General features: G+C 46.6%; 1 protein-coding gene across 1 annotated transcript; it reads right to left on the reverse strand.

Annotated features, from left to right (window-relative positions):
* Positions 1 to 21,082: 21,082 nt before the first annotated feature.
* On the reverse strand, positions 21,083 to 91,253 carry LOC142591583 (uncharacterized). Its single transcript, XM_075703893.1, has 5 exons — positions 91,179 to 91,253; positions 81,291 to 81,319; positions 70,345 to 70,394; positions 51,334 to 51,429; positions 21,083 to 21,386 (listed from the first exon to the last, which is right to left on the reverse strand). The coding sequence occupies exons 1-5, from the start codon at positions 91,251 to 91,253 to the stop codon at positions 21,250 to 21,252; spliced, it is 387 nt and encodes a 128-aa protein (XP_075560008.1). The 3' UTR covers positions 21,083 to 21,249.
* Between the last annotated feature and the right edge of the window lie 52,926 nt (positions 91,254 to 144,179).

Consider the following 144,179-nt stretch of genomic DNA (forward strand, 5'->3'; position numbering starts at 1 on the left):
ACTGGGTAAAGTAGAATACGTTGCCGATACGCAGAATAAATGATCTTTTTAGTCGCAGTTTCTATTTTGCTGCACTGGACGAGGACATTCAGAACTGTGAGTTTGTCGCCACACCTTCGATATAAAGCAGGATCACTTCCAGTAAAAAGCTAAAAGTGGGTGCCAAAGGTATGACCTATTCTTAATCAATGAAGGAACACTTTCATTTATCGTGTTGTTTTCTCCGATATCCAGTGCCATGCTTTGGATTTGATGAAGAGCAGTTTATTGGATACTAGGGAATGCCCCTGCTTCTGTCAGTGCTTCTTCAGCTTGTGACGCAAGTGTCATTTAAGGTCCTTGGCTCGAATAGGTATGCTCGTGTAGGCTTAGCTAAAAGCTACTGAGGGGTGTTATCGTCAGCAGCTTCATTTCCTTTTATGCCAGAGCGGCCAGGTACCCTGCAAAAGATGACGACTTGTTCGTCAATATAAGAAGAGCATCGCAATGCATTTAGTTTGTTAAAAACATCGTTATGTTTTCGTAAGCTCATTAGGGCTCGGACTACACTAAACGAATCCGTAAACGCAATAGTCCTAGTAAGGTTTGTTTGTTTAATGCGTTTAGCAGCAGGGAGCATTGTGCATTCTTCCCCATAAAAATACTTGTATATGTGGATTCAAAATACCAGGTAATAAAAACTATGATTCCAGAGCTGCGCAAGCAACACCAGGAGGACACTTCGAAGCATCTGTATAAAATTCAGCACAGGAATACTTCTCCTTAAGTTCAAGAAAATGAGAATGCCTATGTGCCTCAGGTGCTCGTTTTGATATTTCGAAGATATGTCACAGTGGATAGTCTGCCACTCCCAAGGCGGTGGAAGCCTAGTAGGAGCCATTAGGACATTCTCCAAAAGAGGGATGCCTGCTTCTTCCGACAGTGCTTCCAATCAAAGGGGCAAAGGAGGCCTAGTGGCTGGGCGGTTAAGGAAAACCCTCGCCGTGGACAAGTCCTCAATAATTGAATGACATCTTCTACAGCTGATTGTACCTTCAAGGCATAGGAAAAGCTTAAATACATCATTTGGAATTATAAGTACCATTAGTTAGATTCAACGTACAGGCTTTACTCAGGACCGAGTCATGAAGGTGTCTGTAGCAAGGCGGATGCCTAAGTGGTGGATAGGATGTAGCATCTTCAAAGCACTATCTAGGCGTAGCAGAATTAGAGAATATGGCTCCGTAGTCAAGACGTGGTAATAATAAAGTTGCACAAGCTTATAAGGCATTTCCTGCCACTTCCACAGGATGTGCGTAACCAGACTTTCAGCAGATTCATAGTTTTGAGGCACTTTGCCTTAAGATACTTCAGGTGCGGGACAACAGTTAACTTGCTCTCTAAAAGGATGTCTAAACATTTTGTTCACGACTCAGAGTGAGCCGTTCTCCATCGAGATCTATTATAGGGTCCGGCAGTATACCTCTATTAGAGAAGAGGACGCACTTACTTTTTGGGGGGTTGAGTTTAATGCCGTTCCCGTCTGACCACTTGGACAACTTATTTAAGTCAAGCTCTGCTTGTCACTCGACGGTATACAGAACATGATTTGTTACCTATCTGGATGTCATTCACATAAACAAAATAAAACAGAGTACTAAATATTTCAGTATGGAGTATGACAGTGTGGAACGAGTTCATTTTTACAATAAAACGAGTGCAGCTGAGCAAACCCTCTTGTGGAACACCAGGATCTTATGTAAAAGCACGAGACAGAACGTTACGAATTGTAGCAGGGAACGTGCGACGGAAGCGGTAACTCTGAATCACGTTCAGTAAGTTGCCTCGGACTACCATTTCACAGATCATGGAGGATTCCAAAGCGCCAAGTTGGGTGGTACGCGGTAATCATGTGTAAAAATACTGACAAGAAGAACTGTGCACAAACGCATCACGGACATTTGTCTCGATGCGAACAAAGTCATCTGTGGTGAATCTACCTTCCCGAAAACCGCACTGTAAGCGATCGAGAATTTTGTTGCTTTCAAGAAAATAGATGAGGCGCCGGTTAATCATTTTCTTAAAGAGTTTGCATAGATGGCTTGTCAGATCTATAGGCCTATAGCTACTGGCTAAGGAAGGGCTCTTGCCCTCTTTAAGAGCAGGAATTACGATTGTTTCTTTACAGGCGGTTGGAGTGAAGCCGGCAGAGAACCTGGAGTTAAAGAGTGACGGTATTGTACTTTGAGTTTCAGGTCGTAAGTGTTCGATCATTACATAAATTATTATGTTACTTCTTGGAAAGGACTTGGTACAACTATTCACTGAAGCCTGGAATTCAGCCATGGTAAAGTGACAATTGTGTACTTCATTGTATGTTACTTCCCCAACCAGAGGCCGCCTCTCTGTTAGTCGCTAGTATTTCAGAAACGATTCTGTGCAATAGAATCTAGTGAAAATGTGCTCGAAATGTTCCCTTAGACAATCTTCCTGACCTTCAACAGTATCCCCTGGTGTAGTGACAAAAGGTAGATTATGAGTTTCATGGCCCTTTATTTTGTAAACCGTGTTCCAGGCTTTTTGGTCGTCTGTAAAAGTGATGCAACTTACCGTATTTTTCCCAACCTTCCCGCTTAGCGCGGCGGCGCGTTCTTTTCTACCTTGTGACTTAATGGCTTTAAGGTAATTAGGTTGTCTGTGGTTGGGGAGTCGTGAACGAGATTCCAAGTCTTGTTTTGCTTTTTCCTGGCTTCCCTACACTCCTCATTCCTGCATTGGAGACATCCTTTCGAAGGCGACCCATTTGCTTGGGGAATAAACACCAATGCAGCATCAATACTAAATTCTGTTACGTATGCTACTGCATCAGACTAAATACATGGCACGTGCATTCGCGAAACGTCGTCTTGTCGACTGGATCGACTTCCCATGGAGGAACGTGAGTAGAATACTTATGTTATTTTGTAGAGTTTAGAACGATGGGGAAGTCTTCCGTAAATGTTATCATAGACATTCCACTCGAGATACGGCGCAATTGTACTTAATACTGTGCTTAGAACTCTACGGAAGAAAATAGTTTGGGTATACGGCTGTTGTAGAACGTTGGTTCTTTCTTGTTAGGCAAGCAGACACTTGTAGATCGATATTAGGATGCTTTCTATCAGGCGTTCTCTTGCGTCACAGCGAGAGTCACCAAACGGTAAACTATGCGTGTTTAGATAACCGATGACTATGTGAGGGTGATGGAACTAATCAATAAATCTTTGAAATCTTGTTTTAGAGAGTTGATAACTTGAGGAGATGTATACAAACGTGATGGTGACTAGTTTATTAAATAGCACTGTTTCTAAAGCAACTGCCTCAAGAGGAGTTCGGAGTTGCTGTTGCTGACGACCAATGCTTCTACCGACTATTATAGCTACATCACCGGACGAAGCAACAGCGTCGCCTCGGTCTTTTCGGAAAACAGCCTATGACCAGAGAAAGTTTGCTTTCGTAGATATAAGATGTCTCCTGAACACACAGCACCTTTGAATTATATTTGTGATATTGTTTGCATTTTTGTGCTGTCTGTCAAGAGGAATTATGTTGGCTTATGGAACCTTTCCAGGCCCCATCATCCGGGGTTTGTCTTTCTTGGAGCCGTCGCGACAATCGCTCCACTCTCGAGGTGTTGCATGCGTCGCCTGGATTGTGGTTGTGCCCATCGACTCCTGGGAGCCACTCGACTTCCGCGTACACCGGCGAGGTGTATTCATGGTAGGCCTTGGCTCGAAAAGCAGGGCCTTGGAGGCCACCAACCCAGAGGGCGATGGGCCCTCTTTCAAAGACGGCGCAGCAGCACTGGCTGCTGTCATATAAGATGGGGGGGGGGAATTGCCGCGGCCACACTCTTTGTGGGCTGGGCTGATGCAGAAGTCTGCTGCAGCGTCGCCTCCATAAGCGTCTCACCAGCATACCGTGCGGTAGGGAGGAACGAAATGCGCTTTCGCGCTTCCTGAAAGAAAATGCTTGCTTTGATTTTTAGCGTGATTTTTTCTTTTCTCTCTTCCAAAAAGGACATGACCAGGAACATGCAGGGTGTTCACCACCGCAGTTTGTGCACTGCTGAATCTCAGTTCAACTGTCAACTGGACTCAAATAGTACAACTGTCAGCTGATTCTCAGTTCAACTGGATGGTCATGCGGGGCGCACTTCGCACATGTGGTACAGCCCCGGAAGCTCTAAGAGACGTGACCAAATCGCTGGCACTTAAAGCAGCGGAGTGGTTTCGGAACGCAGGGTCTAAGTCAAATTTTCACATAGCTTGTTTCAATATATTCTGGTAAAGTGCTTGTGCAGAAGGCCAAAATTAGCTGTTTAGTGGAGATCTTCTTGACATTCCACAGGATTTTTATTCTTTGGATATTTGTCACGTGCTGTTTCTTCCAGCTCTCAAGCAGTTAGGTTTCACTCAAGTCCACGGGATGATGCTCAGATACGGCTCCGCGTGTACTGTTCAGCGAACGGTGCGGAGTCATCGAGACGGGGTTATTACCAATCTCAAGAAGTACGGTCAGTTGCTCGAACTGATTCGTGTCACTGACTTTGAGCAACAGATCAACGCATCACATTTTCGTGACCTTGTAGTCGGGACCTAGTTTCTGAGTACGACACTTGGCCACAACAAATGGTGATATAGTTCTTGCAGTTTTATCAGGATTTTCAGAACTTACGGTGGGCTACTTCATGTATATTTCTTTGGACTGACCGAAAAGTTTCAAGGAGTCATCGGTCTGCCCTCTCTTGTACGGAAGACGATCGGGAAGTCGGAGTAACGAAGAAAAATAGATAAAAATGACTATCATTTCGGTAGCTCCGCCAGCCGCCCACCACCGAGCCCAGCAAAGGGACGCTACGAAGCCCGAACGCAACGAAGATGCCAGGCGTACATAGCTGCTACAACCTAATATGAGATACCCAAGTTAGTATGACTAGACCAGGTTAACCCTTGCCACCTGGAAATGTGGAAGTGAGAAGACGTGAGTAAAAAGACAGGAACGATTGAAAGTGAGAGAGAAAGGTGAAGATTGGAGAGGAGGAGAGGAAAAGGCAACGGCCGATTTTCTCCAGGTGGGTCAGCCTGGAGGTGCCATCTATGTGGTACAGAAGCCAAAGAGGTGCGTTCCCTCCGCCGAAGGGCCTTAAAGGTCCAAACACCCGACATCGGCTCAACCCCCAGGATCCCACTTTCCCCAGACACGGATAGGCCATGCACGGCTATACTCGAGAGGGTCCAACGCTCACGTGTTCGGGTGTGATGTCGCAGCACACCAAACGCCTGCCGGTGCAGACACCCCGGTGGGGATTACGCATGAATTGCAGTGAAGGGTAGTAATGAATATACTGAAGTAATTTCGACTCCCTCTTCAAGTTCGTTATAGAGATTTTATTGCTTGTTACTGGTAAGAACCCCCCCCCCGTCCTCTCATTTCTACGAAGCCTTGTTTGCAAACAGTAACTGTTAGAAATCCGGCTTCGGTATCTTGCGTATACGGTCAGAATAATGCATCACTGCGATACAGCCTTTTGTGTAGTCTATGTAGCAAGCACCTGGGATGCTGCTGTAAAATCCACAATATTTATTGGCAATAACGAAAGCCTTGTCCAAGAAGGCGTAAGTCATGGTTAGAGGCTGCTACGTGCTCCGCAAGTGTGTCGCAAGCGACAGTTTTTGTTTTTTCATCACACATATGCTGCTTCAGGCAGTTTTTCGAAATCTCATCTTATGTTGATGTAAACGTAGTCGCAGTTTGCCCATGGTGTACGTATATGACGCCGAAAAATTCTACATGGCCTTTCCATGTACCAGATTACGCTTAAACGTGCAGGAAAGATCATATACGCTCCGCGTTAGCTTCATAGGTTTTCTGATAACGTGCCAAGGCTTCATTTTTGGGATATTGAATGGCAATGTTAACTCAAGTACGCACGGCTAAGCGAGGTTACAGGATTTTCTGAACGATGTTCTACGCAATTAATGCTACTTCTGGAGTAACCGCAGTAAAAATGCTTACGATGGTCTGTGGACGTCCTGATTAGAGCAAGTTTTCCATGCTCGTGGTAGCATTTTTTCTTTAATAAGACAACGCGATCTCTGATAGTGATTGGCACAGATTACGTCTGAGTGAGAATAACCCGATATCTCGATTCGTACCATGGAATATCGTTCAGGCCTGCCGCATCGCAGGCCACGCGCCCTCAAGCTCGCGCCACCTTTTTTTTACTTGCCTTGAGTGAGCGAGGCCTGGGCACATGCTCTGAATACCTATGAAGTAAATGTAGCCTGTAGCACGTAGCACTAGTTGCAGCACGAACTGATATATGTGAAGATGCAGAAGTGATGTTTCCAAGCGTTGTATACAGAATACCTTGCGCGAGTCGCGACTAGCTTTACATTGGTGAAAGCGGTAATTTCGAGAGCACTTGAAACAAGAAATTAATGTATAACAGAAGTATCAGAAATAAATTAAGTGAATAAAGAATGTCGCTTCCAATGCACTTGTTGTGCACACGGCAGTCTGACCTTGACTAGGCTTCCGTCATTTCCAAGGAACCTGGATTTGAAGGCTCTTTCCTAGCAGTCAACAATGATAATTTTAATGGTTATAAGATAACAAAGTCGCTAATTGCCAAATTCATTAACTTGTGTGCATTACTTGAGCGTGTTCAAAAATATCTTGCATGTCCAATATTTTTGTCAGAAGAGGTTTGAATGGCCCGAAAACTCTAACCGAAACCCCCATTCGCTCCCCCGCCCCCAAAAAAAAGAATATCAAAAAGCTAAGACATCTCAGATGGAAGCGATCCTAATTGAGAAATTCAACGAACCTTTTGTCAGCTCGATATAGCCACATACTACATGGGGAGCGTTACGCTTACCCTTCATGCGGTATCACTGTGTGATGACCCTAATATGGGGACAACGGTTCGTGTACTAAAAGGCTTTAACGGTTCTCTTAGGCGGAGCCTCCGAGAACCCAATTGAGGACAAAGCCGTTGGTTTTGAACACACACACAAACTTTTAATGGAACTAAAAAAGGCTTAAAATAAGTGATAGAAAGAAATAGAAAGAGTAAAACAAACACTCAAATAGACATCACGGCGGTAAGACCCATTAGGGCTAGTGTGAAGCTAACTAGTGCGCGAGTCCGGGCATGCCACGACGGCAGGGACGCATAACAGTCTCGATGCGGAGACACGGCGACAAGTTGGCGAAACGAGTTGCGCTGGTCTCACCAAAGGTCGTGGTGTAAGTTGACTTACCGGGCGACCGGAGCGCGCCAGCTCTGGCTTGGAGAGGTAAAGCAGGCGGCTTGGTGGCACGAGCAGACGGCGGCGGCGTTCTGGCCGGGCAGCTGGGTGTAGAGCTCGGGCCCGTAGCCCGACTGCTCTTGTCCTGCCCACGGGCACAGAAGCTCGAACGCCGGCCTCTGGAAGCAGGTGGCACGACAGACGGGGGCGGCGTTCTGGCCGGGCAGCTGGCGTAGAACTCGGGCCGGTAGCCCGACTGTTCTCGTCCTGCCCACGGGCGTAGAAGCTCACCGGCCTGAGGAGCTGACGGCACGCTCGGGTAGACGGGCGACCCACAGGAACGGGCTGGCAGGAGGCCCCGGTCGGGTGAAGTCCTGGTGTCCCGGGTCCGGAACCCGACGGCCCGTCTTCAACTCCCGGTGGTTGACCTCCTCCTGGCGTCGCTTCCTGGAACTCTCCCGGCTTCTCCCCGCGTCTCTCCGGCGTTGTCGTTTTTCTCCTTCCAGTAAGGAATTTCCCTGGGCGCGCGCACGCCTTGTCGTCTGCTCCTGACCGTCCCGATCACCGCACCATGCCGCGCACCACACATCACATAAGCCCATTTTTTAACAAGTTTTTAAGAAGAAAAACTGCCGCTCAGTGCGCGACATAGTTCACGCATGCTCGGAACACTACAGTCATGGTCCTTCACAAGAACTCACTGTCTGGTTCCATGGCACAGTTCACTTAGCACACATATAAAAGCGTTAAAGGATAACACAATTCAAAGAAAACACAGCAAGTGAAAAAGGAAAAATACTAGCATCAAAGATTAATAGCATGGCATTGCGATGACACAAGCTTGCTATAGTAACGGTAACATGAAGAGGCGTAGGGTTGCTGCCCCCCCCCCTGTATTCTACTCATGTAGTCCGCCCTACGAAGTTGCGCACGTTGGCTTTCGCGAAGGTCATCGCCAAGTTTAATTGCTTCTACACCCGGGCCCTCATTTGTTGTGAAGGTAGGTATAGGGGTGTCCGTCACCTCCTCTACCACCCCGATGAATGATGCTGAGTGTGGGGAATTTTCCGGTTCACGCTCTTCATAGCGCTTCAGCATGTTAATATGGAACAGTTTTGTGGTATGTCCCAAGTCCAACCAGTATTCAAAGTTGCTTTTTTTTCCTGTGACCAAGAAAGGCCCCTTCCAGTGCATAAACAGTTTGTTTGGCGTTGTTGGAAGCAGAATAAGGGCACGGTCACCAACTTTCAGCTGGCGCATCTTGCTTCCCCGGTCGTAGTAATTTTTCTGGGTTGTTTTAGATCGCGACAAGTTCTCTTCTGCTAACCGTAGTGTCTTTTCCAGACGATCTCGGAGATCCAAGACATACCCATATGTGGTCTTGATTTCATCGCCTAGGTGGTCTCCTGTCCATAGTTCCTTAAGTAGACTGATTGGGTCTCGGACGTGTCGACCGTAGATCAACTCGAAAGGAGAAAACCCCATGCTGGCTTGAGGCACTTCACGATACGCAAACAAGAGGGGTGCTAGTAATTGATCCCATGACTTTGGTTCTTCTTGGCACTTCTTGCGTAGCATTTGTTTCAACGAGCCATTAAATCGCTCCACCAGACCATTACACATGGGATGGTACGGCGTCGAGCTTAGATATTTGATAGCTAACAAGTCATTTATCTCTCTCATTAGGTCCGATGTGAAACAGGAGGCCTGATCGCACAGTATCTCACGTTGAAAACCAATGCGAGAAAACATTTCTATCAGTCCTTCGGCCACCTTAGCCGAATCGATCGACGGCAAAGCTATCGCATCTGGATACCGTGTAGCAAAGTCCACTAGGGTCAGCATGTACCGGTTACCCTTATTTGACGTAGGATTTAAGGGTCCAATTATGTCCACCGCCACTCTTTCAAATGGAATGTCTTTTAAAGGGACGCGACCAACAGATGCCTTGCCCACCTTGCTCTTAGGATACGTTCGCTGGCAAGTGTCGCAAGAGCGTACGTATCTTCTCACTGCTTCTTGGACTCCTGGCCAGTAAAAGGGTTCAAGAACCCGATCAATTGTTCTCTTAATTCCTTGGTGCCTTGACGTAAGGTTTTCATGTGCCAAAGTGAGCACTTCGCAGCTTAATCTTTGAGGTACTACCCCAGGCAGCACACCAGCAATGGTCCAACCATGGCCCAATGCTGGCATAAATTGGTACCAATATTGGACCAACGTTGGCATATTGGCAAAGTGCAACCCAACCCAATGCTGGCCCAGCGTTAAAGCCAAGATTGGACCAATGTTATGCCAATGCAGCAGCCATTGTGCTGCCAGCGTAGGACCAGCGTTAAAGCCAAGATTGGACCAATGTTATGCCAATGCTGCAGCCATCGTGCTGCCAGCGTAGGACCATCGTTAAAGCCAAGATTGGACCAATGTTATGCGAATGCAGCAGCCCTTGTGCTGGCAGCGTAGGGCCAGTGTTGAGCCATATCGTTGCCATTATTAATGCCAGCGTTGAGCCAATGCCCTTTGCACGACGATTATTTTAGATACGCTGGCTCTAGAGCACGCAGCCATTCTTACCGCAAACCTTTTGCCAGAGGCATTTTTTATAACAATTTTCCGCATTCCGTCTTCCTCAATAGTAGCTAGGAAAGCTCGACAAAAAGATGTCATGAAGCAGAAGTCATCTATACTTGCAAATAATAATAAAAGGATACTGAAAGGGACTTTTATGACAGTTTATTTACGAATAAATGTTCACAAACAGGCTTTTTCTGTGGACCTGGATGGGTGACGCTCGGTTATCTTCAAACAGTTTATTTACACGCACTGCCCTCAGGATAGGAATTGGGCAAGGTGCCGAGGAGGGTAGGTTGGTCAGGGGTTTCAGTGCAGGGAGCTGACGTCGGTAGGCAGGTTGGTCAGTGCTTGGATGACGGCGGGCTGATCAGGCTCCCGAGGACCACGATAACGCGGTGGTTTCGTTGAAATTGCTACCATTTCCCATAGCGACTTCACCGTTACTTGGAGATGCTTGCACTGTAAAATAAAAAGAAACATTATCAGAGATGTTGGTATAACAAATGTATGTGGCAGTGTTTTCATATAAAAAATCGCCATACCGCAACAATATTATGAGTCTGAGAAGAGAGGCATATATGTCGAAGGGGCAAATCAAGAAACTTTCTTGCAAGATTTGTCAGGTAACACTTTTTAATATTTCGACATATATGGCATATTTCGTAGGTGTAACAGAATATTTAGAACAAACATAAAATGCGCAGGATCCGTCCGCCTTGTTTACACCCCACACCTAGTCAACGTAGCACTTTATAATTAAAAAATTGCAGCAAAACCTGCTACAGTACAAAAAGCCTAGTTTCAGACTGTCTAGGCAGAATGCGGCCTTCGTGGGAAATTTTTAATGTGGAAACCGAGAAGTTCCTTCAGGAAACACTAGCAAAAGAGGCATTTATTATACGAAAAGAAAGAAATACTGCCGGCTGGAAATGATGCTTGACCTAGAACAGTGAGAAGAAGCGCGGTTCCTCGGTATCACTAGCAGGATCAGGCCGCGCGCATGGCTTGATAAAATCATAGTCCTGGAGTTTGCGTGAAATTGACAGAGATTTACACGTGTTCTACTCCGGGCCCTATTCAAAGGCTGCGAATAAAAAGAGCTATGTAATTGCAGGCACTCTACATTAGCCAGACCTGTTTCAGTAATATATATACCGCGTGATATTGCTTGGGTGATACTGCTCCTTATAAAACTTACAACATGCGCAAAACAAATGCACTCACCATTCTAAGATCCATGCTTCTGTGTATCCGAGTTCATCCCACATCGAAGGCGGTGGCCACGGGCGCCGACTTTTTTTCTAATTGTTGTTTCGCCTATATTAATTCTAACACTTACAAAAATTTGTGGCCACATTGCTGCGTATTTCAAGATGTAGGCTTCACAGTAGGAATGACGACCGCAAGCGAGCATTTTTCAGGACAGGAGTGCGCTGGCAAGAACGGACAAGACGGCAAGCACTCAGGTGGCGTTGCACCCAGTCGGCGTGCTAGCGATGCATAGAAGGAAAGAGTGAAAGGAAAGGGTGAATGAAGCAAGCGGTGTAAACGCCACTTTCCCCCGCTGGACCTAGCCCGACCGCGTTCCTTGGGCGGCAGCGACGGAGGGAGACAAGGAGGACAATAGTGACCCCACCGCTTTTCCCAGTGCTTCCGAGACCATCCAATTCGACACAGCAGCTTACAGCTGTCTGAGTGCTTGACTGATAGCTTTCACCAGACTCACGTGGGTGCGTGGGGCAGAGGCAAGGGGGGGGGGGGGCTGAAGGACGAAAAGCTAGGCGAAAAGAAATCCGGAATGCGCCGTGCCAACTACAGGCAAAGACAAGAGGAAAAGCCAAAACGTGCAATTAATTTTTTTTTCTGTCACGGGCATTCATACAAGGAGCTTACTACAGATGCACGAAAAAGCAAATATATTGGAATAGGAGCATGATGATTATGTCACCGCAACATGCCATGCATGCTAAACAAACAAGCAAAAGTTTCACTAATACATATGCGCTCCATCTCTATGCAATATAAAACGGTTCCATCAACTCTGTGGCACTGTAATTCTCGATTATCCTCGGAATCCTGATCCTCCAAAGCCGCGGAGCGTACATGCAAAATATACAATGTGCAGACAAATTCGCAATACCGTTGCTTCTTATGGAAAGCTCATGTTCCCTTGCACGATCAATAAAGCAGCGGCTAATTTTATGCGACTTCCCCTGCTTGCTACGTGGTGCACTGGCTTTTCTCTTTAGGGGGCGCATTTCGGTGAACGCGAAGTACAAAAATGGCGGTGTACCATGCATGGAGTTGACATGGAAGAGCATATTTCTGGTTCCTGCGCAGTGTGCCTGTGATCAGTGCATTAGTTTTCAAAACACGTTGTTCAATATCAGCAAGTAGTAGAGCACTAAAAACTGACAAGGCGAAAATTGGCTTATTACGGGCCAATGTCCTCCAAAGAAAGCCTACTAGTAACCCATATTGGCAAATCCGTACGAAAGTCGGTCCAATAATTCCCGCCTTGTAGAACGGCAGCGCCAATATTGTTTACTGACTGTGCAATGTGGGCCAACATTGGATCTCTATCAGAATGGCACAGCCAATATTGTTTACTGACTGTGTAATGTGGGCCAACGTTGGATGTCTATCAGAATGGCACCGCCAATATTCGCGCTACGCTGTTAACCTTAGGCCATCATTGGGCCAGGATTCAGAATGGCACTGCGAATATTGGAATCACGCTGTTAATCTTAGGCCATCATTGGGCCAGGAAGTGCCAATATGTTTCCAACGTTGGCCCGACCTGACGTGCCGCCTGGGACCACTTGTTCGGTCATTTTGCCCGAGGGTAGCCGGTAACGACGATACAGCACTCCCCTTACTACTTCAAATGAGTAGGATGCTAATCCTTTGCCTTGGAATACTTGACCCACTTTGTTCCTGCAAGATTCTAAGGTCTTATCTTCGTTCTGGGCCATGGTAAGATCCTTCCTAGTTATTTTCAAGGCGCTGATATTGATCGTGGATGTTTTCGGCTGTTGGTCTCGGCTCTTGATGCCGACCAGCAAAGCATCCGGGGAATGGTCTTCTCCCTTGGTTCTTTTCTCACTTGCTATACCATCTTCGATGGGCTGCTTCAGCCTTTGTGTCCAGGTTTTCTCTGGATCAACAGGTTCTCGTGATCCTGGCACATTTCCGATAATAACATCATATAAAGGAGCTGTCATACACTTGACAATCAACGTACCAGAAAAATAATGTGAATGAATTTCAACCTTAGCCTTGGGAACTTCAATGCTGCTGCCATCCGCCAGGACAAGCTTAGCGTTGGTACCTGTCAGAGCCTTGTCTGGTACGAGGGAACGACGCACGACGAGTGTATTGCTTCCCGTATCTCGCAAGACTGGCGCGGTCTGTCCGAAGATGACGCCCTTGAGCACTGGCATCTTGTGTGCTACAGTCTTTGTGGGGGTCTTCACCGTGATAGCTATGTCTTCTTGTTCAATGACTACTGCGTTGGAATCTTCCAGGCGTTCTTCTGGCGACAATAGGCAAGACGTCTCCTTTGGTGGACCATTTTTCTTGGTGCAGGCTTTGACATCATTCCCGGGCTTACGGCAATATCCGCAGTACGCTTGCCTCAGCCTAGATCGGCAGTCCGATGCCCCATGACCCAGCCTTCCACATGCGAAGTATCGCATTGGAACTCTCGGATGAGCTTCCGGTTTTCTCCATATTTTTAATGCCTTCCGATTTCTGCCGGAACACTAAAAAATTGGGCTGTCTCTGAGCCTCTAAGAAATTATCGGCAGCTTCGGCCATGTCATCTAGCTGGCGGTAGCTCTTCTCGCGCAGGAAGAGTCCTAACCGTTGATGACAGTTGTTCAGAAACTGCCCCGTCACCACTACGTTGCGAAGTTCCACATATTCCTTTTCGGTTTTGGACATTTCCACCCACCGATCAAAGAAACTCAGTAGCCTAGTTGCGTACTGCTTTCCAGTTTCGCCATCTTGGGGTTTGCTCTGTCGGAACTTCTCCCGATAGCCTTCCGCCGTAAAACAAAAACGCTGGAGCAACGCCAACTTGGCTTTATCGTAGTCGAGGGAGTCTTCCGGAGACAGACGTCCAAAGACTTTCAGAGCTTCTCCGCTCAAGCATAAACTTAGAGCCGTGGCCCACTTGTCTCTAGGCCATTCTTGTCCGGTGGCGACGCTTTCGAGCCTTTTTAAATAGGCATCCAAGTCGTCCCGGTTTTCATTGAATCCCTGTATCAAACTGTGAGGATTCACGCTAAGTGGTGCACTCCATGCAGGCCCTCGGTCAGCTGTTCTTGCAGCATCCGTTGCCGCCATTTGAAGGCGCAACTGAAGCGTTCACTCCTCCAGTTCTAGCTGCCGTTGGCTCGTCTCACCACGATTGCCCTCAGCTTCCGCGACATTAAGCCGTAACTGTAGATTCTTCTCCTCTAATACAAGCTCCTGCTTTTTAGCCTCGCGCTCCGCTGCCCGCTGTTCTCGCGCACGCGCTTCCTAATCGTTCAACCATGTCTTCAACTCGGTACCTTCTAGCCCCATGCATTCGGCTAAGGCTAACAAGTCTCGTGAGCTAGGATCCATAGTTCCTAGCCTTTAGAAAAAAAGTCCGAATGAACGGCTTTGTCCTGTCGTGGACGCCAATTTGTGATGACCTTCATATGGGGACAACGGTTCGTGTACTCAAAGGTTTTAACGGTTCTCTTAGGCGGAGCCTCCGAGAACCCACTTGAGGACAAAGCTGTTGCTTTTGAACACACACACAAACTTTTAATGGAACTAAAGAATGCTTAAAATGAGTGATAGAAAGAAATAGAAAGAATAAAACAAACACTCAAATAGACATCACGGTGGTAAGAAACATTTGGGGCTAGTTTGAAGCTAACTAGTCCGCGAGTCCGGGCTTGCCACGATAGCAGGGACGCATAACAGTCTCGATGCGGAGACGTGGCGACAAGCTGGAGAAAGGAGTTGCGCCGGTCTCACCAAAGGTCGTGGTGTAAGTTGACTTACCGGGCGACCGGAGCGCGCCAGCTCTGGCTTGGAGAGGTAAAGCAGGCGGCTTGGCGGCACGAGCAGACGGCGGCGGCGTTCTGGCCGGGCAGCTGGCGTAGAACTCGTGCCCGTAGCCCGACTGTTCTCGTCCTGCCCACGGGCGCAGAAGCTCACCGGCCTGAGGAGCTGATGGCACGCTCGGGTAGACGGGCGACGCACAGGAACGGGCTGGCAGGAGGCCCCTGTCGGGTGAAGTCCTGGTGTTTCGGGTCCGGAACCCGACGGCCCGTCTTAAACTCCCGGTGGTTGATATCCTCCTGGCGTCGCTTCCTGGAACCCTCCCGGCGTCTCCCCGCGTCTCTCCGGCGTTGTCGTTTTTCACTTTCCAGCACGGAATTTCCCTCGGCGCGCGCATTCCTTGTCGTCTGCTCCTGACCGTCCCGATCACCGCAACATGCCACGCACCACACATCAGACACTGGTATAAACGGCCATTTCAAGTACATGGCAAGCCTGTAATCATGGAAAAAATACCCAACGTTTTACAGCGAAGCTGTTTATGACCGGGTTCCGTGGATATTTTGTGTCCGTCAACTAATCTGTGCGTTCAAAACTGAGCTTGCGAAATTGATGCAAAATCGCTTCATTTTATGCAAAAGCTTACACGTCTCATCACTTGCATATGCATTTTCAGTAGATTACTTGTAATAGGCACCATTTTCAATGTTACTAGACTCCCAGGTAGATTTTGTTTTTCCTTGCCTACGGGGGTGTGAGCCTTTGCTTCCAAGATATGCTAAATTGGCGGTTATTGAACAATCCCTCATCCCTCATAACTTATCTTTGGTGTTCATCAAGAAACCAACAACAGTTACCATGCGTACAATCGCTTTCGTCGCATTCACGACGACCTTGTGTTGGACGCAAAATGCCTTCTAAAGACTGACATTATGTTGGCTGAAGTCGGAAGAAAAATCTTTTGCTGAAACATTCGACATACATAACGATTACTTCTGGCCTTGTTGATACGACATCTGTGGTATAGTTTTTTAGTACGGAAACTCTTTCGCACATACACATGAAAGGGTATACACAAGCGCTAATTTTCAACAGAATGTTTATTAGAAGCACTATCACTATTTATGTATGCCATGCAACAACTCAGACATACACAAATAGTGGTGCATCTATATACGACAATTCATTCCTTGTTAAATATAGTGAAAACGCGTTAAAACAATCTTTGTGATTTCCTCTTTGCGCTTGCGCACAACAAACTTTTTTGGAAAAGAGACGAGTGACCACACGTGCTGCAGCAGGCTGCTGAATAGCCATCATCACCATTCTTTAAATTGTTGCAGTGCTCTCTAAACACTTTTACATGGGGCAATGTCTCTTTCCGCGCCCACACCCGAAACTAAAGAGGCAGCAGGCGCTAACGCTACGCTTGTTAAACAGATACCTATCCAAACCCCGCCACGTTATACGTCATCTCCCCGGACATCTACCCCGACGACGCGTGCCCCTCGTGCGGCGACACGGCGACACTGGCACATGTTCTCTGGGAGTGTAGAAATGCTCCGGCCGGCACTACCTTGAACAAATGGGCGAAGATCCCACGAAGCCCGCTACCACAAGATCAGCAATGGGCCTTCCAGCAGGCCCGCGCAGCCGCCGCCAGGTACTCCCTTACGGTCCCGGCATGGGAAACGCACGCTGCGCACTTACCCACGTCCTGCAGGACCTTTAATAAAGTTTACCCAATACAATCTCTGAGCCTATTGTTTAAACATCGCCCAGTTTGCCCTACGTAATGTCTATCACACGACAGTGGTATTTGTTTTTCCACGCCATCTTTGCATGATACGAACCGTGTTCTATGGTTCTTGTTACAGCCTTCCCTTTTACCAGAAACTGCTGCTGCTTTTGCATAGCTTCCTCAGCTTGTTCGGGGCCGTGAAAACCACGCGAATATTTGCCCAAGTACTCACCTTCTCACATCGAAGCTGTATATGGCTAGTCGATTCTTCCATTCATCTGTCGCCTGTATGCCGAAAACTCGTCCGGCGTAAAACCATGCGCATGCACGAAAAAAAAGAGAGGCGCGTGATTGGCTGCGCCAGTAGCGACGTCGTCGCTCTCCGTCGCAGCCGAGCCCGCGCAGCAGTTTCTTTCTGGATCCGAATTGGGTAGGCCACGCGTCATATGCACTCCTTAGGAGCAGACAGCATTTGATCGACAACACCGCAAACAGAACCGGGAACGAGCTCGCCTACGCCTTACTGATTCTGCTGCCCGTGCAGCCGAGCGCCAGCAGCAACTGCGCACCGAGGATTCGGCGGCCTACCAAGCCGTCGTTTAATGAACAGTGGAGATTAATTCATTGATAGACACGGGGTGCGGAACGTGTCAGCTTCGCTAGTTACCCATCTGTACGGAGGGCTTGGGTGGTGATTCTTATGTTATGGTGCAATTTTTTGCAGGTATGGCACAGTGGCAACTTTCTTCGGTCACTGAAGACCGTTCTTTTGTAGTCCTAATAGCTGGAAGGTCGCTTCCTGGGTAATGCTTCCGCAACCTATACCAGAGTGTCCACGGGATATCCTGCTTTCCTGAGGCGAACCTTTTGGCTATATAGGCTGTTCCCAACAATCTCTGAACATGTTTTTTGAGACCATTATTAAGGCAGCGTCGGACGATGCCCCGGGCCTCTTAACCAATTTCTAAGGGCAAGAGCGCAAGGCAAAAGTGATTTCTTTCCCCTGGGTTTGTAAGACCAGCACGTGCGGTTTGCATGAAAACGAAAACGTTAATCGACGAAATTCATAGACCAATCGTCACCCGGAACTTCATGTGTGAGGTCCAAGGGCTGCAAACATTCTCGAACCTTTGTTAGTATGTTAGAGGGTTCAGGTTCGAAGGAAACTGTCACACTTAGGCAAATACAGATAGTAATTCACACATTTCAAACATATAAAAACTATTGTGCCCGTAAGACGCGATGTTTTTTTCCTGGCGACAAGAAGGCGATCTTGGACTGAACAGCACGACGATGGTATTCTTCTGTTCCACGACATTGCGCGATGTAGATTTTGCGGTCACTGATGTCGCCAACCGGAAATTTACTGGTTGGAACGGACCATTACGCAAATGTTTTATTTCCTTCTTCTAAAACATTCCTCCGTCGCAAAACTGTGCTGGAGCCCTTCGTGCCTCTTGAACTTTCCGTAGGTTACATCACAACTTTTGGCATGCAACTTACTTTGCTATGAGCTCACATTGCTTCGCGGTGAATGACTCGGCTGTGTCAAGGCCATGGCATCCGTAGACATTGCCGAGGTACCAAACAGCTACAATCTCGGCAACGTGAGCACCCATTTATTGCGATTCAGCATTGTTTTCCTACTTCAGCCGTTCGGGGCTATCCATCCATCTATCTATCTATCTATCTATCTATCTATCTATCTATCTATCTATCTATCTATCTATCTATCTATCTATCTATCTATCTATCTATCTATCTATCTATCTATCTATCTATCTATCTATCTATCTATCTATCTATCTATCTATCTATCTATCTATCTATCTATCTATCTATCTATCTATCTATCTATCTATCTATCTATCTATCTATCTATCTATCTATCTATCTATCTATCTATCTATCTATCTATCTATCTATCTATCTATCTATCTATCTATCTATCTATCTATCTATCTATCTATCTATCTATCTATCTATCTATCTATCTATCTATCTATCTATCTATCTATCTATCTATCTATCTATCTATCTATCTATCTATCTATCTATCTATCGTGCGGGTTCTTGCTCTCGCGGTGGTTGTGTGGGGGCCATTGCGTTGTGTTGCCGGGGGCTCCCTGTCCCTCTTCTCCTTGCCTGGACGGGGTAGCAGCGGGTCATAAAACGCTGTCGCTCTGCTGTCATCCCGCCGACGGGAAGGTCAATAGGCTTTCCCCATTGGCCGAAATTTTGGGGGGATTCGGGACCTGCTTGTGCGCACTCCTGGTACGCGCGCGCAAGGCGGGATCCGGGAGTGACCACATCGGGGCGTGTGAAGGTGCGTACGTGTTCCTCTCTGACGGCGGCGGCTCCCTTTGTCTGCTGCTGGCCGATGTTTACTTCGGCTCGGCGAGGTCCCGGCCACGGCAGGCGCCCGCACTCTTCCGTCGTGTCGACGTCCTGAGGCAGCGTCTTCCAATCGTGCCCCCGTTTATTCCTCTGTAGTTTCTTTCTATTTCCCTTTTTTCTTCTGTGGGGCGCGCAATGGCAGGTACTCACCGAAAGATAGGCAGCTTCTTACTGCTGGGGTTCTTTGTTCTCACTCTGTCGCACACGGAGCGGCCGCCGCGGGCGCAGACGCGGTGCCCTGCACGCGTGGCGGCTCGGAGTGCTCGAACCCGCGGTGGTCGTCCGGCGGGCGTTATATCTGAGCGAGGAGACCAAAAATGTGGGCTCACTCTACGTCTCCCCGCACGGCGTTGCCAAGTGGCTCCCGAGAAGTGGAGCTTCACGACGCAGCACGACAGCTTACGGCGATAGACCCACTGCAGGTTCGAGCACCGAGCCGAAAGGCCTGGCCGGCTCTGGCCTGGCCAGAGCCGGTCAACAAACCAGAGCGGGCGAACCAGAACACCTCGAGCAGCGATTGTGCGCCAGATGTTGGGTGAGGGCATCTTCGTGACACCATGTCGCCAGTGCGCCTCGACAAACCAGAACGGGCGAACCAGAACACCTAGGGCAACGATTGCGCGCCAGGTGTTCGGTGAGGACGTCATCGGGACGACACGTCGTCAGTGCGCATCGAAAAACCAGAGCGGGCGAACCAGAGCACCTGGAGCAGCGATTGTGCGCCAGATGTTGGGTGAGGGCGTCATTACGAGGCCACGTCGTCAGTGCGCCTCGACAAACCAGAGCGGGTGAGACAGAACACCTGGGGCAGCAATTGCGCGCAAGGTGTTGGGTGAGGGCGTCATTATGACGCCACGTCGTCAGTGCGCCTCGACAAACCAGAGCGGGCGAGACAGAACAGCTGGGGCAGCAATTGCGCGCCAGGTGTTGGGTGATGGCATCTTCGTGACACCATGTCGCCAGTGCGCCTCGACAAACCAGAGCGGGCGAATCAGAACACCTGGGGTAACGATTGCGCGCCAGCTGATGGGTGAGGGCGTCATCGTGACGTCATGTCACCAGTGTCCCTCGACAAACCAGAGGGAGCGAACCGGAATGCCTGGGGCAGAGATTGCATACCACGTTGTTGGGTGAGGGCATCGTCGTGACGCCACGTTGGCAGTGGGCCTTGACAAACCAGAGCGGGCGAACCAGAAAACCTGGGGCAGCGATTACGCGCCAGGCGTTGGGTGAGGGTATCGTCGTGACGCCACGTCGCCAGTGTCCCTCGATAAACCAGAGCGGGCGAATTAGAACAGCTGCGAAAGTGATTGCGCTCCAGTTGTTGGGTGAGGGTATCGTCGTGACGCCACGTTGTTGGTGGGCCTCGAGAAACCGGAGCGGGCGAACCAGAATATCTCGGGCAGAGATTGCGCGCCAGGTGTTGGGTGAGGGTATCGTCGTGACGCCACGTCGTCAGTGCGCTTCGAAGAAACAGAACGGGTGAATTAGAACACCTGCGGTGGTGATTGCACGCCAGGTGTTGAGTGAGGGCATCGTCGTGACGCCACGTCACCGGTGGGCCTCGAAAAATCAGAGCGGCCGAACCAAAATACTTCGGGGGGAGATTGCGCGTCCAGTTTTGTGGTGAGGGTATCGTCGTGACGCCACGCGCCAGTGCCCCTCGACAAACCAGAGTGGGCGAACCAGAACATTTGCGTGAAGGATAGCGCACCAGGTGTTGGGTGAGGTCATCGACGCGACGCCACGTAGCCAGTGCGCCCCGACTAACCAGAACGAGCGAACCGGAACACCTGGGGCAGCGATTGCGGGCGAGGTGTTGGGTGAAGGGGAAGACATCGTCGTGACGCCATGTCGCCAGCGCTCGTCGACGGAGCAGACAGGGCACCGCGACGCTGCGGGGCGAGATGGGTTGCCGGCGACGAGGCAGTCACGCCTCTCGTTGCGTAGGACATCGGTGCCATGCGTCGTCTTTAATTTCTTAGCAATATGGTCCAAATGGTGCCAGTCTGCATCTAACATGCTAACGTAGAAAATGTACGCAAAAAATCACCCGCACAAATTTATTTGCAAAACTCGATAATAAAGTGGGCAACGAAAATCAAAAAGATTACTCCCAGCGCAAAACTGGAAGGACCGCTCAGCCGCATTAAAATGAAAATTAATGCTTTCGCATTCACTACTCGGATGTGATCAGTTGTCCTCCGATTTGTTTACAAGCCGTCAATCATCGCATGGTAATAGGTGTTTTGATGGAGCGGGCTCTAATTGATAGCAGTATTCTTCCATTATAAGTGTACATTCGTCCGTAAGTCTTGTTTGGTCCTTCTTGCTAGCAAACACTATACACGGAGTTTTGCCTGAAATGCAGATGAAGAAATATTAGTAAGAAATATTGAATGGCTCGCAAAATATTGATGTTTTATAAAGTAATAAGAAAAAAGTATCAAGGGCTTAGGAACGCGAATCGACTGGTAATCTAGTAAGCGAACGCTATCTAAATGGTAAAGATATCCGTTACGATGGTTTCATAAAAGGCCTAAAGATTGCAAATTTTTTTTTCAACACCAGACCAGCTGATAACGCACGTCTCAGTAAATATATGTTCTCAAAGTGTAATTGAAATTCGCCTTCTTTGATGACAAGAAATCATTCGCTTCGTTTGATGTGGGGCAGTTGCAACCATGCGTTTTGCAATGTGACACACAAACAGCACCAGAACGTCGCATTTCCACAAGAAAGTTATGCCTTCCCAGGTCTACTCTTTTAAGAGCTTAGGTTTCAGGCTCTTATCACTTCAGATTGATTGGTCTTTGGAGAATCTTTTTGCAAATTATAGGACAAAATTAATGGTAAATCTTGACGTCTTCAAACGTTTTGTGCGCAAACAAACAGGGACGAGGAATAGGGGCAACACAAGGACGAGCGCTCGTCCTTGTGTTGCCCCTATTCTTCTTCCCTGTTTGTTTGCGCACAAAAAGTTTTAAGATGAATCTGTTGCAACTAGGCCGACTCGCAGTTATGTTTCAAATCTTGACGTTTGTGAAGAATGACTCTAAAGATGAGAAGAGCCGGCATGGTGCCGAAGCCACCATAATGTACACCAATACGATGGTCTTCACCAATGACCTTTACTTTGCTTGGAAGTATGAATGTAATAGGTTTGTTTTGCAAAATACAGATAGCTGACGATAGAAAATATTCTTGGCTAGACTTTAGCGAAATCGAAGAAACCATTGTTATAGTTTTACAAGGTCTGAATGCTTAGTTATAAACCTTGCATTATTGTTGCTGAATCCGTATCATAGAGCAATACAGAACATAAGCTGCACCCTTATAGGTGCGCATCGAAAAGTTAACATTGTGTGCTTACAAATAATTAAAAAGGAGAACCGCTGCTGCTGGGAATATTATTATTTGTGAGAAACAACGATGTATTGCCTGCCGGTTGAAGAAAGACATACGAGGGGGTATCAAAAGGTTTTAATTATAATGAGGAGTTAATAGAGATATTTAAATGAAACTTTTGTGCATAATCAGCAGTTTTCATTCCACAGGCTGTAGAAGACATCAATCTGCATGATGAGCAAAATTAAAGCGCGCAATGTCATAAGTTTCCTCCATATGAAGATCAACAACGTATGACAAATCCACGACGAAATGAAAGTTGTCGATGGAGATGAAATTCTGTCATATGACGCGGTTGATGAGGTGGAAGAGGAACATTCAAAGTGGTCGTGTGTCCCTTGCATACGAGGCACGAGAGGATTGACCTTCAATAACGTATAACCCTGCCATGGTGAAGAAAGTGGACGCCGTTATCCTCGATGACAAGATCGGTCACAGAAAGAGTGATGGCGGAGACTGGACTAAGGTACGGTACTGCGTTGAAGATTATTCACGAGGAACCGGACATGTATAAAGTGTATGCATGCTGGGTACCTCGCATGTTGACACCTATTCAAAAGCAAACTCGCCACGACTCAATAATTTGACTGTGTTGCAGTGGAATTACGACAATTTTTTTGCTCATCTCGTCAATGTGGAGAAGTTCTGGGTATGCCTCTACAATGCTAAGGCCAAAAAATGAGCAAGGAGTGGAAACATCCGTCCCCCCCCCCCCCTCCCAAGAAAGCTAAGGTCCAGAAATCTACCTGGAAGGGGACGCTGTCCCAATATTGGTATAGCTGCGGGGTAAGCTTGACCAATTTCTTTACGAAGGGCAAGACGCTCAACTGCCATAACTATGGCAACCTTATGGTGAAGCTTCATGATGCATTGAAACAAAAACGTCTTGGCATGGTCATAAAAGGCGCCCGTCTGCTGACCGACAATGCACCCGTCCATAAGGCACAATCATCCGCTGCTGCCGCTCACCGGTTAGGCTAAGAACTTTTGCAATATCCATCTTATTCGCCTGATCCTCCGCCAAGCGACTTTTTCCTTTTTCCCGAAATGAAGACACCATGCCGCGGCCGGTGGTTTGACGACAGAGAGGATGTCACTTTCGAACTGGAACAGTGGTTTTCGAGCATAGCGAAGGACTTCTACAAAGAAGGCTTGAAACAGGTGAAAAAAACGCAGGCAAAAATGTGTGACTCTGCAGGGAGACTACGTGGAGATGAAATGCAAGTGATATACCACAGGAACTGGTTATATTATGTTTTTTTTTATTTCACTGTGATAATAAAACTTTTGGATACGCCCTGGTATTTACTTTTCATCAATTTTGGTGCCATAAGGGGAGCTAAGTTTATGCACAGAAATGTTTGCTGTGCTTGCTACAGATATTATGAAAGGCTAAGGAAAAAATTCTCAGCAGCAGTGGAGTGCATGAGAATGAGACAGAAGCACGTATTGAGCAACACAAAGCTGCATCGGGAGCTTTTCATGTGCCTCTTAAATTTTCTTATTGACACTCTTAATCTATATAGAATATTTGAGAAGCTGAATAATGAATAAGACTAATGATCTAATTAAGTGGAATGAAGAAGATAATTTGAATGTCTCCAAGCGAGGGAAACAACATAATTTTGGTGCTTTCCAGCTACCTGGAATTTGCATATTTTAAACTCTGGCTAAAGTCAGCTGGGACGCCCTGTATCAGTTATTGCAGTGTCGGTCCAAGAAGATGCGAGGTGTCGGCCAGGCCGGGTTTCGTTTTTAGGGCGTAGGTATTACCCTCCAGCACAGCCAAATTTGATGAAGACGACTTTAATTAAGCAAATAATGAATGCGGAAAAAGGCACTCAGAACTGAAACAAACAAAGCGCTCTGCTTGTCTGCTCTGCTCAGGCAGCATCATTGTGTGAAAGCTTCACATAAAGGACGCCAACATTTTTGCACATATCCAACAGCAATAGCTTGTGCAGCCCTTAACAGCAATGTTTCCTCTGATCTAGCTATTGTGACATAGTAGTGATAGGTAAGTACATAGTGGCTAAACTGTGAATGACGAAACTATGTTTTTACAGGGTGTACCTCTGCCTAGAAAAACAAATTACACTCAAAGCACAAGGATAGCAGCGAACACAGTCGGCGATTGTCGGAATCTCATCGGGGGCAAGCACGTCGGCTCGATGGTTCCAAAGTAATGGCTGGTGCCAGCGTGTCCTCGACGAAGGACAATACATTTCGCGTCGCGCACATAGTAAGGTTACACAAGGTTCGGTGACGATCAAGCACCATCGCACCATCGATAACATTCAAGAAACTTCAGATGGATGCAGGCGCGTCGGGCGCTGAGTGATAACATTTAACTTACCTGGTGAAAATTCGCCAACCGAGAAACGTAAACAGTTACACGTGCCAGTATTTTGTAACACATGCCCAAAGCATAATCATAAAAAAACGTGTCAGGGATGCAGACAGAGAAAAGAAACAACAGGACTGTGCGCCCACTCTCAACTCCACATTGTCCAATAAACTCGCAGAAAATGCCCCTTGGCGGACAGACAAAATAAACGGCATAGCATAATAAAAAGAAGAATACATATAAATATCACGATCCAAGCACTTCTTATATCTGGTTAGCCAGTGAAGCTGAAACGTGCGGCCCCAGTGTTTATTACTGGGTTAACCCCGGCGTTTCATTAAACGACGGCTTGGTAGGCTGCCGATCCTCAGTACACTGTTGCTGCTTGCGCTAGGCTGCACGGGTGTTCTTTTGCCTGGGCTGCAGCATCGGCACGGCGTAGGCGAGCTCGTTGCTGGTTCTGCTCGCGGCGTTGCTGATCGAAAGCTGCCTGCTACTCAGGGGTACGTATGACGTGTGCCCTATCTATTTTGGAGCCGGAGAGAGACTCCTGCGCGCGCGCTGGGCTGCGACGGAGAGCAAAGACTTCACTGCTGGCGCAATCAATCTCGTGCCTCTCATTCTCTTTATTCTTCAAACATGTGCATGGGGTTGCACCAGAGGAGCTTTCGGTGTACAGGTGACGGACGGACGAGTCGGCTAGCCATATGCAGCGTCGCTGTTTCGCCCTAAAGGCGAAGCATTGATTGGGTTGGCAAATTAGCAGATAGCTATGCGAATTAAGGATAATAGTTTTATCGGCCGGGTAAACATGAAAATTTTTGTTTGTTGATGAATTAACAAGCGCGGATTCAGCGCGCACAAGCAAACATGAACACAAAACAGCGGAGGAGTGTGGACACTCGCTGTCAAAACGCTGGTGCGAGCATAGTTTGGGAGCCCCAATGTCAAAAGGATAAGCATAAACTCTAGATGGTCCATAGGCGGGTAGTACGCTTCATAGTTACCTAATATAAGAGAACAGATTCACAGTCATCCATATTGCGCAGGAAAATTTTTACTCTTGCTTTATGACAACAAATTGAATGCGAATGCGCGCGCATATATTCAGATATTCTTGTCACGCACGTCGAGAAATCGGCACACTCACAATCTACTTCCGTATCAAACGAGCACAAATCACCTCAAGTACTAATTTTTTCCGCGAACTGCTACTGATTGGAATTCACTGCCTGAAAAAAAAATTGTTTCATTAGAATCTGCATGGGCTTTTGATATTGACCTACTTGATTTATTAGAATTTTAGTATTTTGTCATTCTTAAAAAAAACTGATATCTTTTATTGATGCAGTGGTATTTCATGATTTGCAAAGCATTGAATTTGTACACACGGCAGAATTCCGGGGGAGAGTTCCTTTCTTTGCATCTTCCTGGTATATGTATCGCACGCGATTGTCAGCTGTATTACTTTGCACCCTCTTATAAGCTGTATTATGTTACCTGAACAGCGTCAACTGGTCCTTTTAAAGCTTCTAGTTAAACTAATATGTTTGCTTTGTATTATCCACTTCGCGTTCTCGTGTGCCGCGCAGCTTCATACATGCCAGAAAACTGCAATTGTATAAACAATATCCCACCTGCATGGTCTTTCCTGACCGCAGTATACTATAAATAAAATAAATGAACAAAGCGCGGCAGCAGCAGCGAGCGAAGTAACGTTCGTGCAGTATATCGCTTCAACGGAATAGCGGTGAAGACACAGCGCTCTCAAAGGTGTGAGACGTCGGCGGATCCCTTTCAGGATACGGCGAGCACGGTCGCGCGCGGCCACGAAAAGTAGCACTTGTACGAACTTTTCAATAGCACACACCGCACTGCCTCCCCGCTTACCTCTATATATGGAGCGCGAGTTTTAGCCGAGACCGTGTGTTCCGCTTGCGCCCGGTCGCGATATGCTCAGTTGCTGCCGGAGCACAACGTCGCCGTCCTTTCCTCCCATCTCCCCGTGGCTTTTCGCGCGACGGGAGACGCCGCGTTTGCACAGATCGAAGTCAGTAAGAAGATAGGGAAGTTTTTACGACCCTGATACGGAACACTGCCATGTACATTGCAACGAACGGTAAACCTCGACTCTCTATGGAAATTCTCTTCCAGATGTGCCGTGCCTGGCTGACGATTTCGACCCACTGCAGTTTTGTCGGCCGTTTTTGGACAGTGGGAGTCAGAAAACATTGCTGCGGAAAGGTGACTCTAAGGGCCTCAGTTTACCTCTCATTCTAGATAAGCACCTGGTGATTAGCACGCTCGGACGACCTCGGTCATGGCACCTTAAGTGGCCTAAGGTTCTAAGTATTACACTTCGCAACTAGAACGACGATGTCTTAGTACCGGCAAAAGCAATCGTCGTGCCGTTCATCTGCGCAGAAATAATTGAAGTTTCGCAACGTGATAAAGTTTCTCCGTGCCATTGTGGGGATGGCAAGCCACTAGCTGACGCAGAGGGATTTTGCCTGGTGCAACAGGCGGACCAGGAGTAAGTATTTTGAATAGTCCCGATCAGATGTGGAGGCACATGGCATGTTCCTGCGAGGTAAAATAGCATACCGACAACAGATCCCTGGTAGTGATCAGCGCGAACATTGGATGGACTCTGAGAGTAGCTTTGCCGTTCGCAGAGAAATTTAGTCGCAAAACGTGCGATCAGATGTGTGTTTTACGCACACACGCAGGCGCATCTGAAGTGCTTTCCCTTCCGTTACAACGATTCTGTGATATGGACGTAATTGGTATTGTGGACACGCCGTCATCCAATCGAGAATAGGGCCCTTTGACCAAGTTTATACGCACTATCAAATTTCAAGGTGCTTGCTATTAGGCAGCGTTCCCATAGAAATGTACTCGACCTGATATCACACACTAAAGCAAAGTTTCACTTTCGCGACTGTATTTGTTGGTTCGAAGGCTTTTGTCGAATGACCAAGCCTTGGAAGCGCACGAAAAAGCTATCAGACAGTATGCGAAGGACGGCCATTATGAGAACGTCGAGGACATCCATTCAAGAGAAAACGTCTATCGCTAGCCCCGTCAGGCAATCATTCGCGAGACTTTTACAACAAGAGTGGGCGTTGTTTTCGACGCATCGTCGCACTGAACAGTATCATGCCTTATGAATGAAATAATTGAAAAGCGAACGAACTTGAACGCTGAGCATCTGAATATGAGAATTAGATTCGTTTGTAGTGATGTGGACTTAAGTGGATGTGCAGAAGGCATCGCTTTAGTTCTCCATCGGCAAAGAAGACAGGAATGCACTTCGCTTTAAGTGGTATGATGAACTTCTGTCCAAGAACAAACGACTGCCGCGAATGGGGAAGATCACGGACTAGATTATGATGTGTCACTTCCGAAGGGTCTCAAAGTTTGTATTAACAACTAGTATGTGGAGCTTCAAGGCATAAGAAGTTTGTTTGAAAGAGGAGATCACTGACCGAGTTACACACGGATGGAGCCCAGTTACAGCTACATGTCTTAAACGCGAGTGCTCAGGCATGCGGTGTCGTCCTTTAGCTAAGGGTTGAAAAAATGTCAGGCAAGATGTACGTCCAGCAGCTGCTTGCAAAAGCTCGGGTTGCTCCCATCAAGAGAATGACGTCGCTGCGTCTCGAACTCGTCGGAGCTTGCCTGGGAGCGCCGATCGCCAAGTTCTTATGAGAGACACTACCCAAATGTGTACAAATACTTCTGCTGCTGGCCGACTGGAAAATCTTGCCCGGCTGGATTCTGTCGGACCCCACGAAGTAAAAACCGAGTGTTTGCCACCGTGTAATGGAAATTCAAAGGCGTACCGATCCAAGTCGCTGGGGTCACTGCGCTGAGAAGACGAACCCAGCCGATCTTCTCTCAACAGATGTGTCAGCCTTGATCCTAAGCGTCGCTATAACGTAAAGCTATTCCAAAGTTTTCTATCTCAGTTCTGCAATAACGCATGGAGGATTGGTAAAAAAATATTGAGGTCACCCCCAGAGCGACCTGCATCAGTCCCAGACTGATCTCTCAGGACCTAAAGTTTTTCATACCATACCCCCACCTCTACTGTCTGTCACGCGACGCCACGAAAACCGTGATAGCTCCGCCGTTTGATATGACGTGCACACGCTGAGCTTGCATGATTAGGCCAAACAACCGAAAATATATTATTTCTACTTCGATGCTTTGTTGCCATTCGCCCTCTGCTATTGGTAAAAAATTTTAGGATAGGCGCCCACTTCACCTGTCTGTCCCGCGACGTGAAAAACTGCGAAGGCTCACTGCGACAGAGTGGCGTCTACGCGTTGAAGATGCAACAATATGCAAGATTGCAAGATGTGCAAGATATGAAGAAGATTGAATTTTTTGTGAGTAGGCGGAGACTGCCGTATTCCGAAAGGAATTGAAATTGTCTTCCCGCCGATCACTCAGGCAATGACCTCTCACAGCTTCTGGGTAGCATGGATTGATTTGCGTATAATTAAACTTTTTGCGTTGCAGCATAACGTAATCGAGCCATTTCGACTCGTATGTGATATCGCTCTGCTAACTCCTGTTTGCTGAAAATACATTTTATCCATTTTAGTGGATTTTTTAACCTTCCGCTCCACCCCACCGCGATTTTCGACCAGCCACCGGAAGCTAAACGGTGGTAGATCAATCGCAGACGCCGGCTCCACTTTGCCCACCCGGTTATCTATTTTCACTGCGCTGTCTCGGCGCCCTGGAAACGCTTCTCGATTCTTGTCAGCCAATTACGTCACAAAAACCGCTCAATGAAGGCAGTGCTACTCGTTCCTAAAGCAAGCAAAAATGACCTCCTATAAACGAGGAGAGCCATCGATTCGGCTATTCAGACAACGCTGTGGGTCATCGCCGATGTTTGCGTCGGCAGTTACGTAAATTTGACGTCAGGAGATTCAAACAAAGCACATTGAAATAGTTTTGCATTATAGGGCCCTATTTTTATATCCACTGGAGGACGAACGCCTCTTCCACCAATTTCCGATTGTCCCTGTCTTGCGCTGGCTGATTTCAAATGCCACTTGCAAATTGCCTAATTTCATCAACCCACCTAATTTTATGCCATTTTCTACTGCGCGTCGCTCCCCTTGGCACTTATTTTGTAACTCTAATGGTCCACCGGTTATCTACCCTATGTTTTACACGGCATGGTGAGCTCTATTTCGTCTCTTAATATCAACTAGAATATTGGCTATTGTCGTTTGCTCGCTAATCCAAACTGCTCTCTTGCTGTCTCTGAATGTAGCGCCTAATATTTTGGTCCCATGGCTCTTTGCGTGGTTCTTGTGCGTGGTGTGCGCAAGAGTGGTGTGTCGCAGGGTCTACAAGGCAAGGGCCCCAGTGGAGCGGCAAGTGGTACTACCTCGACGGAGCGCACAAGTGCTCGAATGGAGATGCCTAGTTTGGTAAGACCAGAGCAAAGCAAGAATGAGGCGAGATTGAAGAGGCTAGAACAGGAAAACGCAGAGTTGAGAGAAATGGTGAGGCGGCTTAGGGCAGAAGTCTCGGCCCTTAAGGGTGTGGCAGGACCTGCACCGGACGAGAGGGCAATGCCTGAGCCCATAGAGAGCATGGATTTTGCTGATGTAGGTGAGGCTAGTGGGTCGCGCCCCTCAAAGAGGAAGGCTAAAACTCATGAGGCGGAGCCCGCGTCGAGGAAGTTGAGATCTGACGTGAAGGAGATGCTGTCGAGTGTTGTAGATAGTGTTAAGTAGGTCACTGATGGTCTGGCGCAGTTGAATACGCGTCTCACAGAGTCGCTCGGCTCGATTGATGGGAGGTTCAAGGAGCTGCAATGTAGAATAGAGGTGTTCCAAAACAAATTCAGTCTGAGTGCCTCTCCCCTTCTTAGGTCCGGATCTCAGTCGGCTGGTTCCTCGACAGGGAAGTCTCAGGTTCAGCAAGATGGCTCGCAGCAACTGCTTCAACATGGCGCGACAAAATGAGGCTTTTTGTGTGTGGCAATGGAACTGTAGGGGGTATGCTCGTAAACGGGCGCCTCTACAACAGTATATTCGCGAGTGTAATAGGCCGCAGGCTATTCTACTGCAGGAGACAATGACGGAAGAAGTTTCTCTGACGGGCTACTGAACCGTCTTCGGCGGATCCAAAGCTCGGGGGACCTGCATTCTGTTGGATAGCAAAGGACGCATGTGATGCATGATCTTAAGATACCTTTAAGTTCCCTGGAACATGTCATGATTGAGGTGATTCCTAACCGGGTGAACAAGAAAAGCGTGTTTATTCTGAACGTGTATAGTGCCCCGAGGGACAGGGTGCAGAGATTCAAGCTGATTCTGCAGAAGGATTCTAAGCTTGCCGGGGACCATCCGCTGATCGTGGCTGTGGATTTTAATGCTCCGTATCACGTGTGGGGTTACAAGCATGACACAGTAAAAGGGAGAGACCTTTGGCAGAACGCTGCGGAGTTTAACCTTACGCTGGTCACTGACCCTGCCTTTCCGACACGTATAGGGACATCGACGTGTAGGGATACTACCCCTGACCTCTGCTTTGTAAAGAACGCAGCCAAGCCTAGTTGGTGCAATCTTGCCGAAGACCTAGGTAGTGATCAGTATTTTAACGAAGTCGTTTTTGAGGTTGAGGGTAGGCGCCCTGGGGCGTTAACGTTTATAGACTGGAATAAGTTTCGGATGATCCGGGAGGAGAAAGGAGAAATGGGGAAGGAATTCGAAGGCCTGTACCGGCCGACCCTGGAGGATTGGGTCGCCCAGGTGAGGGAGGACGTAATGGAGGCTACGAAGGAGATCACTACGGATTTAGAGGTGGATAGTGTTGATAGCAGGCTGGCCCATCTGATTGAAGCCAAGCGGTCTATGCTGGCTAGGTGGAAGGGGCAAAGGCTTAATCGCAGGCTGCGTAAAAAGATTTCCGAGCTGAATAAGCTGATTGAGGAGCACTGTAAGTTTTTGTTTAGGCAACAGTGGGATGAGGTATGCAACACGGTGGACGAGCAGGTGCGCAACGGGAGGTAGTGGGGCTTGCTTAAGCATTTGCTGAACGACTCCAATACGAGAGTTAGTCAGCGGCACGTCCTTGCTAGAGCTGTACACGAAGCAGTGGGGTCTGCCTCGGAGGAAGAGCTGGTTGAAAAGCTGGTCAACAAATACCTTCCTGTGGCGGACCCGGATGCTTTTCTGACGGAGCAGGCCTACACGGGAGAGGACAACTTTTCCCTAGATGAGGACTTTTCTGTGGACGAGGCAAGCACGGTTTTGCATAACCTTAAGAGCAAGTCGGCTCCCGGAGCGGACGGGATTTCGAACAAGCTTTTGAAAAATCTGGACGATAGGTCAATCAAGTACGTTACCTGGGAGGTTAACGCTATGTGGAGAGACGGGGTGGTTCCGGAGCAGTGGAAGACAGCTCTCACGGTGCTGATTCCCAAGGCTGGCAAAGTCCCGAGCATTGATAACTTAAGGCCTATTTCGCTCACTTCGTGTGTGGGCAAGGTAGCCGAGCATGCGGTGCTTAATCGGCTTACAAGGTACCTTGAGGAGAACCAGGTCTACCCCCATAATATGATTGGTTTTAGGGCGGGGCTGTGGACTCAAGACGCAATGAAGCTCATCAAGCATCAGGTCATTGATGAATATGGAAGAGGCGTTAAGGCCATCCTAGGGCTGGACCTGGAGAAGGCTTTTGACAACGTTCGGCACTCTTATATTCTTAAGTCCATTTCGGATCTTGGCCTCGGCGCGCGCTTTCATGACTATGTCAGCTCCTTCCTGTCAGACAAGAAGGTTACCTTGAAGGTTGCGGAGCTGGAGTCAAAGATGTTAAATCTTGGAGACAGGGGCACTCCTGAAGGGGCCGTCATCTCGCCCACATTGTTCAATCTGGCCATGGTCGGATTGTCCAAGAAGCTCTTGGAGATTGAGGGGATTAGGCACACCATGTATGCAGATGACGTGACCATATGGTGTCCCGGTGGTAGTGAGGGCTATATCGAAAGTGTTCTACAGGAGGCGGTAGATGTAATCGAGAATTATTTGGACCCGACGGGGTCAAGGTGCTCCCTCTCCAAGTCGGAGCTGTTGCTGTACGGTCCCACTAGAAGGGGACGCAAGCCAAGGGCATGGATACCCGTTACCAGCTGAGCATTCAGCTTCGTACAAGAAATGGCGATCTCATAGCTAGGGTTGATAAGATCAGGATTCTGGGGATGATTATTGAGTCGAACGGCGCCAACACGCTGACGATCCAGATCACTGCCAAGACAGAAAATGCGGTACGCCTAGTGAAGAGGGTGGCCAACAGGCAGACGGGCTTCAAGGAGGATAGTCTCATTAGACTTATGCACGCATTTGTATTCTGTCACTTTACTTATGTGGCGGCCATGCACAAGTGGAAACCATCGGAGAAGGAGAAGCTTGACACGCATATTAGGAAGATCACGAAGAAAGTTTTGGGAGTGCCAATGTGCACCAGCACCGACCGACTTCTCCAGCTGGGAATTCATAATACCTTGGATGAGATAGCTGAGGCTCAGGAGACGACGCAGATGGTGCGTCTCTCTACGAATAGCACGGGTCGGCAGATTCTGAGAGAGTTAGGTGTTCCTCAGGAGAAGATTTCGCAGCTTCATGTCGGTATTCCCGTGAAGGTCCGTAATCGGTATCATGTCAAGCCTGTTCCCAGGAACATGCATCCGGAGCGAAATGTTAGTAGAAGAAAAGCCAGGGGAGCTTGCCTACTGAGACTCATTCGGGATGAGAATCAGAAGGTTGGCTTTGTCGATGCTTCTTGTAAAGAGGAGAGAAAGGTGTTTACCATAGTTTTCGCGGAAAATGAGGGCAGCTTCGTTAACGCTGCTACCGTGCGGACTGACAGGCCAGAGGTCGCGGAGCAAGCGGCTATTGCGCTCGCCCTGGTTGACAGTCGCAGGCCTTTTGTACATAGTGGTTCAAAGTCGGCTGTCAGGGCCTTTGAGAATGGCTCGGTGGCTAAGGTTGCTTTTAAAATTATGCAGACATGTGAGATCTCTCAACACTACTTATGTTGGTTCCCTGCTCACCTTGGGATGATCGAGGGAGGCGCTCCGAATCTCAATGAGTCCGCTCATGAGGCAGCGCGAGATCTTACCCTCCGCTCTGCCCCGCGCAACGGCGTGGCGGTACTCCCCGAGAACAGACTCCCCTTCCACATACAATGTAATCATGAAGATTTACCTTCTTAATCGCAGGGTTTACAGTTTGCCGCATCCTAAACTAAACAGGGCTCAGGCACTTACATTACGCTTACTACAGACGGGTACTTATCCTTGCCCACGGAGACTGAACATGTTTTATCTAGAGACGTATTGCCAAGATTGCGGCGCTTTAGCCAGGCTCGAACACATGCTCTGGTCTTTCGAAAGAATTGAAGACTCGGCGATCAAGGATGCGTCCAGGTGGGAGGATGTACTTCGCAGCTCGGACCTGGATGAACAATTCTGGGCTGTCCAGCAGGCTCACGACATGGCCGTGAGGATTGGCCTTCCGGTCCCGACGTGGGAGCGGCCCGCTTAGTGATTAATTATCACTACTTGCAGGACCAAAGTTTTCCTTCCTTCCTTCCTTTGTGAACCTCGCAGTTTCTACCACAAATGTTAGCCCAGTAGATTGCTACGATTGAACCCTTTTCAAATACAGTGGAAAGCTCCCAGTCAGCAATTGCTAATGCTTGCCCTATGCACTGAAAATTATTTTTATTATTCTGTAATGCTGCTCATGCTCAGGGTTGCCTGTGAATTTTTGACCTAGATAAACATATTCTTGTGCATACTCTAAAGGCTGACTGTTGATTATGAGTTCTTGTTTCCTTGCCATGCTATTGAACCGTAACTTGGTCTTCTGCATATTGATCTTTCACTTTCTCGGTCAAGGTCGTCAATCAATCTCCAATGTTGCTGAGCAGTACAAAATCATGTGCAAACAGAAGGTTGTCAAATATTTGCAGTTCATCGTATCTCCTGTCTTCCCAGTCTAACCTATATTAGAGGTCACCAAATATATTCGCTGGAAAATGGTCCTTAGAATCCCGGCTTGGGTCAAGAAGTTGCTTCTCAATTGTCAAGAATACTGTAATAACAAAAGAGAAGGGCCTCTTTGCGCTTAGGAGATGTGAGAAAGCGAAGACGCGTGGCTCAGGGCTTTAAAAGCACAAATCTTGGGAAATGAGATTCTGGAATCGACCACGGCAAGATCTCTTGACAAGGCATCGAACATAGGAGGCCTTCAGCCGTTTGTGGATACGAAGGACATTATTATGATCGGGACTTGCCATGATTGAAGTTGTGCAACAGCTTCAGAAAACACACAATGTCCCCTACACCTACCCGCAGAGCATCGTTACACGCACCTCATCATAAAAAACGAACATCGGTGCCTTCTCTACAGTGCTGTCGGTGTTACAATCCGTGACCTACGTGAGGAGTTTTGGACAGAGCCAGTGTTTTGGGTCACCAGGGCGTTCAGGAGATGCTTTGTTAGTATTATCTACGTCAGGTTTCGTCCTAAAGCTGTTTGAGCGCCTCCAGCCCCTCCTCCTCTGTGCAGAGTCAGGAGGTCTCAACCATTTCAAGTCACGAGCATCGACTTTGCTGATCAATTGTTCATGAAAGCAAAGGGCTCTGTGAAAGCATTTATTGCAGTATTTATGTGTGCAGCGGTGCAAGCTGTTCCCTTAGAACTTTCAAGTGAGATTCTGTGCATTCTTTTTTATTCGCTTTACGTCGTTTTATTTGGTGCAATGGCTTACCAAGTATAATTATATTCTGACATTGCGTTCACCTTTAGGGCAGCTAATCGTGAACATAAGCTTAATTATGGGCTTCTACGTGATGTCCATGTAGAGAACTCTTGTTCATCTAGTAACATAACGTGAAAGTCTATTGCTCAGCGCTCTTTATGGTGGGTAGGTTTTGGGAATAAACAATTCATACAATTGAAAACTCCTGCAGCAAAACATTAGGAGAAGTACTCTTGAGCTTGGAACAGCTCGACACTTTACTACGAGAAGTAAAAGCAAGTAATAAATTCTAGACACCTCACTTATATTTCTAAAAGTTTTAATAAATTCTGGGCTTTTGTATGCCAGAACCGCGATTTGATGATAAGGCATGCCATAGCGGTTAATTTGCACTAACTATTTGGGGTAATTTGAACAACCTGGGGTTCCTTACTGTGCACCCAATGTACGGTACATGAGAGTTTTCGCATTTCACCCACATCGACATACGGCTGCCGTGGCTTGGACTCGATGGCATGCCCTCGGGCTTAGTATTATCAAAACGCCATAGCCATTACGCCACCACGGCGGGTCACATACATTTGTCATGATGCTGCAGAAACGGAAGTACTAACTCCTCTGTGCTTTTTGGACTGGAGACGTCTTACTGCCCTTCCTCAGGCTCAGGTTAGCGAGAACTCGAGAAGTCGCACAGACACGGCTCATCTGGAGATATAGACAAGAAACCATAAATGACTTTTGGCAGCTCTGGTACAAAGAATACCTCTCGACACTAAGAAGCTCACAGACGCTGGGAAACTGTTTAAGTTGTGACGACTTTGTCATTGTTAGAGATGAAAAAGTAGCTACTTCATTTTGGAATTAGCTAAAGTGACTGTAATTTTTAAGGGAAAGGAGAGTTACATCAGAGCTTGTAAAGTCCGACTTGAAGACAAAACTGAGCTGACGAGGTCAGTTGAACTTCTATGTCCCCTTGAACTGTGTAAGTGACATTGTCGGCAGTGGAAGACATTGCAAATGGTGCTCGTGTGGCGCATCGAGGACGACTAAGGTGGACTGGAGACATGCATGCAAGGCATGGAAAACGACCTGCAAGACTGTTCGAACGTAAGATTAAAGAAGTTAAGTGGTTACCAACACCTCGTATTTCCTTAGAGCAAAGACGCGTACGACAATAGAAACGTTGAAGTCCTCTCTGCCAACTTCTGATGTAAAATAAGCACATTAAACTATAATCTGCACCAATCTGGTCTGGCGCACTCCTCAATGTGCTCATATTGTGGGAAGGAGAAAATAATACAACGCTCCTTGATGTCATGCCGCCGTTTTTCATCATTGGAAAAAAAAAACATGCTTTTCAAGGAAGATTTCATGGCGCATGATTGAATATGACAATTCCCCATATTCTGTCTTTGGGAGTCTCTTCTCTGGGCCATTATGATAGTGATGTTGGTGAAGTGGTTGTATGGTATATAATTGAATTAGCACAATTTCCTTGTTAAATTCTTTAATTTTATCGTTCATTCTTCGTAGTTACTCAAAATTTCTAAACAGTGCTTCTTTTTAGAGTCGTATAATCTTTTTTCTTATATCCCACCACTCTCAGCCAATCCCTCACAGTCGGTTTGAGCTACTCTAGGAGGGAACAGAGAAACAAACTTGGAACTATGCGTTCGGACTGTCTGGACGGCTTAGCGCTCGGCGCTAATAACTCCTGCAGAAGTGTTTTTTATACTGGTGCCATCGCTCTATCCCTTGAGGCTCCGTGAGGAACAATAAGAAACGCTTGACCGGCAAGTTATTGCAAGCATTTGAGCACCACACCCCGCAAACAGTGTTCATAGAGATGGCGTGAAGCTTTGAACACGATTCACATGCAAAGGGCATTGTTATTTCGTTCCGAAAACTTCAACAAAAGATAATTACGCGCAGCGACGCAGAGTGCACTTAGCGAGGTCGACATTAGTGGCGCGCCAGTCGGTTCGGACTACGCGTATAGGACATGCCTGTAGCCAGAGCGGAGAAATAAGACGCTAAGGATTTAGGGCCTTGCAATCAGTTCCATGCATCGTCAATAGCTAACAAAGGGTACACATCCTTTCGGGCGTTTTTGTTGAGATGCTGGTAATCGATGCAGAAGCGTATCGTACCATCCTTATTCCAAACTTGTTCGGCTGGGGACGACCATGGATTACTGGAAGGTTTCATTAGAGCGCCTTCGAAGGTTTCGGTTACTCGTTGACGCGTCTTTAATTGGCTCATGGCCGACAGGGACATTGCCGAAGCGGCGCGTGTCTTCCTGTGTCGATGTTTGTGAGAAAAACTTGTTGCGCAACTCAGTGCAGGTGCTTGGCGCTCAAAACGAAAAGAGAAATCCTTCAGCAAGGAAAGAATCTGGTCCCTCTGTGTCGGCGCAAGGTCGCTGGCAACAAAAGGTGTAGACACAAGCAACAATGAATGAGGTGGCATTGCAGCGAAGGCGGTGAAGTATGTAGAAGTATGGTCAGAATCACCTGAAGACTGTTTCAGATGCTGCGACTAGAACGACGAAAATTGGTGCAGTCGCACGCATCGCCATGCGATATTTAGAGAGCCCATTTCACATGATTTCGATTTCAACAATGCGACTCGTGCGACGCCCAGGGTTGCTTACTGCCAGGTTTCGTGGCACAAGCTGCATAATAATTTTATAGTAATGAATAAAACGTTTACCTTATGATATTGGTGACATTTCTTCATTAGGAGCAATTAGTAGGCGTGTTTTGTAATTTAACAACGTGTTGAAGTTAAGATTTGTTTTGGAGTGAGCAACGACGGTGGCTGAATTTCAGTGCGATGAGACACGGTGCACGTAAACAGCTGTTTGCAGCTGGTTCAGTGCTGTGTGTTGCTTCATCTGCCTTCTACGACCCTTTCGTTCTGCCTGCGCTACAACGATCTACAAGATAACCTATCAACAAGTTCATATAGCTACCCTCACCGCATATGCAATATTCGGAACTCGGCTGCCACGAAGGCGTTGTGTCAGCCCAACAAGATCCTCGCGCCACCCGTGCTCAGCGTCAGCTTCTGGAGAAATGTGCGTATATTGAACGTCATGGCGCATATGCGGTGCGTGCTCCTAGCCATATTCTTGCACCAAACACAATAAGCACCAGCCGGTAAGCCCGCGTCTGCCCCTGAACGAAGCCGCAAATGAACCGTGTGATTACTGAATGTGGAATGGAAATTGTGTTGTGAAGTTCAACCTTAGCGCTAACCTAAGAACTAGTGCGTGTTCTGTGAACATATATATGGGAGTCCTCTCTAAATATCTCTAAAGGCGCAACAGCCGACGCATCAACTTTTTTAAGCAGTTACCGTCCTTTTGTAGAAGCCTGTATGTTGTACCATATCATTCTAAAAGACACGCTTCTCGTCCAATTTGTTGTCCTTTGTCTCGTGCTGGTAGTATATTCTGAACTTTTAACAAGAAGAGCATTCAAAAAGAGACGAGTAATCATGGCGGTTAAGCTATATTTGCCTCATCTAACATTCTACATAAACAACCGCCTGACTTGGATGTTGAATATTACTAACTGTGAATTTGTGTTTGTTGAATTTGATTCTCTCGTCTTCTGTATAGACAAAAAGAAGTTATTGTTCGGCTGCATTTATCGCTCACCTGCTTCTTTAGTTACTGACTTCTGTAGAGCCCTTGATCAAACAATGTAAAAAATATCATGCGCTAATCGTAACGCAGTAATCATGGGCGATATCAACATTAACCTCATACATGCCAATTCATCTAATTCTCCTAGTTATTCAAGCAACTTCCATAGTTTTGGATATGAATGTTTAATTTCTATCCCTACTCTTTGTGCTAACACTGCCGATCGCACCTTAAATGATCACGCGTTATCGAACATAATCAATCCACCGGAGGCTGGTATTATTACCACCAATATTACCGATCGCCATTCTTTCGTGCTACGCCTGCCCAATCACTCAGCCCAATATAACCCGTCATTTTACAGAGTTATACTTGACAAAGAGATGTTCCTTCCTAGCATAACTAAAACTGATCGGTCGCAAGTTGCATCATCTAATGACTTTCAATAAGCTTTTTCAGAATTTTTAACGACAGTTTCATCGCATTTCAACTGTCACTGTAATAAAATAAAATGCAAAAAGAAAGTAGCATCGCCAGAAATTGCCTGGTTTACAGATAGCCTTCTGAAAGCAATGCAGTCACGTGAAAATTTGTATAAGAAAATAAAGAAGCAACCTTTCAATACTAAATTACTTGCCCGTTATAAAAAAACTTTCTAGCTCACTTTCTGTACAGCTGAGAAGTGCGAAGAGAAATTACAACGAAAAAAAATTGAGAATCTGGTAATAACACTAGGAAAGAGTAGTAAATAGTTAACAGCTTTTTCAACCGTAAGTCTCAGAACGTCGTTTCAAGAATCATTCACAATGACATGGTATACATTAATTTGATTGGTATTGTAAATACGTTTTGTGATACTTTCTTCAATAACACGTCTTATTCCGCTTCATGCTGTAAGATGTCCTTTAAACGCTTACATCATTCATTTTTTTCCTTTCCATCAACACCTGATGAAGTAATTTTAGTGATGAAAACCCTTAAAGCCAGTAGTGCTGGCCTAGACAATGTTAACGCCTGCCACATTAAAATGATCGCGGAACATAGCGCTAACGTCCGCTCAGCTACCATTAACCTGATCTTTAATACCGGTGTTTTTCCACGTGAACTTAAACGCGGTCGAGTCATTCCCGTTTTCAAAAAAGGTCATGGCGCACTGACATATAATTATAGACCCATTTGCGGTCTTCCATTTTTTAATACGGTTATTGAAAAAGGTATCGAAAAGCGTGTAACAAAATATTTAGATAAAATCAACAGTCTTTCCCCTTATCAATTTGGCTTTCGTTCTGGCTTTTCAACTAATGTAGCACTTATTTCTTTTACTGATTATTTTAAAAAAGCCATTGATGATGGTAAATTTGCAGCCTTGACATTCTTTGATCTATCCAAGGCCTTCCTCACACTTAATCACACAATTCTTTGTGCTAAACTTGAGGCCTTCGGAATAACTGGTCCGCCTCTACTTCTTTTCCTGTGTGACAAGATAGAAAACAAGTCGTTAACATTTCTGGGTACTACTCTAATGAAGCTACTACTAACATTGGTGTACCGCAGGGGTTCATATTAGGTCCTCTACTTTTCCTAATTTATAATAATGATCTGCTTAGTGACCTCTCCTCATCGTAGTGTATTCTTTACGCTGATGATACTACTATATTTAGTTCTAACGATTGTATATCAACGCTAACAGGTAAGCTAAACGAAGATCTAGTGAAAATTTCCACATGGTGTAAACTTAACAACATACAGATTAGCCATAACAGGAACAATTTTGTCGTCTTTGCCTCACATCAGCGATCACCTGAGCTCCTTCAATATATTTCCATCAACAATTGCCTAATCACTGCAGTTGATCATTGCACCTATTTAGGTGTGGAATTTGATCGTCATCTTAAATTTCACCTTCGCATAGCTAATGTGAAAAAGAAAATGGGATACGAAATACGAATTTTAAAGAAAACACGATCATATTTCTCATTTTCAACTCTCAAGTCGGTTTATTATGCTTTTGTTCATTCTCATGTAGTCTGTTGTGCAGTAGAGTAGCATTAAAATCTTTGAGGAATGCGTTAAAAACCTTTTATGAAATTAAATCTTAGTAGTGTCGTGCAAACGTTGTCACACTATTCTAGAAATACATACAATAGTATTTCTTTTATGCTGCTTCCGATATCACTGTCACAATGTTATAAACATGTATTTCTGAGCGAAAATATTGTATTTATATTTGGTTATTTGTTTTGCATTGTATTTCCAACATTCATTGCTTCATGTCGTATTTACCTTTGTAAGGTGTTTACATTTTTTACGCTATGTGCAAACTTGCTGTACCCACCCTGTTATGGCGAAGACGGCCAACAGTATTTGCAAAAAAATAACATTGAATCATGGGGAAACACTTATAACAGTCACCTAACTTCGTTGCAAGTCATTCAGAATCGAGCTATTCGAGTAAAACATTTTCACCCCGTAGCATTAGCGCAAATCAGCTGTTACATGCACATAATATTTTGAATGTGGCTGATCTTGTTAAGTATAACTTGGCCATATTTATATTTAGGGCATTAAACAATGATATTCCAGTAACCATCATACCAAAGACCTTCCTTTCTAATGTAAATATTACTAGATTTGCAGGAAATATGCACTTCATTTTACCCATCATTCGCGCCAACTATGGTAAGCAGTCATTACACTGTTCATCTTTATCTCTGTGGAATGCATTACCATTCCCTTTAAAATTGTTCAAGGCTCACAGGTTTCCTACAGAACTTAAGTATTTTCTTTTAGCTTCCTCCAACTTTCCCATTTGAGTGTACTAAGAGTTCTATTTTTCACTTTCACTTTGTTTCTGTATATGTCTTTCGCATTTCTTTTACTTATTTCCTTTCTTCTTAAGCTATTTTTTGTAGTTTCACCTTTCATTGTCTAATCCGAAGCCTTGTTATTGCTTAATACATTCATCTGCTGCTTTTCTGTTCATTTATGCCTTGTCTCCTAAAACCTTTGTTATCGGAAATTTCACATGTTGCCATTGTTGTTTTATTAATTGTAGTCATAATGCACAGGAGGTCCAATTTCAGTTTCTAACTACGGGATATCCTTCTGTATATACTTATCATGTAATTATCCCAGTTATTGCGTTGAATAAAACTGATTCTGATTCATATCGATACGCGCTGTCCATAAAGCAGAAACGTAGGCCCCCACGGCAGGCACACTTGTCGTAGGGTTTTTCACTTTTCTGCTCAGCCTAGCACGCCGTTCACGGTTAGCCTGTTAGCCTGTGGAAATAAATAATAATATGTGAATAATGTTATTAGACATTATAGTTCCATCACTGTAATTTATAGCGATCATCCAGATTTCTTGAGGTAGTCATGCATTTGACCTGTATTAGATCAACATTGTTACGACATGTTTATGGCAGTCATTTCCAACTAGATTGCCCAGCCAGAGATAGTACAAATGAAAGGCTCAACGTTTATTCCTATCTGGTATTCCTAAACAGATTATTGCAGAATTTTATGCCCACTTGCACTGCCTGCAATGGTAGCGTTGCATTGAATTGCAGTGGCTGCAATTCAATGCTCAAAGCTGGAAAAACGGATTCGTTTTCTTGCTGTCGATAGCAAGCTATGTCGGTAGCAAGCTATAATTATTCGTTTCGCGTGTGTTAAGCAGTGATTTTCTCCAAGCTTATCCATGTGATTTTATTCCATGAACACAATTAAGTTTTCTTTCTTCCTCTCATTAACAGCCATGGAATGAAACTTCGCTTTCCTAAGTATCAGGACGCAAACATTCTGCAGTTTCTCCTGAGCATTTATCCACATCCTATAGTGTGCATGTTTGTATCAAGTTCTGGTGTTGCTATCGCTGTTATGTACGCATTCTTAAAAATATGGTGCAACAAAGTAATTTATTGAACTTTGTTTTTAAATCTACAAGATGTGGCCATGCAGTAACGACCGCACTAATAAGCAAAATAAGCTGCAGATTCATTGCAAGTGTTGGAAACTATGCGAACTGAAGTTTTGTCAAGTGGTCAATTAAATTCTGGTAAAATAACTGCGATATATACAATTGGTCTTATTTTTAACTGTCCAAAATGTCATTTTTTGCAAGGTTTGTTTATGCACCACATAGATCACAGCCTGAATATTATGTAGTGTTTATGCACTACGCTGTTCAAAAACTATACCAAAAGGCAAACAGCAGTTAATGTAGATGCACACTGCGAGTCATCAACATAGTGACGTTTGTTGAGGAAGGGACGGTGCGAGGTGTATGCAGATGAAGGATGACATGTTCTTATGTACTTATTTGTTTATATACCTCACAGGCTGCACGGTTGGAGTATTAGATGTGGGGGAATAAAAAGTAGTTACAAAAGAAGGGCATAAAATAAAAACGAACTGCAAAAAAATGCTGCACCAACTAGCCCAACAACGTGTTTTACTGGCACAACATAATACATTACGTAACAATCAATAACACAAGAAATTACCGTCCGTGTGCGCTGTACAGATGGTACACCAGCGAAGCTGCAATGAGCGGCCCCGGTGTTTATCGCTGCGTTAATTCCGATGGCTAATAAAGCCTTTCTGAATTATTTGTTGTCTGTGCTTCTTAATGGGTTTGCGCAGACGTTTGGCTTGGGTTTATAGCAGTGTTTATTTGAAATGCCCCTCATCACGCTTCGCACACTCACTATCATGGACGGTGCAAAGAGTGGTTAATTGTGTTATTCCAGTGGTTCCATCAAAGTATTTCTGAATTAAGTGACGCATTTGTGTTTCCTGATGCGGTAAGCATAGTATTTACGGCTCGGTTATGTACTGTGGTTACCTAGTGACACACCGGGGCTGCACATTTCGTTTAAATAAATACAGGGACACATTTTTGAACCTATTGCGAAGTCGGAGAGAGACTGTTACATGCGTGCTCTGCTGGGAGAGAAAAACAACCTCACTATCAGTGTAGCCAATGGCCCGCCAAACCATTGCTGCGAAATAATTATGCCATCATGATTTTGCCTTAACCCTGTCCGCCTCTGTGTCTCTTCCCTGCATTACCACGTAGATAAATGAATATATTTTAAATGCATAAGCATTTATACGCCTACCCAACGCGGAATTTGTCCGTCCGTCACGTAAGAAGAAAGCAATGGCTCACACGCCCCAAGAACAATGGCTAATTGTTTATTGAACATGGCGAGTAAATGCTGGTTGACAAGAAAATAATCGAAGTTACACAAAAAGGAGAAGCAAAAACTGATGTGTGTCTGTACTTATGCCTACAGAAAACGCATCCATCTCTGAGAGTGTAATGGAGGCCATGCTGACACAAAATTCTCCAAGCATTTTTAGATCTACAGCTTCCATAATTTCTCTAGGCAGCCGATCTGCACCGAATGCTAGCTTCTTCTTCTACAATGCGCACTCGAATGTCAAGACGTCGGAGCCTGCATTGTAAAGGAAGAAGCTAGCATTCTGTGTAGATTGGCTGTCTAGAGAAATCATGGAAGCTGTAGATCTAAAAACGCTTGGAGAATCTTGTCAGCATGGATCCCATTAGAACTGGATGCATTTCCTGTCAGGAAACACTCATTAATTCTTCCTGCTCCTTTTTGTATTTTGTCCTGTCAGGAAACACACATTCATTTTTCCTTCTCCCTTTTGTGTTTTTGGTTTATTGCTTGTCAGCCAGCCTTTACTCGACGCGTGCATTAAACTTTCGGTCGATAGATCATCTCGTTTTCCTTGCTCATCTTATGTGTTCTCTAGTGCCGTTTGCAGCCGGACTATCCTTTACTTTTTATAGACTGCAACAAGTCCCTTTGATGATCCTTATGATGCTTCTGTGTACCTTATATAATTTTTATTTGGGCAATGTTCTAAGAGCGTACAGTGTGAATCAGTAAGAAGAGAGTACGCTAACTTCTAATTAAAAAGTATATTGTTGAAATACAGTGATTTTAAAGATTACCAGAAAGTAGTACTGCAAGAAAGCCTGATAAGCACTAGTACTTTATGAAACCATACATACTGAAAAACAGGGAAGAGAGAAAATATAAATAAATGTACAAGTCCAGCGAAAGGAAAACATTCTGATCACCAAGTGGGCATGCGGCAGTCTTCTAGAAAACTAGTCTTTTTTTCCAGTGGCATGGAACTGGAAGAGTGCGATTGCATAAGCAAGCTGTTGGTCTATCGGAATAAGAACAGTGTTTCTTGAAAGGTGCTGACATGCACAATTGGTGATTGTAATGATGTGTATCCTGCCATTGGAATTTTTCTGTATTTTCTTTCTGATGCGTTTTCATTTGTTTGGTTGCACAAGCACCAGTTTTTATCTAGCCTTCAAAGCTGTATTTTTTATTCTGGTGCAGTGTATAAATAGCCACATTTTTACAATGAACCTTAGTTGGAAGTTAGCCCTCGTCTGTCTTTCGTGTCATCCTGTTGATACTGCTTCATGCTATGCACCCTTGCAACATAATGCGTGTGTGTGTGTGTGTGTGTGTGTGTGTGTGTGTGTGTGTGTGTGTGTGTGTGTGTGTGTGTGTGTGTGTGTGTGTGTGTGTGTGTGTGTGTGTGTGTGTGTGTGTGTGTGTGTGTGTGTGTGTGTGTGTGTGTGTGTGTGTGTGTGCGTGCGTGCGCGCGCGCGCGTCGGTGGGTGCACGCACGTATATTTGGATTGGGTGGGGGTATCGGTCTTCTCCTGTGCAGTCACATGAATTCGTTAACTATAGTGCAACAGTAATAAACTGGACAAGAACGAAGTGAAAACACAGTGATTCATTCTTGTCCATTGTCTATCTGTTGCGCGTAGGTAATAATGAATACACACCAACTTGTCCAGTTTTCAGTTCCTATGTGGGGCTTATAGCCCACCGTGGTTGCGCAGTGGCTATGGTGTTGGACTGCTGAGCACGAGTTCACAGGTTCGAATCCCGGCCACGGAAGCCGCATTTCGTTGGGGGCGAAATGGGAAAACACCTGTTTGCTTAGATTTAGGTGCACGTTAAAGAACCCCAGGTGGTCTAAATTTCCAGAGTACTCCACTACGACGTGTCTCATAATCACAAAGGGAGCTTGGCACGTAAAACCCCATACTTTTTATGTCGGGCTCAGAAGCCTGCTTGTGTCTTGGAATATCTGCATGGCTATATATTCTCTAATTTAAGTTTCTGTCATTTGCTTACGAGTCACATGTCAATCTCCTGATTTTCCTGACAATCTTGTGTGAGGTGCAGGCCCAGACAGTTCCTGGTGAATCCATGCAGGCGTGCAGGGTGTCGTAGCCTGCAAATTTGCACTGAAAGTGCTACTTTGATTGCTTTCAGTTCAGCTTTTCGAGGTGCATTATGGCCTGGAATGGTACTTACTTGCATGGGGTCTAATTTTATGTAGTGTCATACTACTGTTACACTGCTATTGCCATATCAGTGTACTATATGTGCCTAATCTTTGCTTGCATCTTCATGATTAGCAACCTCCTCTGTGTGTTTGGTAGTTGCATGTACTCTACGGGCGTACTTGTTTTCCCCCATAATGCATGGTATGGTCTTATTGTGCTTCAAATTCAGGTGCTCCTGAGGTTGTGTTTCTTAAGGGAGGGGTAGTCGTGCTTGCATCTCATATGCTAGCTGGCATAGTATCTTGTGACGAGAGTCTGACCTCCTGAGGCAAAAAGTTTGTGCTGCAGGCTGCAAATCTACTCTGTCTAGGTGTTTGTTCGTTTGCTCTTTCTCGTAGAGGTCTTCAAGCATGGTAAAGTTGGAAAGACCTGTCATTACCCGATGCCTGCATTTCATGAGTTGTCTTTTTTGTGCGCTGCTGGTAATTCCTACCGTACAATACCTTGGACAGAAGTACAGCATCTGCTATTTTACATAGTATCCGCTCGTCCACCCCCCATGATTTCGAGATTATCCTTTTCACCAGGTGTAGAATTTGCATGCAAGCATGGCGTAATTGCGTCACTCCCGTGCTGGCTCTGCCGTCATGGTCTTACATTGGCTGATGATTAATGGATGTTGACTTGCGGGTATATTTGTGCAGCTATGTGGGGCACAATGTGCAATTTGGCAGTTCTTCATTCTAGTCTTTTTCCAACGTCGATGTAAGCTGACTTATTATGAACCGAGGCCAGACTGGCCAAGAAAGCCTACAGCGGGGTGGAGAGCTTGTTGCGTCATTCTTGACTTCTGTGTAAGCTTCCCATTGACTGTAGTGATTCTTGTATTATGCCTGTGTTGTTGGTGTGGGTGGGCCAAATGTATCTCGAACTCTCACCTGGAATTTTTTGTCTTTCAAAAAGTAACTGTTGAACTTAAGTGTTCTACCAGAAATTTTCTTGCTCATCGTTCCTCTTATTAGAGTAGCATGAGATAGTGCTGGTAAAATCCTCTACACTCTCTTCATTTTTCATAAGCGGTATTATACAAGACCCTGTAATTAAGATTCTGCTACTTAAGACCCACTTATATCTGCCAGAAGGGACAACTCTTGAAAAAGGTTTTATTTGTGCTGTGTGCACGATGTAGTATGAGCAGTCATGTCTTGACACTTATACATCTGTAGAACCAGCTTCCTGACCGAGTACTTGCTATGCTTGATCATGCTTCGTTGTACAGTACTGTAGAAGAATACATATTGTTACGAATGATGTTTATTTACAAGGCGAAACGAGGTCCGAGAGGGAAACTACAGCCCAGGCCCAGGCAGCGCAGAGTACCTCGATATCACGCGCGCGCACTCTACTTCTTTCTCTGCCTCAGTCGCGCAGTGCTGCGACATTTCAAAAGAATGGCAGATGCAAACGAAGCTGCCAGCAACGTTCAGGTGGACCCGGTCGTGGTGGACCGGCTGCTGCTACAGGGGGCCACCCTGGTGTTTCTGGACGTGCCCCCCTGCACCGAGTTTGGCCTGGACATGTCCACAAGCGTGGTCGGGGACAAGTTTCGTGGCGTCAAGCTGATCCCTGCAGGCTTGCACTTTGTGCACTACAGTTCTATGAGCAAGACTGGCACGGCTGTACCCCGCACCTCCACCAAAGATGTTACGGATGATGTTTAATTACAAGGTGAAACGAGATCCTAGAAGGAAGCTACAGGCCTGGCCCAGCCAGCCCTCGAGATCACGCGCGCACACTCTATCTACTTCTTTCTCTGCCTCAGTGGCGCAGTGCTGCGACAATATTGATGCAATGAATGTTCACAGACTCGAAATATCAGAAAAGATGCTTGTTTTACATTTGTGCCCTTTGCTTTCGATTATGTTAGATTTTTCGTAAGAATGCCCTCCTATGCAATAGTATTTGGAAATTTAAGGGTTCAATAAATGATGATGAGCTAAATTTAAGTGCAATAGCTCTTTTTTTGACTATGAATCCCATCGAAGTGCGACTGCCACGGCTGGAAATCTAACCCCTCTCCTTGGGTTAGCAGCAGAATGCTATAGCCACAGTGGCAGGTAAATAAATTGAACAATTTTGTTGTCTACAGATTAGTTTTTTTACTTGCCTGTTTATGTAGGTAAAATTTGAAATATGTGTATAATTGCAAAAAATTGCATTTTGTGGTCCTTTATTGAATAAACCGCACATTGTGTGTAGTTCAAATGCGGAAATTTCTTTTAAAATCCCAGGTTGATATGTTGTTGCAAGTAGCATAGTATTTCATTACTTTAAAGGCTGTAATCAGAGCTGATATCGTTACATGGGTTTACACCCTAATATATGTGATCACAAACTTATTAGAAACATGTAAGGCATGGATGCTTCTGCAAACTCGATCGCTGTGATCGCGCAAGAACCGTTCGTACTTAAGGTTCAAAGATTCACCGGAATGGATGCAACTGGCTGGCTTCACAGCACAGTTTTGATTTACTTTTCTTTAACATGTCTTCTTCTACTGCTTCATCTCCAGGAGAAAAGGCTGTTTATCTGCTCTTCGCATTGTTGCACGAGTTTTAAATGACAGTGCAGGAAGGTACGTTGTCACTGTGCCACTATAGCAGGCGAAAAAATTACCTAATTTGCTAACTGTAGAGTTAATTACCGTTCAAAGCAAATGTAAACACAGGTGCAGTAAGTATACAAAGTATCCGTGCCAAAAAAAATTCCTCAGAGATCCGTGCATGAAATATTGGAAAAGAAATTAACAACGCTTTTTATTCAAGCCACTGAGTTTATGCGATTGTAGAAAATTCATTACGATTCTTCTTCATTAAGAAGACAACACAGCTGGCTTTTTCCTTGATGGCATCAGGAGTGCTGATGTGTGGTCACTTTAGCCTGCACGTTTGCTCTGTCAAATTTGATAAGTAATTGCGGTGAGTGAACCTTTCAATATGCATCGGGAAATTCACGCCTGAAAAGCGACAAGAATATGCAACTGAACGGTACTACGTTCAGCACAACCTTGAAACTTCGGGTACATTGCTGCCTTTTCATTTGCCCTTGCTGAGGATGAACTTAAGTCAGCGGCTCCGTACGCGCGCTTTTCGTATCCTACTAGACAAAAGAAAATTGGGACAACCCCAAAAGGTCATGTCGTCTCGTGGGAATCCAACACCTTGCAGTATTTGCAACCCGCAAAGGTGTACGAAGAAACGTGAGAACGCACTTCATTTGCTGCGTAGCGTGTCAGCAAACGCATAGAAATGGGAGAATGGAATCTGTGGTACAAGTTTTTTATTTTTCCTTTTGCGTATGTAGCGAATTAGGCAATACACATCTCCGCGCATCGCACTTGTTGAGCGAGACGCTATTTCCCCAAAACAAGCCGGCAAAATAGCTCTCCGCGAAATTTCGACGGAAAATCGCAGCAATCGCTGCAATGGTAAGACTGTGCGACCCACCGGTTTGTCGCAGCCGAAAACTGGGGGGTCGACACTGCGACTGCGATTTTCGTCGCAAACAACGGAAATCGCAGTTCCGGTGCGACGCAAATAGCATCATGTGAAACAAGCTTACCACGTAAAACACTGCTGGCGTGGCTAGCGGCTGAGCGTGCACCAAGTTCTCACGGCTAATAAAAGTATCTCATGTGGTTGACCCTCAGGACCTCAATAAAATTCTTGACTGACTGATGTGGTTGACACGATCGAAACACAGTACAGGTACAAAAACACTGATGTTGAATGGGGTGAATGGCAGCGGTAAAGATTGTCGGAGGATGGAGAGCTGAGATAGCTTAGATAGCACTGCGGTGTAATGGACAGGTACAGGAGATATCGCTGAACAGAAGATGGAGTATGAATAAACATTAAAATAAAATTTTGCGGTTGTGCCGCATAGACTGTGCAGTAACCACGCCAAAAACTCGATACGATTATGAGGCACGCGGTTGTGGGGGACTGCGGAATATTTTGACCACTTGTAATCTTTACCATGCTTCCAATGCACAGGACCCAGGCGTTTTTTTCCTTTCGACTCCATCAAAATGCGGCCGCCGCGGCCAGTATTCGATCCCGCGACCTCGTGCTTAGCAGCGCAACAGCACAGTCGATGAGCCGCTGCAGCGGGTATGACTAACGATGCCTATCGAGATTCGATCTTGCGACGGGGAAGGGCTTTTTCAATGAGAACGTCTGGTGAAAGTTGAAACAGCTCGACTTTAGTTTGGGCTGATGGCATGTTGTATCGAGAGAAATCTTGCATTTATATAAGTCACGAGACCAAGAGAATAATACAGTAAATTGTATGACGTAATGGACTTCCCAAATGGTGACACGTGCTATGTGTGCCCCCTAAAACTCGATGTCTTGCGGACTAGCGGTACGGAGGCACCGTGGCAGCACGTCGCGATGTACATGAAGACATCACGAACATGGACTGCATAGTGAGATCGCAAAATTCCACATTATTTGGGCGTGCAGTAACCTACACTAATTGTGAAGGGGGCTTATTGGAGTCGGTGAGCAGACCGCTAGCAACGCAGCGGCAGCTCCAAGGTGCTGATGGTGAGCTGGCATACTGGCTCCAAGCCACGCGATCGGAAGCGGGGCTTTCTAGCATGCCGATCTTTTTCGTTACATTAGTAAGAATTGAGTATTAGGTATTTGTGCATTACTTGTGTACTTACCACCAGTTAGATCGAATTCAAGTCCGAGGATCAAACAGTCACCCCTTCCAAACACTAATTTGTAAGTTGAGTACAAGGGAGACTGGGCAACGCTTCCTGTAAAGAAAAGAATTATTTCGTTCAGATTTCTGGTATGTGTGGGGCAATCAGACTTATGTAAACAAACAAACAGACTTTCATACCAGATTATTAAGTCATTTTTTCTATGCATGCATAAAAACATTAGCACACAAATATACATTACCTGTGCATACCTTTTATCCTAGCTTACGTGGTAGAAGCTTTAAAAAACGGAGACGAGAGAAGAGGATGGGGCCTGCGGTTCTTTGTTAACAGTCGCCCGGCACATGCTAGCGAGTTCTTCTGTTATCAATAATTAGCTCATTAGTCCAAATTCTTTGGCTAAATATAATGCAACTGCACAATTGCGTAAGCTCGAATGACAATTTACGAACCGCCTCCAAAAACATCTGATTCAATACTTCCCAACTTGCTACGTTTTCCCCAGTTATGTTTTCAGCGTTTCACAGTTGTAGCGCTAAACGCAATAAGAAATCTGAATGGAAGGTGGGCTCACGCCTTTCCCGCACACTTTTGCAGCGCTCTGAAAAAACAAGGGCCTGAAGGGATCAACACCATAGAGTGGCTGTCGTGGTAACCACGAAAATGTGACAAGGTGATGGCGTTGCTGTTGGCTCCTGCTAACTAGCATCTGCGTAACGCTGCGTGCTATAGCTTTGCGCACTGCCTTAGGGTGGCCTTAAGAAATATGAATGCAGTGAAGTGAACTATAAAAACATACAGGATGCGGAAGTTTTGCCTTTCAGAGTGTAACGCGATAACATTCAAAGATCCTCGACAATTTGTAACGCTTCCCGGCAACTGCTGCTTGTGTAACCGTCATTTGAAGCAAACTTTTACCAACGCGAAGCAACCGAGACCAAGGACGAGGAACACGAAGGGACGAAGACGAGTTTTTTTCGTGGTGGTAAATGTTTTCGTCAAGATTATGAAGCAACCAACTCGTGTCAAGGTCGTGCTAAGTAACCGTAATTACCGGAAAACGCTGGCGGTGAATGCTACGCACATGGCATAGTTTTCTGATGGAAGCCGGGCCTCATGCATGGGCTGATTGCTGAGGAAGTTTACAGCCGTGTGACAAAAATTTGATCTGTTTAAGGTTTCTGTTATTGTTACGTATTTTTATTATTTAAGTTTGAGATTTAACATATAAGGCATGCCTTGTCGGTGTTTTGTTTCATGACATTTGCTTTTGTGCTGTCATTCTCAGAATTTCAAGCAATAACATTGTGAAAAATGCAACACGAAGTACGAGCAGTTTTAGTAATATAATGATGTAGCCATATAACTCGCATGTACTGCATGTCAAATAACAAGGTGTGGCTTACACGTATACGCTAAGTACGGAAATTCCCGCTGAGGGAAAACTCCGCCGACGCCGACGCGGACACCGGACTTCCTGTGACACGGTCCCCTTAAGGCTATCCTGTTAAAAGAGGAAACGGCACCTGCTTGCTAGTAGCGGCAGCCACTAGCTAGGCTGTCGTTTTGTCACCTTTACGTGGTTGCCAGGCCAGATATTGAGTAGTGTTGATACCTAGAAGCCCTTTTTGAGAGCGCTCTTCTTGCTCGAGTTTTGTACCTCAGTTTTGAACCGCGGAGCAAATACATGGTTAAAGTGTAGAGAGTTGAACACGTTTGAATACAGCCTCATCGAATGCGATGCACAATTTGGCATTCGAGCTATGCATGTAAGTATAAAATACGGCCCTATTGTGACTACTATGCTAATCGATAAAAAGAAAAAAAGTTTATCATCCTGCACAACGTGGCTGTTAGCAAAACACCGTTGGCCCCCATCGTCGTATCTGGTAATTCTCTTTCACGTAACAGTGCTCTCTGCCGCGACCCAGCGGATATCTGTCCCGTGCATGTATACTCCGAGGCTCTTTTGCTTATCCAATGGTTACAAAACAACCATAGAAGCGGTAGAAAGGTTTGGTTCAATAAGTGAACTCTGCTTTATACAATGTATATTTCTTGCAAATGAGAAAATTTAGGTATAATTTGTTTTTGTCGCACAGTAGCTTCGTTGAAAACAACGCCGGCTGCCTGAACACCTACAAGACTATTGAATGTGGTAGTGGTTGGAAGCGTTTTGTGATCTAACACATTGGTACGAACGACGAAGCTCCTAGCGCTTTCATAGCACTGAGTTAAAGTTGATCCTCGACAACTAGCACCGTTTCGTGGTACGGCAGCCGCTCTCCCCCTTCTCGCGCGCCCGCTCATGTAATAAAATGTTTGTTGGCATCGCTTGCGCGCATTGTCTCCGGAACTCTCGTCTCAGGACGCAAATCTGCCACTTACGCACTCACCGTCGCGTCGTATGCACATTGACGCCTTGTGGCTTTCAGTGTGCTCACTGTGCTGATCATCAACACAGGCCTTGCGTGCTCGCTACCGCTGTTACTGCTTAGCCCTCAAAATAAACCATGCCTAGTGAAAAACTATGCGAATTTCTAGCCTAGGTTTGTTAGTGTGAAAGGCACCGGTGCTTTCTAGAATACATGTTTCACTAGTGCGCTATGACCAATTCTTCTAATGGAAGGATCACCCAATATTTTTAAGCAGCGTGGTCCACTTAAGCAGGGACGCAAGGCTTCACTGCAAAACAATCTGACAAGCATCGAATTGCAGCAGTGATGTAAATTTGTTTTATTTGAAAGAGCAATTCATTTTGTGTTCATTATTGTGCACAAGATGGCATAGTGCCTTTACATTTAGTGCAAGTGGGGAGTGATATACAGAAATAAGAAAACAGGAATCATAAAACCGTGGAGTAAATTTCACGGTGGATAGAAAAGCAGAAGTCACCCGCGCAAAAATGTACGATCATGTACAGAGGGGTCCACCGTTTAGGGAAAACTTGAGTGCAGAGCACGTCCAGATTTTCGTCTCTAGCAAAAGTGCAATCACCTAGTTTTGCAGCAGAAAACTTGTAGTTGGTAGCTTTCAGCCATTTCGACAAGCCTGTGCAGTGCACTAACATTGCTTCCACAGCCACTTGCAGCTTGGGTGTAAGCCAAGCGAGGGCCCTTTAGCAGTAGACTGCACTGCACTTTATAAAGTATGCTAGGCCTTTATAGGAGAATAAGACGATATATGTACGCGAAAGCATGCTATAGCTTCGAGCCTATTGAAATTAAATGCTTAGTAAAAACAAAATTTTAACTTAATACAGGCTCTACAGCCTTCTGATGGAAAAATGAGCATTTTCGCGGCCGTAATTGTTTGCTTGAGAGGTGCTCTTCAGTTCTGACAATTTTAGCAGATCACATAGATGATTTTTGGTGTCGTTTTCTCAAAAGAACATATTATATTTTATGACGGGTACAGGCTTGGAAGAGTTGAGCACTCAGCGCTTGCTCCAATGGTTGCTTATTCAGTCAGCATATCGGCGGCCTGTCTTACGATCACAATCAATTTCTTGCATTACAACCCTTTCAAATGACTTTCTCGGTCATATTTTCGTTTGCAATTTTTGAACTATCATTCCAGAGCGCCCACCTATGGTACTCGAATGCAGGTTGTCCTACATTTTTGCTGTGAAGTATGTCGCTTGGCACTGCAATATTATCTATACATAGTCTTTGCAGTTTTCTATTTTTCCCCAGTTTTCAATGCGCGCTAATATAGTGAATGCAAGATTTCTATCTATAAAAACTGCATAAAATATCGAAATTGTGCACATGTATATAAATTTACTACAACATTGTCATGTATTTATTGAACTTCAAGACGTGAGCGTTGTCACCTTTATCAGTCGCGAGAAAGAAACCGGGAAAAATCCCAATCCGGTGAGACTGTTATTCTCTTTTTATATCTTCAACTATCTTTGAAGTTTCTTTGAGCTAGGAAAAGTACCTTTACGAATTATTCGTAAAGGCCATCATATGTTCTACGAGACTACACACACCCTTCTTGCATACACATACACCCTGCGTACTTTACAAAATACACCTGCATTCATTTTCGACTTACATTATAAAGATTCATTGTACAAAGAGTGTTTCGACTAAGTAGTGCTATGCTTTAAAAACACGTGTAAATTAGCAGAATACAACCAAGGTGGTACTGTTCGTCTTCTCTATAGCAACTTGCAGAATGTTTATTCTGAGTTTAGATAATTAATGAACAATAATACCTCCTTTCATTGGCGATGAAGAACAGCACCGAAATGGAATCAGGAAATTACCTCTCTAATGGGCGAACCTGTGCGCAGAAAGCAGGTAAGACTCAAAACAGAACGACAGCAGCAAGCACAGACGGCGATCATCAAAAATTTGATCTGCCGGTGAAGTGCGTCGCATGCTCTATGTGATTCATGGTAGGTTCCAGCTTAATCGCTGGTGCTCGCGTACGCCGCAAAATACTACACAATTTGTGTCGCGCATACTATCAGGTTACGCAAGGTTCCATGATAACGGAGAAAATATAGAACCACCGACAACATTCGAGAAACTGCTGATACAAGCAGGCGCATCATGGGCTGAGTGATAGCGTTCAACATTTGTTTAGTAAGTGAAGACGGTCGCCCGAGAAAATTAACAAGTACGCAAGTCAATGCTGCCCTCTGGAACAGCATCACCACGATGCTGAAAACAACCACAAGCTCCAAAAACAAAGGTATCGATAGCAAGGAACAAAGAACAAAGAAACAAAAAAACAATGTTTCAATGTTGGTGAGCGGGCGTAGAAAGGCTTAAGACAAACATGTACTGCTTCAGGTCGCGAGAGGCGCCGATGTGTTTGCGTAATGCCGTCCGGTGGACCTCATAGTCCATTGCACCAATACGTGGGATGATCCTATCGTAGCGTCTTCAAAGTTTGTAGTGTCGGCTGTCCAGCCTTTTCTGGCTCTTGATGCACAGGCTTCTTCGGCGATGCAGATCTGCGGCGCCGTCGAGATTCTCCTGGTCAGTAACATGTGGTAGAAGGGCGTCAACAGTCGTCGTCGGGTTTCTTTCGCAAACCAGCTTCAATGACGTTATCAGCGTAGTTTCTTGCACTGCCATGTTATAAATTAAGATTACATAGCAAACGGCGGAATCCAAATTCTTCTGTTGGATGTGGACGTACATGGATAACATGTCGGTGAAGGGCTTATTCAGGCGGTTTGCAAAGCCAATCGTCTGCGGTTGGTAGACGATTGCCCTGCGCTGACTTGTCTGGCTGCATTGCAGGACACCTTGAGTAAGCACCACCGTAAAAGCAGTTACGCTGTAGGTGATCAGTATTTCTGGGGAACCATGTAACAGGATGCTCTCAGCGAAGAATTTAACCACTTTGGCCGCATTACCTTTGGTAGCCCTCCGTTTTAGTGGAGCGGGTAACGTAGTCGGCAGCCATGGCGATGCACTTCTTCCTGTATGTTGACGTCGGAAATGGCCCCAACAAAACCATTCCGATCACCTCGATCGCCTGCAGCAATCCTTCTGGTTTTATTTTTAGTGTCTTGAGTCGCTGGTAGTCTCGGAAGGTCCGATATCCTCACGTAGTGGGCTACGTCGCCGGTCAGACGTGGCCACTAGTGTTTCTCTTCAACCCTCAGTAAGGTGCGGGAGTGCCAGAGTTGCCCAGCGGTTGGATCATCATGTAGGGCGTGCTGTACTCCTGGACGCGGTGCTATGGGAAGAACAAGAGCGTACTTGGTGCGGATTGGGGTGGAGTTCCTTACAAGTGCCTAGTTCTGCAGAGAAAATAAGAATCCTGGCCTCAATGCTCTAAGGGCAACACCTGTGTTGCAGTCGAAGTACTCGACGAGGTTTTTAACTACATGCCTACTCGTTGGTGTTCAGCGAAGTTTTCCGCGAATTGTGCCCACAAAGGCGTCATCATACTCATCGCGGCAGCGGGTCAATGGGCGCGTGAAAGGCAGCCAGCATCAAAGTGTTTGTCTCAGGACTTGTAGCCGACGGTAAACTCCAATTCATGGAGTCTGACACTGCATCGCGTGAAGCGTCCTGAAACATCCTTTAAATCTGGGAGCCAAAACAAGGCATAGTTATCGCGTGCGACTTTGCCGGGCCTATCGTATAAGAGAGGAATTTCGTGGTTGCCAAAACGAATGCAAAGGATTATTTTTCCTCCGTCTAATAATTTCTTCCTGCTTTCAAAAGCGATCGGCTAACGTAAACAATGGCTCTCTCAAACCCGTCTTTTCTTCAGACAAGGATGGCGCCAAGGCCATGCCACTTGCTTCGGCGTCAATTTCGGTGCTGGAGTCTCCATCGAGGTGGGCGAGTACTGATGGTGACTGCAGGCGTCCTTTACGCTCTTCGAATGCTTCAATTTGCCACGTTTCTCACGAGAACTCGACGTCAGATTTCGTCAGATATGTCAATAGCTTGGCGACGCATGAAGTCTTTCACGAAGCGTCCGTAATAAGCACAATGGAAAAGGAATCTCAGTATTCCCTTCCTGTCGACGGCCTGTAGAAAGTCAGCGATGGCAGATACGTTCTGCAGATCGGGACGAAGTTCAGATTCGCTGATAACGGGACCCAAGAGTAGACGCTCATCGTAAGCAAAGCAAAACTTTTCGGCCTTCAGAGTGTGGTCTGATGAATTGATGGCCTTTACCACTGTCCCATGCCACCTAAGGTGATCGCCAAAATTCCAAGCGAAGTGTTGGCTCGATCGTCTATGTCGAGAATTACGTTTCGAGAGCACAGTTGGAGGACAATAAACATCGCTGTTTAGGCGAGGTCATGTACTGTTATTTTTGTCATGCATATTCCAGTCGGCGTCATCAGGCCTCCACCAGCTATCGGAATTTGATAGCCGTACCATGCGATTTTGAATTTCTTCAACTTCGCGGCGAATAAAACACTGAAGGCGGAGTGTCGGCTCTAATGTGTACTAGAGTGAATGAATGAATGTGCGATGTTTAGTAGCGCAAGGACCTGGAATGGCCAAAGAGTGCCGTGCCTTTGTTAAGAAGTTCGCAGTGGATAGATGAGTTCTGTGAAGTTTTCGTGACGTGGCTGTAAGGGGGCATAAAATAGTTCCTGTAAATAGTGTAAAATCCGTGTGCAATAAGATTATGGTAATGACTTATAAAGTGTCCTATGAGCTTTAATATGCATTGCGAAAGAGTCATGCAGTATACAAAATATAGGAAATGACAAAATTGGCCAGAGCACTACTGCATCACGAGAGCCCTCGAAACACAAGGGCCTAGAAGCGTATACAAAACAACTATCAAAGCTGCATCATCTGGAAAGGCGATGCATTACGAATTTAAGGGGCTTATAACATCTAGCGCTATATAATTCAAGAAAGCCAAGGCTGTTTTGGCATTAAAAAGCAGTTCTTCACTAAGAAACATAGGCGGATGAAGAGGGGCACAATAGCGGTATGCAAGAGGAAAATGCTTTTCACAGTCTCTTTCAGCTTCCCGACACTCCAGGAAGACGTAGAGGACAGTAAGCCTGCAACCACATGCTCCTCAGGTTGGAAATCCGTTATCAGTGAAGAGAAAGTTATGAGCGGCAAATGTGTGCCCTATTCTGAGTCTCGTCAATAGGTCATCTGCTCTTCGCGTTTTCGTAGTTGAGGGCCAGAAACATAATTTAGACTAAATCACGTGATGTTTATTGCTCGTTTTAGCATCACACAAGCCTTGCCAGTGGCTTCGCAGTTTGTTTCGTAGGAAAGGCTCCGTGCCTATGGCAGGGACAGCAGCAGAACGAATACTTTACGATGATACTGACTTGGCAATTTTGTCGGCAAGCACATTCCCTTCGATTCCTCTGTGGCCAGGAACCCAGCATATCACTACATGTCAACGAGATAAATAAATCTTGAACAAGATTGAGTAAACTCCAATAAAAACAGTGTTTGTATGCTTTTGTAAGGACATTAACGTTTTTAGAAGACTTAACGAGTCTGTGAATATGATTGCTCTGTCAAGCTTTAATTCCTTTATATGTTTTACCTCAGAGGGTGCTGCATAGGCTTTTGCAGTGAATATACTTGGTAGCGGGTTAAAACGTCGAATTTCGAAAAAGAGGGACGAACAGCAGCGTAAGATAAGCCAGCATGCGATTTTGACGTGTCAGTGTAGCATTCGAAGCAGGAGAACTTCGATTGAAACTCACGGAAATGCATAGCAATTTCGAGCTCAGGAGCGTGCTTTATGGCCTCTGCAAAGGCACATTCTATCCCCTGCCACTCCTAGGGCGGTAATAGCTGAGATACAGGCATTCGGGGATGTTCAAGAATCGGGATATTCATTTCTTCGCTAAGCTCTGTCACACGCAGTGGCAAAAGTGGTCTCATAGAGGGTGTATTACGAAAAAGTGTTCCGCACGTCAAGTCGTTAACTGCTGGGAAACACGGATGTCCCTTAGAAGGATGCACTTTGAGAAAATAGGTGAAGCTGATGTATTTAATCTGAAAATGGAGTGACCAATCATCTGGCTCTACGTAGAGACTTTCGACAGGGCGCGTTATAATTTCGCTAGTGACCAGGTGGATACCCACACTGTGGACAGGGTCTAATATCTTTAGCGCACTCGGAGCGGTAGAGTAATAAACCATGGCACCATAGTGCAGTCGTGATCGAACTAGGCTCCTGTAAAGATTCAATAAACACTTTCTGTCGCTTACCATGCTGTGTGGGATGGGAACTTAAGTAAGTTCATTGTTTTTAAACATCTTGCTTTAAGTTATTTTACATGTGGAATGAAAGTGAGCCTGGAGTCAAGTATAACGCCCAGAAATTTGTGCTCATTGTGCAGAGAAATTTCTTGCCCATACATTTTGACAGAGAGATCTGGAGCAAGAACTTTCTTCCAGGGGAAAAGAACGCAATAACTTTTGCAAGGGTACGCATTTTCCATCGAGAAACATAGATAAGAAGGATTGTTCACGCACGAAGGCTTCGCGAATGTTTGCTTCTGTGCACACTAGATGGTCGGCTGTAGACCGCCCTACTCTAAAACCACACTGATATAGATCAAGAATTTTGTTTGACTCAAGTAAGTGTAGAAGTCGAGGTTTATCATTTTTGTTTCAAAATGTTTGCAAATGCAACTTGTGAGGGCACTTGGGCGGTCAATTTTTATTAAAGTGAGGTCGTTGCCTTGTTGCAGAATTGGAACGACAAGGGCTTCCTTCCGAACGGTAGAGAGGTGCCCAGGAGCCCATATCGCGTTAAAAAGTGCCAGTAGAGTTAATTGAGTATCACTGGGGAGGTGTTTAACCATGCCATACATGATCCTGTCAGGTGCAGTCGGAGAGCTATGTTATGCAGTCAAGGAGGCTCTCTACTCGGCAGTGTTAGAAGGCAGGTCATAGGCTTCGTTCTGTATGCACTTGCTGTCGATGGCCTTACGTTCTGCTACTTGTTTGAACTTTAGGAATGCCTCGGAATAATGGTTAGAACTGGAAACACACTGAATGGTGTTCGCCAAGACAGCCAGCTTGGTCTTCCGAACTGTTCACTTCATCGTTCACTAGGGGCAACGGATGAATTTCTTGGCCCTTGAGCCTTTTCGGCCCGTCTCGCAGTTTAGCAACTTGAGTATACGGATTTATACCTGAAAGAAACCTCTGCCAGCTTGCCCTCTTTGCCTGTCGTCGCGTAATTCATCCCTGGGACTGAACGTGTTTAAATTCTAGTAGATTTCGGATGTAAGACATCCACATAATTTGCCCCAAGCTTTATTTTGTCTTTTTGTCCGCCTACAATCTTCATTTCACCAGGAGACCCGTCTTCTTAGCGGGGTGCCACTTGTTTGGAGAATGAGCTTTTCAGCGGCGTCAATGATAAAAACAGTAAGTTACGAAACAGCAAGATATATACAAAAATTATTTATGAAATCTCGTGACAAGGAGCTGGATTCCTTAGAAGCTTCTCAGTCAGTTGAGGCCAGCTTCCAGCGTGGGACATGTGGAAGGGATCCATGCTGTGTTGTTAGGTTAATGAGCTCAGCGTTACTGCGAAGTGATCACTACCGAAATAATGGTTAATTATACGTCATTTTAATTTAGGGAAGACCGAAGGGGAGCTGATCGACAGGTCTATTGACAGGGATGAATTATGGTGAGGATTATAATACGTTGGTTTCATCTTATTCATGAGCCCCACAATTGAGTTTAAAAGGAAGTTTTTTATAAGTGAACCTCTCGCGTCGCATCATGAGTCTCCTCACATTGTGTTATGAGCGTTAAAATCTCCCACTTGTAGGTAAGGCTTCGGAAGCTGATCAATGAGTATATAAACGATTTCTTTATCGAGATGACGGTTCGGGGGTCTATAAATAGTACATACAGTGGCCAACTTATAAAGAATGGCCTGAAATGACACTGCCTCAAGGAGAATCTGGAGCGCGACGTGTCGGTAAGCTACAGACTTGTCGGCTGCTATTGCTACTCCGCTGGAGGCGTTAGACCCGTCATGGTCAATTCGGAAGGTTTTGTAATTTGGAAGAAAATTTGTGTTCGTAGGTTTCAGATGCCTCTCTTAAACACACATCAACTTTGGATGTTTCTGTAGGAGTTTTCTAATATCGTCAATGTTATGAATGAGCCCTCTAACATTGCATTGTAGTAGTTGTGTCTCCATTATGATAATAGTGTTTTGTGCTGTGTATGTAAGATACGCAGTTCGCTCACGGGCCTTTTTCACGCGCTGTGACGCAAGCTTCATGTTTTTTGGAGCGATCGCGAGAATCTCGCCGCTCTTTAGGCGCTGGTGCCTGTGTCCATCGGCTCTTGCGAGGCGCTGTGCTTGATCTGAAGGCCTCGACACTTTGGAAGAGACCTTTGAAGGCACTAGCCGGGAGGTCAATGGCCCCTTCTGATGGGGTGGTGAAGCAGTGCTAGCTGCAGCCGCCAAGGTGGCAGATGGCGTCAGCGCCGGCTCACTGCATGTGGGCCGGAGAGCTGCAGGGAGCTGTTGTGGAACTGCCCCCAGACGCACCATTTCGGCAAAGCTGTTCGTTAGCAGGTATGCGACTCGCCTGTGAACCTCTTTAAATACTATATTTTTCTTCACTACGGTTGTGACTACTTTTTTTGCTTCCAAGATGGGCATGACCGCGAGTACACGCCATACTCGCCGTCACACTTCACGCCGTGTGGAGCGTTCTCGCAGGTTTCAGAAGCATCACCGAAACTACATTTTGCACAAATCTGGCGAGCTCGGTAGTTCTAGGAACCGTAGCCGAAACGCTGGCATTTGAAGCAGTAAAGAGGATTTGGAACAAACGGCCTGACCTGTAGCTTCACGCAGCCGGCCTCCAGTGTCTCAGGCAGGATGTTTGAGCGAAAAGTACTAAATGCTTGGTTTTTATTTCCTTGCCGTCACGCCTTAGCATTATTTTTTTCACATTGATCACGTTTCGGTCACTCCAGCCTCAGTTCAGCTTCTCTTAGCTCCATCAAATCACCGTCAGAGACAACACCAAGGCTGGTTTAGTGTTCATAGTTGGGTGTGGGGATATTGTAACTGAGATTTCCCTCAATGACACTACTTAAGGAAAGGTTTCAAGCTGTCAGGATGGCGGAGTTTCAAAAGGAGATCACCGCGAGCCATTTTCGACGCTTTGTATCCTGCGCCAAGAGATTCCGCGAGACACTTTGAAACGAGGAAGGGTGAGATCATTCTCATCGTCTTTTCATGTTTTTCAGAATGAATGACATGAAATCTGGGGACACTTTGCGATTTGTTGCCAAAAAATTGAAAAACAACTTCGGTGCGCTCTCGTTTTTGAGGGCTATGAAGGAGTCGGGGGAACGAGCAAGCCACCAGTAATATAGAGTGTTTTGCAGGGATCGCCGCCGCCCGCCATTGAGCCCAACTAGGGGACCACATAGGACGGGAAGTGTTCAGTTCTGCACACGCCAGCGGTACATCCCCGCTATAACCGAATACATAAACCCAAGGCTGGATATAATGCACAAGGTTGGCCCTTGCTGCCAGCGCCGTCGTAAATATGAGGAAAATAAAGAGAGAACAGGAAGGACTAAAATTAAGAGAAAGACGAAGGTTCGAGGGAGAGAGAGAGACGAGAAAAGGCAACTACCGATTTCCCTCGGGTGGGGAAGTCCGGGGGTGCCGTCTACATGAGCCCGGGCCAAGGGTCCGCGCCGAGGGTCCGTAAAGGTCGAAGCCCTCGGAATTGGCTCAAACCCCCGGATCCCCTTTTCTCCGGACACTGCTAAGCCACGCAAGGTTAGATCCGGGAGGGTCCAACCCTCATGTGCTCGAGTACGTGGTGTCGCAACACACCAAACGCCTGCTGGCGCAGACGCCCATGCGGGGCGCCGTCAAGATAGGTGTATTGTCCATTGCCTCTTGTGAGGCGCCGGACAAGAGCTCTTGCAAGCGACAAGTTTCGCGAGAGAGTCTCGCCTCGGAAGACGAGACCCCTGAGTACACCGGCGATGGGGGTCGATGGGGCTGCCTTTAGGTCTGAGCTCCGCCAGCTGTTTCCAGTGCCAGCAGTGGCCGGGGAAGGTGAGGCAGCCTTGACTGCGCGAGCCTAGGGTGCTGCTGGCGGTCCTGCGGGATCGCTACGCGTAGCGCAGGCTGCCGCCGACAACTTTTGTGGTGCCAGCAACCCTAGGGTAGCCTGGCCTGTTTGCTGGTTGCTGGAGTAGGCTTAACGACTTGCACACCAGGGCAGGAGCCACAAATGACTGCTCGCTGCGCATGGGCTGGGCACTTGTCAGTGGCCGCTGCGACGCTGCCAACCAAATGCGCCGCATTAGCATAAGGTGTGCTGTGGAAAGGTGAGTACCTCTTACGGGCTTCCCTAAAAGAAATATATTCTTTGACTTTAAGGTGATTATTTCTTTTTCTTTCAGCTCGGACAGGAACGTGAAGAACCTCAGTACGTCGTTGAGGAGGTCTTTACAGTGTCGTCGTCGGCGCCAGAGTATCCTCGGTATTTCGACGAACAACAACCGCAGCTCAATCTGTTGCTGCTTTTACTTTTCCGGCTATGGGCTTACAGACGGGCCGCAGGCTGGTCCTGTGCGCGGACAGCACTGCGACGAAAGGTAGCATCCCGGTGACATTGAAACCGAAGGCCGTCCTGCGTGCGTTGCGTTCTGGCAATGTAGTTGGTGCTGTCACGTGGTCGCTCGCCAAGCTGTGGGCGCCGCCCGTTATCGACGACACCTTCTAGTCCAAGCTCACGCTATGCGCATCGGCGACAGGCGTGACCTGGTTCTCTGCAGTGATAGCAAAGCGGGCGGAGTTCAGCAGTGCGTCTGACGTCCGTCTTCCCCGAGGCGTTGGGCAGATGACAGGCGAAAGGGCTGGCTCAGGCGGTGGTGGTTGCTGGTGACGAAATCGCGGCGTTACCGTACCCAGGCGGTGCGGAAAGGCAAACTGACGGTGGTCATTGATTCAGGTTGGCGCTACGGTGATTCGGGTGGCACATCGGGAACTCGGAATGACCGCTGAATTTCTTTTGTGACAATTTGGGTGATCGAGGCCACTTGAGGCTGCAATGCCGTGAACATTTTACGTAGTCCTTCGTGCACGACAGCCCTGAGTCCGTTTGAGTAAAATGCTTGGACTTCCTACTTCCGCAGAAGCAGTTGGCGGTAATATTGTCACCCAGCTATTACAACTAAAACAGTTTACCGCCGACAGATTGGCAAAAAAAAAAACGTCAGCCTTTAGCGATGGTTGGTCCTCGGAGAGCGCGCGCGCAACTACGAACTTCGTCGTTCTCGCCTTAAGGCTCCCGTGTCATCACGTGCAAACTTATTTCACGTTATTACTCCCCTGTCAAAAGCGACCGGCCCGGTCGATTCAAGGGGAGCGGGCGCGCACTATAGGCAAGAGTGCCAACATGAAAAGAAAAAAAAAACATTCAGGAATGTACACAATGCGGAAGCGGTTTGTGAGGGTTGCTTATCTCTCGCGTGCTTAGTACGGCTTCATCCGTACTACGTAGACGACTTCAGCACGGGGACGGCGTCGGTTCGAACCAGGATCGGAACTTTGAGGCACCACCTCGTAGTTTACATCACTGAGGCGGCGTACAACTTCATAGGGGCCGAAATAGCGGCGCAACAATTTCTCTGAGAGCCCACGGTGTCGGATAGGTATCCACACCCACACGCGGTCGCTTGGTAAGTATTGGACATTCCGTCGGGTCCGGTTGTAACGGTAGGCGTAGGTATTCTGCTGGGTGCGGATGCGATTCCGAGCAAGCTGGCGAGCTTCCTCGGCTTTCTCGGCGAAATCTTCAGTGGTGTCATTCCTTGTGGTTCCGTGGTCTACCGGGAGCATGGCGTCTAAGCGGGTCGTAACGCGACGTCCATAAACAAGCTCGAATGCTGTAAACACGCTGGTCTCCTGGGCAGCGGTATATTAAGCAAACGTGACGTAGGGCAAAATTTCATCCCATGTATTTCATCCCATCCCAAGTCTTGTGTTGGACGTCGACGTCCAACACAAGACTTGGGATGCCGTCCTGCCGTACGAAACATTCGCTCACAATACGGCGGTGCAAGAAACAACACAGATCACCCCATTCAAGCTGGCTTACGGCAGGAACCCCACGACGACTGTCAACGCCAAGCTGCCTTGTGTTACCGACGAAGGGAATCTCGACCTCGCGACCTATTTCTAGCGCGCCGAAGATGCCCGACAGCTCGCCCGCCTGCGGGTCAATAACCAGCAGAGGACCGACAGCCGACACTCCAAATTACGACTCATCATCATCATCATCATCATCAGCCTGGTTGCGCCCATTGCAGGGCAAAGGCCTCTCCCATGCTTCTCCAACAACCCCGGTCATGTACTAATTGTGGCCATGCCGTCCGTGCAAACTTCTTAATCTCATCCGCCCACCTAACTTTCTGCCGCCCCCTGCTACGCTTCCCTTCCCTTGGGATCCAGTCCGTAACCCTTAATGACCATCGGTTATCTTCCCTTCTCATTACATGTCCTGCCCATGCCCATTTCTTTTTCTTGATTTCAACTAAGATGTCATTAACTCGCGTTTGTTCCCTCACCCAAAATGCTCTTTTCTAATCCATTAACATTACACCTACCATTATTCTTTCCATAGCTCGTTGCGTCGTCCTCAATTTAAATAGAACCCTTTTCGTAAGCCTCCATGCTTCTGTCCCGTACGTGAGTACTGGTAAGACACAGCTGTCAAACACTTTTCGCTTGAGGGATAATGCGAACCAACTGTTCATGATCTGAGAATTCCTGCCAAACGCACCCCGGCCCATTCTTATTCTTCTGATTATTTCAGTCTCACGATCCGAGTCCCCAGTCACTACCTATCATAAGTAGACGTATTGCCTTATCACTTCCAGTGCCTCGCTACCTATCATAAACGGCTGTTCTCTTCCGAGACTCTTAAACATTACTTTTAATTTCTGCAGATTAATTTTTATACCCCCACTTCTGCATTGCCTCTGAAGGTGAGTGACCATGCATTGCAGTTGGTCTCCTGAGTTACTAAACAAGGCAATATCATCAGCGAATCGCAAGTTACTAAGGTATTCTCCATTATCTCCTATCCACAATTCTTCCCAATCCAGGTCTCTGAATACCTCCTGTAAACACGCTGTGAATAGCATTGGAGATATCGTATCTCCCTGCCTGACGCATTTCTTTATTGGGATTTTGTTGCTTGCTTTATGGAGGACTACGGTGGCTGTGGAGCCGCTATTGATATCTTCCAGTATTTTTACATATGGCTCATCTACACCCTGATTCCGTAATGCCTCCATGACTGCTGAGGTTTCGACTGAATCAAACGCTTTGTCGTAATCAATGAAAGCTATATAGAAGGGTTGGTTATATTCTGCACATTTTTCTATCACGTTATTGATAGTGTGAATATGGTCTATTGTTGAGTAGCCTTTACGGAATCCTGCCTGGTCCTTTGGTTGACAGAAGTCTAAGGTGTTCCTGATTCTATTTGCAATTACCTTAGTAAATACTTTGTAGGCAACGGACAGTAAGCTGATCGGTCTATAATTTTTTCAAGTCTTTGGCGTCCCCTGTCTTATGGATTAGGATTATGTTAGCGTTCTTCCAAGATTCCGGTACGCTCGAGGTCGTGAGGCATTGCATATACAGGGTGGCCAGTTTCTCTAGAACAATCTTTTCACCATCCTTCAACAAATCTGCTGCTACCTGATCCTCCCCAGCTGCGTTCCCCTTTTGCATATCTCCTAAGGCTTTCTTTACTTCTTCCGGCGTTACCTTCGGGATTTAGAATTCCGCTGGACTATTTTCTCGTCCATTATCGTCGTGGGTGCCACTGGTACTGTATAAATCTCCATAGAACTCCTCAGCCACTTGAACTATCTCATCCATATTAGTAATGATATTGCCGGCTTTGTCTCTTAACGCATACATCTGATTCTTGCCAATTCCTAGTTTCTTCTTCACTGTTTTTAGGCTTCCTCCGTTCCTTAGAGCATGTTCAATTCTGTCCCTATTATACTTCCTTATGTCAGCTGTCTTACGCTTGTCTTACGCTTGTTGATTAACTTCGAATGTTCTGCCAGTTCTATTCTAGCTGTAGGGTTAATGCTTTCATACATTGGCGTTTCTTGATCAGATCTTTCGTCTCCTGTGATAGTTTGCTGGTATCCTGCCTAACGGAGTTACCACCGACTTCCATTGCACACTCCTTAATGATGCCCACAAGATTGTCGTTCATTGCTTCAACACTAAGGTCCTCTTCCTGAGTTAAAGCTGAATACCTGTTCTGTAGCTTGATCTGGAATTCCTCTATTTTCCCTCTTACCACTAACTCATTAATCGGCTTCTTATGTACCAGTTTCTTCCGTTCCCTCCTCAGGTCTAGGCTAATTCGAATTCTTACCATGCTGTGGTCACTGCAGCGCACCTTACCGAGCACGTCCACATCTTGTATGATGCTAGGGTTAGCGCAGAGTATGAAGTCTATTTCATTTCTAGTCTCGCCGTTCGGGCTCCTCCGCGTCCACTTTCGGCTATCCCGCTTGCGGAAGAAGGTATTCATTATCCTCATATTATTCTGTTCCGCAAACTCCACTAATAACTCTCCCCTGCTATTCCTAGTGCCTATGCCATATTCCCCCACTGCCTTGTCTCCAGCCTGCTTCTTGCCTACCTTGGCATTAAAGTCGCCCATTAGTATAGTGTATTTAGTTTTCACTCTACCCATCGCCGATTCCACGTCTTCATAGAAGCTTTCGAATTCCTGGTCATCATGACTGAATGTAGGGGCGTAGACCTGTACAATCTTCATTTTGTACTTCTTATTAAGTTTCACAACAAGACCTGCCACCCTCTCGGTAATGCTATAGAATTCCTGTATGTTACCAGCTATATTCTTATTAACCAGGAATCCGACTCCTAGTTCTCTTCTCTCCGCTAAGCCCCGGTAGCACAGGACGTGCCCGCTATTTAGCACTGTATATGCTTCTTTTGGCCTCCTAACTTCTCTGAGCCCTATTATATCCCATATACTGCCCTCTAATGCCTCCAATAGCACTGCTAGACTCGCCTCACTGGATAACGTTCTAGCGTTAAACGTTGCCAGGTTCATATTCCAATGGCGGCCTGTCCGGATTCAAGGAACTACGCCACGTCAAGTACCATCCCGGCGACCGTGCGTGGGTTTGGACCCCAATACGCCAATGAGAACTTAGCAAGGAGCTTTTACACCGCTATTTCGGACCCTACAAGATCATCGGACGCAGTGGCGCACTCGACTATGAGGTCGCGCCAGACGGTATTTCGCTATCACAGCGACGCCACTCACGACCTGAAGTAGTCCATGTTGTCCATCTTGAGCCATTCTACCAGGGCCAACGACCTTTGCGACATTGCATAGCTGAACTTTGGACTTTCTTTGGACTGTGCTTCTTAGGACTTGGTTTCATCATTTTTTGGTTACCTTTGCTTAGTAAGTGTCCTTTTGTGTTTTGCTCTCCTGTTATGTTTGTAGCATCGGGACGATGCTTTCTGGGAGGGCGGCATTGACACGAGTACTTGTTAATCTTTTACGGGTGAGCGCATTTCGCCCTCTAACAAATGTTATCGCTCAGCGCAGGACGCGCCCGCTTGTATCGGAAGTTTCTGAAATATTACCGAAGATTCTGTTGTCAACGAAGATAGTGTAATCTGATTGCGTGTGCGACGCGAATTGTGTAGAACTTTCTCGAAGACACGCGGGCACCACCGATTACTCTGGAACCTTTGATGACTCGCGCATAAAAGATGACGTGATTGATCGGCAAGTCAGACTTCAACGATCGCACTTGGTTTGCCTATATTGCTCTGCTTTGAGTGTAACCTGCTTTTGCTTGCATATGTTCACCCAATAAAAAGTTAGGTTTGTCATTAAGTTTTACAACTGTATTATTCACCGTCAGTACCACGTGACAATATGCTGGTACAAAGTGGCCGTACGGAAATCCTTTGGGATATGGAGCCAATTCACTCGACTTAAGGAAAGCTCACGCGAGCGAAATACCGTCGGAAAGCCGGCGGGAATTGTGGTTTTGAATACAGTGTACAACAAAAACACGCCTATTTTAAACACTGCTATGTTTTGATAGACTCCACAATTAGTAATGGTTATATCTTTAACATTGTGGGCGCAGCTTAATGCCAGCAAAATATACTTTTATAGGCATTGCACTTTCCTAACTTGCTAGAAGAAGTACATATTTAGGTATATTTACCAGATGACTTGCCGTTCAGTCTGTCCTGATTAGCCGTTATGAATACGTAGCTCGCGCGCCCTGTTGATACGTTGTGTATGCCATTCTAAGTATTTCGTGTGTCTCACTAAGGTTATTACGAAATCTGTATGGATTACCTATATGTTCCATGATTCCTTAAGAATCGTTAGGAAAGCATACGACAGTATTAGAATGCGCACGGACCGTTTTAACAGAGGTCAAATAAATATAAAATGTACATGTGAAGACTCACCTGAAGACGGGATGTGCACTTCGTAGTTCTTTAAAGTGAATACAAATTCCCTGAAAAATGCGAAGTTGTGTTGGTGAAGTAAGGATTGAGATAACACCTTTTCTAACATGTGAAGATCATAGTGATTCATGACGTGGCGATTGTAAACAATTACACTTCTGAACCCATACAGAACCAAATAATAGCGCCTTTTTGTGAAGATAAATAGAAACAATGAAACCAGTGCGTGCCTATATAGCATGTACCGACTAATGCACTGATGGTATCTCGACCAAGAAATGTTCTTTTACTATTTATGACCACCAAAAAAGTAAGCATTGAAACACACAGCTACCTGAAAAAATATTTCAGGTGTAGAGAAGAAGAAACTCGCTGGAAAGTTCCGTCACCATCGCTTGTCTCGAAGCCAGAAGGTCAGCAAGCTGGAACGCGCCGTCGCCATCGCGTGCCCCACAGCTATTTCGCCCATCCAGCTGGGCCACCGTTGTTGCCGCAATGTGTGTGGCAGTCGCGCGACAATTCCAATAAACCACGTCACCTTTGGTGTAGGTGCAGGGTACGCGTTCAGACTTGAAGCTTCAAAGCAGGATTCTGCCATTCATTCCCGTCAGGGCGGAAAACCGGTTTAATTTCATTAATTTGTCGTTTCTTTATTGTAATTTATTTAGCACAAGTAATTTCCCATATGTTGTCCTTCGTGTCAGTGTCTGCTGGCTTTTTATGATATGACTAAAAAAAAAATCGGGCCCCTCGGTTAACCCCCTTCTCATTTATCCCAACCATGCCATGAGGTTCCTGTCTAGGTAAGCCAAAAAAAATCGATCAGCAAGGGAGCGATACGAGACGCTATACATATACCGTTCTCCTTGGAGGAAAAAATTCCCATTCAATTTGGCGAAGGTTGAGGAAAGCTAAAGATGAAGCGATTTTATAAGTTATTAAACAGACACACCACATTTGTAGTTTTGGTGCTCTTGTGTTCCAAAATAAAGATGGGCTGTCTGTTTCAGATTAACAGATAAATGACTTGCTTTTCTTAAGTCGCACATGCGCGCTCATTCATCTTAAGGACGTGGTCATGGTTCCTTTGAATATTGAATGCGTACTCAGGCTGGCTACGCTTTACCCGTTCGCCGTTTCCACCTGACATCGACAGCGTTTTCCACATGACGCCCGGTCGTTTACCTTTGCACATCACCGATTTGACTTTAGAGCACCAAAAGGACCCATAGATAGCCACTGTTCTGAACCTTCAGAGGAATCCTGTCGGATTACCGCTGCCTCGTGCGCTTCGCCGTCGAGGACTACATTTCGCAGTTCGAGAATTGAATTCTCTACTGCCGAAATTACCACTACGATGGCCGCAAGTGACTTTTAGTGGTCGCGCGCTAACTTCATAGGAATACCTGCGCTTCATTTCACGTCGACTTGCAGTATGACTATGGCGGCGTGTCCGATACCTACACACGCCTTCAAATTCGACATTACCTGCCGGGCATCTACAATTAGGTGAGCAAATGGGTGCGCTTGTGACTTCATTGCCAGCGTCACAATGTTGCTACTCATTCTGCCGCTCAATTGCAGCCACTTCCATGCGCTGTCCGCCTCTATCCGTTTCGGGATTGATTTATATGGTCTTCGTTGTGCGGTTGATGGCAACCGCTGGGTCAAAGTCGCGGTCGATCACCTGAAGCGACATGCGGAACCCGCTGCCATCCCATTTGCTAGAGCGCACGACTTCGCTTTCTTCATCCTCCATCACCTCTTTCTGCACCACGGTGGTCCTCATGAACTCTTGAGGGACCGAGTGCGCGTGTCTATCTTGAAGTAGGGAAGTCTTTGTATTGCAGTGAAGTTAGTATTGCCTCTTACGCTTTCGGTGCTACACGATAAGAATTATGCCAAATGGGTTTGGCATCGGCTTCGCTGATAATACGCTGCTTCGTGAGCGGCGTCTGGCTAACTCGTGACGCAGATAAGAAGCAGTTATGAAACTGACTGAAGAGCTCAAGAAGGCCATTGCGTTCGACGGGCGATAAAGTGAGGCTCACATCAACCACAGTGGCAGACATATGCACGGTGGACGGCATAGCTGGTGGTGGCGGTGACTGTCGAAGACAAGGAGGTAGAGAGTGGCCGTAGTGGCTTCGTCGGAGTGGACGACAGTTTGAGCAGCAGTGAAGTGGCTTGAGGTGGATGACAAAGAGCTTCCACATAGCTGAATCGTCGCGGCAGCGCATGCCATGTGGGCCAATAAAAGGACTATTGAGCCTACTCCCAGACGACATCCGTGACAGAGGCCACCTCTGGTGCCATAGGAGCGATCCCCAGCTGCCGGATCTCCTCGCAAACAATCTCTCAAACGACTTCATGCTCAGATCTGCCGCAGCTCTCAGGTAGGAATGAAGCACTCACAGGTGAGTTATTGCGATCGTATTGGTGGTACCTCTGCTGCTGCAGTGTCCGTTCGATAGCGGTAGCCTCCTTGATAAACTCGCCCATGGTCGTCGATGGATTCCTCACGAGTCGTCAAAAAATTCCTCCGTCACTCTCTGGAAAGATAGCGCAACTTTTTCGGCCATCTCAGAGTCTGCTCTACGGAAAAGGTGGGCCATATCTTCTGCAAACATGGCAACGCTCTCATTTGTTTTTTGAATACGGGAATTGATATAGCGCTGTGAATTGCGTCTTCTGAAGCTACTAGCGAATGTGTCAAGCAGCCGGCCGCGGAAGGCATCCCATGTGGTGAAAGTCCTCTCCAGGTTCACAAACCACGTCCGCGAACTATCTTGAAGACGAAAATAGACATTAGCCAGCTATTGCTGGGCGCCCCAGTCATAACTGGCAACACGCTCGAGCAGGTCCATGCAATCATGGACATCTTCAAAAGCATCGTCATGCAAACTTTCGGTGATCTAAGGTTTTGCTGCGTCACCTGCGATGGCCATACCGCAAATGAGTAGACGCCTTCCTGCAGAGTTCTGCGAGCGTTTGAACTCGGGTGACCAACCTAGCAGGCCGCGGCTATACCGGTGAACAGGAGTTTCGACGAACGATGGTGATTCCGCGTTTGATGTATGGCTCCACGAAGGGGTGCCAAGCATGAGGCAATCCTACCTAGCACCTCCACCAGTGTCGCAGCCTAGTAGGAGACGGGAAAGCTGTTGTACAGCATGTATAACAGCGCTCTATGAGAGCAATCGACGCGACGTCGTTGCCGTCTCTACTTCTCTACCCGCGCACTACTTCAGCGTCGTTTTCATGGCCTGACACATAACCGTGGCAGTAATATAGGATCTGGCAAAATGAGAAACCACTTCTTTTAGGCGGAACCCCTAAAAAAACCTTTTATTGCTGCCATTTGAGGTATGCCTCAGTGTCCGCAGCCGTTAATGGGGTGTGCTGTATTTAGGCAGTGTTTGCCACAATGTCGATTACGGTCGCTGCACACGCTGTTCACCAGATGCAACGGGCAGCGCATCGACGCATCGAAGACAGACATATTGTGTGTACCCGTACTTCACGCACACATGTACGTGCGCATGAGTACAGCATACATTCGCATTCTCCTCATTCTCCTAGGCGCTCCACCTAGCGCAAGTCTGTTATTGAACAAGTGAATTTCGCAAAGTAACATGCGCCAGGATATTCCTAAAGTACGGCCCACAGATAACCTGCAGAAATGATAGTTGAGGATTACATTTCGAATATAGCAGATAGCATAATTCGGATGCGCGGAAACTCAAAGAAAAACAACTTTACAGCTTCCGTTTGAGGTCGGTCTGAGCGGCTGCGACTGCTAGGTGGTGGTATGGTGCTTGGGTGAGAACGGAAAGAGCCCACGAAAGATCTAGACCAACTAGAGGCCAACAGTTTTGCTGTAAAACAAAGAGATGAATAATATTTTTCTGAAATGGCACCGATTTTTGGAAAGAAGCATTAAAAGCAATGACATGTAACACAACTATAGCAGAGAATGGTATAAAAAGATATCAGTAAATGTGAGATATTGGCTGACAAAGCAGCCCAAACCACTGCAGGTTCACTGCAAGACGCTTGACTCGTCAAGTACTTACACATTCGTCGAGGTTTCATTAAAAGTGTATGCATCCTATTGAATAATTCCACCAGATTGTTTGTCGCTATCTAACCCTCTTTTGCACAGTTTTCTTTCTGTTACCGCAAAGGTTACTTTGTTAATATATTGATTTGGATGTTATGTGCACTAAGTTTTCATGTACCACCAAGGCACACTTTATCCTGCTTTGCATAAATACTCGTTATAAAATCAAGATCGTCTTATTTTCTGTGTTGAGCTTAAGGAGTTCCATTCATGCACCTACCAGTAGCAGTTCACGTTGCAATCCGCCGCCATGTAGTAGAAGCCTCTAAAAGGATGGCTGAAAAACTGCCTGCCTGTGTTTTTGTCTCGTACAATATTTCCTGCGGCGCACCGTGTATTTAATATATTTAAGTTGCAATATTATGAGGTAAGCGTTTACTAAAACTTATTGTAGATCAAGCGCACGAGTTGCCGTCCTTCGTCGTCTAAAAGTTTTACTACAAGGAGGGTGGTGGCATATTATGGTATAGGGAATCAGCAACAGTAGTAGCGCCGTTTCTTGACAATGCACGACTTTAAATGACAGCACCATTATCTTAACGGCATCCCATTATGAGCAATGACAAGAAAGGGCAGGCTTCTAAAATATGTCTAGTTGCTTTTTAAGCAACTCGATTGAAGATATCAATCATATTGGGCGCAATTAGTGCAGCGATTGTGTGCACTGTGTCCTTTGGAAACGTCATCCTTTGGACAGACAGCATGCTATGTGAGTTACAGGTTTAAAAAACAGTAGGAGGAAGTTTTAAAGGAGGAGAAATTTTTTGCGCAATGCAATCATGTTGCTACGGAATAGTATTTCCAATGACGAACAGGCGAGCAGTAAGAACACGATGACGACGTTTGGAGGCTAGCGCAGGCTGTTGCCTCTTGGCCAAGTGCGGCGTATTACGTTGTAAATATACTTGTATATAGCTTTTCATCTGCGTCTTCTTACGTAACACATCTGGGGGAGGTGGACGTTCCCTGTACCTCGTCACGGAGCTTCGCAGTCTTCCGACACCTGCTACCACTTCGATGACCTACATCACTCTCCCAGCTCCTCGTGATCCTGGTGCTTTCTCGGGCAAAAATGGGGAAGACGTCGACGACTGGATCAGCCTGTACGAAAACATCAGCCGCGATAACCGGCGGGACCCTACTATAATGCTCGCCAACGTAGTCTTTTACCTCGGTGGCACACTTAGAATTTGGTTTCGGACGCAAGAAGATGAGCTCACCACTTGGGTTTCGCTCAAGCAAAAGCTCCGTGACTTGTTCGGCAACCCCTACGGCCACCAACTTGCCGCGCAGAAGGCGCTTTCCGGCCGTGTGCAGACGTCAACAGAGCCCTATGTCACGTACATTCAGGACCTCTTGCCTCTGAGCCGTAAAGTTGACGCACACATGACTAACTCAGACAAGGTATCCCACATCCTCAATTGTATTGCCGATGATGCCTTCAACTTGGCCGTATTAAACAACGTCGCGACAGTGGATGCAGTTATAAAAGAGTGCCGCCGCCTGGAACTCCCTAAAAGACGACGTATCGACCAGCAGTTTGCCCGTTTGCCCAACAATCCAGCGACATCTTCCTGTGCCGAGACTCTTTGTCCCAACAACACTGGCGATATTACCAGGATCGTCCGGCATGAGATTGAGGCCGCCTATCCGACTGCCTTCGACTCCAGCCCCACAAACGCACCTGCAGTCACGGTTTTCCCGATCCAGGCAGTTGTACGCCAGGAGTTCTAAAACATGGGTCTTCACACCATCTGCTCGGCCCATCGCCCTGATACCCACCCGGCTTCTTCGCTTCCGCCCCGTCCCGCATCTTCTCACCCACCACATTTCCGCAACGCATCTGAACGGCGCACTGCTGACGACAAGTCCATTTGTTTTCACTGCCGTCGAATCGGGACATTTCTCGGCACTGTGGCAGTCGCTGTACTTCCCCGACCCGGTCTGCTTATACTGCCTGCTCTCGACCCCGAAGTGGCCCTTCTCGTCCGTATGGCGAACGCTCCGATAATGCCGCCACTGATTCTCCTGCTCCAAAGCACCCGTATTCTCGTTCACCATCGCCCAAACGACGACAATCTCGCTCTCCCCAGCCCCGTCACTCCTTTTCGCCGACTCCCTTCGGACGCCGCTCTCTGTCGGAAAACTAGATGATGCAGCGCCTCGAGGTGACCCTGCATTATAGATACTGGGGCGCATTTGTTGGTAATGAGCGCTGACCTTCGTAACCGCCTGAAGGAAATAATCACGCCCGCCATGACGCCTGTTGTCCGTGTCGCCGATGGCGGAACAGCCTCCGTAATTGGTATTTGTGCCGCCCGTGTCCCCTTCGCCGGCAGCTCCACAATCATGCTATTCACAGTCATCGCCCACTGTCCCTACGACATCATCTTCGGCTTAGACTTCCTCTCTGCACATTCTGCTCTCGTCAATTGTTCCGCCAGTACTCTCCGCCTTGACCTGGCTGTTCTGGATCCCGCTGAACCACACCCAAGTCGCCTCAGTTCCGTCGACTTCGTTCGCTTGCCACCTTCGGCACTGACCTACGTTGACCTAGTGTCATCCCCACCAGTGCCCGACGGTCACTGCATCGCGGCTCCTATGCAATACCTCCTACTTACAAACGGGATCACAGTACCTCATACAGTTTTGTCAATCACGGCGCATTGCGTCTGTCTGCCAGTGGTCAATTTTGGCTTGACGACACGAGTGCTGCCACGCGGGATGTCTCTGGCCCAGCTTTGCTCATTCGAAGATCACTCAATAGAATCTATTGCAGTAGACGACAATTCAGCCGATCCTCCTCTACCATCGCAGTCGGCAAATTGTACCATCGCCGACTTACAGAAAATGATTGCGCCCGACATGCCGTCCGAGCACGCTCGTGAGCTCTACCGCGTTCTGTTTTCCTACCACGATATTTTTTACTTTAACGATCATCCTTTGGCCCAAATTACAGCTGTTAAACATAGCTTTATTACCGGCGATGCTCCTCCTATTCATCACCGCCCATATCGAGTGTCACCAGCTGAGCGTCAAATTATTCACGGAGAAGTTCGCAAAATTATTGCCAAGAACGTCATAGAACCGCCATGTAGTCCATGGGCGTGCACTTGTTGTACTGGTAAAAAAGAAGGTAGGGCCGTGGCGCTTCTGCGTGGATTATCGGCACCTTAACAGGGTTACCAAAAAGGACGTGTATCCCCTACCTCGGATTGATGATGCCCTTGACTGCCTCCACGGTGCTCGCTACTTCTCCTCTATTGACCTTCGCTCCGGCTACTGGCAGGTGCCGTGGTCGATCTCGACCGCGATAAGACAGCTTTTGTAACACCCGACGGTCTTTATCAATTCAAAGTGATGCCATTTGGTCTATGTAACGCCCCTGCCACTTTTGAACGAATAATGGACTCCCTTCTTCACGGTTTCAAAGGTCCACGTGCCTGGGCTACTGGGACGACGTTATAGTATTCTCCCCAACGTTCGCTACGCACCTCGGACGCCTCTCGGCAGTCCTGGACGTTTTTCGTCAAGCAGGCCTGCAACTGAACGCATCGAAGTGCCAATTTGGCCGTCGCCACATTGCCGTCCTTGGGCATCTCGTTGACGCAAACGAAGTGCAACTGGACCCAGGCAAAATCCATGCCGTTAAGCACTTCCCTGTTCCGAAGTGTGTCAAGGATGTGCGAAGCTTCATTGGCCTTTGTTCGTACTTCCGCCGTTTCGTGAAAAATTCGCGGCCATAGCACGACCACTAACCGAGTTTTTGAAAAAAGACGTCTCTCTACAGTGGGGCGATAACGAGACCTCTGGGTTCTCGCTTCGAATCTACCTTCTCACAGCGCCTCCCGTTCTGGCCCATTTCGATCCTTCTGCGCCTACCGAAGTCCGTACTGAGGCCAGCAGTCACGGAATTGGCGCAGTACCGATAGCACGGTCGTGGCCGCGCTATCGCTTACGCCAGCAGGCTCCTCTCGCCCGCGGGGCGCAACTATTCCATCACTGAGCGTGAGTGTCTGGCCCTAGTTAGGGCTGCTGCGAAGTTCCGCCCATACTTATATGGCGGACCCTTTTCCGTTGTCACAGACCATCACGCGCTTTGCTGTTTATGCTCTCTGAAAGATCATACAGGATGGCTTGGTCGCTGGGCCTTAGGCCTCCAAGAATATTCCTCTACTGTCACCTACAAATCTGGCCGACTACACAAGGACCTTGACTGCTTGTCTTGTTATCCGGTAGACGAGCCTGACGACTACGACAGTAATACCGCCAACGGCATTTTCTCTGTGTCTGCTTTCGCTAAGATCGCCGATGGGCAGTCACCATCTTCAGCAGCAGCAGCCTGGTTACGCCCACTGCAGGGCATAGGCCTCTCCCATACTTCTCCAACAACCCCGGTCATGTACTGATTGTGGCCATGTCGTCCCTGGAAACTTCTTAATCTCATCCGCCCACCTAATTTTCTGCCACCCCCTGCTACGCTTCCCTTCCCTTGGAATCCAGTCCGTAACCCTTAATCACCATCGGTTATCTTCCCTCCTCATTACATGTCCTGCCCATGCCCATTTCTTTTTCTTTATTTCAACTAAGATGTCATTAACTGGCGTTTGTTCCCTCACCCAATTTGCTCTTTTCTTATCCCTTAACGCTACACCCGTCATTCTTCTTTCCATAGCTCGTTGCCTCGTCCTCAATTTAAGTAGAACCCTTTTCGTAAGCCTCCAGGTTTCTGCCCCGTAGGTGAGTACGATGAGCAGTACCTAGACCTATCGCTGCGAGCACTCATCGAGCGTCTGCGCTCTACACCTACCGATGCATCCGTTCGCCGATATGTCCTGCAGGGCGGCATTCTGTACGGAAGGAACTTCCTGCCTGACGGATCTGATCTTCTTCTTGTCGTGCCAAAACATCTACGACAGACTGTGCTCTTTTAGATGCATGACGCCCCCACTGCAGGACATCTTGGGGCAACTCGCACGTGCGACAGCAATCGCCGCCGCTTCTAATGGCCTGGTCTCGCTCGCTCCGTCCGACGCTATGTTGCTGCCTGTGATACCTGCCAGCGTTGTAAACCACCTCAGGTGCTACCTGCCGGTCATCTCCAGCCGCTCACCGTCCCTGTGGAACCATTCTTTCGTGTTGGATTAGACCTCCTCGGTCCCTTTCGCACGTCATCCTCTGGGAACAAATGGGTAGCCGTCGCAACTGATTACGCCACCCGATACGCTACCACGCGGGCTCTCCCTACCGTTTGCGCCACTGACGTCCCGGACTTTCTCCTGCGTGACATTATCTTACTTCATGGCGCCCTGCGACAGCTGCTTACTGACCGTGGTCGAAACTTCCTCTCGAAAGTTATCGCTCACATTGTGCGTTCCTGCTCCATTCAACTCAATCTGACTACCTCATACCATCCTCAAACCAATGGCCAGACAGAGCGGTTAAACCGTACTCTTACCGATATGCTGTCCAAGTACGTTTCCAAAGACCACCACGACTGGGACATTGCCCTTCCTTACGTAACATTTGCCTATAATTCTTCCTGGCACGATACCGCCGGATTTTCTCCATTTTATCTGCTCTACGGTCGCGAACCGTCCTTGCCCCTTGACACGGCACTTCCGCCTGAAGCGATCTCAGCATGCGAGTATGCGCGCGACGCCATCGCCCTCGCCGACCATGCACGCCAGCTTGCCCGTGCTCGACTGACGGAATCACAAACCACTCAGTAGTGTCAGTACAACGCCGGCCACTGTGACGTACAGTTTTCGCCTTGTGCGCTCGTGCTCCTGTGGTCGCCCTCTCGTCACGTCGGACATTCAAAAAAGCTCCTTTCGCGATACACAGGGCCCTACCACGTGCTGCGTCAGATGACGCCTGTAACTTACGAAATGGCTCCTGTGAGCTCAACCTCGTCGTCTACTCTCGCGTCTAGTGAGGTCGTGCACGTCAGTAGGCTGAAGGCCTACTACACTGCTTCCGAGTCCGGCCTTTAGTCGCTCCGGGACGGCGCTTTTGCCGCTGGTGGTAGTTCTACGGAATAGTATTTCCAATGACGAACAGGAGAGCCGGAAGAAGTCGACGACGACGATTGGAGGATAGCGCGGGCTGTTGCCTCTTGGCCAAGTGCAGCGCATCGCGTTATAAATATACTTGTATATAGCTTTTCATCTGCATCTTGTTGAGTAATCATATTGATATTTGTACAGGTAAGCCATTGTACATTAAATGACTGTTCTTGAAACACATAAAGAGAAAACAAAGAATGTACCTAAATAAGGTCATATTTTTGAGTGATCTATTTTCATAAGTTGATTTCCATTTTTTATATAGTGACACCCGGTTATTGATCTATATTGCATCATGGGCCTTTTGCACTGTCGATTGAGATATTATAGCGATAAATGTTGCGGAGAGTGCGTAGAGTTATGCATTAGTCAATTATTCTGCACTCACTAGGAGCGTTATGTGTCCATTTTTGTAGTATGCACACGGGAAGTTTAAACAATTTTTATGCATGCCAAGTGATCATTTTATCTAAGGTAGACGTGAGAAAAAGGACAATTGCAGTTATTAAAAAGAAGAAAGCCGAGTGATAAAATTATTTACTAAAGGCGCAGTAGGTCACACTTCCAAAAATTGTCTTAAAGCTTGTCAGCTGCACTCCCTAGATGCGATAAAGTCTGTTTGAGTTTTCTCTGTTCATGGCTTTATCAGAAATGGAACCATGTAAAAGGTCGTTTTCTAACGAATATAAATTGTTCCGTTTTCCCACGTCATTAACATTAAATGCCAAGTCAACTAATAATATTTTTCTACTTACCGTTCTGTCCAGGTTACCGAGTCTCCATTCTGAAATTAAATTCGTATTTTGGAGTCATGAAGATGAAGTGTTGAGACCTAAGATATTTATTCTCTTTCTGTACAATAAAATTATAATAGTTGAGGAGTACAGTACTGGTAAAATCGCGAAGAATTATATATAAATAGGTAAAATGAGTATTGTTTGAACAACAGAATTTCCGAATCGAAAGAACTTAAGCTATTTCAGAAAACGCCCGGAAAGTTTGAATAGATTATCCGACATTCTTTTTCCTGCGCAAAACGAAATCTAGTGGCTACATGAAAGCCTGGCAGTCGAAAAAAGAAAAACTGATTTATACATTGCATGGCCTGTGACAGTCACACCTAAATGCACGTAATGCCATTACGAAATGGGTGTCCGGCCTTCCTCGAAACCTTTAAACAACTGATTACATGTGTTCGGTGTATAATAGCAAGGCCAATAAAACAAAACTGAGAACATACAAAGCCGCGGACGCGCGTAGAGTGTTCCGTTCATCAAGGCCGGAAGTTTGCTAGTACAACGCCACATTGTTTTCAAAGATAAAAACGATGCGAATATCGACATAATAAAGTACTTTGCTTCAAGTGAGAGAACAAATTCAATTGCAGGCTGCCTAAAATTGATGCATTCAGAAAAATGTGCCCGAGAGTATTCATCAGAAGTGATCTGCCCCCATTCGTCCTAGTACAATAAGTTTCCCTTCGGTCAGGAAATGAAATCGCGGGTGTGGTGGTTGCATTTCAGTGACGGCGAAATGCGAAATTGCCCTTGTCCAGTGCAATAGAGGCACGTTAAGTGCCCCTGATCAGGACACATATTATTATTTAGTTATACGCTGGAAGTTGCTACGTGCCTCTTGGGAGCGTTATGCCGCAGCAATTTTTGAAATTGGTTCATTAATAGCCGAGGTAGGAATATTTCAGTGCCGAAAACCAGTGATTTAGGGAGGCCAGTGGAATTGCAAAAAGAAACACTCTAACCACATGCCCCGTCTAGTCTCCGCAAGCGAAATTCCTTCCCGGCGTTCACTCACCCGACCTTCAGGATCGTGTGACGCATACGTCACGGGCGCCGACTTCATTTTTTTCCTTGCTTTTTATTTCGTGGCGCACTTCCGCTGACGATGTCGCGCGCGAACTGTTGCGTTTGTCTCGCATGGCGCAGCGCACAATTTTGCGCTCTGCGCACGATTACACCTGACTATCAGTATAAGTCAGTGCTACACGAATACTGAAGTCGACACAAGCGGATCACGGAGCTTGATCAGGCGCTGGAACACGGTAGAAAATGACATAGTATCGTTGTCGGCGCACGCGACTGCACGACGTGGCAACAGGCAAAAAAAAGAAGCAACGGAAGTACATCTCTTTTGCTGCGGTGCGTAGTAAAACAAAGACACCCAGACATTCGTGTTTCTATGATTTCTTGTTTGTCTAAACTTTAATTCGGCCATTGAAGCAACAGAGTACACACATAACAGATGTTGCCTTCAATGATTCTAGAAATCACATGCCACTACGAGCGACGTCACAGCACTGCCAAGCACGTAGGCGCACTTGTGGGATATGCGTCGACTCTCCGGCTGGTAGTGCTGCGTGCGCAAGTAGCAGCACAAAGGTCTTTCGGTTTCAAATTTAAGCTCTTCCTGTGGGGCGTAGCGATGCAATACTTAGCAAACGCGATCGTTAGCGCACATTGCATGCGTGGCGCTTGTCAGCTCAACATGGCCAGACCTGATGAGGGGCCATTTAAAGATCCCCTGGTTGTCAAAATTTATCCGGAGTCCCTTACTACGGCGTACCTCGTAATCAAATCGTGATTTTCACACGTACAATCGCATCATTCAATTCGATTTTATCTTCCTTAAGACTTCCATAAGTATTTGTATCTCTTGCAAGTTAGTAAAAAAAATTTTGTATTCAAGAATTTCGCAAATTGAATTGTCGAGTTCTATTGAAGATCGTTCGCCATACCGTTCGTCTCAAAATTTCGAACATTACCTAATGTACAATCGAATGAATTAGACGCAACGAAAGACAAGAAAAAGGCTGAAACTGGTTGATGAATAAATGATTGGGAAAACATGGTAATATAGGCGAATAGTGAAAGTTGCCTTACATAAATAGTTATAGCGCATTTCGTGCGCATTCGCCACTTATATCGAACACTTATATTTACAGAACACAATGTTTTCTCATTGGGATTAGCAATGCATGACACATTGCAAAAAAAAATAATAACCATTGATTTCTTCTTGCAGAAGAATGGGCCATAACACGAGGGCGAGACATCTATTCAAAGGAGCAGTAGCACCTTTGAACAATAAAGCAAAGGAGCTTGGTGTCACATGAGTACATATAGCAAAAACCGTGTTCGCTGGGAGTAAAGTAGTTCATGATACGCGTTAACTTATAACATCGCAGCAAATACCATGGACCATTATTCTACAGGGAACTTATGTCAAAGAAATGGGCTAATATTTAAACAAGGGTGGCGATGTGGCATTGTTGGCGCATTTTGACGAAAGGAGGTTGAGCACAGGGAAAAACAAGTACAAGGGAAGGCACATGCGACGCCCAGGCGCTAAATCTTGCGCTCAATCACCTTTATTTTGTGATTAGAGGTCTTACGAGTTTCCCACTATTTAACAATTGGTATACTTCACCATTTTCCAATCTAGAGGGACCTTGCTGAACATAAGCGGCTTAAGAGTGAGCAAATTTTCGAATGTCGACCTACACTTATCGATTGATGCGCACAAACTGACAGCTTTAGTTGATACTGGCGCAGACTTTTCGAATATGAGTGACCAGTTTGCACACCGCCTTAAGAAAATCAAAACGAAATGGACGAGCTCTTATATTGAAAATGCTGTGGGCACCTATAGCCAACTGCAGGACTCCAGATAGGAAATAGACATTTTGGCGTTAATTTTATAATTTTACAAGGGTGCTGCAGATCACTCATCCTTGGTATGGGCTCCTCGCGGGAGTGCGGCGCCATGATTACCATACGGGATGGTGAGATAACTTTATAGGCTAGTATGGAAACGAAATACGGTGATGAGCGCGAATGTACATTGTTACGTATTGCAGACGAAGACGTCCGCATACCGCCACTATCATGCAGTCTTGTCTGCTCCAGTTGCATAACACAGTGTAACGATGACAGATTAGCCGAACAATTAACTGCGTTTCTGTTCCAACAAGGTGTTGTCATCGCTCCGGGTATCCTCAGCCTAATCGGTGGTCGTACACAGGTACTGCTTACAAATTTTAATAAAAAATCGCGGCACGCACTGAAAGTACCGTGGTGGTATACTTTACGAATTTGACGTTCCTCAACACTACTTTTCTCTAAAATGAGTAAAAAAAATGATACGATGGAATGTGCACCCGTCGTCGACATTGAGCAATGTTTAGCACCGCAGCAGAAACAGATTCTCAGAGAACTGCTTCACCATTTTAGGGATGCTTCTCTACAACCTCTCGAGGGTGTCAAGCGCCACTGACGAAACATGGCATCATTACGAAGGAAATAGCAATACCTATCCGACAGAACCCATACAGCGTGGCTCAGAAAGGGCATGAAGGAATACAGCAACAGGTCAAGAAAATGTTCGAAGACGATGTCATCCAGCCGTCAAAAAGCGCTTGGGCATCGCCCCTGGTACTTATAAAGAAGAACGATCATAGCCTGTGGTTTTGTATTGATTATAGCAAGCTCAATCAGGTTGCGAAGAAAGATGTGTATTCTCTACCGCGCATGGACAATTCCCTCGACAACCTACGGCATGCTCATTACTTCAAAACGATTGGTTTATAAAGTGGAGACTGGCAATTAGAGGCCGATGAGCAGAGACTTAGAAATGAATGCTTTTGTGACGCCTGATGGACTCTATGAATCTAAAGTTCTACTTGTTAGTTTTTGATCCGCCCCAACCATGCTCCAAAGGTTGAAGGATAAAGTTCTCTCAGACCTTAAGTGGAGATTTGCTTAAAGTACCTACGCAATCTAACTGTTTATTCGGCCACATTTGATGTTCATCTCAGACGGCTACGGTTAGTTCTTCAAGCCATAAAGTCTGTCGGGCTCACTTTTAAACCAGAGAAGTGAAACTTTTGCTATAAAGAACTTTGGTCAAGGTTATAAGTCACAAAGGTGTCAAACCTGATGCTGACAAAATCACAGCCTTCGCAATGTTTTTAAGGCCCATGGACAAGAAGGCAGTCAGACGCTTCCTGGGCCTTTGCGCATTTTACCGTCGATTAATTGCGGCTTTTGCGCGAATCGCCTCACAGCTTATTTATTTGCCTAGCAAGAGAAGACGTCACCTTCGTATAGAGATACAAGCAGGAAGCAACATTTTACGAGTTCCAGCATCACCTACAATCTCCGCCTGCTCTTGCCCACTTTGATGCTGAAGCGCCGACGATAATCCACACCGATTCCTGAAAAGTGGGTCTCGGCGCCGTCCTTCTTCAGTGGCAAGACGGCGCTTAGAGATTTATTGCTTACGTGAGTAGAGCACTATCATGTGCCGGCTCGAACTACTCCTACAGAGAGAAGGAATCTTTGGCTCTCGTGAGAGAAGTTACCATGCCCCGCCCGTACCAATATGACTGCCCTTGTGATCTCATAAGTGATCACCATTATCTCTGTTGGTTGATGAAGATAAACGATCCATCTGCAGGTTTTTAACGCCGGAGCCTGCGGGTTCAAGAGTACATGACAGTGGTCTACGATTTGGGAAGGTAGCACTTAGATGCTGACTGCCTTTCCAGATCGCCGTTCGAGTCAAGAGGCGTAGATGATGACGAATCCGCAGATTCTTCTTTGGAGTTCTCAATGTGGCATCATCTCTCAACAATAAGAGGACCAGGAGCTCGCTTCAGTAATTTATTTCACAGAAGGCGGCACCATGAACATGCCTGCAGTATTCTCAAGGAGCCTGTCAACCTTCTGCACACGCAAGTGTTCTTTTTAGGTAGAACATCTTTTTAATAAGGAAGCAATATATACTACTCGTGCCTAGAACTCTCCGCGACGAGATATTCCAAGCCTTTCACGTTGAACTTACTTCAGGCCACCTAGGCTGCACAAGAATATTAGCGCGAATCAAGAAGTATTACTGGCCACAGCTCGTAGCACAGGTGAAGCTGTACATTTGAACGTAACTGGACTGCCATCGACTAAAAGTGCCACCTCCAAGACCTGCCGGATAATTACATCTTATTGCAGCGCTGCAAACGCCGTTTGAACAAATTGAGATGGATGTTTTGGGTCCATTCCCTATATATACTACTGGAAATAAGTGGATCATAGCTCCGACGGATTATCTCACGTGATATGCAGAACCAAGGCACTTCCGAGCAGCACAGCAGCTGAGGGCACACAATTCTCCATTGAAAACGTCTTCCTGAGGCGCGGTGCTCCAGCGGTCATCGTAACCGACGGGGCAACCGCGTTCACGGCTCGGCTTCTGCGAAGTGTACTCACGCTCAGTGGCACGGCGCGAACAGGGGGCTTACGGAACGCCTGAACAAGATTCTCAGAGACATGCTGTGCATGTATGTCTATGTATGTATGCATGTATGTATGTATGTATGTATGTATGTATGTATGTATGTATGTATGTATGTATGTATGTATGTATGTATGTATGTATGTATGTATGTATGTATGTATGTATGTATGTATGTATGTATGTATGTATGTATGTGTGTGTGTGTGTGTGTGTGTGTGTGTGTGTGTGTGTGTGTGTATGTATGTATGTATGTATGTATGTATGTATGTATGTATGTATGTATGTATGTATGTATGTAAGTATGTATGTATGCATGTCGACAAGAACTGGGACAAAATATTGCCCATGCAAGCGTTGCTTATAATACGGCTTGAAAAGAGACGAAGCGAATGAGTTCATTCAGTCTCCTCCACGATAGAGAAGTGATTGCGATATGCTGGATGTTATGCTGCCTCATGATTCGAGCGATTCCGAGACTGACGCCGTAGATTTTTACAGTGCGCGCGAGAAGCAAGACAGTTTGCATTACTAAGGTCTGGATGAGGGCTAATTGGTTCAGATTTAGAACTGAGGTTGAACAGCGCGAAAGAACAGCGACACCAGGAAACAAATACCCCAGACAATCGCTGTCTGTGCTTGTCGTTTGTATTTGCTTACAACCCTTGTCTGTGGTATTTGTTTCCTCGTTTTGTTTTATTCGCTCTGTTCAAGCTCAGTTCAAAGCAAGACAGCTCGCGCGTCTTTTAATAACGGTCCAGAAAAACCGTGATCCCATACCTTAAAATCAGTATCATCGATGCGCCGTCTACCAGCCCGGCTAAAGACTTTGGACTCCGCTACACCATCGAGGCCTCTCGGAGAAACTTCTACGCGCACAATTTGGACAACACTAGGTTCAACGAAGCCCTAGCGACGTCAACTACGAAGTCGTCCCTCAAAGCCGAGCTTGCTCCAGGCGCCGTAGGACCTGCCTGAGGCTGTGCACGTAGTGCCCATGAAACACTATTTTTCTGAATGACACCAATACTTTCTTGTTCGGTACACACCGGGTGCTACCCGAGGAGTATCGGTACGATCCTGTTTCGGGGGGGGGGGGCGGGGCGAGGAATGCCGCCTCCCTATCTGGGCCTATACACTGCAGTTGAAGGCGACGACTGCGAACTGAGCGGCAACCCTGAACTGAGCCGTTGTTGCAATTGTCTCCATGAAATATGCCTCTCCACTCTTGTTTACGGTGAGTCCCGACAATATTGCCAGGTGTCTACGAGCTCAATCAATATTGCGCAAGTACGAGTAAAGCTCAATAAAAAACATGCTTTTTGTGCTTTCTTAAGGACAATAGTGCTTTTGAGACACCTTCAGAGTCCGCGAATACTACTTCCTTGTCTAGCTTTAATTTCGTTATTTGTGTGACCACAGACTCAAATATATAGGCTTTATAGAGTAAGCATACTTGTATGAGGGTTCGCTACATCCGATTCGGAAAAAAATAAAGGATGAACATCCGCGTAAGATACGCCAGCATGCGACTTTCATGCGCTGGTGTAGAATTCAGCGCAAGAGCACTTCAATTGGACTTCATTAAAAGGCATTCGCATGTCGAGCTCTGGTGCCTACTTTGTTACTTACAAAACTATATCACATTCTATCAGTTGCCACTCCCAAGGTGTTAGCACCTGAGCTGGAGGCATTACGGTATGTTCAAATTGTGGCCCACCCACTTGAAAGCTAAGCTCCCCCACACTGTGAGAAAGGCTGCCTTATTGAAGGTATTATGGAAAAGCTTTACACATGTCAAATCGTTAACAGTTTTAAAACACGGATGTTTATGATTAGAGTGCACTAGGAGTAAATATGTGAAGCTGATGTTTGATACCAGCAGATGGAGTGAACACTGATTCGATTTTACGTGTAAGTTTTCAATGGGGTTTGTTCTGAAAGTGTCTGTGGCCAGGTGGATACCTAGACGGTGAACGGGATCTAGCATCTTTAGCGCATTCGGGGCAGCAGAGTGATATACTACAGAACCATAATCCAGTAACTTTGAAATGGGGCTCTTGTGAAGGTTCATTAAACGCTTCCTGTTGCAGCACCATGTTGTGTGAGGTATAATTTTTGTTAAGGTATTTGTTTTTAGGCATTTGGCTTTCATATATTTATGTGTGGATTGAAAGTAACGTTAGAGTCAAATATGATGCCCTAAAAACTTGTGTTCTTTGTTAACAGATACTTGTTGTCCACACAATTCTGCGCTAGGATTGGGAACTGGGCATCTCTTTCTTGTGGAAAGAACATAAGATTTCTTTTGGGGGTAAACTTTAAACCCACTTTAGTTTGCCCAATTAGAACCATTTTTCAAGCCCTGCTGTGCTCATTTCTCCTGTACTAACTGTACATGACAATAACTTGCCGATGTTGACGTGGAAGTTAAGATTAGACAAATAGTTGCCTATTAAATTCAGCGTATTGCAACGGATGCCCATTCCTCAAGAGCCTCAAGTGCCTCAAGATTCCGTAAACTAAGGTTGTGTCGCACGCCTTCACCATATCGAGCAATATGGATAAGAAAAACCATTTACGTAGTAATGCGTCACGGATGTTTCCTTGAATGGGCACAGGATGCCCAGCTGTGGACTACCCTCTTCTGAAGCCACATTTATAGGTGTCAAGGATTTTTTTCAGTTCAACGAAATGCATGAGCCGCCGAATGGTCATTCTTTCAAATTGCTTTGAAAGACAACTTGTGAGAGCTAAGGGGTGGTAAGCTGCTGCTGAGGATGGATCTTTACCCTGTTTCCAAATAGGGACCACAATCTGTTCTTTCCATACGGATATTAGGTATCCGACAGACCCAATAGTGTTGAAAAGTGCGAGTAGTGCAACTTGTGCGTTAGTTTTAAGTTTTTGGTCATGTCATACATGACCCTGTGTGGTCCCTGTGCCGAGTTGTTGCATGCAAGCAAGGCAGCCCTCAACTCGGTAATATTGAAAGTACACTTATATGGCACCTTTTGTTGGGATCTGTGGACTAATTTCTTGCATTATTCTATTTGTGTGTGTTTCAGTAAACATTGTGAGTAGTGGATTTAGCTTGAGAAACGTTCAAAGTGCTCTCCAAGAGAGTACGCCAGCTCTTGAATAGTATTCCCTTGGTCGTTCACCAAAGGCAACGGATGGATTTCTTGTCCTTTAGCTTCCTTAAGACATACCACCCTTGAGGCTCCTTTATTTATGAATTTATGCCCGATAAACATCCATCCCATATTTGTCTCTTTGCATGACGACGTGCCCGCCTTCCCTGCGATTTATAGTGTTAACTGCTATATTTTCCCATTCAGTCATATACGCAGTGTGCCTTATGCTTTATTCTGCCTCTGCCGCACTTCTTTGCAGTCTTTGTTCCACCTGGGAACACGCCGTTTGTGTGAAACACCATTCGTTTGTGGGATAAATTTTTCGGCTGCATCAATAATAAAAGCGGTCAAATATGCGACGGCATTGTCTATACTAAAACTGTTGATAAAACTATGAGATAAATAAGTTTGTACTTAAATGCTTCCACTCAGCCAATGGTAATTTTCATCGACGAATATTGTGAAGGTTGTCATGCTGCTTTATTAAGTGTAAAGTTATAGGGAAGTAGTCACTAAAGGATTGTTGATGACATTCTATTCCAGGTTGGGCAGAAGAGAGGCAGAGGCAATTCTTAGCCCTATCGATAAATGAGTTGTGTTGGAGGTTGTAATAGATGCACTCTTTGTTCTTAAACAGGCACGCACCATAAGTCACAAGAAAAATTTCAACGATTGGACCTCTCGTACCACAACGCGGGTCTCCGCCCTAAGTGTTGTCAGGTTAAAATCACCCATGAGTACGTACCGGCAGTTGACCTATGAGATTATAGAAACATGTTTTTTTCAGTTGATAGTTGCCTGCTACATACACAGACCAGAAAGAACAGCCCGCTCTGACACTGCTTCAAGCGGTGTTCGTAGAGTCAAATGCTAGCTAGCGAAACTCTTGTCGACGACTGTGGCTACACCGCAGGATGAGATGTTAGCCTCATCGCGGTTTTTCCAAAAAAATTATATTGTGTAAGAAAGTTTCTTTGTGCAGATGTTAAGTTTGTTCGCTCGACACACAGCACTTCTGGAATTAGTTTATGAAGAAGTTCTTTAAAATCATCTACATTGCGTAGAAGACACCTGATATTCCACTGTAGTAACTGTCTGTACATTTTTTTAGAAAAGTATCATCCTGTGTGTCTAATGTATGAAATCTGACTTAACCTATAAGCCCTTTTCCGGGCCTGTCATGCGGCGTTCCTTTATTATGACTTTTTTGGAGAGGTCGCCGGACTCCCGCAGCTGCATAGGCACTTGCTGCGCCGTCTGGCTCGAAGAGTTGTCCATCACCTCATCAAAGCAGCTGGACACCCGCTATTTCGAGCGGTTTGTCCGTCCCGAAGCATTCCCCTCGGTAGACGAAGCCCTTTCAGCTACCAACCCGGAAGTCGATGGCTTCGTATTCCGGAACGGCTGAGCAGCGCTGGCTGCAGCCGCCTAGAGGGCGAATGTCATCACCTCCGCTTCACTGGGTGTGGACCGGAAAGCCGACGGGGTCCGCTGCGGCACTGCTTCGTGACGCTCCACATCGGCAAAGCTATTCTTCGGCACCTATGTCACCCGCCTTCACGCCTCTTAACATGAAATACTGACAAAAGGCAGAAACCATCTTTAAACAACGCGCTCATTTTCGTGCGCCTTCCAAAAGGACAACGGCATATTGGTGATAAAGGCGAAGGCATAATGGCACGTGCATTCACCGCACGCACTCGCATCGTAGGCGACTGTTGTCGCGGGATACAAGAAAAAAAAGAGGTAAAGCGACGCTCGATAGGTAAAGATAAGAGGGCATTCCTATCTCCTGTTGGGAACGCTGCATTGATCTTTTTAATTACTGCTTGAAAACAAGTTTGCCCACAAAAAGTAGTTGTGTCTGAACTCCTTCAACTGTTCGTTACAATTCTGTTTGACATGCTGGGTAATGATGTCGAGCCCCATTCGAGTATAAGAAAGCAGCACGGAGCCATGCCATTTCAGACCCAACGAGCTCACGCCTGTCCACCAGCGCACGAACCGTCGTCTACGTTGTGAGTCGCCTGACTTTCCTCTTTCGCCGGAGCCAACTAGAGTAGCAGCAGTAGACAACACTAAATTACATCCCAGACCGCTTCAACACGCATCGTCGTTGATCAGCCGGAGACGCCCGAGCCTTTCCGAAGCGACACCTTCGAAGACGCCAAGGAATGGTTAGAAGGCTTTGAGCGCGTCGCGGACTACAATGGATGGGACGAAAACGGAAAGCTCAGCAACGTCTACTTCGCGTTGCAAGACTGTGCACTAGCGTGGTTTGAAAACCAAGAAGCTGCCCTCCGGTCGCGGGATAACTTCCGACGGGAATTGTTGGCCACGTATCCGAGTGCAGACCCCACGGAAGGAGCTGAAGCCGCTTTGCAAGCAAGAAGCCAACGAAACAACGAAAGCATGGCAATGTATCTCAAAGATACATCCCGCTTATTCCACAGCGCCGATCCGAGCATAAGCGAGGGCAAGAAGCTTCGGCATCTGATGCACGGTGTGAGGAAAGAGCTTTCTGCCGGTTTAGTTCGGAACCCTGCACGCACCGTCGCGGAATGCCACTCCAAGTTGACAACGAAGGAAAGGATACTTCAACAATGAGCGAGCCTCCACAACCGCGATATGAACGTCGCATCTGTGGATGCAGTGTCGGCAATGTTCGGGAACAGCGTCGAGGTGTTACGAGAACTCGTAAGATCTGGGCTTCGAGAAGAGTTTCAGAGGCAACAGCCGAACAATCGCCTTACAGTGGTCTCTTCATTAGCAGAAGTGGTTGGTCAAGAAGTGAGACGAGCAGTCCACGAGCAGCACCCGCAAGCACAGCCACACGCGTCGTCACCGGTACGGCTCCTGAGTTTTCTCGGAAAAGGTGAGGTTTTTTTCGACCTCACCAACTCAACCTTGTTTTGAGGATCCTTTCAAGTCTGTCAGGACTTGCCCCGTCGTGCGATTGGGGCTTCTATGTACTCCTTTTGCTTTTTTCGACCATCTAAAACCGTGAGCCGGCCGGCTGATGGCCATGGCCACCTATGTACGCGGCCATGGCTAAGCCTGAGGTTCCCCAGGACGAGCAGGCGTCCGGGCGAGACTCCCCTAGTGGTGTCAAAACGCCTCGCTCGGACGGCTCAAGTGTGTCAGTATTCTCTGATGAAGGAGACGCGGTGGTTCTCGAAGCCGAGATACCTGGAGGGGAACGCGATCCGCCTGCAAGGGACGGCCCCACTACCGCCCTTTTACCTCCTGTTGCTGCTGCCCTCAGTTCCCCGCCTTCCGTTTGCAGCAACTCGGTTTCCACTGTTCCACTGGATTCCGAACAACGGATAACCGCCTCCATCCACCGCATAGTAGAGAAGTAAAAACAAATCACCGACTTGATCTTCCATGCCTCTTCTAAAGTAGCGAATGCTCAACGCTCGCAAATTGTATCCTGGCTTGCCGAGATATTGCAGGAATGTTCTGACGTGCGTGCGATTGCTGCCCATCAGGCGGGTCGCGTTGAAGAGTTGCGGGACCAGCTACAGCAGACGGGGGGGTGCCTTGCTGGCGATACGCTGGCAGCTCCACCGCCTCCTCCTTGCCAGCCCAGGACATACGCGGCTGCGGCGCGTCTTCGTATGCAGGCTGCTCCACTCACGACCCGGCAGCCCCCAATCAGGACCCCTCCAGAGGTTCTACAAACGGGCCCGAACCCGACGGTACTTCCTCCACGGCTCGATGCAATCAGGCGAGAGCACGAATTTCTCCTGTTCCTCACCCCTATCGCTCCTTCCGCCTCGCCCTCAAGCGATGTTGTAGCCTTTCTGAAGACAAACATAGACCCGATCACGGAGGGAATCGGTGACGTCTCTATGTGCCGTACACGACACGGCATCACAATCTTCACTAATGAGCGACTCTCCTTCGAACATCTTAAGGCTGCAATCGAAAGGAACCCGATAACGCGTACAACGATTTCCATCAAGGTGGCGCAAATCGACAACCTCATATTCACATATCAGGCGTCGATCCTGACGTACCCGCTCATGGCCCCCTCGCCGCTATCAGTGCGCGCAACCCACCTATCAACTCGATCCTGAATTCTGTAAAGTGCGAGTCTCTTTCCGCGAACGCTCCGGAAATTTCCCCCATGTCCTTGCCGTCGATGCAGCCTCCTTCCGCTTCCTTACCACCCTCGGGCGGTTGATCATAGGATGGACTTTGGTGACGGTGCGGGAAGATTTGCATGTCCGCACCTGCACCTACTGCTCGACGTACGGGCCCTCCAAACGCGCCTACCCGCACAAGTCGGACCCCTCGTGGATGGTATGCACGAAATGTGCAGAGTCGCATCTTGCAGAAACATGCTGGGTCCGTGTGGGGGACGCTGCGGTGCCGTGCGCCGAGTGCCGGCGGGTAGCTAGGGCGTCGCCGCATCCTACGGGCGATGCGACTTGCCCAGTTTTGCTTGAACGCATAGCGCATGTGCGCATGCGCACGGACCATGGATAAGATAACACGCACCACCTACTCTTGTCCCTTGGGGGCTGCGTGGTGGCTCTTCCCATCTATACCTCCTGCCGTCAGATACACCTGTATGCTCACTATCCCTCGGCTTCCGGACTTGACACATGTCGCTTTGCCGCTACGCAGGCCCTTTCCCCATAGGGAGGGTGCGTACGTCCCTCTATCCTCCTCAATCCTTGTTCGTGTTTCGTTGCTCACAATGTCCCTCGCTTCCTTCCAGTGGTTTCATTCTCTCTATTTGCTTCCTTCCTATCTTCTATCTCTCCTCCATTTTCTCCTTTTATCTGTTAACTTTTGCCTCCTCTTTACTCCGCGCATTATGCCTTCCTTTATTTCTGACACCTGCGCTCCTATACTCACCTTAACGCTCTCTTCCACTTTCTCATCTACTCTCAACCATGGCCCATTCCACACCCATTAAATTTTTGCAGGCTAATCTGGCGCATTCCGGACAACCAATATTGCTGTTGTCGGACTTTATTCAGCAGCACCACATTGATTTTATCATTATTTTCGAACCTTATACACGAGGCAACTCTCTTTCGCACCTACCTCACACGCACATCACCTTCGATTCACCAGTAGCTCCCCGTCTGGCTCTTTTAGCCCCTAAACATAGCTATGATCTCTTCCTAATCCATTCCCATCCACTTTATGTCGTGGTCTCCTGTGTTGCCTTTTCAGTCTCTTTCGTCATCCTCGCCGTTTACGCTCCCCCTCACGAACCGCTGGAACCCCTTTTTGATGCCCTACAAGCTCACCTGTCCTGTATTACTCGACCATTTCTGGTGTTCGCGGGTGATTTCAATGCGAAAAACTTACTGTGGGGCCCAGTGGAAGGTGATATCAGGGGTGCGCAGCTCACACAATTTGCTGCCGCAAACAACTTAAAACCATTCAATGACCCTCGTTCGCCGCCTATCTCTCAATCCCACCTTGCCGAGAGTTCGATCGATGTTTCCTTTGCATTGGTTCCTCTCGCCTCATGCGGCTACAACTGGTTCGTCGACGATTCCGAAACGCTATCCGACCACAAATATATCTTATTTTCCTTTTTTGGCCATATCAGACCCCGCCATAAACGATTAACAAAATCGACTACATCTCATCTTTTATAGTCACTCGTCACTTCTCCATGGTTTTCGTTGGTCCAACAGACAACTTTTCTATCACCCAAAGCAGTTGATTTGGTTTCGGCGAAGTTCTACATTCTTTTCGGCAAGCTTCGTCATCTCCATTCTTGCTCGATAAAGCCGCGCCCCTCTCCAACTAATTCATGGTGGACTCCCGAACTTACTATTGAACGTAAACGCATCCGTGCTCTCCGTCGCCGCTTCCAACGCACCACAGACCCGTTCCTTCGGCAGACGTTTAAGGCTCAGAACTATGATGCCCATGCCAACTATAAAATGCATATTGACCACGCCAAATCTGCTGCCTCCAAATCTATCTGCTCCGATCTTTCCAAACGAAACCTTTTCGGCCTTCCTTTCCGCATCTGCTTTGACAAACTCTCCCGTACCAATCAGCTCACCTCCCTTCTTTTACCCGATGGTCGTTCCACATGCACCGTACTTGAGTCGGCCCATTTTCTCCTTACGGTTCACGTGACTCAAGAGTCCCCCTCAACAGATGACGACGACCACGCGCGCCTGCGTAAAATAACTGACACGCCTTATTCCTCCAATACTATCGACCTCCCTTTCATTATTGCAGAGATTGAACATGCCCTCAATTCAGGCAACACCAACGCCGCCCCAGGTCTAGACGGACTCACTCTTCCTATGCTCAAGACGCTTTTTTCCTATCACCCGTCCTTTTTCCTCTTCATTTTTAACCATTGTCTCAGTCTATACTACTTCCCAGCTCACTGGCGTAAAGGAAGTGTTATCTTTATTCCTAAACCCAATCGCCCTCCCGACTCTCCGTCATCCTACCGCCCTATTGTTATGAATTCTTTGTTTAGTGAGATTCTCGAACGTCTTCTAAATTCCCGGCTCTACTTCTTTCCCCACTCCAATAACTCACTTCATCCGCGTCAATTCGGTTTTACACATGGGAAGAGTGCGTCAGCCGCTTTCTACCGTCTTAGACAAACTCTGAACACCTACAAACACCTGAAACAACACGCAATTCTCATCTGCCTAGATTTTAAAGGGCCTTTCGACAGTGTTTGGAACCCTGTCGTCCTCCACTTTTTACGCTCGCATAATTGCCCTTCCAACCTTTACCACCTCCTAAAATCCTTCTTAGACCACCGAGGGATCATGTTCCGATCGCAGGCAGGTCAGGTGTCTGCCACGCCTACATTGGGCAGCCCTCAAGGGTCACCCCTCAGTCCGCTGCTGTGGACCATTGTCATCTACGGATTGCTTGAGCTACCCTTTCCCCCGGACGTCGTTCTGCAGGCCTACGCAGACGACACTATTATAGTGCTCTCGCAGACAATCGTCGCGCATTAGAATCGAAGGTAGCTCTCACTCTTAATCTTATTTCGACCTGGGCACAGCTCACCAAACTCACGATCAGTAGCGACAAATCCTCCTTTCTACACTTCCCCAATAGCCACTTTGCTTCCTCTTCACGCACCCGTCCTCCCAATATTCGCTTTAACGGCTTCGCCCTGGAATTTCAGTCGAGTATTAAAATTCTTGGCGTCATCTTTGATACCCATCTCACCTTTAACGCTCATTAAACATATCTCCGTACTGAAGTAAGACCTTCTCTCTCCTCGTCTTCTCCTGTTCCTTCGAATGCACTATTCTATGCCCCCATCCGCTCCCCGTCTCCTCTATAATGAGGTACTGCTTCCGTCCATCACATATGCTTCTCCTGTCTGGTTGCCAACCTTTCCTACTTCACAGTCTAAACTCAAAATTTCCTCTATCCAACGTGCTCTTCTCCTTCCAATCAGCGGTGCTTTTCGTACGACGCGTACCTCGTCGCTTCAGGTTTTCGCTAACGCACCACTACTCCACATTGAACTAGACCGCCTAAACGCACACTTCTCTTTACTTGTACTCAAGGCCCTTACCTTTTATGGCCCTGACTCCTACCATCCGTCGCTCGTTCACTACCCTATGAATCCTTGGGACTGTGATCCCAGCCTTAAATCTCAGTTTTCCCATCACCGTCTTCGACTTCAAGAGGTACCCTCTGTTACCACTAAGCCGGCCTACCACCTGTTTACCGACGGCTCCTACACTTCCCACTCTGCTGGAGCCGCTTTCATATATATAGTGCAACAGGCCACATCACTAAAGTTGGAAAATTTAATCTTATTGGTGCCACTTCCTCTTATGCCACCGAAACAGTCGTTTTACTGGAGGCACTAGCCTGTATACGGGCTTTGCCCCATTTCATCCCTCTACACATTTACACCGATTCCTTGTCCATGCTCACTGCATTGAACTCTTCCACCAAAACCAATACCTCTGTCAGGGACATCAAGAAGCGCCTTCTTTTCATTTCTACCCGGCGACGGGTCTCTTTTCCATGTGCCGGGGTCATCGAAGCCAACGAGATGGCGGACTTCCTCGCTAACTCCGCCGCCTCCGATGGTGTTTCTCGATTCCTCCTTGCCACTCCCTCGTCCCTAAAATCAAAGATGCGTGCCTGTTCCTTCTTCCAGTGGAATACTCACTGGACGCGAGAGAACAGCGACACTGGACTCTTTAAGCGGATAAAGAACGTCACTCGCATTCCCCCTTTCTTCCCGCCGAAAAGACCCATTGTTCACCTCATCACTGCTCATGGCCGCTTCCCTTTCTATTATTTCCGCTTTCATCTTTTATCTCACAGTAACTGTGCCTGTGGCAATCCTTGCACAGACTTATTTCAACGATTGTCCTCTTACTTCTCACATTGCTAATCTCCCTAAAGATAAACGCCGCACTACCGTAACACCTCATCTTTACCTCTCCCTTCTTACCGATCAAAGAAAGCGGGCCCTTCTCATTCGTCTTTATCGCGTCATTTCTTCGTTCACTTTCCCGGACTCCTCCTACTATTTTTCTTCAGCCATCCCTTATTTCTTCATCGGTTCCCTTTCGCTCTCCTTCTTCCCTGTTTCCCTTACATATCCCTCACACCTTGCCCTTCGCCTTTCGCTTTATAGTGTCCATAGTTATGCCAACTAAGGTGGCGCTCGTCTCCGGGGACACTATAGACGGAATGGCTGCATTCTTGACTTGGCCTTTTAGTTTTTCTTCCATTCCCTGTCTGTAACCATTGCTGAATGCCCAAAATACACCTATTGAACTTGCTTGCCGCCACTTTCAGGTCTCTTGCAGATCTTCAGTCGAGCTGCAGTCAAGCGGACTGCACTCTGCTCCTGATACCTGACGCAAAGTCACACTAACCGGAGACCTCCGGTCACATGTACGAGAAGTACGCCATTCCAAGAGCCTTCAAGAGTATACCACCGCGTTTAGTCTAGAGGCACCTACCAAACGCCAGTACTTCTCCAGGCTTCTGCAGTCCGGCCTACCAAAAGCTCTGCTCCAGATGCCCGCCATCCTCCTGGACCTGCAGGCCTCCTCTGGCCCTGCCCTCTTCTGTCGTCCTAATTCTTTCTTCTTTCTTTTCCCTTTTAGTTAGTTTTTTTTTCCTTCTGCTCGGTGACTTAATAAAGAATTGGACGAATCCCGAGACGTCACACGCCACATGTCAATGCAGACAGGTATTCCGATGTTCATTCCTGCTCCCCACTTTTAATTATGTACATTTTCTGTCGGCTTATCTCGGTTTTTTTCTTCAACAATTGGCTTTTTCTCAAACTACTTTTTGGGTCTCTACCCCTGTTCATTAAATTTTGATTGGCTTATACCAGCTATACCTTGGTGATGCGGGTTTCCCTCATTTTTTATTTAGGTTATTTTTGCTATTTGAGGGGCACAAAAATACGCCGTGGCACTCCCTAGAGGATCCCCAGGACGTACTTCTGTCGTGGCAACTACCCATATATCCGAGCCTCTGTTCCTGCCGCCTCCACCTGAGTTGAGATTCCGGAAGGTGGACATGCGGCGCACTACTGATAGAAACCCACTGTGCCACCACTGCGGCGAAGCTCGTCATCTCTACAGAATGTGCGAATACCACAGAGCGGGACTTCGGGGTTTTTTTCTGTAAACGCTTCTTTGCCAAGGAACGTTGAACTTCCTTTCGAAATCCGGGAGTATTTGTCAACGCGCCAACGCCTGAAGACTTCACAGCAACACCAACATCGGTCAACAGCGTCGCTGACATATCTATCACCGAGCCCGCGTCCATCTTGAAGCTCCCCAAGGCGACGCTCCCAAAGCCCGCATCGGGAGAACTAATACCGGGGACCTGTGGAGGTAAGGCCGCTGTAGACGCAAGAGCAGAGCCTCCAGCGCGGATTCTGAAATATAACAACGGACATGAGAGCAGTTGCGGAAAGAATGACGTTGCTTCCGATTTATGTGTGTTTATATATGGCTGCGAAAGTACTACTTTAGTAGACACATGTGCAGTCCTTATAAGCAAAGTACTTGCCAGAAGACTGAAGAAAGTGTTGACTCCTTGGAGACGACCGCAAATTCGAACCTTCGCAGGTCACCTTGTCGACCCGGTGGGCAGGTGCACTTCTAGAACCGGAATATGCGGCTCTTCACACGTCGCTAGTTTCATTGTACTGTCAGAATGTTCAAGAGATTTTATTATTGGAAGAAACATTTTGCAGGCGAACGGGGCGGTAATCAAGATGCAGGGATCTTGCGTGTAGTTCTCAACGAAGCACGCCATCGCGATGTTCCAGTGTAAAGAACAATTTGATGCGCTTCGGATTACAGACGACGACTTCACGATACCCCCAAGATTCAGCATAGGTGTCGCCGTAAGAAGCACCATATTCAGCGGTTATGCAGGAATAGCACACAGTAACACTGGGCACTTGCCCGAAAAAAGGAATCTGTATGGCAAGGGGTCTTGTTCGACTGCATGACGGGTATTCGAATGTCTTTGTGACTAATTATGCAAATCAAGTCCAGCATGTTGCGAAGGAAAACATCATTGCCGGCCTTGACGATTACGTAGAGATTCCGGATTTGAGCCCTTCCGATGCTGCACTACTCAATTCTCACAACGTAGAATTGCATCCATCGCATCGATCGATATCGAAGCAGTGCTATTACCGAACTAGAAGCAGCAAATAGAGAACCTTATCCGAGAATTCGCCTCGTGTTTGTGAAGAATGTCAAAAGTCCAGAGAACATCCATCGCCAAACACCATATCATTGTCGACGAAGCTGCGAGGCCCTTTTTCCAGCATCCCTACCGAGTGTCACCGAAGGAGAGTGAGATCATCAGCAAACAAGTCAAAGAAATTCTTGGAGACCGTAATTAAACGATCTACCATACCGGGGGCTTCACCTGAAGAAAAAGGATCATACCTTGCGCTTCTGCATTGATTATAGAAAGCTGAACATCATCACAAAGCGGGATGTTTATCCACTTTCGAGGATCGATAACACCCTTGATAGACTACGGGATGCGGAATTCTTTCCCTCTCTCGACCTCATAATCGGATACTGGCAAATAGAAGTGGACGAAAGAGATCGTGAGATGACAGCATTCGTCACACCAGACGGGCTATACGAATTCAAGGTACTTCCTTTCGGCATCTGCTCCGCACCAGCCACCTTTCATTCGAGGATGCGCACTGTGCTCTCCGGGTCAAAGTGGCCGTCCTGTCTTGCTTATTTTGGTGATTTCATGATTTGGCTTCTACCACCTTTGATCAGCATGTGAAACGACTGAGGACTGTGCTCAAAGCTGTTACTTCAGCAGGGCTGTTGATGAAGCCACAAAAATGCCACTTCGGCTTCCGTGAGCTCCTTTTCTACGGCCATGTGATTAGTTTTGAAGGCATCCGTCCTGAATTTGAGAAGGCCGCAGCAGTAGAAAAGTTTCCCAGACCAAGCGTTAAAAAGCCTGCTAGGCGCTTTTTCGGATTTTGTGCCTATCACAGACGTTTCGCCAAAAATGTTTCCAAGATTGCCGAGCCGTTAACGCGACTGCCTAAAGATGATGTACCTTTCATCTGGCTAAGTGAACAGGAAGGTGCATTCAATGAGCTACGACGGCGACTTAAAAATCACCCGGTTCTTGCGCACTTTGATGACGAAGTGCAAACATACATCCACACAGACGCCAGCAACTTAGGACTTGGTGCCGTCCTCGTTCAATGGCAAAACGAAGAGGAAAGAGTGATTGCATACGCTAGCTTCACTCTTTCTAGCGCTGAAACTAACTATTCAGCAACGGAAAAAAGAATGACTCGCAGTAATATGGGCCATTGGAAAATTGCGACCATACTTATACGGTAGACCGTTCCGAGCAATCAGCGACCATCACTCATTGTGCTTGCTTGCAAACCTGAAGGATCCTTCTGGGTGACTTGCTAGATGGAGTCCGAGGCTGTAGGAATACGACATAATGATCATGTACAAGTCTGGTCGCAAGCACAGTGACTCTGATTGCTTAACATGTACACTGGTCTAATCTGCTCCTGTGCAAGGTGGACACAACTTTCCGTTTCTTAGAGCAATGACCACATCTGAGATGGCCAAACACCAACAGTCCGGCGCCGTGTAGCTCCTACTTATCGGGCACCTGGAGGAACATCCAGTCCACGTTGCGTGAGTTTTCAGCCGGGGATTGTCATCGTATGTGATGAGAAATGGCGTCTTGTACAAAAGAAATTTCAGCGCAGCACAGAGGAATTTGTATTCGTCGTTCCTTCACCCTTGAGATTCGAAATCTTGGAAGCCTGTCACGATGACCCATCGGCAGGACCCCTCGGAGTGAAGTAGAAAGTTTGCCTGAATTGATGCCAAGTGCTATTGGCCACAGCTATTGAATTCAACATATCCTACAGACATGTCGGGATTGCCAAAGACGCAAAATGTCTCCATTAAAACCTGCAGGCCTCCTTCAGCCAATACAACCCCAAGAAACCCCATTCGAACAACTAGGAATGAACTTGCTCGGGCCATTTTCGACATCGTCATCAGGGAAACAATGAATTTTAGTAGCGACCGATTACATAACCCGATATGCCGAGACATCTTCAATCAGTGCAATGGCCATTGATGTGGCTCAATTCTTTGGCACCAACGTAGTACTACGACACCATGCCCCTGCAATTGTTATCACGGACAGAGCAACTGCGTTCACAGCTGATTTGACGCAATCCATTATGAACCTGACTCATACCAGCCATAGCAAAACAACTGCCTATCACCCTCAAAGAAATGGGCTAAGCGAGGCATTGAGCAGAACGCTGACAAATATGTTGTCAATTTACGTAAACTTAAAGCAACCTACATGGAACAAAATACTACCCTCTGCAACACACGCTTACAATACCGCATTGCAAGAGATCACTCACGTAACGCCATTCAAGCTTGTTTTTGTCCGAACACTTACCACAACCTTGGACGCAATGCTGCCTGTCAGCGACAGCGTAGAACAGAACCCTGACATCAGCGACTTTACGCATATGGTCGAAGAAGTACGTCAGCTGGCGCGACATCACATTCAGTAAAGGCAGCGCATCGACGTGGACCGATACAAGTTACGGCCAAGTTGATGATGTGTGGAGTTTTATGGCGCAAGGGCCAGGTGTGGCCAAAGAGCGCCATGTCTGTGGTAATGAGTTTGCGGTGTAATTATGATTGCTATGAAGTTGGTGTGAGGTGGCTGTAAAGAGGCCTTAAAATATACGCTCTAAAGTGCGTAAAATCTGTGTGATAAAATTATGGCGATGACGTATGACTTGTACTATGAAAATTTAGATGCATATAAAAAGAATGATACGATAGGTAAAATATATCACGATTATAAGAAATGCCAGAGCACTAATGCCTCCTTAGAGCCCTTGAAGCACAAGGGCCTGGAGGCATGTGCTACGCAAAAGAATTATCGTAGTGGCATCCTCTCGAGAGAGGAGGCGCTACGAATTCATGGGACTAATAACATGTAAGACGACATCTCTGAGGAAACCTAGGACACTGTGTGTATTAAAAAGCGGTTCTGGACCGAGAAACATTAGAGGATGAAGAGGAATGCGTTGGCGGTATGCTAAGGAAAAATGTCTCCTTCTCTCAGATTCGGCTTCGCGACACTCCAGGAGGACGTGGAGTACGGTCAGCCTCTCCCCGCATCTACCACAGTTTGGAGGCTCACTTCCGGTCAGTAGAAAATTATGGGTGCCAAACGTGTGTCCTATTCTGAGCCGACAGAATAGGACATCTGTTCGGCGCGATTTTGTTGTAGAGGGCCAGAATCCTAACTGTGGTTTTATCAGGTGGAGCTTATTATTCGTTTCCGCGTCCCACATGCGTTGCCAGTGGTCCCGCAATCTCCTTCGCAAGAAAGGCCTCAGATCTGTGACAGGCACCGCAGCGGTAGGCTTAACAGTTTGCGATGCGATTGACGTGGCCATCTCGTCCGCCAGAACGTTACCCTCAATGCTCCTGTGGCCAGGCACCCAGCATATAATGATACGCTGATTAGATATGTACGCTTTACACAAAACGGTGTAGAGTTCAGTAAGTACAGGATTTTTGTGTGTGTAGACTGACATCAAGGCCTTCACGACGCTTAGGGAGTCTGTATAGATCGCTGCTTTTGGAAGTTTTGATTTTCTTATATGCTTCACAGCAGAGAGTAATGCGTAGGCCTCAGCCGTAAATATGCTTGTTTCCGGATGCAGTACGTCGGATTCCGAGAAGGATGGGCCGACGGCTGCATAGGATACCCCGGCATTTGACTTCGAAGCGTCTGTGTAGAACTCTGCACAGGAATGCTTGTGCTGGAGTTCTAGGAAATGCATTCTGATTTCGGCCTCAGGAGCGTGCTTTGTAACTTTTATAAAGGATATGTCACATTGTATCACCTTCCACTCCCAAGGAGGTAAGAGCTTGATTGTGTGCATTAAGTGATGCTCGAGGAGTGGGACATGCATTTCATTGCTAAGCTCCTTCACACGCAGCGAAAAAGGCTGTCTTATGGAGGGACGGTTGCTGAAAAGTGTAGCGCACGTCATATCGGTAACGGTATCAAAACATGTGTGTTCAGGATTAGAGCGTACTTTAAGGAAATATGTAAAGCTGTTGTATGATCTCTGTAGGTGGAGCGACCATTCATTCGATTCGGCATATAAGCTTTCAATTGGGCTTGTTCTGAAAGCGCCCGTGGCTAAACGGATGCCTAGATGGTGGACCGGGTCTAGCATCTTTAGCGCGCTTGGGGCGGCAGAGTTATATACCACGGCACCATAATCTAATCGTGACCGGATGAGGCTCTTATACAGATTCATTAGGCACTTCCTGTCACTACCCCACGTAGTCTGGGATAGAAGTTTCATTAGGTTCATTGTTTTCAGACACTTTTCTTTGAGTTGTTTTATGTGTGGGACGAAAGTGAGTCTATTGTCGAGTATAACACCTAGAAATTTGTGCTCTTTGTTTACAGGAATCTGTTGTCCACACATTTGTAAGCAAGGATCCGGAACTAGGCCTCTCTTCCTTGTAAACAGGACACAGGAACTTTTTTGAGGATTGATTTTAAAACCGTTTTTCTCTGCCCACCCTGACACCTTGTTCAAACCATGCTGTACCTGTCTCTCGCATACTGCGAGGTTACAGGATTTGAAGCCTAATTGAATGTCGTCCACATAGACGGAATACAAAATGGCTGGTGGTAAGGAAGCACGAAGCGTTGTCATTTTAACAATAAAAAGTGTGCAACTGAGCACGCCTCCCTGGGGTACACCAGTTTCTTGTGTAAAAGGACGTGACAGCACATTGCCGACTTTTACACGGAATGTGCGATTGGACAAATAGCTTTCTATGAGGTTTAGGATATTACCATGAATGCCCATTTCTGATAAGTCTCGCAAGATCCCGTATCGCCACGTGGTGTCATACGCCTTTTCCATATCGAGAAATATCGAGAGGAAGAACTGTTTATGTATAAATGCGTCCCGGATATTTCCTTCAATACGTACAAGATGGTCGGTTGTGGAGCGCCCTTCTCGGAAGCCACACTGATAGGATCAAGCATTTTGTTCTGTTCAAGGAAATGGATCAGTCGCTGATTTATCATTTTTTCAAATACCTTACACATGCAGCTTGTGAGGGCTATCGGGCGGTAGCTTGCCACTGAGGAAGGATCTTTCCCTTGTTTTAAAACAGGGACCACAATGGCTTCTTTCCATGCAGTCGGAAGGTACCCTGCGTCCCAGATAGTGTTGAAAAGTGTAAGTAGTGTCAGTTGCGTGTCATTGTGTAAGTTTTTCAGCATTTCATACATGATTCTGTCAGATCCCGGTGCAGAGCTCTTGCATGCGCTCAAGGCAGCTCTCAACTCTGCAATACTAAAGGGGCGGTTGTACGGTTCATTCTGCCGACACTTTCTTATGAGTGGCTTGCGTTCTTCGATTTGTTTATATTTGAGAAAGGGTTTTGAGTAATTGTTGGAACTTGACACGCTCTGAAAGTGCTCCCCAAGTGAGTCTGCTTGTTCAAGCAGGGTATCGCCTTGAGTGTTTACCAGGGGGAGTGAATAAGTTTGTCGTCCTTTTATCCTGTTAACCCTGTTCCAGACTTTCTCCTCCTCTATATAAGAGTTGATACCCGATAAAAACTTCTGCCAGCTCTCTCTTCTGGCCTGTCGGCGCGTTCTCCTTCCTTCAGATTTTGCTTTTTTAAAATTAATAAGATTCTCCGCAGTGGGAGAGGCGCGTAGCAACCCCCACGCTTTGTTTTGTTTCTTACGGGCGGTCCTACACTCGTCGTTCCACCACGGGACGCGCCGTTTCCATGCGAAACCACTTACTTCAGATATGCATTTTGATGCGGCATCTATAATGAAGGCTGTAAAATATTGAACGGCAGCATCAATTTCTAAAGAGGCCATGTCATTCCATGAGATCCTGGTGAGAGTTCTGAATTTCTCCCAGTCGGCTGTATCTATTTTCCACCTGGGAGCCTGTGGTAGACATTCCTTTTCTTTATATGTTCTTAGTAGTATAGGGAAGTGGTCGCTTCCGTAAGGATTGTCGTTTACTTCCCATTCAAGTTCAGACAGTAGTGACGGAGAGACTAGGCTAAGATCTATTGAAGAAAATGTTCTGTTTGCAAGAGAATAGTATGTCGCTTCCTTCTTATTCAGTAGACAAGCACCAGAAGAGAAAAGGAACTGTTCAACGAGACGACCTCGCGCGTCTGTACGAGAGTCGCCCCACAGGGATCTGTGCGCATTGAAATCGCCAAGAACAATACAAGGTTCTGGCAATTCATCTATGAAGGACTGAAATTCAGGTTTGTTTAGTTTGTAGTGTGGGGGTATGTAAAGTGAACAAATAGTGATGAGTTTGTTTAGCAGGACAACTCGAACCGCCACTGCTTCGAGGGCCGTTCGTAGCTGCAAACGTTGACACGCTATGCTTTTTTGAATTACAATGGCAACGCCACCCGATGATGCGAGAGCATCATCGCGATCTTTACGAAAAGTTATGTACTGTCGGAGAAAGTTTGTGTGTTTGGATTTTAAGTGTGTTTCCTGTAAACACAGCACTTTTGGATTGTGTTGGTAGATGAGTTCTTGTAGATCATCGAGATTCCTAAGAAGACCTCTGACGTTCCATTGGATTATTTGTGTGTCCATATTGGAAGTAAATAAGTGCTGTATGTACGGAAACGGTGGTTATGTCTTAGGTTACAGAGCTCTTTCGAGGCCCTGTAACGGGAGTTCTGCCCTTTTTGGAGCGTTCGAGGGAGCCTCGCCGCTCCTTAGGCGCTTGGTGCGCCTTGAGGATAGGTGTTGTGTCCATTGCCTCTAGTGAGGCTCCGGACACGTGCTCTTGCGAGCGAGAAGTTACAAGAGAGAGTCCTGCCTTGGAGGGCAAGACCCCTGCGCCCACCAGCCCAGAGGTCGATGGGGCACCCTGCGGGATTTGGCTGCGCCGGCTGTTGCCAGCGCTGGAAGGGGCCGGGGAGGTTGAGACAGCCTTGGCGGCGGCCACCTTCGCGGTCGATGGTCCCTCATTCTGGGTCGATGGAGCAGCGCTAGCTGCAACCGCCGCGGGGGCAGATGGCGTAACTGCCAACTCACTGCATGTGGGTCGGACAGCCGCCGGAGGCCGTTGTGACGCTGCCCCCTGACGCGCCACATCGGCAAAGGTTTTCTTGGGCAGGTACGATACCCGCCTGCGTGCCTCCTTGAAACTTATATTTTCCTTTACTTTAACTGTTACAATTTCCTTTTCTTTTTTCCAGGATGGGCACGCCCGCGAGTACGCGGCGTGCTCCCCATCACAGTTGACACAATGTGGAGTCTTCTGGCATGTTTCGGAGGAATGTTCAGTGTCACTACACTTGGCACATGTCAGCCGGCCTCGACAGTTCTGTGAACTGTGGCCGAACCTTTGGCACTTAAAGCATCTGAGAGGATTGGGCACGTATGGCCTAACACGAAGTTTGATGTAACCGGCCTCGATGGACTCGGGGAGGACACTTGAGCTGAAAGTGAGGATCAGGTGTTTTGTTTGGATTTCTTTTCCATCTCGCCTTATCTTGATTCTTTTGATATTTATGACATTTTGTTCACTGAAGCCCTCCAAGAGTTCAGCCTCGGTGAGCTCCAGCAAATCATCGTCCGAGACAACGCCTCGGGTGGTATTCATCGTGCGGTGCGGGGTTACTACTACTTGGGTCTCTCCAAATGATATTAGTTTAGGCAGTTTCTCAAATTGTTTCTGATCGCGGAGCTCCAAGAGGAGGTCACCGCTGGCCATCCTCGACGCCTTATAACCTGGGCCAAAAACTTCGGTAAGGGTCTTAGATACAAGGAAGGGGGAGATTGTTCGGACTTGTTTAGCTGGTTTTTCTGTGTGGATCACATGAAAACGAGGAAAATTGTGGACTTGGCGTCCGAAAAACTGAAATACTTCTTCGGTGCGCCCTCGTTTCTGAGGGCGATCAGGTAGTTTAGGAAACGCGTTTTCCATAGGTACAGTTAGGTTTTCGGCCGCGATGCCGACCACCCACCATGGAGCCCTACAGGGGGACGTGACAGAAGTTCCTGCAAGGGAAACCCTGCCAACGCCAGCCGTACATCGCTGCTATAACCAAATACAGCATAACCAAGGCTGGCTAGCTACACAAGGTTAACCCTTGCCGCCGGGAAATTAGGAAGTGAGGAGAAGTGATGAGAAGACAGGAAAGATGAAAAAGGGGGAGAGAGAAAGACGAAGATTGGAGAGGAGGACAGGAAAAAGCGACTGCCGATTTCCCCCGGGTGGGTCAGTCCGGGGGTGCCGTCGACGTGAAGCCGAGGCCAAAGGGGTGTGTTGCCGCCGCCGAGGGGCCGTAAAGGTCCAAACACCCGGCATTGGCTCAACCCCCAGGATCCCCTTTTCCCCGGACACGGCTAAGCCGCGCACGGCTACACGCGGGAGGGTCCAACCCTCGTGTGCTCGGGTACGTGGTGTCGCAACACACCAAACGCCTGCTTGCGCAGACGCCCCTGCGGGGGGCCAAGTTGAGTATCCACCAGGTGACAGAGTAAGTGTGTGGATTCCCGTGCGGTCACGTGGCCTGTCCGAAAAGCTTTTGCGCCGTTATTTTGGCCCTTACCGAGTACTTCGCCGCAGGAGTCCCTTAAACAAGGAAGTAACACCTCAAGGACAAGTGAGCTCCTCACGATGCCGATGTCGCACAGAAACTGTGCATGCGGTCATAATGAAGGCATGTTATGATAGGCAGTGAATATTCTACGAAGCACATCTATTCTGTACCATATAACACTTCAGTATGAACAACAGCTTGTCAACAAATTCATCGCTTCACTCACCGGCTTCATGCGTTCTTGGAGGGCGGATAATGATACAAGGCAGAAACTATCTTTAAAGAACGCGCCCAGGTTCATGCGCCCTCCAAGATGACAACGGCGAATTGCCGAAAAAGACGAAGACCTAATGGCACGTGCACTCGCCACACGCACTCGCATTGTACGTGACTGTTGTCGGGGAGTACAAGGAGAGAAGAGGTGAAGTGACGCTCTAGAGAGAAAGAGATCAGGGAATTTCTATCTTCTGTTCAGAACGCGGCAGTCATCTTTTTATTTACTCACCGGACACACGTTAGCTCAGTATAAATAGTTGTGTCTGAACTCCTTGAACTGTTCGTTACAATATTCTCGTTCAATATGATGTTTACAATTTGTTTTTCTTTTTTCCACGATGGGTAGGACCACGAGTATACGGCATTCTCCCCATAATAAATCACACAGCGCAGATAGTCAGTTTTGAGAGGTGTGTTCGTGTGCACTGCATTTTGCACCAATTTGGTGGCCTCGCAGTTCTGTGATCTATGGCCGAATTTCTGGCAGTTAAAACATCGCAAATTGTTTGACCCGGAGCTTGACACACCCGGCCTGGATTGCCTCAGGCAGCATACTTGAGCGGAATGTGACAATAAGATGCTTTGTCTGTATTTTTTCCCGTCCCGTTTAATCGTATTTCGTTTCCTATGATGACATTATGCTCCTTCCAGTCTTCGAAAAGTTCGCTCTCAGTCAACTCCATCAGATCGTCATTTGAAATGACGCCACAGATAGTGCTTATAATTCGGTGTGGGGTCGCGGTAACTGGAATATTCCGAAAAGAGACAAGGTTCTGCAGCTTTTCATACTGTCTTTACCCTGCATTACCAAGAGAAGTTAGCCACTAGCTAACATGGTAGCTTTGTAACCTGGGCATATATAATCAGCTAGACATTCTGCAGCAACGAACGATACGATGACTCACGCTGCCTTTTCTGGTTCTTGAGAGTGTAACTACTTGATACCTGGGGAAGCTTTCTCGATGATGGAGTCTGGGAAAAGAACTATTAATAAAGAATCTTCAGTTTGAAACTGCAAAGCTTGCCACCCAAAAGAGAGCCCAGCAAGGGGCCGCCGTAGAAAGTGTCACACAGGTCCTGCAAGCGCCAGCTGTACGTCACCTTTATAACAAAGGATGGTATAGCCAAGGTTAACCCTCACTGCTCAGAAAATCGCAGTAAAAGGAAGTGGATAGAAGACAGAATAGATTGGAAGTGAGGGAGAAAGACGAAGACAGGAAGACAGCAACTGTTCACTGCCCGTTTGCTCCACATGTGTCACTCTGGAGGTGCCATCTTTGTAAAGCCGAAGTAAAAGAGGTGTGTAGCCCCTGCCAGAGGGGAGGAGGGAGGGGTGGCTTAAACGTCCCAGCACGCTGAATCAGCTCCACCCCCGGGATCTCCTTTTCCCCAGACAAGGCTATGCTGCACACGGCTACACGCGGGAAGGTCCAACCATCATTTTCATGGGTACGTGGTGTTGCAAGACACCAAACGCCTGCTGACGCAGGTGACTCCGCGGCACTGCGAATTCTTTCACAAATACTCATAACTGCTATTTCTTTCTACACTCCATCAAAGTGATAGGGTTATACTTAAGTACATGTCGTCATTATCGCTTGTAATGTCAAGTGCGATAATACCATTTTAGTACGGAGACTTATATTGATGACAAAATCATGTACCGGTTTGTAACAGATCCATAAGCAACTCCAAAAATAATTTGTGATAAGAGCGAGGAATGTTCCGGCAGAACCCATCTCACGACGAATGTCGACGTTAGGGCGATTAGCATTGAAACGTTGTAGCCACACATCACAATGTCCCCGCGAACATTCGTATGTATATGGTGCGTACTTAGCATGGCTCCTCTTTTGCGTTTTCCTCTTAACACGCTGTTCTGGCTCTCTGAGGCGTGTATACCGACTAAATCTCGTTTTCCTTTAGCTTCACCGGACAGGAATTGGCGGTGAATGATTTCGTTCTCTCCGTGCACATTTCCCAGATCCGAGCGAGTTTTTGTGCTAGAATTTAACAATAGAGCGAGACCCGACCAGGCAAAGGTGGCTTAAATCATTTTACTTACCTTCTCTCCTACCTGGTATGTAACCTTTCGTGATACAGTTGTGGCAGTGCCCGAATGGTATGTACAATGCATGCACTTGATCATCGAGCCCAAATTAAAATGACTTGACATTCCAAACAGATATAACTTGCTGTCGAACCAGAATATCTGCGTGAGTACAAAAGCACACTTCAAGTAAGCATAAGTAATTCAATGGTATTGCTTGTGCACATCAGCCATAGAAAACAAGACATTTTTCGAAGTCAAATTGCTGTTCATCATCATCATCATCATCATCAGCCTGGTTACGCCCACTGCAGGGCAAAGGCCTCTCCCATATTTCTCCAACAGCCCCGGTCATGTACTAATTGTGGCCATGCCGTCCCTGCAAACTTCTTAATCTCATCCGCCCACCTAACTTTCTGCTGCCCCCTGCTACGCTTCCCTTCCCTTGGAATCCAGTCCGTCACCCTTAATAACCAACGGTTATCTTCCTTCCTCACTAGATGTCCTGCCCATGCCCATTTCTTTTTCTTGATTTCAACTAAGATGTCATTTACTCACGTTCGTTCCCTCACCCAATTTGCTCGTTTCTTATCCCTTAACGTTACACCTATCATTCTTCTTTCCATAGCTCGTTGCGTCGTCCTCAATTGCAGAAGAACTCTTTTCGTAAGCCTCCAGGTTTCTGCCCCATATGTTAGTACCGGTAACACGCAGCTGTTATACACTTTCCTTTTGGGGGATAGTGGCAACCTGCTGTTCATGATTTGAGAATGCCTGCCAAACGCACCCCAGCCCATTCTTATTCTTCTGGTTATTTCAGTCTCATGATCCGGATCCATGGTCACTACCTGCCCTAAGTAGATGTATTCCCTTACCACTTCCAGTGCCTCGCTACCTATCGTAAACTGCTGTTCTCTTCCGAGACTGTTAAACATTACTTTAGTTTTCTGCAGATAAATTTTTAGACGCACTCTTCTGCTTTGCCTTTCCAGGTCAGTGAGCATGCATTGCAGTTGGTCTCCTGAGTTACTAAACAAGGCAATATCATCAGCGAATCGCAAGTTACTAAGGTATTCTCCATTATCTCCTATCCACAATTCTTCCCAATCCAGGTCTCTGAATACCTCCTGTAAACACGCTGTGAATAGCATTGGAGATATCGTATCTCCCTGCCTGACGCATTTCTTTATTGGGATTTTGTTGCTTGCTTTATGGAGGACTACGGTGGCTGTGGAGCCGCTATTGATATCTTCCAGTATTTTTACATATGGCTCATCTACACCCTGATTCCGTAATGCCTCCATGACTGCTGAGGTTTCGACAGAATCAAATGCTTTCTCGTAATCAATGAAAGCTATATATAAGGGTTGGTTATATTCCGCACATTTCTCTATCACCTGATTGATAGTGTGAATATGATCTATTGTTGGGTAGCCTTTACGGAATCCTGCCTGGTCCTTTGCTTGGTAGAAGTCTAAGGTGTTCCTGATTCTATTTGCGATTACCTTAGTAAATAGTTTGTAGGCAACGGACAGTAAGCTGATCGGTCTATAATTTTTCAAGTCTTTGGCATCCGCTTTCTTATGGATTAGGATTATGTTAGCATTTTTCCAAGATTCCGGTACGCTCGACTTCATGAGGCATTGCGTATACAGGGTGGCCAGTTTCTCTAGAACAATCTGCCCACCATCCTTCAGCAAATCTGCTGTTACCTGATCCTCCCCAGCTGGCTTCCCCTTTTGCATATCTCCCAAGGCTTTCTTTACTTCTTCCGGCGTTACCTGTGGGATCTCGAATTCCTCTAGACTATTTTCTCTTCCATTATCGTCGTGGGTGGTACTGTATAAATCTTCTTTCATCTATTTTTCAAAAGCCATCGAATTCGCAATGTATTGCATGATTTCCTTGCTGTATTGTGCGCAATCATTTCCCGTACTATTTTGCCCATTGTCGCACTTTACCTTAGTTTACATATTCAAATCCTATTTTGTGTTGTCTCATAAGATGCATTGAAATAGACTGTAGCAACATCATAATTACTTCATATAAATTAGGTGCTAGAAGGCAAAGTACGCATCTAATTAGGCTAATTTGAACGTCATCAGTATCGCGCGGTTTGCTGTTCTTAAGACCCACAAAATGTTTAATACACTTCCGCGTGAGTTGTTGGTTTAAGAAATGCAGATTTCACTTTTGGTGCACCCATAAATTGCAATATAGTGCGCTAATCCGCAGCTGGTGTGCTACTAGAGACAAGAGCAGTAAAATACCTGAAAAAAATATTTGCGGGGACTCCATTTTACGTACTTTGTTGCGCATTGCGAGCTCTAATTCCTTACCTTGGCTATAGCCCGAATTTAGTAAACAGTTCCTTTCCTGCCCTAGGATATCGTTACGAGTGCTTGTTCCTTGAAACACATTTCGAAATTAATAATTTTATTACGCAAGGTAATGTTTAAAGAGTTTCTAAATTGCTTGAATTCAGCCAAATCATTGCTTTATCTACTTTTCATATATCTGAAATATAAAGCATTCTTTTTACGAATCATTTCATGGCATTCTTTTGTCATCCATGGCTCTCGGATTTTCTTTGCGATGCTCGTGATTTTTAGCCTTACGGAACTGTGATAAGAGTTTTTTTAAAGATACATCAAGATATCGTAAGCTTTCTCAGCATTTGTGCAGCTATACAATGTACTTGAGCTGCAGTGTACTCTGACCTTGCAATTTGATGTCCAAATTGCTCCAAAGAATTAGGATTGATTTGCTGTGTTTGGTAGGACTCGGGGCGACATGCTTTTGGGCATGCAGACACCTTATTTTTCTTGGAATATATATACACACGCATATATATATATATATATAGTCACATCATAAGAAGCCAACAAACACTGATACCAAGGACAACATAGGGGAAATTACTTGTGCTTAATAAATGAAGTAAAGAAACGATAAATTAATGAAGATTAAAGTGGATGAAAAAACAACTTGCCGCAGGTGGGAACCTGCGGCAAGTTGCCGCAGGTTCCCGCAGGTTCCCGCAGTTGCCGCAGGTCCCGCAGGTGGGAACCCACCTGCGGCAACTTGCCGCAGGTGGGTTCCCACCTGCGGCAAGTTGTTTTTTCATCCACTTTAATCTTCATTAATTTATCGTTTCTTTACTTCATTTATTAAGCACAAGTAATTTCCCCTATGTTGTCCTTGGTATCAGTGTTTGTTGGCTTCTTATGATGTGACTAATAAAAATCGGGCCCCTCGGTTAACCCCCTTTCTTCTCGTTTATATATATATATATATATATATTCGGAAGTTATCCCTAATATTCGATATACTGGAACCCTATTTTATGTTGTCCTTTCTTCATTTGTAATTAATATGTCGAGAAGGCTTTCAGAGAGAATGTTAAGGAATCTTAACATGGGTCGGTTCATTTACGGTGTGCAGACTCTGCACCTTCAAAAATGCAAACAAAAGAACCAAGCAATTACTGGAACGAGCGTGACGTTGCATTACTTTGTAAAAATTGATGTTAAAGTCCGCACGTAGTACGACACACCACCTATATGCGCCTCTAAAGTTAGCAGTTTTTCTAAGACGCTGAAGTTCTCAACACAACCATCAGGTGGGCGATAAAGAACATCATGGATAAGCCTATCTTGGATTAAAGCTAAAGCTTCACAATCTGTTGGAATATTGTAAAGTCAGTGACCAACCTTGAAGAAGGTTTCTCCAAGATCAATTGCGATACACCACCCCCTTGTCGGGAATATCTCTTCAAGTAGTAACTATTGTAGCCACGTAATCTGACCGTTTCATCTTCACATGTGTACCAGGTTTCCGCAATCATAATAACGTCACAATGGCAGGAAAATTCGTGTAGAAGTGTAGCGAGCTCATCGTACTTGCTTAATGTCGATAGCACATTGCAGTGGAAAAATATCAAGTGTACACCATACGTAGTTTTGATAGGCGTGCCAAAACAACTTTCTGATTATGAGGCACGCCGTAGTGGTGGACTGCGGAAATTTCGACCACCTGGGGTTCTTTAACGGGCACCTAAATCTAAGTGCATGGCTGTTTTCGCCCTCATCGAAACACGGCCGCCGTGGCCGGGATTCGATCCCGCGACCTCGTGCTCAGCAGCCCAACACCATCGCCACTGAGCAACCACGGCGAGTATGTTAGAAAAGAGTAGCAGTAAACGAAAACAAGCAGCGGAAGCGGCTGCGGCGGTGGCCTGGCGACGCCCACTGCAGGGCAAAGGCCTCTCCCATAGTTCTGCGACTACCCCGGTCTTGAGCTAATTGTGGCCATGTTGTCCCTGCAAAACTTCTTAATCTCATCCATCCACCTAACTTTCTGCTGCCCCCTGCTACGCTTCCCTTCTCTTGGAATCCAGTCCGTAACACTTAATGACCATCGGTTGACCAGAGGCGGCAGCGGCGGTAGCAACGGCGGCGGCGGCGGCGGTGGCGGCGGCATGGCGATGCCCACTGCAGGGCAAAGGCCTCTCCCATAATTCTCCAACAACCCCGGTCTTGCGCTAATTGTGGCCATGTTGTCCATGCAAACTTCTTAATCTCATCCGTCCACCTAACTTTCTGCTGCCCCCTGCTACGCTTCCCTTCTCTTGGAATCTATTCCATAACCCTTAATGACCATCGGTTATTTTCCCTCCTCGTTACATGCCCTGCCCATTCCCATTTCTTTTTCTTGATTTCAACTAAGATGTCATTAACTCTCGTTCTCTTCCTCACGGAAACGGCTCTCTTCTTATCCCTTAGCGTTAAACCTATCATTATTCTTTCCATACGTCGTTACGTCGTCCTCTAGTTAAGTAGAACCATTTTCGTAAGCCTCCAGGTTTCTGCCCTGTAGGTGAGTACTGGTAAGACACCGCTGTATTACGCTTTTTCTCTTGAGGAATAATGGCTACCTGCCATTCATGATCTGATAATACCTGTCAAACGCACCCCTGCCCATTCGTATTCTGATTATTTCAGTCTCATGATCTAGATCCGCGGTCACAACCTGCCCTAAGTAGGTGTATTCCGTTACCACTTCCAGTGCCTCGCTACCTTTCGTAAACTGCCCTTCTCTTCCGAGACTTTTCAAATTTCTTTAGTTTCCTGCGGAATAATTTTTATACCCACTCTTCTACTTTGGCTGTCCAGGTCAGTGAGCATCCTTTGCAATTGGTCCCCTGAGTTACTAGGCAAGGCAATATCATCAGCCAATCGCAAGTTACTAACGTAGTCTTTATTAACTCTTATCCCCAATTCTTCCCAATCCAGGTATCTGAATACCACCTGTAAACACGCTGTGGGTAGCATTGGAGAGAACGTATCTCCCTGCCTGACGCCTTTCTTTTTTGGAATTTCGCGCTTTCTTTATCGCGCCCTACGGTGGCTGTGCAGCAGCTATAGATATTTTCACTATTTTTAAATACGGCTCGTCTACACACTGATTTCGTAATGCCTGCATGACTGCTGAAATTTCGACTGAATCAAACGCTTGCTCGTAATTAATTAAAGCTATATATAAGGGTTGGTTATATTTCGTACAAATGTCTATCACCTGACTGATAGTGTGAATAGGGCCTCTTGTTGAGTAGCGTTAACGAAATCCTGCCTCGTCTTTTGGTTTACGGAAGTCTAAGGTGTCCTTGATTCTACTTGCGATTACCTTAGTAAATACTTTGTTGGCAACGGGCAGTAAGCTGATCGGTCTATAATTTTTCAAGCCACTGGTGTCCCCTTCTTTATGGATTAAGATAAAGCTAGGTCTCTTCCAAGATTCGGGTATGCTCGAGGTCATGAGGCATTGCGTATACTGGGTGGCTAGTTTTTCTAGAACAATCTGCCCACCATCCTTCAACAAATCTGCTGTTACATGATCCTCCCCAGCTGTCTCGCCCCTTTGCATAGCTCCCGAGGCTTTCTTTACTTCTTCCCGCGTTACTTGTGGAATGTCAAATTCCTCTAGACTATTCCCTCTTCCATTATCGTCCTTGGTGCCACTAGGTGGCGCCGGATTAAAGCCTCCGGTTTGCTACTCTGCACTAGGGGAAGGAAAAGGGGAAGTACAGATGGCCAGAAGAGCGGGGGGAAAATAAAAGCGTAAAAAAAGGACGGGATCATTTTATTATTTTTAATAGGCCACTGTCGCGTAAAATGGTCAACAAAGCCTTGACCAACTTCGCTGTGGCGACAGTTCATGTCGCCATTCCAGGACTGTCTGTTCTGAAACTGGCCTGTCGTCAAGGCTGCCAACAGGGCCGTTAGCGACAGCCGGTGCACGCTGTATCGAGGACAGTGGTACAGTACGTATTTTACAGTCTCCTTGCTGCCGCGATGACTGGAAGCCGCGCTCTCATCAATACCGACTAGGAAGAGAAAAGATCTTGTGAAAGTGACGCCAAACCTCAGTCGGAAAAGTACTGTTGTCTTTAGTCAAGAGAGTCCTGATGGGGATCAAAGTCGAAGGGATGGGAACAGTCGGTGCAGACTTGTGTGCTTCAAGATTGGTGTGTTGCATGAAGGGCTTTGGCTCCATTTGCAAACACAAACATTGTCGTTGCTGCGTCTGTTCTTGAGAATGCTATGGAGTCTTGCAAGCCCTCCTCATGTGCAGATCGTGCTGCTGCACTGGCATGTTCTTTGCCCATTATGCCACAGTGGCTTGGAATCTACTGTAACTTATTGTCCTGTGCTTGTTCGATGAGGTCTTGAAGCAACAGTCTAATTTCTAGAACTAGTTGTTCGTGGGGTCTACGGAGTAAGGCAGAAACCAAACAATGAAGAGCAGCCTTACAGTAACTGAACATGCTTCATGCCTTGGGCAGTTCATCAGAAGATACGTGAAGTGTACAATGAATAGCAGAAAATTACGCAGCATTTGATGCAGTCTGGTGAGATACTAGAATCATTACGGTGGATGTTTCTGCCGAAAAAATCACCGGTCGTAGAGATCAATTCACCGTGGTTGAAATGTCAGTATATAAATGGTAATACTCGCTGTAGGTCTCGTACAGAAAGTGCAGTGAGAGCTGCTTGAGCGCTGGAGACGAGAGCTGTGGTTTTTTCCTATTTTTGGTACCATTATTCAAACTTATGCTTGAGCAATGTACAATCGGGTAAATGGAACTCTCACTGGAGCTGTATAACCTAATGGAATGTATGCACGACAGGACAGGATTGCATGAGAAAAGGAGGCGCGTGGTCCATCCTCTGGAAGCGAGACTAGAGGATGGGCAGGGAGGCGAGAAAGATGTATTACGTCTGGTCTGAGTGCTTCCATGATTATATGGGTCTCGGCTGGGTAATTGCTTCAGCTGTTGACGAGGCTCGCGGCAATCTAAGACACACGCTACGTGCCTGGGCATGGAGGCTTTAGAGTATAGAAATTTTAGTTCTGCTGTGCTTGCTCAGCCCCTGCAAGCTGTATCACAAATACCCGAGAAAGAGCGTCCTGTATAGTTGCATCAATGCATATACTGAAGTACCCCAAACATTTTCACCAAGAAACTTTGCACAGATTAAAAACAACCGTCAGGCGCTTCTTTAGGTAGGCCACATGAGTGCTCGAGCAGAAGTCACGATCTATGAGTGCGCCTAAAAATATGTGCGTCCTGACATAAGGCGTGCTTTGACCGTCGATAGGGACATCGTAGGATTTCATTGGCTTTCGGCCAAAAGCGGCGAATGAGCATCTTTCTGGCGAGACGTTGAGGTCTTGTTCATCTAGGTACGTCGATGTTAAGGTTGCATCTTTTTGAAGCCTTGCGCATACCTGCGGCCTTGTCACGCAGATTTCATCGTCATACATTGAACCTTTGACCGTCTTCGGCAGTCGTTCCACGACATCAATGAGTCCAAGGTTGAAGAGCGTTGGATTCAAGACACTACTTTGCGGAACTTCATGATGCGTGTAATATTACGAGGTAGGACCAGCTTCAGTGTTAACAAATAAAGTCCGTCTATGTAAATGACTGCGTGTCCAACGATATAATTGACCGCCTAGGCCCACCGACTTCAATGCTTCAAGTATGGCGTCATGAAGAACGTTGTTATAGGCTGTCTTTTTATCTGAGAACATTGCGAGAGATAATCTCTTACACGTCTTTTGATGTTTAACATAGGTTACCAGATCGGTAACGCTGTAGATTGAGCATAGGTCACGTTGAAAGCCAGCCATGTCGTCTGGGTAGATTTTGCACTGTTCGAGGTACCACTCAAGTCTGGCGAGGATCGTTCGCTCCATAACATTCCCAATGCAACTTGCCAGTGCAAATGGTCGGTAGGAAGTAATCTCTAAGGGAGACTTGCCAGGCTTAAGCGCTACCAGGCGGCTCATCTTTCAATCTTGAGGAACCTTGCCATCCTGCCAGGACTCGTTTTAGATATTAAGGCGCGCACTTTGTGCCCGTTCACCAAAGCGACATAGTATACGGTAAGATATTGTTACGGTGAGTTGCGAAGAAATGGTTTTATTTACAGGAGATGGACGATGGTCGTAGCGTGATCGCAGCGCAGCCCGGCCTCTTAAACTCCTCGTTCTCTTCGTCTTCCCTTTCTTCTCTTCTTGTCCGTGCCTTTCGTATCTGTTACATTTCCCTGCAAGCAGACGAAGCCCGTCGGGCGAGTCAGGATGGACAAGCAGGGTAGAAAGGCTTCAGGCGAGCAATATGGGTCAGCTGAGTTCTGCTTGACCGCCGACCATTGCACAGTAGGCGAGCTATGACGTGAGTGAGTTCGCTCAGGCGGTCCACAACTACAAATGGGCCTGAATATTGTGACAAGAACTTTTGGCACAATCCACGCTTGCGTTGCGGTGTCCAAAGAAGAACCAAGTCACCTTTTTGCAGCGATACTTGTACGTGACGGTCGTCGTATCGCGCTTTCGAACGACTTTGTGAGGCCAGAGTACGAAGACGAGCTATTCGACGCGCTTCTTCGGCGAGACACAAAGTCTTCGATACAGAATCATCACTGTGCCGAACGAAGGGTAAGAAAGTGTCCAGAGGGCTTCGCGGTAACCTTGCATACAGGAGATAAAATGGGCTATTGTTCGTGGTTTCGTGCTTCGCCGTGTTGTATGCATAAGTGGTGAAGGGCAGCACGTCGTCCCAGTTCTTATGATTGGAGGAGACGTACATGGCAAGCATGTCAGTCAGCGTACTGTTTGTCCTTTCAACGAGGCCATTGGTCTGTGGATGATACGGCGTGGAATGGCGGAACTGTGAAGTGCACAAACGAAGTAACTCTTCAATGGCATCAGCCGTGAACTGGCGACCACGGTCGCTGATGATGACACGTGGTGGGCCATGAAGAAGGACCACGGAACGGAGCAGGAAGACCGCCACGCAAGCAGCGATGGAAGACGGTATGGCTGCAGTTTCTGCACACCGTGTAAGATGGTCTACGCAGACAATTATCCAGCGGTTCTTGTTGTTAGATAACGGGAATGGACCCAAAAGGTCAATACCTACTTGCTCGAACGGCGTACTGGGCGGTGTCAAAGGCCGATAGGGACCCGGGGCTGCGGTGGTCGGTCGCTTGTGACGTTGGCACGTTTCACAACTAGCGACATAGCGCTTGGTTGTTTCGTACATCTTGGGCCAGTAAAAGCGCTCCTGCGTGCGGTGCAGCGTTCGTACGAAGCCGAAATGGCCGGATGTCACATCGTCATGCATGGCGCGTAGAACGTCGGAGCGGAGACTCTCGGGGACAACAAGCAGAAAACGCGCTCCATGTCCGGAGTAATTAGTTTTGTACAGCAATTTATCACGGACAGTAAAGCGACCGCTGCCTTTAGAAGTACGGGCGGCAACAAAAAGCGGATCAAAGGTAACATCATCCCGTTGTTCTCGCGTAAAGTCTGCCACGTCAGGGAACGTAGGAGTAACAGCAGCGAGACAGTCGTCAAAATTCGCTGCATCGCAGTCGGTAGTCGCAAGAGGAATCCGAGAGAGGCAGTCTGCGTCAGCGTGACGACGGCCACTCTTGTACGATACCACAAAATCGTATTCCTGGAGGCGCAGCGCCCCACATGCGAGGCGACCAGAGGGATCACGCAAACCGACCAGCCAGCATAAAGAATGATGGTCGGTGATAATCTTGAATGGTCTACCGTAAAGATAACATCGAAACTTTTGTACGGCGAAAACGGCTGCCAGGCATTCCTGTTCCGTAACCGTATAATTGCGTTCAGATTTTCTCAGAGAACGGCTGGCATATGCGACAACATGTTCTGCGCCACTGTGACGTTGTACAAGCACCGCTCCTATCCCGATTCCACTCGCATCAGTGTGAACATCAGTCGGGCAAGATGGATCGAAGTGACGCAAGAGGGGTGCTGACGTTAGTATAAACTTCAGTTGAGAGAATGATGCGTCACACTCTGGTGTCCAACTGAAGGAAGCATTTTGTCGCAAAATACTTGTCAACGGGTAAAAGATGTCGGCAAACCGGGGAACAAAACGACGAAAACGCGAACATAGGCCAATGAATGAGCGGAGTTCTCGTGCTGACTGCGGTGGCTTGAAGGAGCTCACTGCTTCAATCTTACGAGGATCGGGTCTGACGCCATCCTTGTCGACTAAGTGTCCCCGGACCTGTGTTTGACGTTCGCCGAACCGACACTTTTTTGAGTTTAGGACCAGTCCAGCTTTCTCAATGCAGTCGAGAACGAGGCTGAGGCGTTCGTTATGTTCTTCAAACGTGCGGCCAAAGATTACAACATCATCGAGGTAACACATGCATATCTCCACTTTAGACGACGTAGTACTGTGTCCATGAATCTTTCAAAGGTGGCAGGAGCATTGCAAAGGCCAAAAGGCATAACATTAAATTCGAATAGGCCATCTGGAGTCACGAAAGCGGTCTTTTCCTTGTCAGCAGGGTCCATAGGCATTTGCCAATACCCCGATCGCAAATCAAGTGTTCACAAGTAAGAAGCAGCGTGTAAGCAATGAATGACGTCATCTCTTCACGGTAGTGGATAGACATCCTTCTTCGTCACTGCGTTTAGATGTCTGTAATCCACGCAGAATCTCCAGGAGCCACCTTTTTTTCGGACCAGGATTACTGGGGCTGCCAATGGAATAGATGACTCTTGAACGACACCTTTGTTCATCATCTCCTTGACTTGCTCGGCAATAACTTTGCGTTCGGACGATGACACTCGGTAGGGCTTCTGGCGGATGGGGTGTGCTGAGCCGGTATCTATTCTGTGACGAGCGCGGGATGACGGTAAATGAAGGGGTGCATCTCCATGCGTGAAGTCGAATGCGGCCTCATGCCTGGCAAGGACTTGTACCAGTGCTTGGCGTTCCGATGTACCGAGAGCCTTGCTGATCATGCCAAGCATTAGCTCTTCAGAATGGCGATTATCGCAAGGAGAGCAAGCTGTAGAGACGCCTGTAGTAAGTGCCGCTATTGAGCTACATGCGGCTTCATCGAAAAGAGCGATTTTCATACCGCGAGGAAGGACAACCGGCGTGGCGGAACTGTTCAGCGCCCACAATGTGGCGACTCCTTTCGTCATGCACACGGCAGAGCAGGGCACAAGTATATCTTTTATTGCACAGTTTATGCGGAGAGGTATAACTACAAGGTCAACACAATCAGCATCATCAGTAGTTGCCGAAACACGAACGGGCGTCAGGCACCACGATGGTGCAGTCACTTCATCAAGAACACTGAGTGTGTCTGCGTACCTGTCTTCACCACCCGAGCTTTGTTCAGAATGTGCTGATATTAATAACTTGTTCAATGATATTTCGCCACAACCACAGTCCACGGAAGCGCCGCACTGTTCAAGAAAATCGATACCAAGAATAACGTCGTGCGAACAACGAGAAAGAACAAGGAATTACGACACAAACACTTTCCCAGCCAACAGAACACTCACAGCACAAATACCAAGGGGATGAGGCCACTCGCCGCCTACTCCACGAAAGGTAGTACCGTCGTTCCAAGAAAACATACCTTTGTGGCCTAGACGGTTTTCGAAAGCGAGGCTCATCACAGACACAGTCACCCCAGTATCAACTAACGCCATGGTCGGTATTCCGTCAATCGAGACATTCACTTTGTTTTTGTACATCACAACAGGCAGAGGTATTTCTTGCAAAGACCGTCGGGCGACCACACTTCCATTGGCCGCGGATGCTAGTTTCCCGGCGGCGGTGAGGAAGAACGGCGCCGAGGGGACGGAGAGCGACGGGGACGGCTATTTGGTGGCGTCAAACTCCGGTCAGATGCTGGCGAATAGCTGCGCCTGGCCTCGTGTGAGAAGTGATCCCTTGGAAGCAAATCGGTCGTCCGCAGGTCATATGAAGTACGGGTTCTGGGTGGCGGGAACATCGATGGTGTCCTACGTGATTGACGGGCTTGGCGACAATACCGAGCTATATGGCCTGTGGAACCGCAGTTGTAGCACACGGGAGGGTCGCTGTTCACAGCGTTTTCCTCGAAACGAATGGTTGACGGCTGCGGGCGGCGAGAAAGTTCGTGGTCATGTGGATAACGTGCCTCTGCTGCTTGCTGAAATCCGTTATATCTTTCAAAAGTCGCGTCGTGGTAGTAGGGTCGGTGCTGTTTTGTCGCGGCCTGACAGAAGTCGCAGGGCCTCGGGGGTAAAAACGCGGCTGCTCTCGTTGTGGCCGAGCGTCATAAGTAGGGCCTCTGTCGTAGAGGCGTGGCTGCTGTCGGGACGCGAGTTCATATTCCTCAGTGCCCCTTGCCGCAGGATACGGGGAGAAGGATGCCACGTTTGGCTCAAAATCTGGTGGTAGGCGGAAGCTATGAGTGCCTGGATGTGTCACTTGCGCGTGCAGACTGAGTTCTTCCCGAACTATTTGTCGGATGGTTGATGCAAGATCAAGGGGCTGGTTGCTGTCCATGCTTGCAACTGTCGTTACATTGGGTAGCCTGCCAAACTTTGGCGTTATGCGCCTCGTCTTTAGTTGCTCGAAAGTGCGACAGTGCCGAGTGATGTCAGCGACGGAAGCCAGGCTGTCTTTTGCAATGAGGAAATTGTAAACATCGTCAGCAATTCCTTTTAGGATGTGCCCGACTTTGTCCTCCTCGGACATTCCAGAGTTCACCATCCTACACAGGTTTATTACTGCCTCAATGTAGGTCGTGCAGGTTTCGCCTGGTACTTGCACACGTTGCAGTAGCGTCTGTTCTGCCCTTTTCTTTTTGGTCGCGTAGTCGCCTAATCGTTCTTTGATTTCGAAACAAATCTTCCCCATGTTGTGAATGTTTCCTCGTGGTTGTCGAACCACAACAACGCAGTATCCGTTAGAAAGAACACGACGTTCGAAAGCTGAGAAGCGCTGTTCCACTTGTTAGCGGCACTCACCCGGTTATAATGGATGAGCCATTCCTCGACGTCTTCGTCCGATCTTCCGGCGAAGGGACGCGCATCTCCCAGTTGTAGAACGGAACTGGTCGGCGCAGCAGTTGGAATGGACCGTTGTTCGTCTGCGTCGTGAGACATATTCAACTCCGGTGGATTCGGTGGGAGTCCAGCAAGGCGACGGCTCCGTCGAAGAACTTGTGATTCAGCCTCCGTATTCGGGTGTCGATTACCCAGCACCTTCCACCACAACTGTTACGATGAGTTGCGAAGAAATGGTTTTATTTACAGGAGATGGACGACGGTCGTAGCGTGATCGCAGCTCAGCCCGGCCTCTCAAACTCCTCGTTCTCTTCGTCTTCCCTTTCTTCTCTTCTTGTCCGTGCCTTTCGTATCTGTTACAATATATCAGCCGGACAAGGCGACGACGACAAATTACAGAGGGTGAGCGCCGCGTCAAGCTCTTGCGTTGTGAAAGGCAAATCCATGCGTGGTTCGATATGGTTCAATGTAAGCGAACCTGTGCAAGTTGGCTGGCCCGAAATCACAGCACAGAATTTTTCTGCCACATCAGTGTCGTGTCGGCGCCTCAATAGTGCTAGGGCCTTAAATGGAAAGCGCTGTTCCGGAACTGAACATAGACCTCGCAAAGTTCTCCGTATTTGAAATAGCGGTCTGCCGGGATTTAGCGACGCACAAAATTTAGACCCCCGGTGTGCCTCTAGTTTATCAATGAGGTGTTGTATCAACTTTTGCATTCACCGGGTTGTCCCTAAATCCTGAATTGACATAGTGCGTCAGTATCTTCTTTCAGTACGACGGGGAATCGCATGAAGCCGCTCCAATTCCAAGTCGAAATCAGAGTACCTTGGAGAACACGTGAGTGTGAGCGTGGCCGTCTGTGCCGCTTTCTTGATAGCTTGCTGAAGTTCACAAGGGAGGAATTTCTGAGAAGCTTCCAGAATCTGAGATTTAAAAACAGCCCAATCTACTTTTCGTATCGTAATGTACGTACATATGTTAGACATCTTGATTGTGAAGTAACTAGGGATGTTGTCATTTGCGTGCGTTTCAATGTCCAAGAACCTCTTAACCTGTGTCGCGAAGCGGCGAAAGGCGAAAGTCAAATTGAGGCACCTACTGTACCTTATTCCCCGCAGAAACGTTGTACTCGCGTCATTCAGCACGTAGTGACCATTGTGCGAATCTAATGAAGCTAGTCGTCGTCCCGTTGCGTTAACCTTCGAACTTCCCCAAATTATGTGGTGTGCGCTGAAGGCCCCGTTGATCGTCCACGGACCAAGTTGTGCTTTCAAGATGTCTTGTAGTATTTTGGTGTCAAATCGACTTGATGGGGACAGATGCACCCGCAAGAGTGCTAAGCTGACGTTTCAACTTTTAACAGTCATGCACACATACTGATCGTCCTCACAAGGTTGCACAGGCCGGAGAACGTAAGTGAGCTCACGGCAAATAAACAAGACGACCTTGCTACTTTTGCTGTTGTTTGACGAGAATATAGTTTCGCATCTGCATAGCCTTCTCTGGAAGTGGTAATCTTGGCTCACAGATGCCAATGACTGGAAAGGGGTTAGTGTGAACAAACTAACCAAAATCGGCGATGCGAGATCTTATACATCTCGCGTTTCACTGAAGGATCGATTGTTCTCTGACCTCCTTACGAAATGATTGATGATTGTCAAGACCTGCTGGGAAGGAGTTCAGCTCGTCCAGCACCTGTAGCCCACTTCGAGCAGAGAGTCGTCAATGCGTGTCAACATGACATTCACAACCCTGATGACATTCACAACCAATCGCAGAACTGGAATCATTTGGCAGTCCACTGTTGAAGCCTCACCAACAGAAACGAGCTTCGAAAGGAGCAACAAGCGTGCAGGCTCCTTGGAAGATTGAGAACTTGTGAGTACCGGCCACTCTTTCATGGAGGGGGAACGTTTTCTGGTTGAGGCCTCCTTGTGCTCTCGGTCATTCTTTTGAAGATGATGGCGTTGGAGGAAGCAGCGCTCGATTTCAACCCTGCCTTGAGGGTTTCCTTCGATGACGACATCGACGCCGGATCTTTTCTGAGGCTTCTCTATCGGTCGAGTTATCCCTGACCATTTGATTCAGAACTTCGAACTCGTTTTTGAGTCTTGGACATTCTTTAGATATCTCTTCTTGGGTACCTTCACGGATACCACACCTAAAGTTTGCTGCACGGCAGATGTCTACCGTGTGCGACTCCTCGCACCGGGGGCACATTGTAAAGTTTGTGCAGACGCCCTTAACATGCCCGATCTTGAAGCACTTATGACATCGTAACGGTTTGGGATAAACTGCCATACGCCATGGCGGAAATGAGCGACCTTTAATTGCGAAGGGATGGAATCACCCTTGAATACTAACTTCACATAAGGGTTGTTTCCGAGGTGTAATACGTGCGTGATGACCACTACTTCCTACGGAGGTTTTAACAGAATTGGTAGGCCATTCTTTGAAATTGCCACGTCAATATCGTAGATTACACCTGCAGCGCAGGCCCTATTCATGGGTATGACCGGTTGTACCTTTATGTTGCCCAAATCTGTTATCTGTCGTAGCTTCTCCCACATGGTCCCATGGGTTGTGTCGACAGCTAGAACATTCTTTCGTGTGTTGCGCCAGACCTCCTTGATTCCGTTTGGCCCCTTTCGCTCCGGAAAGGGCTCCTCCACGTCCACTTTCAGTTATCCCGTTTGCGGAAGAAGGTATTCATTGTCCGCAAATTATTCCGTTATTAGTAGACTTTGCAGAACAGAATAGTTTGCGGATAATTAATACCTTCTTCCGCAAGCGGGATAACCGAAAGTTGACGTGTAGGAGCTCGAGTGGCGAGACTAGAAATAAAATAGACTGCATGCTCTGCGCTAATCCTGGCATCATACGAGATGTGGACGTGCTCGGCAAGGTGCGCTGCAGTGACCACAGGATGATGATATCTCGAACTAGCCTAGTCTTGAGGAGGGAACGGAAGAAACTGGCTGGTACATAAGAAGCCGATAAATGAGTTATTACACAAAAAATGTTAATAAAATATACAAATTTCGGATCAAGCTACAGAAGAGGTATTCGGCTTTAGCTCAGGAAGAGGACCTTAGTGTTGAAGCAGTGAACGACAATCTTATGGGCATTATTATGGAGTACGCAATCGAAGTCGGTGGTAACTTCGTTAAACAGGGTACCGGCAAGCTATCGCAGGAGACGAAAGACCTGATTAATAAACGTCAAGGTATGAAATCTTCTAACCCTAAAGCTTCAATAGAGCTGGAATATCTTTCCAAGTTAATCAAAAAGTGTACGCTAGCTGACATAGGGAAGTATAATATTGTCACGTGGTCGTGACTTCAAAGAACACAGTAGCAATACTGTGAACGACAAAACCAATTTTTATTGGGCGAACCTGTGCCCACAAGAAAAGCTACACTTATAGCACAACGATAGCGGCGAACACGGTCAACGATCGTCTAAAATCTGACCCGCGGGTCAAGGCGTCGGCTTTTATACATCCAGTCGTCGAATGTTCCAGAGTAATAGCTGGGACCCGTGTGCCTTCCACAAAGTTCTGCATTATTCGCGTCGCGCACACATGCGATCAGATTACACAAGGTTTGGTCAGAGACACCGGATAGAAGCATCGATAACATTCCAGAAAGTTCCGATACATGCAGGCGCGTCCGGCGCTGTGCTATAACATTTGTTAGGCGGTAAAGCGTGTTGCCCGATCAAGACAAACAAGTACAGGTGTCAATATGGACAGAGTTGAGCATGCTCTCACGAATGGTGGAAGCCTAAAAGCAGTAAAGAAGGAACTAGGAATAGGCAAGAATCAGATGTATGCATTAAGAGACAAAGCCGTCAATATCATTAATAATATCGATAAGATAGAGTGGCTGAGGAGTTCTACGGAGATTTATACACTACCATTGGCACCTACCACAATAATGGAAGAGCGAATAGTCTTGAGGAATTTGACATCCTGCAAGTTACACCTGTAGAAGTAAAGAAAGCCTTGGGAGCTATGCAAATGGGGAAGGCAGATGGGGAGGATCATGTGACAAAAGATTTGCTGAAGTATGGTGGGCACATTGTTCTAGAAAAACTGGCCACTCTGTATACGCAATCCCTCATGAGCTCGAGCCTATCGCGATCTTGCACAAACGCCAAGATAATCTTAATCGGTAAGAAAGTGGACGCCAAAGACTTGAAAAATATAGACCGATCAGCATACTATCCGTTGCCTACAAAGTATTTACTAAGGTAATCACTAATAGAATCAGGAACACCTTGGACTTCTGTCAACCAAAGGAACAGGCAAGATTTCGTAATGGCTACTCAATAATAGACAATACTCACCCTATCAATCAGGTGATAGAGAAATGTGAGGAATATAACCAACCCTTATATATAGCTTTGATTGATTACGAGTAAGCGTTCGATTCAATCGAAACTTCAGCAATCACGCAATCATTACGGAATCAGTGTGTAGACAAACCGTATGCATAAAAACTGAATGATATCTATAGCTGCTATACATCAGCCGTAGTCCTCCATAAAGGAAGCAACAAAATCCCAATAAAGAAGGGCGTCTGACAGGGATAGACGATCTCTCGAATGCTATTCACAGCGTCTTTACAGGAGGTATTCATAGACCTGGATTGGCAAGAATTGGGGATAAGAGTTAATGAATAATACCTTAGGAACTTGCGATTCGCTGATGATATTCCCTAGCTTAGTAACTCAGGGGACCAATTGCAATGCCTGCGCACTGATCTGGACAGGCAAAGCAGAAGGGTGGGTCTAAAAATTAATCTGCAGAAATCTAAAGCAATGTTTAACAGACTCGGAAGAGAACTGCAGTTTACGATAGGGGGCGATGGTAGTGACAGCAGATCGGTATCATGAGACTGAAATATACCCAAGAATAAGAAAGGGCTGGGATGCGTTTGGCAGGCATTCTCAGATCATGAATAGCAGGTTGCCATTGTCCCTCAAGAGAAAAGTGTATAACTGCTGTGTCTTGCCACTAACTGGAGGCTTACGAAAAGGGTTCTGCTTATATTGAGGACGACGCAATGAGTTATGGAAAGAAGAATGATGGGTATAACGTAAATGGATAAGAAGACAGCAGATTGGGTGAGGGAGCAAACGCGAGGTAATGACATCTTAGTTGAAATAAAGATAAAGAAATGGGTCATGGGCGGGGCATGTAATGAGGAGGGAAGATAACCGATGGTAATTAAGGGTTACGGACTGGATTCCAAGGGAAGGGAATCGTAGCAGGGGGCGGCTGAATGTTAGGTGGGTGGATGGGATTAAGAAGTTTGCAGGGACAACATGGCCATAATTAGCACATGACCGGGGTAGCTAGAGCAGTATGGATGAGGCCTTTGCCCTGCAGTGGGCGAAACCAGGCTGATGATGGTGATGCCGATGGTGCTTTACCATGCCTACCGTTTCTTGTATGCATCAGGCACCAATGCGTTACCTTAGGAAATTGCAGTTGGCTCACGATGACCAGTTGTTAGAACGTAAGACATTTATGTTTATGCGTGTTTGTGGGTTGGTAATTTTTCTTGCTGTACTTTGTTGTTCCTAAAATGTACCGAAATGTTTAGGGCTTATTCCAAATTTATTTATATGCTTTATGTATATATTGCTTAGCCTTGTGTTATATGTCTCATAATAATTCATCATTAGCATCAGCCTAGCTACGCCCACTGCAGGGCAAAGGCCTCTCCCGTACTTCTCCAATTACCCCGGTCGTGTACTAATTGTGGCCATGTTGTCCCTGCAAACGTCTTAATGTCATCCGCCCACCTAACTTTCTGCCGCCCCCTGCTACGCTTCCCTTCCCTTGGAATCCAGTGCGTAACCCTTAATGACCATCGGTTATCTTCCCTCCTCATTACATGTCCGGCCCATGCCCATTTCATTTTCTTGATTTCAACTAAGATGTCATTTACCCGCGTTTGTTGCCTCACCTAATCTGCTCTTTTCTTATCCCTTAACGTTACACCCATCATTCTTCTTTCCATAGCTCGTTGCGTCGTCCTCAATTTCAGCAGAACCCTTTTCGTAAGCCTCCAGGTTTCTGCCCCATATGTTAGTACCGGTAACACGCAGCTGTTATACACTTTCCTTTTGGGGGATAGTGGCAACCTGCTGTTCGTGATTTGAGAATGCCCGCCAAACGCACCCCAGCCCATTGTTATTCTTCTGGTTATTTCAGTCTCATGATCCGGATCCGTGGTCACTACCTGCCCTAAGTAGATGTATTCCCTTACCACTTCCAGTGCCTCGCTACCTATCGTAAACTGCTGTTCTCTTCCGAGACTGTTAAATATTACTTTAGTTTTCTGCTGATTAATTTTCAGACCCACCCTTCTGCTTTGCCTCTCCAGGTCAGTGAACATACATTGCAATTGGTCTCCTGAGTTACTAAGCAAGGCAATATCATCAGCGAATAGCAAGTTGCTAAGGTATTCTCCATCAACTTTTATCCCCAATTCTTCCCACTCCAGGTCTCTGATTACCTCCTGTACACATGCTGTGAATAGCATTGGAGAGATTGTATCTCCCTGTCTGACGCCTTTCTTTATTGGGATTTTGTTGCTTTCTTTGTGGAGGACTACGGTGGCTGTGGAGCCGCTATAGATATCTTCCAGTATCTTTCCATATGGCTCATCTACACCCTGATTCCGTAATGCCTCCATGACTGCTGAGGTTTCGACTGAATCAAACGCTTTCTCGTAATCAATGAAAGCTATATATAAGGGTTGGTTATATTCTGCACATTTCTCTATCACTTGATTGATAGTGTGAATATGGTCTATTGTTGAGTAGCCTTTACGGAATCCTGCCTGGTCCTCTGGTTGAAAGAAGTCTAAGGTGTTCCTGATCCTATTTGCGATTAGCTTAGTAAATACTTTGTAGGCAACGGACAGTAAGTGGACAGTACCCTTTCTTATGGATTAGGATTATGTTAGCGTTCTTCCAAGATTCCGGTACGCTCGAGGTTATGAGGCATTGCGTATACAGGGTGGCCAATTTCTCTAGAACAATCTGACCACCATCCTTCAACAGATCTGCTGTTACCTGATCCTACCCAGCTGCCTTCCCCCTTTGCATAGCTGCTAGGGCTTTCTTTACTTCTTCTGGCGTTACCTGTGGGATTTCGAATCCCTCTAGGCTATTCTCTCTTCCACTATCGTCGTGGGTGCCACTGGTACTGTATAAATCTCTATAGAACTCTTCAGCCACTTGAACTATCTCATCCATATTAGTAACGATATTGCCGGCTTTGTCTCTTAACGCACACATCTGATTCTTGCCTATTCCTAGTTTCTTCTTCACTGTTTTTAGGCTTCCTCCGTTCCTGGGAGCCTATTCAATTCTATCCATATTATAGTTCCTGATGTCCGCTGTCTTACGCTTGTTGATTAACTTAGAAAGTTCTGCCAGTTCTATTCTAGCTGTAGGGTTAGAGGCTTTCATACATTGGCGTTTCTTGATCCTATCTTTCCTCTCCCGCGATAGCTTACTGGTTTCCTGTCTAACGGCGTTACCACCGACTTCTGTTGCGCACTCCTTAATGATGCCCATGAGATTGTCGTTCATTGCTTCAACACTAAGGTCCTCTTCCTGAGTTAAAGCCGAATACCTGTTCTGTAGCTTGATCCGGAATTCCTCTAGTTTCCCTTTTACCTCTAACTCATCGATTGGCTTCTTGTGTAGCAGTTTGTTCCGTTCCCTCCTCAAGTGTAGGCTAATTCGAGTTCTTACCATACTATGGTCACTGCAGCGTACCTTGCCGAGCACGTCTACATCTTGTATGATGCCAGGGTTCGCGCAGAGTATGAAGTCTATTTCATTTCTATTCTCACCATTCGGGCTCCTCCACGTCCACTTTCGACTAACCCGCTTGCGGAAAAAGGTATTCATTATCCGCATATTATTCTGTTCTGCAATCTCTACTAGTAACTCTCCTCTGCTATTCCTAGAGCCTATGCCATATTCCCCCACTGACTTGTCTCCAGCCTGCTTCTTGCCTACCCGGGCATTGAAGTCGCCCATCAGTATAGTGTATTTTGTTTTGACTTTACCCATCGCCGATTCCACGTGTTCATAAAAGCTTTCGACTTCCTGGTCATCATGACTGCATGTAGGGGCATAGACATGTACCATCTTCAATTTGTACCTCTTATTAAGTTTCACAACAAGACCTGCCGCCCTCTCGTTAATGCTATAGAATTCCTCTATGTTACCAGCTAGTTCCTTATTAATCGGGAATCCGACTCCTAGTTCTCGTCTCTCCGCTAAGCCCCGGTAGCACAGTACGTGCCCGCTTTTTAGCACTGTATATGCTTCTTTTGTCCTCCTAACCTCACTGAGCCCTTTTATATCCCATTTACTACCCTCTAATTCCTCCAATAACACTGCTAGACTCGCCTCACTAGATAATGTTCTAACGTTAAACGTTGCCAGGTTCAGATTCCAATGGCGGCCTGTCCGGAGCCAGGTATTCTTAGTGCCCTCTGCAGCGTCACAGATCTGACCGCCGCCGTGGTCAGTTGCTTCGCAGCTGCTGGGGACTGAGGGCCGGGGTTTGATTGTTGTATTCATATAGGAGGTTGTGGCCAAGTACTGCACCAGGGTGGCCAATCCTGCTCTGGTGAGAGAGTGCGCTACCGGTTCTGGTCACCGGGATCAGTCCGCACTACAGGCCTGTTTGTGCAATTTTCTCAACACGCGGTATTTTTTTGTATTTTCCGGTGGAGAAATGCGCGGCACCGGGATTTGAACCACGGTCCTATTGCACGGGAGACGGATACTCTACCGTCCCCGCAGGAGTTAAATTAAAAAAATTAAATTATGGGGTTTTACGTGACAAAACCACTTTCTGATTATGAGGCACGCCGTAGTGGAGGACTCCGGAAATTTCGACCACCTGGAGTTCTTTAACGTGCACATAATTCTAAGTACACGGGTGTTTTCGCATTTCGCCCCCATCGAAATGTGGCCGCCGTGGCCGGGAATTATCCCGCGACCTCGTGCTCAGCAGTCTAACACCATAGCCACTGAGCAACCACGGCGGGTGCCGCACGAGTTGAACGCCTTATTTAACCTACAGTGGTGCCCTATTTGATCAGTCAAGGTGGACCAATCTGACTTCGGTTATACCGCACGCATGGCACTCGGCTAGAGAACCTGGTATTTATGACCTGCACATGTGTGGCCATACATAATTAAGGATATATATAGCTTTTCAGGAGGGTTCCCGTACAGTGATCAAATAAAGGAAAAGACATTAAAAAGAAAGGAAAAAAAGAAAGAAAGGCGAGAAAAAGAATAAGGAACATAAGAGGTGATTTGAACTCGTCACCCTTGGATGTTGCCCGTAAAGATAGCTCAGTCGGTTGCGTCGTCAAGCCCCAGGTTACTTTCAAGCGCCATAGCTCCTGCTCCGAGCCTCATACTTACGTGCAAAGGGACTGAGGTTGTCCGCGATAGTCCGAGGGGTTGGAAGGCATACTTTCTTGGGAAAAAATGGCCGCCCGAGGAGAAGAGTGAACTCGAGCGGCTTTAGAGACTAGGAAAACTGCCTTAAAATATTTAGACTTGAGGGGAAAGCTTCGTTAACAAACAATAACACGGCAATCAGCACTCGAATACGACGAGAGAAATTATTGAGATGTGGAAAATTCCCTTGAAATAAATATGGTTTGCGAGACAAATGCTTGTAAGTATTGTACCTCTTAAAAGATGAGGCGGGAAGTATGCGCTCACCGTGAGGGCATCGCCCGCACGAGACCACCACCAGGCACCTTACTGAGACGTGGAGAGCTCTGCGGCAGGAACAAAGCCCCCCTTCTCCGCCGGCCAAGCGGGGAAAACGCGCTTTCCGATCGCTCAAGGTTGCGCGGACATAGTATAACTCTAGCGTCTAGGAAAAGCTTAAACAGGTGCGAGGGCGGCACGCATAGCGTGCGAAGCTAGCCGCCAGAATAACTATCTCAAGGACTGCGGCTGACGAGGGCGAAATACCTTCGTGTAATTATAATAACCCTAATAGAGCTACTTTCGAAAAAAAATAGGAAACGGCCCAGAAGGCTATACTACGAGAGCTATGACTGATAATTTGCTATATTTATATATGCATTCATCTCATCTATGAGATCGCATGCGCGCGCTGCTGCTTTGTCTCTGCGTGTAGTAGTTAAGAGAGCCAGTTTAAGGGCGGAGAAGAAGGAAGGAAAGGAAAGCAAAATTGCAGCACCGTGGTTTTAAAGCGCACCCGTGCAATTACTGCAGTCTAAATACACACACAGACGTGGTAACAAATGCATCCCGTTATTTTATTTGCAATATATGCTGGAAGTTGTATATCATACTTATGATGCCGCATGAAATGGCCCAACCAATATGCGCGTTGATATTATCTTTCCCTACTTCACCTATTTTGAACCTAACTGTTTGTCTATCGTCGGAAGAGTTGCGCGTTCAAAAGGACGAAAACAGAAAGTGACAAAGTAGACGGAAAGAGCACTCGTTCCGTGTACTACGTTTTTCCCTTGTGTTGGCCCTTTCGTGTTGACTCTTCTTAACAGAGCCATGCGCCCACTCATCCAGCAAGACGTTCTCCTAAACTATCGATCTAGCTATCCCCTTACGCTAACTTAGCGACTGAAGTGGTCTACGTGCTTCGACCATTAGGTATTCGCTGCTGGTTGTGTTGCTGTCATAATTTTCCGATGGGTCACACTCTGTCTTCGTTATCTTACTCTTGTTATGCCTTCGTTGTCACGCCCTCTACACTGACCGAGTGATCAAATTTGTCTAATATCTTGGGCCACTAGGCTCGTGGTCGTGAAGCCTTCTTGATAATTGCATCGCCGTTATTCGTGATTTATCACCCTACTCTCGTCATGCCGTCGTCGGCGCGCCATTGCCATCATACAGTTACAGTTCATTCCTTGTCATACTGCCATCGTGGTGCCGTCATGGTCGTACAATCGTGGTAATTTCAGTTTTGTGATCTGAACCTTGTCATACATTCGTAGTCACGCCTCTACCACGAACCACTGTTTCTAGTTTTCTAATAGCTAGGGCCAGTAGCTCACGCTCGTGCTATCGTCGGAGCCGTTGCATGGTCATTTAAGACTTGTCATCCGAGTGTCGTCATGACGTTGTCGTCATGCTATGGTCGTCATACAGTCATCTTGTGTTTGGTGTCACCCCACATTTCTGCTATTGTGGGGATAGCATCGTGGTCACTCCAGCTTCGTCACCCAACAGTCGTCATACTGTCGCCGTAACACGATCGTCATCACGCAGGCTTTGTTATATAGCCATTGTCCCGCCATTGTCACTGTATGCTCGTCGGCATCCCATCGTCCTGATGCCGTTGTCGCGCCATCATCGTCAATGCGTTGTCTTATGCATTCGCTGTCGTGCCGTCGGCGTGATGCCGTCGAGGTCGTTACATCGACGATAATGTAACATCTACATCCAATTCTCGTCATGCCATCATCGTGAGCCATCGCCGTCGCACAGTTGTCATTATACCGTTGTTATCATGCCATCGTCGTCAGGCTGTCGTTTTCACCATCGTCATCAAATCAGAAACGTCATTATGTTGCTGTCTTTCCCTGGACATCATACGACCTTCGTCAATGCAACGACGTCCTCGTTTGTTTTTCATTCTATCGTAATCAAGCTGCCGTTATTAAATCGTGATTATGCTGCCCTTTTCATACCGTCATCGTCATTGCATGGTCGTTAAACAAACGTTGCCAAGCATCCATTTTCATACCGTCGTCGTCATGCCGCTGTGGTCGTTTCATTGACGTCATTCCTGCTTCTTCATCCGGTTGCCGTCATGCCTTCATCTTCCGGCCATACAGACGTCGTAATCTCATTCTCTTCATGTCATCGTCGTCACGCTGTTGTCAATTCAAGAATCATGTTGTCATGTTGTCAAATTAAAGAATAGACGTCTCATTTTTGCCATGTCGTCGTCGTAATAGCGCCTTTTTCGTTCTATCAATATCGTCCTTTGTGATTTCATCGTCATTTCGCCGGCGTCACACGATCGTTGCCATGTTGCCAGACTTATTAGTGACCTTGGCAATCGTTGCTATAGTAAAGTGGGACCATGTCGGAGCACGTGACATGTAGCTGAAGCAATGAAACGCTCAGAATTACCACTACACATGTTAAGTGAGCGTGACTATGGGAATACGGTCTGTCGCTACACTGCTCAAATGCTATTTGCATTGCCATCTATAGTTATCGTCAAATGGGTTATGTCATTTTTTATTGTTTTGGAATAGAAGTAGGCCTTTGATTTTCTAACCCGTAAAACCGGTCATTGCAGCACAAATAGACTTGAGCAAATATCCCACGGTTCTATAAAGTGTGCAGTTAGAGCGCTCTAAATAACGGACATCATAATGTTCACATCACTTAATGCAGCATTAATACACGAGAAGAAACTGCAGGTCATACCATAGCCTGGTTCCCGGCCCACATGGACGATGCAACTAACCGAGCGGGTTGCAACCCTAACGAGCGGGCTAACTGCCTTGCGCGTGAATTCACGAACCGCGCCCGAGCTAGCGGTCCGACTCTCCCACAGGATTGCCCCTTCAAAGATAAACTTACAACCTTTCACGAAATTACGTCACATTACAGACACAGCAGGAGAAAATTCCCTCCCTCCAGCCCGAAACTGAACAGGGTTCAGGTTGTTACTTTCAGGCTTTTACAGACGAGATCGTACCTCACCCCGAGAGCGCTTAGTTGGATAGACCCGAACTTTCCGTAGTCGTGCTGCAAATGTGGTTACGCGTGCTGCTCCTTCGACAACATGCTCTGGCTGTGCCCGTACAACGCGGGCTGCGACTTTCATAACAAGTCCAAGTGGGACGCCTTGCTGAAGAGCTCGCATTTCCCAAACCAACTACAGGCCGTCCAGAGGGCCCGCGACGTCGCGGAGAGTCACCATCTCCCTGTCCCGTAGTGGGCGGAGCCACCAACTTGATCGGCGAGCCTTCGGTTCCCCCCAATCAAGTTCCTCAGGACATTCTAATAAAGTTCTTGTCACTGTCAATGTCACTTAATGCAGCAACTACAGACCATACTTCTTTATTAGGTTATTTTTGCACGGCATTATTTATTTAATTATTTATTTTCAATACTGCCACTCTAAGTTGAGAGCATAGCAAGTGGGCGTTAGAAAGACAATATTGTTATTACATATAAACTTTTTGGACAAGGGATATTTTTCCACATGCTTGCTCTAGTTAGTTTTTTCTGGTTCGTTTATTGACGTCAAACATAATTGAAATTATTCAGAAGGGGTGGACCTCTAAACCGCACTTGACGAAAGAACATTATAGCATTGAGGCTTATATCAATGCCACTGTACCACTGTAAGAGAGACTCCTGACAGCGATTTCGCTGAATAATAAGGGAGTATACTAACGGCAGTATATTAACGGGCAATTCAGATGTCTTACGCGCCTTACTTTGCCATTGTGGACGAGACAAAATAAACTATTACACGATTATGGCGGTTTGGCGCGCATGACGCACTGAAGTTAAATTTAGCATCTCGCTCGACGTTGACAGAGGCATAGCACGTTTGTCACTCCGAGTCGGAGTGGTCGCTTTTAAGAGAGCTCACTGGTATAGCAGCTATTAACCCGCCGTGGTTGCTTAGTGGCTATGGTGTTGGGCTGCTGAGCACGAGGTCGCGGGATCGAATCCCGGCCACGGCGGCCGCATTTCGATGGGGGCGAAATGCGAAAACACCCGTGTGCTTAGATTTAGGTGCACGTTAAAGAACCCCCGGTGGTCAAAATTTCCAGAGTCCTCCACTACGGCGTGCCTCATAATCAGAAAGTGGTTTTGGCACGTAAAACCCCAAATATTATTATTATTAGCAGCTATTATCTGTAAAACCGAAGCCTGTGCTTATGAGATCTTATAATACCTGTAGTAAGTGATCATTTACCCCCTGTTTTCGCTTATACCTAAAGACCGCGACAAAGAAAAGAGAGACTGCTGACAGTGATTTCGCTGAATAATAAGGGAGTATACTAACGGCAGTATAATAACGGGCAATTCAGATTTCTCCACCAGGGTATACACTACGAAGAAATTGATAATGAAACAGATGTAAAGAGAGCGTTAACCTTGTTTGCGGAATTTGCTCGCCTGCTAAAATTTGGCTTTTCGCCTCACCCAGCGGCTTCTAAAAAAGGGCGCGCGAACCATGGGTTGACAAAGAATTGTACAAACGCGCTAAAAAAGAAACACGCTATGTGTCACAATTCTATACGTACGCAGCATCCTGACCTATTGGCGATGTACTTGTACATGTTTGTTTTATATGAATGTTTTACTCAGTCCACTAAGCACAGCCTAATGGAATGCGAAGCTATTTACCCCAAGAGATACGTAGGGAATGTGCAACTTCCCGAAGTGTTTGTATTTAAAGTAAACGGAAGGGCTTCAACCAGTTAACAGTCGAGATAAGCAAGATAAGTTTAGTATATTGGTGGGAAAACAGCAAGATTTAGATCAATACGACTGGATTCATTACAGGCATGAGCATCAGTACAAGCTAGAGCGAGAAGTATTGAGAAAGGGAAAATGATTAAGTAGATATATAACAAAAATGCAAGAATGAACAGTATGAATAAGATGCCTGTATAACTGAAGCAGGCCAGGTGACTATTTGTCATCGCTCTGTTTCAAACGTTTCAATCTTTGTTTCAATCATAATTATCGCGAATTGAACGAATGATCTTGCTCGTTATCGTGGACGTCAGAAGGGGATCTCCATTCTGAGCAATCTTCAATATTTCGGATTAATAAATGTTGTGCCTCTCGCAATTTTGACGAAGACTTTAGTAATAGCGCAGCGCGCATCTGATTTAGGAAAGCACAAAGCGAACTGTCTATATTTTTATGTCCCTCACATGCATAACGCATTTACAGCAGTATTCCATACCGTTCCACAAGGACCTAGTACCCGCCTGAGTACGACATGATGTATTGCTCTTTTTTGCAACAATTGTAAGTCTTTTGTAACTCGTAGACTAAAGCAGCATTGGCTGTGCAGAAGCTCGTGTTTCTTAATGACAGTATTCTTGGTTGAGAATGCGGTGAAGCTACCCATCGGCGTGGTTGTCTGTGTTAGCATATACATTTCATTAGAGTAAAAGTCGCGCGGAGAGAAATATATGTGTTGGAATTTCGCCGTAACTGGATTTAAGAACGTGCGGTAGAGCGTCGATCATTGCCTCATCCGTCCGTATACACTTGAACTCGATCGTGAAGGGCAATGTAAATTTGTTACAATGGTAGACATAGCACATCTTTTACATTTAACTTGGATTCACACGCATTTCCTGAATTTTAGGAGGGATATGGCGATTGCGCCGAAGCCAAGAAATACCCGTGTAATACTCTTCTAGAATAATGAAATTCCCGCATTGTACGCATATATACCTCATCTCGCTTGTTAAGCTTTTCGTGAGGGGTGTGGTTGGCAAGTTCACTCGTTACGCGAAAGTAACGCGTCTTGGCAAACCTCAATGCCTGAAAAGGGAGCTGGAGAATGCTCAATACAAGACTGAACATACACGAAGGCTTCCAGCTCATAGTCTTTCAGGAGCTTGTGTTGAGCTGCATAAGTGGTCACTATGGATTGCAGCAGTGTGTACACATATTATATATGATGTGATGCCTACCCATATGATGCCTGCAAATTCCCGGAGGATGGCATTTTCACAATTGACTTGCCCTTTAGCGGTTTGATATGTGGACTCTACGAGAACCATCTGCTGAGCGCAAGGCCAAAAAGCTTGTTTTGCCAAACTAGTTGCAGATATTTACAACGCAATATTATATTGAATTGTGTAAAACATTTCTATAAATAAAATACACACATAGTAATGTGATTTCTTTCTTCAACCGGTAATTCTCTTCATCAGATGTACTTGAATAGGTTCGGCTAGGCCCTTAGTACTTCCTCTTAATAGAATATACTGAATGCGATGTGCAATGCTCAACCTTAAATAAATGCCTGTTTAGTAATACAAATGGGTAAGCTGGGCATTGCATGGAATCATAAAAGAGATGATGCTGGGGTCAACATGCCATTTGTAAAAAAAGCAAATATTGTTTGGAAAGGTTGTTTTGGAAAGAATGTGGCCAAAACTGATCTTTCACGTCACCGAGGAGCCGCGTTTTAGGACGATTTTTTTTGCAATACGAGACTTGGGTTAGGTCAATGGACCTCATGGTTTCCCATTTGCGCATTGAGCTGTACCCATCCTTACACCTACGCTACAGTGAACAGAGATAGGCGCGCAAATAGGCGACATCACAATTTAAGCTATGAAGGAAGGGTTTTAATAAAAAGATTTAGATAACAATTCTTACTTCTAAGGTAGGTCTCGCTGGCTGCTGGGAGTTAGGTACCATTTGCGAGGACGTTCGTTTGCGCGCTCTCGTGTTGCCTTAATGAAAGAGGCCGAGACCCCATACAGTCAAGGTTTAGTCAGTGACCGCTGGGCCTTGTGAGCACGCGCGCCAGTGCTCAAGCCAGCCGAAGCCGTAGCCAATCCTTTTACCATCAGCGGGTGTGAGGCGCTCCCAACACATTAAGTATTTACGCAGGACTGCATGCGGCATACTTTTTTTCTGCACACATCATTTCTTTATTGCAATAACAGACAGAAACAAATGGCTTACCGCCTCATCAAGTTTCATATAAACTTCATCGTAGATCACGTCCAAGAGCGATGTGTTAACGTACATGAAATAAAAGAAATAGACATTGAAAAATAGATTTAGAAGTAGCATGCAAACATTTTTTGGCACAGCAGTATCAGATACGAATAAAGTCCCTCAATGAATATGCTTGTGGAACCATTACGTGCAATGACATGAAGGAAGTGTTGCATCGTTCCAAACAACAGCTGACAACATGACACACAAGACTTCTTTTTCTTGTTCATTCAGACGTTTGGATCAGGAAAAAAATAAGTGTACGAGATCATTAGACTATATATAGCAATATGTCATAATTAAGCTAATCTTCGGCTTTTTTTGAACAACACTTATAAAAACACGACACCCTGATTTCTTAACATCGTGACGATGCTTCTTCCCATGGAATGATTGGCGGTATTGAAGGATGGGGCAGGCGTCTACATCCCGTGATTCCCTGGTAACGCATATAGTCAAATGTACATCCGTGCATTATAAAGAGTGGCTTGCGTAATTGAATTTTTCTTCATGTTTAATATCTCCTGTATGTCAAGCCTACGGCATGCAGAGTCGAATGTATTTTTCACCAAGGTTTCAGTATGTCCTGCTGCGTGCCACCGCTGTTAAGCGGACGCTACGCAAATATGGTACTACTAATAAAATATTGGGATATAAAGCGCACATGCAAACCTAGCTGAAAACTCGCGAAAAATGCTGTAAGGAGCAGGTGCAAAGAGACTATATTTCTCTACATGTCAGTGCAGTAGAGCCTACACGGAAGGAAAACAATGCAAGCAGCCAACTCATGGTAGGTTAAGGCAAAGTAGCTGCAATGAAAGGAGAAAAGTCAGACAAGAAGCACTGAACCAGCTTTGACAATTGATTCCGTTACAGCCAGTCCTTCCGCGGCAATTTTTTTGTTAGAGAAGTTTGTGAAGCAATTAGGCATGAACCAGCAATACAAGGAAAGAAAACTGGCTATGTATTGGCATGCGCTTGTTAATTCAAACAGACAACTCTCCAAGTAAACTTGGCCTATGGTGGTAGGATGAAAAGAACGTCAAAAGTGGAGGAACGCTTCATCGCCTCATTGTATTGTAGCAAACTATCGACGCGTTCGCGGTACGTTACGGTGCCTACACAGCGTGAACTTTTTAAGCATCGTGTGCTCTCGGCGGTTAGTCTCGGTCCGTTCAAGTCCTCTGAATGTTCATATCCTATACAAAGTGCAAAATGGAAACCTTCCTTCAGCAGAACGTTACTGGATTTTTCCGGTTTGTGCTTCTAGCTCTATTGCCACATGCATATGCTATTCGGGAGCCTGTAGAACTTGCAAATTTTTAAGGTCCTTCCACAAGGAGCTAAAACAGAAGTTTGTATTGTTCAAGCTCTAAAACACATTGTACTGTGAATATGTGAAACCAGAAGCGCCTCTGTGAAAGACAACAGTAGCCCCACTGGTAAACACCAGTTAGTGGGGCTTCGAAGAATTAGCTTCATGTAACAAATATGGAACATGGTACCACCTGTTCGGGCATATTACTTACGCATTTTGAAGGCATTTCTGTTTAGAACATTGTGCTGTTTTCATATTCTAAATTTTGCCACATAGAAGTGCCTTTCTCTTCTTTCTGACTGCCTTTTTTGTCACCAGTAAAAGAACTCAATAGGAAACTTTTCCATTTTGTTGTTGTCGAAGAAGTCCGAGTTTATTTTGTGTACAGAAATAATTAATGTGCGGCGCAGTAGCTCTGATAACAAAGACAGCCAAGGGAGATTTTTGCTGTCACCGGGCTGCTTTGACATTTGAGGAACTATATTTTATCAGCTTCATTATTTCCATTTCCAGAAGCTCTGCACGGCTCAGAGAAAGGTGAATTTTCTTGTGTAGTGCCTCAATGCCCCCTTCAAATGCTGCAGAATAGAATTTCGTTTACGGCTAGGTAAGCTAAGGTTGCTGCATTTACTTTAAGGTTGCAAACCAACGTTTTAATGGAACAGTTTGTCAGCGGCTTAAGATCTTTGTTCCGCACGAAACGTCTTTGAAAATGCGTGATTTATGCTCTTTATGTAATGTCAATGCAATATTCATAAAATAATTTATCCCCGCAATTCACAAACGTCACACAACACAGTATGTCTCGTGGACAGGACGAAAAGCTTGCCTCAGCCTTTGACTGGTAGCTCTACAACGGTATCTAATGTCAAAATAGTTTTGGTAAAATCAATGTGTGTTCTTGAGAAGCAGCTCTGTACAAATGCAAAATAAGAGCTTGCCTAAGCAAAGAAAACAAGTTTTGCAGTGCGGAGAATATGGCCAACACCTGCACTAAGAAGAAAACTACAAAGCTGGCAGATTTATTCACCGAAAGATCTTGCGGTGTTCACCATATCTGCAAGTAACTAAATAAACGTTAAGTTAAACTCACACAGCAATGCTTTTAGTTGTCATGTTTCTGCAGTTGTTTTCACAGCGACGCTGTTTACATAAAGCCCCCATATGCATCCCCCGCATGCGTT

Source organism: Dermacentor variabilis, chromosome 8, assembly GCF_050947875.1.
Source record: "Dermacentor variabilis isolate Ectoservices chromosome 8, ASM5094787v1, whole genome shotgun sequence".
In the NCBI taxonomy this organism is placed as follows: Eukaryota; Metazoa; Arthropoda; class Arachnida; order Ixodida; family Ixodidae; genus Dermacentor; species Dermacentor variabilis.

Excerpts from the sequence above, each read along its gene's own strand:
- LOC142591583 (XM_075703893.1), bottom strand. The coding sequence starts at position 91,253 with ATGGACAACTCTTCGAGCCAGACGGCGCAGCAAGTGCCTATGCAGCTG. Across the intron at positions 70,395-81,290 it reads TCGGTAACCTGGACAGAACG|GGAATTTGTATTCACTTTAA; the intron begins GTAAGTAGAAAA and ends CGCATTTTTCAG. Across the intron at positions 21,387-51,333 it reads TGAATTCGATCTAACTGGTG|GCAAAACTCCGTGTATAGTG; the intron begins GTAAGTACACAA and ends TCTGCATTTCAG.